Genomic DNA, 124,856 nt, shown 5'->3' with positions numbered 1-124,856 from the left:
TGTGCCGCCGTCCCTAGGCGCGACCCTCACCCGGAGCATCAATGCCTCCAACTTTGGAGCCAGCCACCAGCGCGGCGGAGGAGCGGGAAGCGGCGGTTAACGAAAGGGGGCTGTATTTCTGGCAGCAGGGCCGGCTCTTTGTCGCTGGGACCGGGCAGGGCGACCCCGGGGCTTTACCACCCCGTTTCGCCGTCGAGACACGGCGGCGCGTCCGCACCGTCCCCAGCACCGGGAGCAGCCCTACATGCCGGCGAGGGCGGCGGAGGCTGGCCGAGCCGCTCAACATTCATTAAAAAGGCCCTTCGGCTCCATTTTCGTCCCCTGTACCCGGTTTCCGCGCACAGGCGAGTGCGTTTGAGTTGGGGTGGGCTCCGACGCGCTGCCAAACCGTGGCCCGTGCCCACAGCACGGCCCCGGGGTTCAGCGGCCCCTGCGGGGCTTGATCCCAGCCCGGTAGCGTAAGGAAAAGGCAGAGGGCCCAGGATCGGGCCCGCCCGAGGGGGGAACGCACCCCTCCCCGGCGCGGCGGGACGTGGCCGGGGGACGCGCGGGGACCAGGCAGAGCCGCGCCCCGACGGCAGCCCCGCCCCTGTCCAGGGTCCTGAAACCGACCGCGGCCGCCGAGCCGCCGACGGGGCGGGAGGCGGCGGGACCACTCGGGGTGCGGAGCGGGAGCCCTCAGGGTGCGGGGAGGGACCCCTCGGGTGCGGAAAGGGACTCTCAGAGTGCGGGGCGGGAGCCGTCGGGGTGCGGAGCGGGAGCCGGGCATCTCGCCAGGGAGCCGGTGGCTCGGATGGCGGTGAGACGGGGCGGCAGCTGTAGGGCCGGCGAGCGGCCCCGACGGCGCGTTTCCATGCGCTATTCTTCCCCGATTTACTGCTTGTCACCGGCAGCTCAATGGGGGTCCCCCCATCTCCGGGACCTTCGCTGCCTTCCCCCCTCTCCCCCCCGCCGGCCCCGGAGCAGCGCAGAGCCGGCCCCCCCTTGCCCCCCCGGCACACCGCGCTGCCTGGCCGCCCGCTCCCCTGCGCGGCTCCGGGGAAGTTCAAGAAGTTGGCTGGCCCCGCTCCCTGCGAGCAGAGCCAGCCCAAACACCAGCGCCTGCCCCGGAATATTTCACCGTCGGGCAGAGGGAAAAGGAGGGGGGGGGAGACAGCTTAAATCCACCTCTCCCCCCCCGCAACCCCTCGGGCTCTAATCTCCCATGCATCGTTACAACTGTCCGCAATGAGGCGGGGGAGGCCGGGCTGCAATTAGCTATAGAGCCGCTCGCCTTGCAAACAGAGGGGCTCGGATTATTGCAAATTCATTTCTATTTTCCAGGCCAGCGCTTGTATTCTCTGTTAGCATAAGAATAGAGCCAGGCCCTGTGAACTCCTCCGACCTACTGACCCCTCTCCCCAGAAATGAATAGCAGCACTTTCCGTCCCCCCCCTCCTTGCCAGCCTCTCCAGCAGACTCGAGCCACGGCCTAAATTCCTAATCAGGGTAATTTAATATATCTTAAGCCCCTGGCTGCTTTATTTTCGCTCCTTTTTTTTTAGTTTGTTTTAGGCATTCACTGGCTCTCACCCCGTCATTAGAGATCCTTATTTGACGGATATAAGAAGCTGTTATGAGACTACAAGTCTCTTTTTATCTCCTAAATAAGCTGTGCTTCCCCGTAATTAGAATGGTGTTCCCAGCCTTTGAGGCCTTTCAGGGCCGCCTAACAAAAAACTTGCAGGAGATGAATAATCCCGAAGTACAAACTCCCCGGCCCAAGCAAAGAGCCGGGACAGAAAGCCGCGCAGGGTGGAGTGTGGGGATGGGGGGGGCACTCACTCCGCCCACACGTGTGCAGGGGTGACACTACCCACACACCCCTGGTCCCCGGGGCGCTGGGGTTTCGGTGGGGTCGAGCCAAAACCTCGTGTCTTGTCTGGGCTCTGCTCCGCGCCCCTCTACCCCCCTGTGAGGGACTTGCCCCCTCCCACACCCCCACGTGTGACCTCGGGGATAGCCTGACCCAACCCTCCCGGGTGCCCCGGCGCCTGGCTCTGCCCCCACCCCCCCCACCCCTCCCTGCCCCGGGGGTGTCACCCCTCCCACGCCAGTGATGCGGCCGCGGGATGCCCAGTGGGACGCGGGGGGGGGGTGGTGGTGGTCCCATTCTGCCCCATGTGCGCCTCGAGCCGTCGAGGGGATCCCGCCAGCGCTGCGCCACTCCACCCTCATTGGTCAGCGCGGGCTGACGGGATGCGGCTGGGCCTTGCGGATTGGCTGGCAGGGGAGTCGGGCTCATGGCGTCACGGCTGCTCGACGGGGCTCCCCTGCGCGCGGCTCTGCCTGCCAGGGCGGGGAGGGCACCACGGTGATGGGCGCGGGAGGCCGCAGCCCTACCTTCCCCTCCCGCTGCCCGGCCCTGCAGAGCAGCAGCCCCTGGTATTTCGGGAGAATACCGTGTATATATACATAGCCATACATAGGTACATAAAATAGATGTGGAAACGCAGGGAAAGTGGCTTTGGGATAATTAGCCTTCTTGATGTGGTTGGAGAATTATCTAATCCAGAGGAGCCTAAAGGCATCATTACGGAGACAGTATTTCAGGAAATCCAATTCATTGGAGCAAAAATATGACATTCATTTTGCTGGTTATGTTATTACAAATATCCTTCAAAGCCGACATTTCACGCCCCCCCCCTCAAAAAAAATGAAATAAAATAAAATAAAAATGACCAGACTAAAAGCCCCAAAGCTATGGACAGGGAGGAGGAGGAGGAGGTTGAGTCTGGCGGCAGAGGGATCACCCCTTGCCGCCAGGACCGGGGCGCAGCAGGCTGGACGGAAAAAGGGGGGTTCTTGATGGTGGAGGGGTCTTCCTGGGGGGTGGTGGGGGTGGCAGAGGGCTGAGGGGGGCAGACAGAAACAGCGGCAACCGCCCGGCCCTAAATGCCGGGGAGCAGCGCTGGCTGCCCCGGGGCTGGAGGAGGATGCCCCCCGCCTCGGCTTGCGCGGGGCTGCCCGGTATCTTCAGCTCCTCCGCGGAGGAATTGCGGTGAGAGCGGCGAGCGGGGCGGGCGGGGCGGCTGTGCCTCGCCCGCGGGATCCCGGAGCCCAGCGGTTCCCGTGCGGTGCGGCGTCAAACCACAGCTCCGGCGGGCAGGGCTTCCCTCCGCTCCGCTTCCCGGGCAGCGCCAACGCCACTGGTGCTACTGGTGTTACTGGTGCCCGGCGGGGAGCAACTGGCCGGGAGATGCGCTGCCCGGCTCTCCCCGCCTGGATCAGCCCCTTCCCACCTCTTCTACCCGCGGCCGGGGTCGGGGGGAAGCGGCGCCAGGACCGGTCCCGGGGCGGGTGTGAGCCGGTTCATCCCGGCGCCCAGGCTCGCCGGAGCAGCATCTCCCCAAACCCTCTTCAACGAAATCCGCCCCCCGGAGCGCCCTTCTCCGCCTCCCCGCGCCACAGCCCGCCGGGCACCCCCGCCGCTCCACGCCGGGGCAGGGACACGCGTGGGCCTCCGTCGCCGAGCTGCGCCTCGCGCGTTTTTTTGTAAAGAGACGGGTAAAACGGGGTAGGAAAATGGCGTTTCCCGGCCCTGGACGGCAGGGTCCTCGGGGAAACCGGGCCCCCCGCGCCGGCCTCGGCCTCCGGGCCCCGGCGGGGCTGCGGGCGGCCGCAGAGGGCTCGTCCCGGCGGGGCGGCGGCGGGTGTCGCTCCCAAACCGCGCCCAGCCCGGCTCCTCCAGCTGCCGCCACGTCCCCGCTCCAGCTCTCAGCCTGGTTGTTTTGTTTAATTAAACTCAATGTCAGTGTTAATTTTCCGCCTGGCCGGGCAGCCCTGCCTTCGCCGGAGCCGGCGTGTTGGTTACAGATGTCAACGCGCCCCGTCGGGGCTGCGCCGAGCCCGTGGAGACGCGTCCCGTCGGCCACGCGTGGCCACCGCCGCGGGCTGCTCGCTGGGGCTGTGTGTTGCGGGGCCGGGGAGGGCAGAGGCCGAGCTTCGCCGGTAACAACCCCCCCCGCCTCCCGGTGACTCGGTCCTGCATGGGCGAGCAGGGTGGGCAAGCACCATTGTGATGTGTGTTGTGGAAAGAGCTGTCCCAGCACGTCTCGCGTGAATTTCCCCGGAGACACAGGGTAACTCGTGAGACCCCTTCTCGGCGGGGTCGGGGCGAGCTGCCGGGAAACCTGGAGCTGCATTTTGGGAGGGAGAAGGTCCTGCCTTAGGAAAGAGGTCCCCTCCCCAGGTGCATCCTTGGCACTGGGGGTCAGCGATGCCCAGGGGACGAGCAGAGGACCCCAGATCACCCCCGAACCCATGGCAGCTCTGGGGATGAACCACCCCTTCCCCAGAGGTGTCCCACACTCGGACAGGGCACAGGACAGTGGCGGGGTGTGCAGAGGGCATGTGTGCACTCTCTTGCCCACTCTTGCCCAGCATCCTGCAGAGCCCTCAGCCAGCTCCCAGCCCTTCCAGCAGCTGGGCACCTCTCTGCTTTTGATTTCCCAGTTACTTCCCCCTGCCCCATCCCCAGCATTTGGTCCCTGCAGCCCCCCAGGTGAGTGCCAAAGGAGCTCCCTGTGCTGGGCACTCAGCTGGCAGCTCCGATGCCCTCTGCCTTGTCTGCAGAGACAAGCAGTGAGCAGTAAGTGCCCATTCACCTCCTCCTCGCCATTTATGCTTTCACAGTCCTCTCTCTTCTCCTTAGTCTTCTCTTTCTGCAGGCTGGAGTCCTTTTCTATTTAATCCCTCCTCAGATGGCAGCTATTGCACATCTCCAGCCCACCTCCTCGTCCTTTCCCTCTGTGTCTCCGTAAGATCCCCCTGGTGAGGCAGGAACCAGTGTGGCACGGGATGAGCACTCCCTCACCCATCCCTGCCCTCTCCTCTGGTCTACCATGACATGCCATGTGCCTCTTGCCCCCTGCCAGTGACCGAGCCGATCCTTTCAAAGTCACATCCATGCCTTGGAGCACTCTTCCTTGCTGGAAGTAGCTGTTTCATTGCCATGTAGGCAATGGACTTGTTTTCTCTGTGCTCCACACCAAATCCCTCCTTCATTTGAAGGCCAAGTTCATCAGCACAGAGAGACCCTCCCAGACCCCTGTGCCAGATTTTATGATGTTGGAGCAGCAGTGAATATTGTCCTGTCATTGTTTCCTGCCTCCTCCTGGGCACTTCCGAAGGCCCGCGCTCCCGCCTGCTGCGGGGCTCCGGCACTGACCCCTCCGTGCTGGGAACCCTCCTGGTTTGTTACGCCACTTTGTCTCCTAACTTTTAACCGGTTATTCATTCCCCAGCTGCTTTTCAAACTTCACTTCTCGGCAACAGGCTCGGCCTTATTTACCAAACAATCAGGTTTATTGCTGTTTCTCTCCATTCTTTGTTACCATTTCTATCTGTTTTCCCCATTAAACTCAGGACGTTGTGATTTTCCGGACCCCCCGTAGAGCCCTTTTGGGGAAGTTGGCTATCCTCCATTCCTATTTACAAAGACCGATTCACACAGGAGGCTAAACTCCAGCTACTGAAATAGCCATTTCATATTTAAGTTCTTCTAAAAGCCTTGCCCAAAATCCTGTCTTTTCTCACTACTTGTTTCTGTGCACTCGATCGAGCTGTTTTGCAACCTCTCCTACTGCTACCCGGGCTGTCAGCGCATCCAGCTCCCCGGAAAGAAAGCTACTTTTGTGGGGATTTCTATAAGATTGTGGTAGCAGTATCCAATGTAGGGGATTCGCCCCATTTTCTTCCTCCATTTTCTTCTCCTGCAGATGCCAAGCCCCCAGACATCATCCACCTCTGGTGCTTTTTGTTTGCCATCAGCAAACCATTCCTGAAAAACCCCTTTGTCCTGCTTTGTTGTTTTATATTGGTGGTGGGGAGTTCCCCTTGGAGGGGAGCAGGGATTTGGGGGCTACAGGGGGAGTCACAGCTCTGACACAGGTAACCAGTATAAACCGGCCACCATATATCCTAACCCCACTCCAAAGCGGGGGATTTACTCCTACCACCTGTCCCTAAAACTCCCCCCCAACAGATCCCCACTCTTTTGGTGTTGCCGCAGTCCAAGCAACATCATCCCAGTCCTTTTCCCAAGGAAAGCATCCCATCCCAGGAGGCAGAGGATGGGTGTTGGTGGGCCAAAAGGGCAGGAGAGCCCAGGCAGGCTACAGAGCTGGCCAGTGCCGGTCCCTGAGGAGACCCAGCCCCTTGGCATGCGTCCACCCCCCCCGCCTCAATGGAGGTGCAGGTGTGAAGGCAATAGAAAAGGAAAAACAGGCCCTGCCTTACTGAAGCTGCTCGTAAACAAAGCCGCTTGAGTGGAGAGGATTCAGAGAGCCCAACAGCCGCAGGAAACTATAATTACGTTTAAATATTGTTAGCATCATTATCTTTTATCTGCCATCAGATTAAAACAATTATGGCATTTTCAGGAATTGTCCTGGCATTCTCTTGTCCGGTGTTATCTGTCAGGCAGGAAATGTGATTTTTGCTTGGAGAGGTGCCAGCCGCTGTGCAGCCGGTTGCACGGCCGCCGCGATGCTCTGGTCCAGGGAGAAGCCAGCAGCCAAGGTGAACTCCCATTTTACGGAGAAATCTGCATTCGTCCCATTCCCTGCGGTCAGGCATCAATTGCTCCTTCATCCCCATCCCCATATTGCTTTGTGTTTCTACCCGTTGGCTTTGGGGTTACCTGGCCTGGCAGTGGCAAGGGGAGGTGGAGGGGGGGACGCCAGCCCGTGCCATCACCTCTGCCAGTGGCTGTGGCGGCGCGCGAGGGCAGGTGGGCTTGGCAAACACGGCTCCGTGCCTGAAAGCCGTGGTGAGCAATTTACCCGAGGAACTCATTTCAGGAGATCTAGTCTAAGTTAATTAAAGATGGCTGGCTGGGGTCATCTCCTTGGCAACAATTAAGGGCAGGAAAGATGCCTCATTAGTAATAGTTTTTAACAAAACCCATAATTTTTCATATCAAGACAATCCTGGGCACAGAAGGTGAGGGACAGAAGGATGCTTTCTTTCTGGCTTTCTCTCTTTCCCCAGCCTGGTTGTGGGTTAGCCCTCAGGGCAGGACCGGGAGATGGGAAAAAGGGATTGAAAGGAAAAGCCCCTTTGGGTTTCAGGGGCTGGTGAGGGTCCCGTGGCTGATGCCGAGGCAGCAGTGCTGGAGCTGGCAGGGAAAGGGATACGTAGATAACGGGGGTTATGCCTGGAGGGTGGTGGGTGGGATCCGGCTTCTCAGGAAGAGGAGAAGCAGCCAGGAACCGGCCTTCACTGCTGTGCAGGGGCTGCCGGCACATCCCCGCCTGGGGACCATTGTACCAGGCTGCCACCCCCGGCCACTGGCAATGGGGTTATTCCTCCAGCTGTGCCTTTGTTTTTTAATTTCCCCCCTTGTACTCCAGAAATCTTAACGCCACTGCCTACTAATGCCAGGCTGGGCAGAGTAGCTTTATTTTCTACTTAATTAACTGTCATCCTGTGATTGATCAATTAATGATGGAGCCATCATGGTAATGCTCTGGGAGCTGGTGTGCTGAGGCCAGGCCCAGTCACGCACTTGCCTTCCCACTCCTACCTGCTCCGGTGCCCTGGCACACTCCTCCTGGTGCTGGGGCCGTGCTGACTCCTGACAGCAAAGGACAACATGACAGATGGAAAATCCCTTGCTCCCAGGAAATTTGGCCATTTATAGGGCAGCTGTAGGAGGGACTGGGGAGCAGGGGCCAGGTACTGGTGATGGGGAGTGATGCTCCTGCTCTGACATCCCTGGCCGGTGACTGGGGGTCACAGAGAGGGCCACTTCCCTGCTGGACATGGTGCTTGCCGATGCATTAAGTTCTAGCCCAAGTATTTCTGCAGTTTCCCCCTCTTCCAGTGACATTTTAGCTTGGGAGAAAGGACCAAGATGATGTTGCCTGTCGGGGTGATGCTCTCGCTGCTGACCCAAAGGGGTCAGGGCTCAGCAGAGCCAGCAGTGGAACAGCTCTGCTCATGGCCTCCTCCTCCTCTGCCTCCTCCTCCTCCTCCTTCTCCTCCTCCTCCTAAGTTGCACACATGGCTCAAACAGGAGGGATAAATATAAACTCCATTCAGATATCCATAGAAACAGAGCTGGAGATGGAAGACCCCATGCAGTTAAAACCTTCCTCCTCCTTCCCACACACTGCTATTCCCAGTATTATTCCAGAGCATTTTATAAAACCAGTAGGGCTGGGCAGGGACCAACAGAAATTACCAGTAAGATGTTACCAGAAAAATCCCAGAATGGGGGAAACACTTTTTCTGCTGAATAATTTATCTGTTATCATTAAAAAAAAATCAGGACTGTGTTTAAAAAGGGGTGAGGCTTCACTTGGCGTGATGGGGCATGCCGGCACACACGTGCAGAGGGCTGAAAGGGATGCAGCGCAACTCCGGCGCAGAAGCGGTGTAAGTCCTGTCGCTTAATTACTGTTTCCTTTCTGTGCCGTGAAAAGTGCTGAGATACAGATTTGATGTGCTGAAAAGCGTCTGGCATCTTGTCACGCGCCAGCCCATCTCCAGCATTCAACAGCTGGTGAATACACCCCCCTGCGCACCCCCAGATGTATACCTGCACCTACAACATCACCTCCTGTTTATCTATGGATTGGCCCAAATGGTAACGTGTTTATTCAGACAACTCTGCTGGCTGGTAAAAAAGAAACCAAACTGGTACCAAAGGGAACCAGCTGCTTGTCGGGACTGCGTGTACGGCTCTTCCTCCCCACCGGCTCCAGATTGAGTTGTTTGTCTCATTACATCCCTGCACACACATCCACACCCACACACAGATACATATATAATCCCGTGCATACAGCCAGGAGAAAACCTTATATAGTATTATAAACATAATGCTATTTTTTGAATTAAAGCTTAAAACCGTTCATCAGAGATGACACACACATTGAAGCCCAAGAATAGGTCTGGAAGCAACTCTGGAAAATATCAATAATCGCCAGCGTTTCCTTAAATCCCAAACCCAATCCAACATCATTGCTGCTATCAATAACACACGTTTACAGGGAGAAGACATCTGAGGAGGCCCGTGCCTCGAGTCCTGCCTCCCCTTAAGGGTGAGGTTTCTGTGCCCCCCTGGGCTGGGTGAAAGATTTATTTCCCCCCATCCTCATGGCATGGAAACTGTTTGTTGAATTAACCCCCTGGGTGTTTTTTGGGTGAGGAATAGAGCCTTTTGTCCACCTGCTCAGTGCCTGGAGGTGCACAGTGGTGATTGGAGTGATGTGCCCAGTGATGCTCAGGCAGCCCCCCAGCTTGTGCTGTCTGCCGAGCTCCCATGTGTCATGCATGGCCTGGCAGAGCCTACAAATAAGCCACAGTCTGGTGGCAAGGTGGTTTTTGCAGTGTGCCAAGGTGGGTGGCAAAGCAAATCTCCCCCACAGTCATACAGGAGGGGGCAAGGAGCTGGAGAAATTATGAATATATTTGGAAAAGTAATGGCTGAGCTTCGTGAGCATCTCCCCAGCTCCTCTCCCCACTGACTGCATCCATGCCCTGGCCAAGGTGGTGGGAGCTCGGTGGTCCCAGGGGGCTTTTGTAGGGCTGACCATGGGGTGGAGGAGGAGGAGAGGCCACGGGGAAGGCAGGCTGGCCGTTTGCCCACACAAAGGGGCCCAGGCTGGTGGTGCCTGGTGTGCCCTGACCCCATGTGGGACGGCCAGGAGGGCACAGCCATATTGTGGCCAGCTCGTAAAGGTGTTCTGAGACAGAGCTGGAGACATTTAAAACCAGTTAATAACTGTAAACTGCCCCAGCCCTCGCTCTTCATTAGGCAACCACAAAGAAACTTTATTTTAGAGTTGCAAGTCCTTTTTTTTTTCCAGAGAGAAACTTTTTAAATATGTAATTGGCTCTGGGAACCAGGACCCAAAGGGGTTGCAAAAGCAAGGGAAGCAATTGCCTTAATCAGTCCAAGATCCCTGATTTATTTATGTATTTATTTCGTTTTCAAAGCAGTGCTGCTGATCATATCAGGGCCTTTAGAAGCACAATTATTCTCTCGACAGAAGAGCTAACCTAGGCTGCGATTATTTGCCTTTCTGAAAGGCGGTGGTTTGCCATCAGCTGTCCTCCCCACGAATGCACTCCTTCTGCATCTTTTCGAGTGATTTTAGCATCGGAGAAACATCCCCCCCCCCCCCCCCCGCCCAAGCCTTCCCATAGCCACAGCCTGCCTGAACACCCAGCCTTTCTGCTGAGCTTCCCAGCTTCAAAGAGCGGAGAGAGTGTTCACTATGTAATGTTTCTTTATTCCTGTCCTTTGGCTGCTTTTCAAGCAGTGGTCGAGGCACATGCTCACATCCTTATGGCTTGTAAAAGACACCTGAGGTCACAGGTGGAAGGAGCTGGGCAGCCTCAGCCCCGGGTGGGTTTTGGACCATGGAGGTTTGCTTGTATTTTATCCCTGAGAAATGTTTTATGCCCAGGTTGCACCTGAGGCTGGGGTTGGAGTGAGATCGGGGTGGTATTTGGAGGTGATGCTCTGCTGGCCTGCAGAGGTGGGGGGTGTTCCAGTGGTGGAAGGGAATGAGCTGAAAGGCAGGAAAAGAGGGAGCTGTGCTTTGAAAAGAAACCATCTTGCAGCTACTTGGAGCTGGGGTAATGTCCCAGCTGAGCCCAAGCCCTACCGCCCACCCCACAGATACCCATTCCCAGGGCGAGCTGGTGGGTCGGAGCTTGGTGTGGGCAGCGCTGGTATCCGCAACATCAAGGGAGCAGCAAGTCCACAGGGCTGGGATGGATCCTGCTGGTCTTTCTTCCACCAGCTGCAAATTTTACCCCCATAAAGGGACAAAACCCCTTTGCAGTGACAGCTCCGCAAGCATCCCCACCTCAGGGGACTCCGTTGTCCCATCCCTGGGAGGACCCTGTGGCTGGCAGCGATGCTGTGCTGTGTCCCCAACTCCACCATGGAGCTCCGCAGCAGCAGCACGAGCCACCCGTGGGCTTGCGAGAAATCCTTGCGTGTTGTGTCCCCCCCATCCCCATCCCCACAATGCATATTTTGCGAAGGTTTAATTGGCTGCAATTATTAACTAGCACGGACACTGGAAACCTGCCAGTCAGGAAGATAATGAACCGTTTTAATACAAATTCAGCCTGTAAACAAATGCGGCTGCCAGAGCCGTTGTGGCTGCCTGGCGCTGGGAGAGGCAGCGCAGGAGATTACAGGGGAGACCCAGGGCAGCCCCGCTGTCCCCACTGGCACTGGGCTGCAAGGGACTGTGTCCCTATGTCCTTATGGCCACCCTATGTCCCCACAGGAAAGGCCTTGCCGTTCTCCAGCAGCTTTCCCACAGAACCGTAATGCCACCCCCAAACAGCAGCACGAATATCGGAGCAGGGGCCAAACCTGTGTAGGTGTAAGAAGATGTGGATTTGGGGTAATTTTGGGGGGGGGGTGTGTGGCAGTGGGAGGGTTGGCAGTGGGGCTGTGCATGGGGGAGTGGGTGCAGGGGGTGCCTGGGTCTGAGCGCCACCAGAGCATCCTTGCTCCCCACCTTGCCCTGTGTCCCTGCCCGGTCCCACGAGTCCACCCCGGTCCTGGTACCTCCACCTTGGCTTGCACGGTCATGGGCACAGAGAACAAACCTGCTCTCCCCCGGCAGATACCTCCTTTATCTGCCGGAGGGCTCCTCCTAAAAAGGGTTTTCAGGGCATTTAGGCAGTGGGCAAACAGCCTCCTCTGCCCGCTGCAGGCAGGTGGGCGAGATGCTGTGGCCCTGGAGCATCCCTGGGGCATTGGCATCCTCCGGCACCCCCTCTGCATCCTCCTGGTATCCAGGGCGAAAAGACAGCCCCCCCCCCCCCAGCAAAGGGTATCTGTGGGACCCAGACTTGAAATCTTTCACCTAGGGAAATATTTCTGCCAAGGAAATGTTTTTGGTTTATTCTAAAAGAGCAACATTTTTCTATGTTATTTTTAAATTTTCTCTTTTGCTTTTTTTTTTTTTAATAGTAAAACAGGCTGATTGTTCTTTTAATTTTCAGTAATTTGTGGAAATTAAAAAAAAAAAATTGCAACGCGACCCAGATTTTAATGGCACTCTGAAATGGATATCTCCGAGATTTTTTTTTTATTTTTTTTTTTTAATGAACTCGCTCCCAGAATGGTGAAAAATATCTCAAATCTGGATCATGAAATTGTCCTAAATTGTTTTCCTGATTTTTTAAATACTCCTGACAAATTAATTTTTCTGTATCTGGATTGAGATTAAAATCATCTTTGTCTTACATGTAGCTTGCAGTAGCATATTTTATCATGAGAAAATAAGGCAAAATTTTATAAACCAGAGAGATTTAAAATATATGAATTAGTAAAAAGGTGGAATCAGCTCTTTCCTCAGGGTCATGTGTGTAAAAAGGCATTTTTACATCTTCTCCGGGCTAAGACTATTGCTGCCTGCCTTCACAAGTGGCTCCTTCCCTTGAATTAAGAGCCAAGGTAGTAAAGATACGGTATTTAGAAGCCAAAAAATAAAGCAGGCACAATTTATTAAACAGCTACAATATGACAATAAATAATTTTAATGTCAATCAAAATTGGATTATTGTCACTGAAATTTGGATTGAAAAGATAAAAGCCTGAAAGGGAGAATTGAAATCCAACCCCAGAGACGATTCCAGTACCTTTGTTCCTTGCGATAAATATTTTGGGTGAGAGTTTAAACCAGCTAATTCTTAATTTGGAGGGAAAAAGGTTGATTGAGGTAAGCTTTTAAGAAATGTAGTAAGAAAATAAATTCATGCTTGGGATTGGTGGGAATTGGCTTTTTTGTGAAAGCGAGAGAGAACACAATTTTCTTTTATTTGTTTACAACTTGGTTTTTAATTTTTTTTTTTGGTGTCAGGCAACAGCGGGAGAGGGATGCTTCCCACCACCCAGCCAACATTCACCATCCCTCCTCCTGTCTTAGGAAAACCCAAACCCAGCCCCCCCGGAATGCATCGTCCAAAGCCGCCTGTGCTTTGGGACAGGCATTTATCGGTGCAGCCAAACTTCAAGGCTCGGGGAGACCTGGCTGCTGCCCGGCTGCCTCCGCTCCCGCACCGGCTGCTCCCGCCTGCTGTGCTGGGGCCTGGGGGGCAAGGGGGCCCTCCCGAAACACTCGCTGAAATTTTCCCCTTGGCCCCTGAGATATTTAGAGGGGCAGCCCATGCATCCGGGGAGAAAACAGCTTTTTTGGGGGGATGTGGATGGTAAAAAAAAATAATTTCCCCTGGCAGGGAGCAGGGCATGTCAGACAGCTGAGGCCAAGGACCCAGCTCTGGGAAAAGTATCCTCATCACTGATTTTTTAACCCCAAAATGAGGATGATGAGGATGCTGGGGCATAATGGGGTGCAGGCAGGGCTGCTGGCCTCTGCTTGATTCCCTGGAGGGTCTCAGGCCCTCTGGGCAGGAGAAGGGTCCCCTTCTCCACAGCATCCCCCAGCCTTCCCTCCTACCCCTGCCCACCAGCCTCGGGCAGCAGCTCTGCCCTGGCACCGGGTTGAAATGGCGCCTGATTTGGGGCCGTAACCGGCAAACGTTCCACTGGAGGGGCCGAGGCGAAAACCCTCCGCCTGTCTCTAGGGCAACGTTTTTATTCTGCATCCCAATAACGCCTAATTCCTCCCTAAGACAGAACTCCCAGTTATTTTTACAAGGTTTTAGGGGCATGACACAAATAAATATACCTATACGTATACATATGTATATACATATGCATCAAATGTGCATATGTGCCTACAAAATTAATAGCCGATATTGGCTTGGAACCCACAGCAGCAGAACACGCATGGATGGAGGTATGGGCTAGAAAGCGGCATGTCTAAGTTTGTCCCCGGAGCAGCTGATGGATGGACAAGGAGGAACCGGCGGGGGACGGGTGGTTTTAATCAGCATGTGTGTTTGTGTGACAATAGTTGGGTGAAGAAGGGGACCTGACACCGGCATCCTTGATTTGTTATAAATCACACCGGTAAAAACGGGGGTGGGGGGGGAAATTAAATCCAGGGGATTGAGGTGCTTTTAGTGCCAACTCAATCCCCAAGCTGGAACAAAGCTTTGCCAGCCCTGAAATAAATGATGCTGCACCTAATGGCTCTTATCCCTTCTCCGCTGCCTTCGACCAGGCGGCTTTAGGGTTTTTGATGCTGACACGATGGGAAGCAGCGTCTGGGCCTGTCGCTGATTTTTACCAACAAAGGTAGCCCTGCCAGGTGGGGTGGAGGTCCTGGAGGACTCATGGCAGGGAGGGGAGGCTCGTCCCCATGTCCCCAGGTCCCTGCTCAGCCGTGGCTTTGCTGATGCCCTGCAGCCGCCAGGCTTCTCTCTCTGCTCAATTGCACAGCGCGCAAATGGAATAGCTCTCCTCGCTGTGTTTGTGGCCATGGGAGTGGAAGAATTACATTGGGCTGAAAATAGTATTTACTTTTACTGATTGAAAAATAGATGTTGGGAAAAAAAAATAAAAAAAAATGCAAAAGCAGGAATTGAAACTATAATTACAACAAACCATATGTAAACTCCCAGGTAAACACTGATTATACTGTGTCATTTCAGCCAGACTTTATTAGTGAGGGAAGAAGCGAATCTTCTTTTTCTCTCTGCCTGCAGCGGAAGCAGCATGCAGGATCCCACCGCCTGCCATTTTCAGAGCACTTTTCACCCTAAAAAATCTCATGATCCCGCATAGCTTTCATCAGCTCGGTTTCCTAGGCTGAGCTATGCCACTCCTATTGCGTGGGTGCAGAATGGGTCTGCTGGGTTGCTGCTGTGGAGAGCACCCTTTGGGGAGAGGCTGGGAAGGAGCCGGAGCGTGCCAGGGGGATGAGAAACTCGGGGTGCAGGACCCAGTCTGCTCACTCCTACAGCGCTGTCTCCCTGCGGTGGGATGGGATGAGTTGGGGTGCCCCAGCTGCAGCATCCCCTTTTCCACAGGCAGTTCACAGGCTGCAGGAGGACAGGACTTGCTGGATCCATCCTTGAGGAAAGGCTGGAGCAGGTGAGCGACTGCAGCCTTGCCAGGCCTTTTGCTTGTCCTCCAGCGGTGAAGCCAGGCACCCCAAATGCGGGAGAGGAGCAGGGTTGGCATGTTGTTCCCGGACACCCGGGTTAAGCATCATCCCCCTTGCTCGCTGGTGTGGTGCACAGTCCTGCAGAGCCTCCAGGATCTCTCCTGCCTGCTGGGTCTGGTGGAGACACAGCAATGCCATCGCATGGGTGACCTGTCGGTCCCCACTGTCCCCTGTGTCACTGTCAGGACACCACAGAGAGGACTGCAGCATCCCCTCCTCTGCCATGCAGCACAGGAGTCACCTGGCAGCACTGTCCCCTTCAGATGAATATTTGGGGTGCTCTGGCCGCAGTTGCCTTGCGGGGGGTGTGGGGGAGATGGGAGCGGAGGGGAGGAAGGAAACCACGACTAACGGGGGTAACACCAGGTATCGCTTACACAACACGGCTGCAGGGCCCGGCCGGCCTTACAGCTTTGCCATAGTGGCACCCTGTGGCAAAATGCATTACTACAGCTGGCAGGGGCTTTGGAGGGGGACACAGGGTCTGGGGGGACCCTCGCCCTGGGGGCTCGCGGACCCACGGGGACACCCCCCCCATCCCCCCGTGCAGGCATGGGGTGTTGGAGGCTGAGCAGTGAATGGTCTCCATCACTGTGACATCCCAGTCCCCTGTGGTGGGTACCACCCATCACCGTGGATGCCCAGGGGGTCAGCCAGGATGCCCAAGAAGCCTAGACATCCCACTGGGCCAGTGCTGGGATGCTGGCAAGCTCACCAAGCGCTGCGCTTGCTCGCTTAGGGCTCTGCGGTGGCATCCGCGTGGCCAAGCAGCGTGGGGCTGCGCGGTGGCGTGGAGCAGGGGGTGTGTGTGTGTGTTGGTTTTCTCCTCCTGGAGCAGACCCGGAGTGACGGAGCGAGCTCTTTGTCTGCCTGCGCGCCTGCCTGTCACGGCTCCCGGCATTTCCCAGCCACCTTGCACGGCGCGCAGCCACTTTGGCAGGAGCTGTCTTGGAATTTTAATGCGACTGATTAACGTGCCACGATGCAATCGCGAAGCCAGCCATACCTCTTCCCCAGCCTTGTCTTTTTGAGGAATAAATAACCAAACTCAAACAGGCACCCCCACCCATGGTACATTGTCCCATCCCGAACTGAGCTGGGGAATGGGACAGAGCTGGAAGCACGTGGTGATCCCAAAGGGACAGATCCCAATGCCGGTCCTGTCTCAGCCCAGCAAACTGTGGGGTGTAATGTGGACGCCTCTGCTATCCTGACCAAGGGGTGGAAAAGCTGGCACCAGGGCTGACATGGGGATGTGCCAAGGGATGTGGCACTGGGTGACACAGCAAGGAGTTGCGGGAAGGGTTACCTCTTCCTCTGGGAACTAGGGTGAGCAATGGAAAAACTCCAGGCAGAAGGGAAAACGGTGAAGAAAAGAGAGTGGAGAGACAGGGGAAAGCGCCTTTCTGAGCAGGGAGGAGGAGATGGGTGAGCAGATAGCCCTGCCGCCCATGAGGGGAAGAGGGGGAGTTATTGACACAGAGGACACATTGCTAAAAATTAAATCTGTCCCTTCCTCAGGCGGTGTTGACAGAAGAGGATGGGTAGGAGATATCAATGGCAGGCACACGTGTCCCAGGAGAGGGTGAGGCACCAGTGGAGATGGAGCAAGAAATGAGCTTTGGACAGCTGCAGGAAAGAAACTCAAATCCTCTTTGGAAAGTGGGGGGCACCTGCAGGCTGAGGGCTTCCCATGAAACACCCACCCCTCCCAGCATCAGGGAGGATCCAGCGGCTGTCAGGGCCTGGTGTGGGCCTCATCGGCTCTGGGGAAGGAGCAGGGCTGTGTGAGGGGCTGGGAGAGACCCCGTACCCCTTGTGCTCGGAGCTCTTACAGAAGAGAGGGGTGCAGGAGGAAACCTCCCCGGAATGGCAGCTGCTGTGGTGGGGCTGTGCCAGACCGTAGCGGCAGCCAAAAATGATACGGGGATAAAAGATACCAAACTCCTCCGCAGTGGGGTGGGGGCCCGTGCCTGCCAGGCTTGGCAGGGGGATGCTCCCACCTCCGTTGGCCCTCCCTGTGCCACCAACAATTCCCACACAAGCAGCTGAGCTGAGCGGAGCTGGGAGCAGCCAGGGAGAGAGGGAAGGAGGGAGGCAACAGCTGCAGTGACAGGGACCACAGCCTGGGCGTCCCTGTGCTGTTCATGTGCTGGTGACTGGGAGCATGGTGGCATGGTGCATCTTCTTACGACACAGTCATGCAAGGGACATCCTGCCTCTGCTCGCAGGGGAAGGGGAGAGCAAAGAGGGAGAGGCTGGGGAGATGCCACTCAGGACCCATCATGCTGCTAGGATGTGCCCACAGCTAGAGGGGGACATGTGAAGGGGCAGCTGGGCACCCAGGGGACACAGTTGCTCCAGCACCTAGAGTAAGGGCTTGAAGGTTGAACCTATGAAGCAAAGGTGGTTTGGGCTCAGATGGGAGAGAGAACCCATTTCCAGAGCACCTCCTTGAGTGGGAGATGTCTTCAGAGGGGTCATGGAGGTTTGAGCTGGCCAAGGGTTTGGCTAGGAGGGGTTCAGCTGATGTTTCTAACTTGATTGCCACCAAGCCAGCTCTGCTGGTGACGGCTGCGATGTTTATTAATGGTGGCAAAGGAAGTGACCAGCAGATTTTTAAGATCCCCGCAACCGTAAAGAGAGGCCCTTTCCCAGGCATGGACCATGACTATTACGATGTCACAGGGCTTCCCAGATTTCAGCCATGTCCCCCCCAAAAAAACGATGAAGAAAGGGAGAATAAACCCCAATGCAAGGCAGCACAAACCCCTCTTCTGCCTTAGGGCTGCTCTTGGTAAAGGCTCAATCGACCCTATTTTGGGGACCTGTGAGGTAAACCCCAAACGTCAAGTAAATGCCACTTGATGTGATCTTTTTCTCTGATTTCACTTTCAGACCAGGGATCCCCATTTCCACAGCTGCTGGGTGCAGATCCCTGGTCCCACCGCTGCAGCCCTTTGTCCTGAGCAAAAGCTTCCTTTGGGAAGATAATTTCACCCCCATGCACACCTTCCCTTGTCGTCTTTGCGGTTGTATCATGTTCCAACTCCTTTAGCATCCCTTTACCCTATTAATATCCTTTGACTGTCCTCACACCTGCAGACAATCTGGTCTTCAACCACCTCCACCTCTCCCCCTTCTCAAAAGCTTCCCTCAGCTGTCTTTAAGTCGTAGCTGAAATCTGTGGTATGTAGGAGGAGAAATTCAGTCTGACAGCAGTTTAAAACACCGCACTACTTGGCAGATTTAAATGCTATTTTAAATATAAGCTATGACACAACAGACAAAAATAGCATTGAAAATACCCTGTCATGTTCCATATTGCGAGGAACAGAGAAGCAGACCAGGCTAGAAAGGAGCAGAGAGAGGGGCCAGATGGAGAGGAGAGGTTATTTTGTTTGTTTTAAGGAAACTGGATAAATGTATTTTGTATGTGACTGGGTAAATGTGTTTTATGGAGCATGGAGCAAAAAAAAAACCAACCCACCACCACCTTCTCATGGAAAATCTACATATTTTATTCTATGTGGTATCTGCCAGTGCAGGTTTGCTGGTAAATAATTAGTGAGAGGATACATTTGTTACCAGGTTGTTTTGGTGATGCTCAGTGCCAGCAACCACCAGCTATTGGAAGCTGCTTGGTCCCCTCTGAGCCTTCTCTCCTTTTTATTTACCTATGATTTAATAGGAATTTGCTCTTCTTGAGAAAAAGAGAAAGCCACCCTAAAATACTTGGAAGTAATGGCTCGCTTTGGCTCCTGGCTTGGCGAGCTCGTGTTGTGCCATGCTGGGAGCAGGTGCCATAGGAGCTGAGGTATCGCAGCGCTGGGCTGGGGGTGTCCCTGCAGGGTCAGCCCATGGAACTGAGGAGGGGTGGAGGGATGTGGGCTGAGCCACCGCCAATTTCCTGAGGCATGTGGGTGTGTGGCTAGAAGATCCCAGGAGCTCATCTGACCCTGCAGCACAGTGGCCCTCCTGGCATTGGTGTGAAGCACCTGGAGCATGGGGGCCCTAAGACCGTGGGGCTGCAGGGAGAGGTTTCTTCTTCATCATACTTCCCAAATACAAGCGCTGCTCCAAGCTGCTTTCCTCTCTTCTCCCAGCATCTTCTTTCCCACCCTTCCACACACACCCCAATGTACAGGGCAGGGCAAACATCCATCCTCTCTTTGGGTTTGTCTCGGAAAGGTGGATTTTGGCTCATTCAAATCCCCCCAGTATAACCAGCAGTAAATCTGGTGGGAGAGGGTTGACCTGAGGACAGTCCAAGAGACTTGGGGAGAGGTTGGAGTGCGAGTGAGCTTCAGACTGCAGCACCAAATGCTGCCCTGGAAAGCCCTGGAGATAAGGTCTGGCACTCCCCACCAGGCTGTCCCTGCCTTGGGACAGGCACAGGGGTTGGCATCCATGGCACAGCAGTGCCAGGTGCTGGTTGTACCCCCCCAAAATGGGGTAGAGTGTGGGATTCACTCTCAGTACAGGATCTGAGCTGCTCTGTCTCTGGCTGCCTGATTGCAATAGCAATTGTGCCTGCTTATGCTGGGGTAAGGATTTGGTCCCCAACAAGCACCCAATGACACAAGTTACCAGCGTGACTGAGCTGCCAGTGCCCCGCTGAACCTCCTGGCAGGTCTTCAGGGGCTCCCCAAGCCTCCTCCATGCACTGCTAGTCCTGCTGCAGCAGCAGAAGACGGGGACAGAGACTTGGAGCGAAACATTTTTGCCATCACCTTCGGAAAAGTCTGGTTTATTTTAAAACCAGTACGTTACTATAATAGAAACACACAGTGCAAAGAGTTTAACAAAACAGTTCAGTGAAGCCAGGTTAACATTAGAAACCAAGACTGAGATCTTTCAACCCCTTACAAATTACCATGGCCTGGGAAAACGTGCCCTTGGTTTTCCCAGCCAACATCACCGGGCAGATTTCCTTGGCTGTCCAGTGAAGATGTCAAAAGCTTTTTATTAGGCGAGAGAGCTGCCCTGAAGCTGTGCTTCCATCTAACCCCCTCACCCCCGGGGTGCCTGCCTTCAGCCAGGGGCTGGGGGCTCCTCCTGACCCTCCGGCTGTGCCCACCCATGGGATTCCTGTGGACAGCGGCTCTGTGGGCACTGTGGCAGTGGGACCTCGAGCACTGCTCAGCATCAGGCATGGCATCACTGCTCACAGCACCAGGCAGGGAAGAAAGTCTTTGAAGCTCCTGACACAATGCCATGGCCTTCTCAGGCTCTAAGCTGAGGGAACTGGGAAAGAAGGGCATCCACAACTCTGTATCTTAATAAAGATTTCAAACCCTCCCCAGTTTCCCTGCCTGATGCAGACTGTTGCGGAGGCAGATACACAGAGGGTTCAGCGTAGAGTCTGGCTCCAGGCGCTTAGTGCCAAGCTGGATGTACCTGTACAACACCTCCGGCCCTTGTGCACCTTGCAAAGGGGAGTGTGGCATTCCCAACACCTTCCTGGGTGTGCAGAAACCCAGAGCTAAGGGAAACAGGATGATCTCTGGTAAGAGGTGAAGGACAGCCTCCTGCTAGGGCCAAGAGAGGCTTTGCTGTGTTACAGCCAAAGTAGCATCATTGCTGCCAGAGCTGGTACTGGGTGCTCCACTCGCTGGGTGATTTTTATGCTCCATTCAGAGAAGCAGAACCACTGCTCTGTAAAAACTGCCTTTTTGTTCTTGTTTTCCATTTTAGATGAAAATAAAAGCATTGCTGTGTCTTTTGATCTGCCTCCCTTCCCTACTGACACTTTCAGGATGCTCACAAGCATTTGGGTATGGTGGGTCCCCATAGCCTAGCAGGGTTCCCAGGACTCCCTGGGGAATTGCAGCCATGCAAGCACAACCAGTAGCAGAGAAGCAGAGCGAGGATGGGATGCATCCCCAGCCCCTCTCAGCCTTTCCCCTGGCTGCCTCACCCTCTGAAACATCATCCCCTGTTGCAGTATGAGCCTCGGGGTGCAGAGCTGCTGATGCTCGGATGCGCAGCAGGCACAGAGATGGGGGTATGCCAGGCTCCTGCCCACCTGCAGCAGGTATCACAGGGCCGAAGCTGCTCACTGGAGTGGTGGCATTGCAGTCCTGCTTCCTCTTACTGCCCTGCCCAGCTGTGACAGAAGCTCAGCTCCCTCCCTTGCTCTTTGTTAACCACTGAATTCATCTGACAACTCAAAGAGAGAGAGAGAGAGGGGAGAGACCCTGCGGCCCGACATGGCCGGTGCAGTTCCCCGACTCCCCCTCTGCCCTCATTTGCAATGCTTGAGTGGGGATTTCTCTATTTACTAAGCTAACAATGTGGGTTCCCAGGGCCTGGGCTGATGATGACATCCCGGCGCTGGTGGGTGGTGGGGCCGGGGGGGTGGCGAGGGCTGGGGGGGGGATTGCATAATGCTGAGGCAGGCGTGGGAAACCACAGCATCTGCGAGAAAAGTCTCTGCCAGCCGCTTTGAGCATGGCTCAAAGGGCTCCCGGGGAAGCCACGGGGCAGAGGGAGCCCCGGGTACCTGGTGGAAGGGAAGAGGCTCAAACCCACCTCCCACGACCCCAGCCCCGCTGCCACGTCCCCACAGAGCCAATGGCCCTGCCACCACCGCCTCTGTCCCTGGAAGGGTTAACGCGGGCCGCATGGGTCTGCTCATTACAGGGTTAAGGGGGAGATGGCACTTGCAAATCCCTCAATTACCCGGGCCAGAAGGCTGCTCAGGAAGAGCTTTATTAACGGTTGCCGTCTTCATTAACCGCTTCTCCACGGCTGCCTAATTACGGCCGCCATTAGGCTCGTCGGGTCTCCCCAGCACCGCCCTGACCCCCCGGCCCTCTGATTAACCTTAATTACACCTCCATCCCCGGGCACCGGGCGCTCACCTGAGCGGGGCTGAGGCCGGGGGCTTGCGGGCTGCCTAATTGCGGGATCCCCGGCGGCGGGGAGGGGGCCGGCGGCGGTGGCCAGCCGCCCGCAGCACGCCAGATGTTCGCTGCTGAAAAGCAGAGGGCAGCCCTCGCACTGAGCTAAGCGGTGGCAATGAGATCGGTAGCAGGGCATTGAGGGAGGCGGTGAAAGGGTTTCCCACCTGAGCCGATGGGGCTCGGCCGGGAGGAGAGCTCGGCCGGGAGGAGAGCGGGACTTGCCGGCGAGGGAAGGCAAGGGATGAGGGATGGGAGATGCTGTGGGTGCTGCTGTTCGTCCCTCAGTGTTTGTCCCTGCTGGGAGGCCCAGCACCCTTCTGGGTGTCCCTTCCAGCCTTCTTCCTCTCTGGTTAGGCTATGGGATGTCTCCCAGGTTGGATGCAGCCCACAGGGACGTCTGTCCCCAGAAGTGGCTGACAGTGCATGCCCACTCTTGATATTTCAGGCGAGACCATAGGCAGTATAGAGGGTGGCAGAGACCCTGCTGCTTTCCAGCTCTGCCATCCCCAAGGCGCTGCCACCGCTGCAGGACATCCCCAGCTTGACGTACCGCCCTGGCCTCCTTCCACAAAGGAGATGCTGCTGCTTTTCTTCCTCCCCTTGCTGAACAGGGTGAAGCATGGCTCCTCAGGTGCAGGGAAAATGAAGCCGCTTTCTCCCTCTCCCATGAGATGCCCCCACCACCTTCCTCACCCTCCTCACCACACACCTCCCTTTTGGGACAAAAAAAAAAAAAAAGATAATAAAGTTCTTATTTCCACCACATTTGCCATTTCCTGGTCTAAGTAAAGAGTGTCATAAGAGTGACAAGCTAAAAGCCACTGATTACTGTGGATTCATGGCATTTATTCTCCTCGTGAAAAGAGCAAACATCAGAAATAATGTGGTCCGGCCTGCCTCGGAGCCTAACCCTGCAATTAATCAGCATTCATGTGCAGAAGGTGCACGAGCATCTGATATGCAGAGAGGGAGTAATTAAAGGCAGATGCAATCTCCGCTTCCCGCAGGCCTGGGGAGGGCAACCGCACCCTCCCCCTCACTGGGGTGCAGCCCCCCAAAGTCACCACCGTTCCCCCCTTTCCTCTGGAGCAGCCGGTCACACTTGCCCCAATTGCCTTTGCTGGGTGCTTCAGGGACCAGCCATGCTCTGTGGAGCGAGCGGGGCGATAGGGACTCTCGTCCCTCGGCTGTTCGGCAAAGCAAGCAGGAGGGTTTGGGGACACGGTATTTAGGCGAGCTTCCGATGCCTTGAACCCTGACACGGCTCGGTGACACCGTGAGGTCCCAGGAGAGGGGGATTGCTGTGGGCTGGGGCTTGCCAGGGACTATCAGTGGCCTCCTCCCGCCGGGGTCTGCCCCGCTGCTCCCGCTGATCCTGTCGAGACCTTTAATCCGTGGGGGATCAGCAAATTAATCCACTAAAGCATGAAGGGCCTGAGCTGTGTTTAATCGCTCCCTTTTGTGTCAGGGAACGGCTAAATGACCATACAAGAGAAAAACCCACAGAGGGGTCAGAGGGGAGGCGGTGGGCGATTAACCCCCGTCACCTCCCTCCAGGCTGTGGCGCGGGCTGAGACGGGGCGAGCCCACAGCCGCTGGGGCTGGGGCATCGCGGGCACCAGTTGAGCCACATCCCCTTGTGCCTCGGTGCCCTGTGCCACTGATCAGGGGTAACGTTGTGGCCCATGGTGCTCGCTCTGCAGCCCCCCAGTATGGTCCGGAGATGCTCCAGCTATGGGTGAGAGGAGCTCTGCAAGGTCTCAGCCCAGCTCCCAGCAGACAAGCTGTTATCACGGCAATTACCCCCAAAATGTGCCCTTTGGGAGCTATTTCGGCCGAGGGGTCAGTGGTGCTGACAGCGGCCAAATCCTCCTCTTGCCCCCGGGGAGGAGGAGCCGTGCTGGGGGAGGCTGAGCCGAAGCCGTCTGTGTGCTCCGGCACAGATTGTGCCAACGCGTGGTTGAGTGCGGCGAATGCTCACAGCCAGCACCCTTCAAAAATATCACTCGGGGAACAAATGACACCACCTCCCCCTCGCCATCCTCACACACCAACGCCCTCGCCCCAGCAGGGGCGGCCATGCCAGCCTGGGCGCCGCGGCCCCTCGGTGTTGTCGTGTTCCCCCCCCCCCCCCCCCCCATTTTCTTCAAAAGGAGAATAACCTGCAATATATATATTTTTTTTTCCTTTCTGGAAACTAATGGACTCCTTAAATAGCAAAAATTGCACCCTGTAATTAAGATCTTGCTTTTTAAATGATTAATCATTCTAACCCCTTCCAGCGGCATCCCACTTACTGCTGCTCTCATATTGAAATGCAGATCTGAGAGGGAGGGAGCCGAGCAGGTCTGTGGAGAGGAGCAATTAAATCTTCCAGCTGTCGCTGGTCCACCGTATCCTCCATTTTTTTCGGGAAGCCCTGGCCATTGTCCATGGGGGCTGGCTCTGTGCCCTGATCCACATCCCCCTTTTTGATTGTCTCATCTCCACCCTCCTCCCCACCTCCATCCCTTCTTTTTCTGTTGTCTCTTGGCCTCTGGGCTCAGTGATACTTTCTTACTGCAAGGTCTGACCATCCTTTCCTTGGAAGTGCTCTCAGCTCCCCAAAAAGCCACCTGTTCCCCTCTTCCCAGGTGAAAGGGGAAAGGATGTGAATGCAGGGTTACAGTAACATCAGCTGGGGGCCACGGGGAACCAGCAATTCCAGTCCAGCCCATAACAACCAACTGCCTTCTTGGGGACTGCTGCTCTGAGTCTCTGCCTATGCCAGTGTTTGCAGCCCTCCAAGGTCTCAACCTCTTGTTCTTCTCCTGGCTTCCCCCTGAACCACATCCCATTGTGAAAAATCAAATCCTGCAAAAGACACCCGTGCACAAGTGCCACTTCCCTGCGAGGGGTTCCCCACAACCTCGGCACATCACCTCCCTCATTCACACTTCCCTGGGACCAGCTACGGGTTTCTCAGGATGCTTCAGCAGGAAACCTGCTCAGCTGTGCAGAAACCATTACCAAAAGAAGGTCCTCTGGCCTAAATCCTTCCTGTGGACCCACTTCAAGTTGGAGGGCGTCCTTCAGGTGTTTTCTAGAAGCACATAGTTGTTTTTTTCAGCCCACCATGGTGAAGGTATGGGTGGACGGAGACCAACCAGGGGCAAATATATCTGGTTTCAGTCCCCAGCAGTGTCAGGCTGATGGCTTGGGAAGGTCAGGCTCCCTCCTGACCACCACCTGAAGGGGAAGGACCTGGGATGTGTGTTTCTGTTTCAGTGCTCTGCAATAAATCCCCCTTTCTGTCACCCCCTCAATCCAGTCCCATGGCAGGTCTGTGAGGTGGCCAAGACTCCAACCCCCATCCCCATGGGTTGAGGAGGAACCTGGTACTCTGGGTCTATTGAGTTCAGTACAACAGACACAGAGTTTATCCAAGGAACCAGAAAGAGGGTCTCCAGAGTTTCTGTGTCGCTCTGTCAGTTTGACTTTTATGAAATGGAAATAGAGAGGAGACAGGAAAGTGTGTAACCATGTGACATGAGGGAAAGGGAATGACAAGGAAGTCAAAAAGATAGGCTGGGATGGGGAGAGGATGCTTCCCATGGAGTGGAAACGAGAGGAGAAAATGCTTTCCCAAGGAAGAGGAATGGGAAGGGGGCTCCTGTGTTACTATTATCTCTAAAATGCTCAAATGTTCCCAAGGAAGAAGATTCCTAGAAGATCTGAGGAAGAGAGGGACACTGGAGGTCCTCTGGACTGTCCACCCCACAGCGGCTGCACGGTTCACTGGGCCGGCACAGTGCTGAGCACCAGGGCAGAGCACAGGAAAGATGCTTCGTGGGGGGGGGTGTCTCCCTTCGCGTGAGAAGTAAGCCTCCTCCATAGTGCATGCAGGACACTGTTAGTCCTCAGCATCAGCAGTTTCCACTCTGATTTTCAGGCTTATTCCTTATATTCTGGGTTGCAACATCTGGATATGACATAGCTAAAGGATAGGACATGGTTCTCCTCACCAGGTACTGACCTGACCAAGGACACGAGGTAATACTTCTGATGAGGCCAAGGGGAGTTCCAGCCCTCCACCCTCATCCTCTCGATGTGGGTGCATCCAAGAGGGAAGAAGGTCCCTAGGTACCTTGTCCTTGCTGAAGAGTGCTTTGGTCTTTATGGTCACCAGGATGGCTTTTAATGGTGAGGACAACACTGACCTGGGACTTCATTCCACCCCACTTGCCAGCTAGAGCTCAGAGGCCTTTTCTCCCTGACAAAATGGAGACATTATCAACAAGCCATATCATAAGCAGTGGGGTGCCACGTAGAGCAGGAGCTGCCCTACTGAAGGAGTGAACTCCTTGCAGTCTCCATGCTGTTCTGACACCCCCTCTTACATAGTCTGGATGCTCCAAAACACCCAGTGATCCTCCAGGATTTAAAGCATTAAATGCCTAATTTGTTGGTGTTCTGGCTTTGGTCTTGCTAGGAAAAACCTATGGAACCAGGCTCATGTGGCCAGGAGCACCATAAAGGGTTAACCAGCGGGAAGTGGAGTCAGGTACAGATGAGTCCTGATGGGACCAGGTTCCCAGAGCACCAGGAGGAAAGTCACCAAACCCCACCAAGCTCTCTGTTTATGGATCCCCGCTCTTCTGCACGGTCCCTTTCTTCCTCTTCTTTGCTTTCCTCTTTTTACTCCCTGCCCTGAGTTGCAAGGCACAGGACCCTGGCCCGTCCCCAAGCCCCCTCCATGCCATCATTTGCATTTTCACCAGCCTTGATTAATGCCAGAACCTGTTTATAGAGTTACAATCTCCAAATTAGGTTGCCGAAGGCATCCCGGGCCAGCCCTGGAAAAATCTCGGTGGCTGAAAGGAGCCATAACTAAGCCTCAAGCAGACGTCTTTATTCAGCTGTAATTGACGTTTAACAGACGTCTGTAACTTCGTCTGGACTTATAAAAAAACCCGAAAAAAAGTTCTCCCCTCTCTTTATGTTCCCCCCTTTTATCCAGCAGTCAAAAGTGTAAGAGCCCACCACACCGGCCCCACTCAGTCAGTGTGCAGCAGGGGCCATGACAATAGTGGGGCTGAGACAAAGCCGCAGCCCACGCTACACACACTGGCGCCTTGTATGTCTATTTACCTCCTAGAGTGGTTTATGCTAATTTATTGGCGAGCGGCGACCACTTCTGCATACTGATGTGCTGCCACTTCTTTCTGAGCGGGGGCCCTCGTCTGCAGGGAGGCCCGTGGGGGGACCCCCTTCCCCCCTGGCAGTGCCCCAGAAAGGCATGCTGCAATGCTTGAGGCTCCCCGTGTGCCCCCCAACCCATCCAAGCTGCTGGTTTGATTGCACCAATTGGCTCTTTATTTTGGTCCCCTTTCGACACAGCATGCTGATACCACCCCTTTGCACAGGGATGTTCCAGGCGCTGGAACCAGATCGAAGCAAACCAAACCCATAGCCATAGGATGGAGCTAAGAGCACAGAAAGAAACACTATAGATAGCTGTGGAGACAGCCAGATTTTCATATAAATATATCTCCGCAGTGTTCTGCTGACATGTGTGAGTATGGAAGGGTGCTCACAAGTCAGGAAGACACTAGAAATCAGGATAAAATTATTTTCTTCTTTCCTGAGTGCTTACATTGTGTACTATTCTTTGCTGCACAATGGTTTATTTCAGCACTGGGACATGAATTCTCAGATCAGGTTTTACTGACTAGTCCTTGAAGGCAAATTTTCCTTTCTTCCTCAAGAAGATGTGATGCTGCCCAGCCCCTGGTTGGGGAAGAGCCCCTGTGCTCTCCCACAGATGATCAGACCATCAGGAGGACAGTCAGGTCTCTCTCTGCAGACCACATCCTTTCCAGAGGAGGGGTTTATAGAGCATTTTCAATGTAGAGACTACCCAGAGTTAAAGACTAAACTGGTTTTAGCACTTCAGGATTCCCCAGAGAAAAATGAAGCCAAACGAGGTGCTGCTGCTCTCACCCACAAAGCACCTTCCAGCCTGCCAAGCACAAGTCAAGGCAAAGCCAAGGTGTGGAGGCAAAGCCAGGAGAAAAAACTGAGACAAAAGGAATAAAGTCAGGAGCTATTTGTTTCGATCCTGGGGACTTGCTGCTTGTAGCACGTGGAACTCCTAGAAACCTGGTCAGTGCCATGATGATGTGAAGGCTGAGGACAGTCAAACATGGGTCTTCATGTCCATGGTGTGAGCATTGGGTCATCATATTACAGACAATAAAGTCAGTGAGTCAGGCAGTTTATCCAAGAAGAACAGAGGCTATTTGCAGGCTTAACCAAGCAGTGGGCCAGGAAGCTGTAAGCTGTACATCAAAAGTCCTTCAGCCTCCCCAGGAGAGGATGAAGGGTATGCTCCAGCCCCTCAGCTCTCCTACTGCTCCTCTGCACAGGCGATTCCTGGCTGCGCACCAAAGCAGGAGACCTGTTTGTGCAGTGAAGGCCGTGCTTCATGGCTGGCAGAGCCACCCAAAAAGAGTGAGAAATCTGGCCTGAAGTACCAGAGCAGTGGTAAGGTCCCAAAGCTGGGAACTTGCCCCTGCTGGGGTGGTCAACAGCCAGGAAAAAAGAGTGACAGAGTTAGTTGGACTGGTGGGACTGCAGGAGATGTTTCAGAGGTCAGCAGACCTTGCCTGTGCTTTGCTGGCTTAAGCCTAGAGAAACTTGAACATGTCCTTGAGAAGCTGCTGGCTGGGAGGGATTTTTCTGCGAAGGGTGCTCACTGCCAAGCAGCCCACACAACTGCTGATATCCATGGCTAGCACAAACTGATGGAGCACCTGCAATGTAACACCACCTTCCCCCAGAATGCCAAACGTAGGTACTCCTGTTCCCAGGAAGACTGGAGAAAGTTGTGATGCCTCCAGTGTGACTTAGGACAACCTTGAGGCACTGGGAATCCTGTCCTGCTGCCCATGGCGCTGGGGGTGGCCATGGCACCAGCACTGGCACGGCCTCTTCAGCCACTGAGGGACCCCCCTTAACTGGAAGGGAGCTCAGCTCGCCAGAGAAGCCAGTTTTTCAGCTGCTTTGTGCTGCTAAAGCTACAGAAGGGGGCTGTATCATAGCCATGGATCCAAACCCAAACCCAGAAGCTCAGGGTTTCTTTCCTTTTTCTGCTGCTCAAAGCACCAGTACCTTTTGCAGCTCCTCTGGCATCTTTCTCTGGGTCTTTTTGCACTAACTGGGTGCAGGGCATGGCCATGGGGAAGGAGCAGCTTCTGGTACCATGACAGAGTGGTTCCCCTTTCTCATGAAAAGGGAAACAGACTCCCCACGGGTCCCTTCCACAGTCCTCCTGCATGCCAGTGCAATGAGCCCTGGTCACCTCCCTCTATCATGAGTCCAAGGGCTCACAAGAGTCTGAGGTCAAGAAAGTCTTCCCAGGCTGAGGTGCAGACGAGGGGGTTTCTCCAGGCTTCCTGCAGCAGCGGAGAGGGAGGATTTCCCACACAGGGCTGAGCACAAAGAGCCTGAGCTGCCGTGTATTGGTAATACTCAGGGGTGCCTTTGCTCAGGGCTGGTGAGGGAGGTTTGGCAGCGGCACTAGAGTCACTGGAGGGGTACACGCACGAAGGAGAGCTTCTGTCCCCCCCCCTCCGCCACCCTGCCTGTGAGGGGGGGCAGGCAAGGCAGGCAGGGCTCTGGGAAGGTGCCAGCCCAGGGCCGAGCAGCCTGCAGCCCTGCCTGCACCGCTGCCTTGCAGGAGAGGAGGGAGATGTGAGCACCATGTCTTAGGCGAGGGCACCTCATGCTGGCAGCTCCAGAAATAGCCTGGAAAGCCTTTGTTTTAGCGATTTCCCTTCTTTCTTGCAGGGTGGTTTGCCCTGGCTGGTGCTGGCAGGGGTAGAGGGCTCTCCAGAGCACTGTGAGACTGCAGAGGCCAAAAAGCTGGGCCAAGTTTGGAGATCATCCTCCTGTTTCCTCTGCCACATGTCCTTCTGCAAGCCCATGCCCAGAGCCACCGCTGCATGAGGCCCAGCCAGGTTTTTTCTTGGCCACCAGCACTGAGCATCCTCCAAGGCCATGTCCCCAAAGTCCTGCTGCACCCCAACCCACCAGGAGACCGGGCTGTGGGTGTGTGGGGTGGCTGTCCTTCTGCAGCCTGGCTAGGGACACCCCCCCGCGTGGCAGCAAACCCCAGACATTTAGGGCTGAACCCCCCACCCCAATGCCCCAATCCTCCCTCCAAAGACTTCTGCATCTTTCCTTTCCTCCCAGGGCGAGCTGCCTCGGCAGCGGCATCCCCAGGCCTTGGCAGCAGGCTGTTCTCTGCCAGCCAAAGGTGGGTGAGGAAAGAAACATCCCCACCAAGAAACAAGATGTTTGGTGTGAATCTCCTGATACTGCTAACCCAAGGGCTCCGCTGGAGCCAGCCGCGTGCAAGTGGTGGCCCTGGGTCTCGCTTAGCAACAGGGCATGGAGCAGCCTGCGGCTGGCGGGGAGAAAAAAGGGTCTTTTCTTGTCGGTGAAAGATTCATCGTTGGGCTGAAAGTGGCCCCTCCCCTCTTTCAAATACTTGTCAGCGGGGAGAATACAGCTTAGATACTGGGCTGATCAGATCATGGCTAATCTGTTATTCCTGACCATGAAAACTGCCAGAAGACTTTCAAACAACTTCACTGGGAGCGTGTGCGGCGGGAGGGAGCAGGCAGGAGATGCTGAGCCACTGGCAGCCCTACGCCAGCACCCTGAGGGCATCTCCTGCTCATGAGGTGCGCAGGGCAGGCAGCACAGGTCCCTGACCCTGCACTGGCCAGGGCTAGTGGCATCTTTTGTGCCACGGGCAGGGGCACTGGAAGGGAAGGGGTCAGTGCTGACCTGTGGGAATGGAGGAAGATGGGCTGGCCAAAGTGTCCTCTGTGGCGAGAACTGGGCCCTCCTGGTTGCATGGCTTTTTCTCCCAAACCAGGTGGTTTGGAGGTGGTTGTCACTGTGGAAAGACATTTGTCACCCCTGTCTGGGAGCCTCGGCACTGCAGATTACCAAGAAAAATGTGGCCAGCTTGGAGAAAGGTGTTTTCCTAGTTACTCCCTCCTTCTGGGCTGAGATGTTTGTAAGGGAAAAAATAGACCAGATAAATCAAATAATTCATAATTAATGGTTTGCAGGAATTTCATGTGGTGGCTCAGATTCTGCTCCTATACCTGGGGGTACATCAAAGAGATGCAGCTAGCAGGAAAGGTAGGAGCGTGCTCACAAGTATCTTCTACATGTCCTGCTATGCCCAGCACTGGGACCAAGTGTGGGCAGCCAGCCCAGGGGACGGTGGCAATACACCCTTACTGCCAAGAGACCGATTCTCCCTACAAAACCAAGGTAGATGGAAGTGCTTTAACCATTGCCACTGCACACGCAGGCAAGACCTGATCCCCAGGCCTGGCACACACTGCTCTACCTCTCCCCAAAAGATAGGCATGCCCATGCATCTTCCCCATGCCCCTTGCCCTGCTCCCTAGCTCTCATACTGCTGCTGCCTTGCCCTGCTGCATGCTGCTGCCAGCCTGGCTTCAGCCCTAAATCTACCTCTTCTGGGCTCAGCACTAACCATGGGTGTTGTGCAGGACCTGCCATGGCCATGGACCTTTGGTGGAACAGCTCTGCCTGTGATGGAAAGGAAAACTATGCTGAAGTGGCCCAAGGGGATGGGAGCCTGTGAGAGGGGGATGGATGCCCAGCGAGCCTGGGGACTGGCCCGCACCCCAGGAGGCTCCTCTTAGTCAGGAATAATTAATTACCTTCTTGAGGATCTTAGCTTCAGCCCTTCCCTGCTCATGCCCCAGCCCAGGAGAGGAGGGAGGGAGAAGACGGCAGCGAAGAGGGTAGAGAATTAATTGGACATTGTGTTGGGAATCGCCTCCTGGTCGCTGTCAATCTTGGGAGTGAACAGCCTCTTGTCTCACTCAATAGGAACTTTATATGCTCCTTTAATCCTTCAGTCCGTATTGTCAGAGCTTCCCCCCTCCTCCTGTCTCTCCTTCCCACCGCAGGACTTTTGATGACCCCAGCTGTCTGAGGCAATACAAAGAAGCCCCTTAACTAACACCCTGTGATCTATACAGGCAATAAAGAGGCTCCCCTTGACAAGGATTTGCAGGCAGAATATATGCAAATGCTGGGAGGTGCGCGGGTGGGGAGGTGTGCTGGAAAAGCCGCCGTGTGGCAGGGCATGGCTCTGGCCCTGGGGATGTGGTGGCCCACGAGATGTGGTGCAGGTGAGGCATGGCTGGAGAAAACGAGGGCTGGCCAGGGCTGGCTGGGCATTGCACGCCCTGCCATGGGCTAAAGCAAACAGGAACGCTCCATCTATCTGGGCTGCGAGGCCAAGGCATGCATGGGCATGTAAACGGGGGGCTCCTGGCCCGTGCCCCCCTGTGCTTTGCTCCTTGACGGCCACCTCCCGAAGTCAGGAGGCCGTGCTCCTTCCCATATTAGCACATGAATGGGGTTAGGGGTGGGGGGGAGGCGGGAAGGGGGGCAAGCCCCCACTGTCCACTCAAGCAAACAATTTGGCTAGCAAATTGACATAATTACAAGGGACAGAGAGAAAAGAAAGGCAAGCCCCCTCCCCTGCGCTCCAGAGGGCCCGACCCCTGCCGAGTTACTTAGACCCTTTGTGCAACTCAATGCTAGGTACTGATGAGGGGACGTATGCCCTTTTCAAGGGCCCTAAGCGACCGGCTGCCCTAATCTGATTACAATTTACAGCGCTCCTTCAGAAGGGGCTGGAGCAGCACTCATGCAGGCGTGGACACGTCGGGTCCGACATGCACGTGCTCGCACCAGCGCAAAGGTAGGTGGACATGAGTGGCAAGGGTAGACACGCACACGGCACCATGGCCAGCAGGCTGACACATGTGTGCGAGGGCATGCTGACGCCGCTGGCAACATGGTTTTCAGTGTGCTGGTTGTGCATGGTCAAGAAGGTTGAAGGAACGTCTGTGGGAACACACGTGGGCACACTGCCAGCAGAAGAGCTGCTGTGGCCAGCACATGGGGTGTGCAACAAGCCCATTTCAGCCCAAGTATGGGGCTTGCACCATGTACCTGCACCCACACCAACACACACGTGGGCACAGATGTAAGCACATGATCCTCCTTCTCCTGGGCAGGCCTGCATATGGGGACCCTTGGCAGAGGCACGGGGATCCCCACCAGAAGTGGGGGACAGAAGAGGTGAGCAAGGGCCTTCTCTCAAATTCCTTGCAGCAGCTTGCAGGAGCGGGAGCGCGAGCAAAGCCCACCACCTGCCTATTAAAAGCGGGATTAAATGATGCTGTTCCCCCCCTCCCCCCGCCCCCTTCCTGCTCTCTAACATCATCCCCTTGGGGAAACTACTACCTTTAGACGAGTTTGGTTTTTTTTTTTAACCTCTTTTCTGCTCTGTGCCCTATAGATCCCAGGGGATTAGCAGTCAGGCTGGGCCTTCCAGCCTCCTTGAAGGCAGGTTGTTTCAGCCACCCCCCTCCATGGGAACCTGCCCCAGGACAACTTTGGTCAATGCCTCTGGTGCTTCCCAGCCAATTTGTACCACCTAATCCCCAAGGATATCGACAGCCCCTTTCTCACACATCCTCCCGCCTGCCGGAGCAGCCCAATCCTCTGCTCCCTGCGCTCCCCTGTTGAGAAACCCTCCGTCCACCGCTGGGGCCACGACCGCACTTCAAACGCGCCAGCCCGACCCCAGCATTGTTTGCCAGGGAATTAAAACTGCAAGGCCAGCTCCAGTGAGTGATTTAGGTACTGAGACCAGACTGAGCCCTGAGAGAGCACGGGCAATAAAACGCTTCACTGCCCAGTAGCCTGGGCAATTTAGGTGTCTTCCCACAAGGAGGAGGCAGAACCTGGAGGGACAGGGAGGGGCGTTGGGGCTGCTTTTGCTAGCACCTGTGCATGGGGCAGGACCATCTCCCAGTGGTCACAGACCTGCCCCACCAGAGATGTGGGCTGGCCACCTTGCTAAAGCAATGAGGGTTCACTCTGTCTTTGCCATTACTGATCCTCACGGCCCCTTGCAAGCTGGTGGGAGAAAAGACTGGAGACACAGGGGCTGGATGCTGGCTCATCTGGGACATAGCCCAATCTCAAATAGGGTGAGACAGAGGACCACTGGCCCAGTGATGCAGTGGGAAGTGCTGACGCCAAAAGGTCTGCTTCTGCTTTCAGGTTTTGCAGACTTGGGGCAAAAAGTTTAGGCCTCCCTTGAGATGAGATTGTCTATAGTGCCCCTGAGGTGGTTTCTGACGGGCTTTCTGGATGAAGCTGCAAGCAGAAAATGGCTGTTGCATCCTTTCCCCAGTGCAAAGAGGCTGGAGGGAAATCAGGAATTGCCCTTCATTTTCCCATCTCTGCCCCGGGGAAAGGATGCAGCTCAATGTATGCTCAGCCTCTGCACAGATCATTCTCTGGAGACCGCTTCTAATCCCCGTCAGACCTGCCTTTGCCATCATAAAAGAATATACAATATACCACCAGCTGGCAAGAGGGCTAGAGCTCCTGATGGCCCAGCTACAATATTTCTGAATTTCCCCTTAGCCAACAAGCCCTTCGCCTGCATCCCACAACGCTGCTGTGCTTGAGACCATTCCTGCTGAGGATTTTAGGCCTTTTGTTATTCTCTTACTCTTCTTTTTCCAACGATGAGGTTGTGTCAGGCCAAACAGAGGCAACGCCTGTTCAGAAGAGAGCATCTCCTGCGCCTGGCTGTCCCTGTCCCCGCACCATGGCGGGGGAACACAGTGTTTCGGCACCTCCTCCTCTGTCACAATGTTTTTCAGCTCCACCAAGCAAAGTGTCCAATTAGAGCAGAGCCTCTTGCTTCCATCTTTGCCGACATTTAATTAACATGCTGCTGCTGGCAGCCGCTGACAAATTCCAGAAACATGTTGTAAAGGGTTTTTGTCTTTACCCAGCATGGAAAATGAGGGTGTCATATCCCAAGGGGATGTGAATAGCTACTTTTGACTCCCCCCCTCAGGTGTGAGAATTACAGCTAGATGCAGTGAAGAGACCTATCAGCCCTCCTACCTCCTTCCCCGCCCCCCCCCCCCCCCGCTTTTCCTCTCCTGCTCCTCACATCATATCACCTTGGAAAAACATGCAGGTTTTAGGCCTGATTTTCATTCCTATCTCCTCCAGCTCTGGTTGAAGCCTGACAGTCTGGTTAAAGAGCTGGGGGTTGTGCTCTGGCTTTGGGCTTTTCCCATCGGGATGGCACTGGTAAGTGGAAGGAGTGATCTGATGACACTGGAAGAAACGGCTGAAACTAAAGAAGAGGAAAGGGTCCTGCCAGCCTGTGCTGGCCCCGCAAACCAGGCTCCCAAGGAGCTGGTGGAGGCCTTAGCAGAGCGGGTCAAGAGAAGGCAATGGCAGAGGCACGTAAAAGCGTGGCCAGCTCAAAGCTGGCCCTTACCCAGGCCGGGGGGCAGCGCGGGTGTGGGGACAGCTGCTGCCAGCACCCCCTCCAGAGAGCACCAGCCCAGCCTGTGCCTCCCTCCAGGGCTCAGCCCTGCCGTAGGCGCTCTGGCTGCTGCCTCCAGCTGCTGCACGTTAAGGCGCCAGGTCCTGAGCCAAGTCTCTCCACCGCCCGCGCTACCCCCATTGCCAGTGCTCCCACACCCGCTCTGGCCCTGGGGAGCGTCCCAGTGCCCCCCACTCTACCCCCCGCAGCCAAGGGCTCTCCCAGCAGCTTCTCCGTGCAGCCGGTGAGGCAGACGGGCTCTGCACGGCTTCCCTACAGACCCCGGGGAGCACAGGCCTGGAAAGAACATCTTTTTATTTTATACACAACAGCTCGTTAGAAAAGCGGGAGAGCAGGGCAGAGCTGGCTGCCTCGCCTTTATGGGGAAAACCCACGAGTCTTCGCCCCCGGGCCCTGCTCCGGGGTCCTGTGCTGGGGGAAAAGGCCGGCGGGGGCTCAGGGCGAGGCGGGCTTGTCGGGGTTGTGCATGTGGTACGCGCCGCTCTCCTCGTCCTCCGGCACCTGCGTGGCGGCACAGCCCCTCAGCGCCGCGCCACGGCGGCCCCTCACGCCGCGGGGCGACAGCGCCATCTTGTGCCGCCCGCCCCCGCCGCCTCGCGGCCGCCCGCCTCACCTCCCAGTACACGCCGTCCTCGAAGCAGTTCTCGGCGGCGGCGTCGCCCCAGAGCGGCAGCTTCAGGATGGCCCCTGGAAGCAGGCGGGCAGGGCAGTGGGCCCTACTGGCGTGTGGGACGCAGGCAGGCTGCGGGCGGATGGAGCCCACCCGTCCCGGCAGCAAAGGGGGCAGAGGCAGTCCTGGCATGGTGCTGGCCCCCCCCCCCCCCCTTTTCTCCAAACCCATTTGACCTGGCACCCCACTTGGCTGCCTGGTTTCCCCCGCTCCTATGGGCTTCAGAGTGGTCCCACTACGGGGCATCCAAATGTGAGCAAGCGGGGGGCTGCAGCCCCCGCCATGGTGGGAAGGAGGCCTGTGCCATGGAAGGAGGCCTGCAGCACAGGCCGGGCTAACGTGGGCGCCGGTTTCAGCCGCAGGCTGGAGGCAGCCCTCCCGTCTCTGTGCTCCTCTTGGGCTTACCCACAAGGGCCCCCCCGGCAAGCGCCATCACCAGAGACACCACAATGCCAGCGGCCTGGAACCCTCCTTGGACACTGGGTGTCCGCGTCTGGTACGTGCCGGTGAAGTCAAACGCCTTGATGAACCTGCCAAGGGCAGAAAGCGTGAGGGTTGCTCTTGGCAGGAGGTCTTCCCTGGCTCTGGAGGAGTCCTGTTGCCCTGCTCCCTCAGGGACTCCTCCCTAGTGCCATCCCTTTTCTGCAATGGACCCGGAGAGTGTCGCAACGACACAAAACACTGCTCGCTTCCTTCTCCTCTAGCCCCTGGCAAAGCTTTACCCAGGAGGAGCCCGAACTATAAACATTTCTTTTGTTTTTGAGACCTGCAGCTTTACCTGATCCCCCAACACAATGCAGGGCTGGAGAGATGAACGCCTTCCCACCCACCGTGTCCCGGAATCATGCCAAGCAGTGGGCTTGTGGCTTACTTTTTGAGGCCACCAGAAGTCAGCTGTGAGAGATGAGTCTCTTACACTTCAGTAAGCCTGACACAGTCAGTGCAACCCATGTTTTTGAGGGAAAAGGGGCAACTCTGGAGAATTAAAAAGGGCTGTTCATTGCTCCTTGCTCCCAGCCTATGGAACCCCAGGCAAAATCTATTCTCATAGCAGATTTTCAAGCTGTCTTACCCTTCCTTTCCATATATATCCTCCGTGGCTGCAGCTGCAGTGATGGCCCCCACAATGCCCCCAATAAGGCCTGGAAGGGCATGTAGGTTGTGGATACCACATGTGTCCTGGATGTGCAACCTGGACTCCAAAAAAGGCTGAGGGGAAGGGAGGTAAAGAGAGATCAGGGACGTGAGCTCAGCCCTGGAAAGGATGAGTTCCTTCCATGGAGGACTAGGATAAGCAGAGAGGGAAGAATGATATTGTGTCCCATTAAAGGGTTAAGGGCTTGTAGACAAAGATGTGAGCCAAGCTCAAGATAAAATAACAGCATATCCTCCAAACACTCCTGTTGGGAGACTGAGTCTTCCTGAGCATTTTGGAGCAGTAAATGGAGTCAGAAGTGCATCAACATAAGGGATGGTGGAAAGTAGAAACACCCAAAGGGAAGTGAATCCACTTCACATCTCCTTAGCAGGATCAGGGCTGCAGACCCCTAGAGCAGCACTCACCGTGAGGTAGACATACCCCACTGTGGACACGATGCCACAGATGAAGCCAACAATAAGGGAGCCGTATGGAGTCAGCATCATCTCCGCACTGGTGCCCACGGCCACGCCGCCCGCCAGCGTTGCGTTCTGGATGTGGACCTGCAGAAGTAACTGTCCTGTCTTGGCATCTCAGGGAGATTGCGATTGCTCAGGGAGGGTATAAATGGCAAAGCGGGAGAATCAGCTCTGAAAATGTTTCCAAAGGAAATATCAGGGCCCTTTTTCTTGCTTGTTGGTGAAAAACAAGAGAAGAACAGGCAGCCTCTGTCTGTAGCACAGGCGCACATAGACTCCCACTCTCTGTACCACACACATTCTTTGCATCCACAAATCTGGGTGAGGAGTTGTGATGAGATGGAAATTGTCTCACCCATGTGTCATGCAAGCTCTGCTGTCACAGAGACATGTCACCCACACACATAACACGTACAAGTCAGCCCCCCGATTGCTCATGAGCTGCCGTGCAGGCCCTGCTCAGCTTGCTAGAGAGTGCTGCCAAACATGGCTCTGCAACATGCCCATCAGTAGCTTTCTGGGCAGAGCAAGTCCAGTTCCTGCTGTGACTTAGGTCCACCACGTGCCAGGCATCACCCTGCACCTCAAGCACTGCAAGACTCACTTTCCACTTGCTTATTTAATACAGCCCCTGGGTTTCTGCCTGGATGCTGGTTTTACAATCACGCCCTGAAACCCAGTATCTGTTCAGCAAAGCGCAAGTGCCAATCATTTCCTGGACCCTCGATCAACTTAATTATAAGTCCCCTGGGCAGTGCAGGGCTGTCTGCTCCCAGCTTACCATATCAAGCTTGCCTTTCTTCTGCAGCATGCTGGAGAAGGCCACTGTGGTGAGGACACAAGCGGCCAGCGAGCAGTACGTGTTAATGGCAGCCCGGTGCTGGGCATCTCCGTGCTCAGAAATTGCCGAGTTAAAACTGGGCCAGTACATCCATAGATACAAGGTACCTGGTGGGATGGGGAGGAGGGGGTGTAGAAGAGAAAGGGAAAAGAGAATACAGGGACTGAAAAAAACACATAAAGAAGATCTTTCTGCACAGGGGAAAGTCATACCCCATAGTCCTGCTGCCCCAGAGCTGCACCCCCCATGACTGGACCGGTACCAGGAGAAGCTGGCAAAGAAGGGAAACAAAACCACATCTTCTCAGGCGCTATCTCAGCCCAACCACTGATGAAGGGAGCTGAGCAGCTCTGAGGGGTGGAAGACTTGGGTACAGAACTTCTCAGCCCCAGATCCTGGTCTCAGCTTGGTTTTCCCAGAAACATAGGAGGGACCAGCCCTCTGCAGCCCAGTGGTCTGCATGTTCCAGCACCCCTTGGATGGGGGCTGACTCACCAATCATAGCGAAGAGGTCAGAGTGGTACACAGAGCCCTGCTTGTCCTTACTCTGCTCCAGGTTGGGTCTGTACAGGATGCGTGTCACTGTGAGGCCAAAGTAGGCTCCGAAGGTGTGAATGGTCATAGAGCCACCTGCATCCTTAACCTGCAGCCATGGGAAAAAAGAGGTTTGCTTCTGCAATCACCACTCATTCTGGAGCTGAGGTCTTGTTTGCATCACACCCAGCCTGGCTGTCCACTTGTCCTCCCAGCCTGCACTCAGTCATGGGGAGAGGTGGACAGAAATGCTGTGGGCCTGCTACCTATCCCACTCGCTTGGTCCCGTGTGTGGCCATGGCATTCCTCTTAGCCTCCCCTTGGAAGGCAGTGAGGCAGAGGGGAGTTTACAACCTGTCCCAATAGCAAGTGGGTTGTAGTGATAGCCAGGTTGGCTCCTAAGTGCACTCAGGTCTTTTGGGAGCTCATTTGCTTCCCAGCCCTCCAAGCCCTCTCTTGGATGACAGGAGCCCTGCCTCTGTCAGCAGTCATCTCATCCTCTTTGTCACTTGATTCCCTTCTACAACACCCATATTCTAGCAGGGAAAGCAGATGAGAGGGAAATCTCAGGCACAAAGAGAGTGACTAGTCCTTTGTGCTAAGGCTGCTCGTTCACCTTGGGAGCTGCAGCAGAGGGACCCAGTGCTCGTGAATTGCCAGGCTTGTGTGTAAAACCCCAGAAGATGGCTCTTCTGAGGGAAGTACCACCCACTGACCCCCTCTTTCATAATCTGTCTGCTTTTTCTGCCCAAATCCTTGCATTTCAAATGTTTATGAATGCAGTGGCTTGGTGGAGCTGTAGCAAAGGGAGGCAATTTGGAAAGATGTGGAGAGGAAGGAGCAAAACTAAGAAGGTTCTGCCTAAAGCCTTACGTGAAGCAGGTTGAGGAGGATGTACTCATTCACTGCAAAGAGCGTGACTTGAAACAAAGTCATGATGAGGAGCTGTATGGGGCTGGTTTTGCCCAGGATGGCCCCAAAGGCAATGCACACAGAGCCCACACAGAAATCAGCATTGATCAGGCTGGAAAAAGGGAAGGAAAATTGTGGTTTAATAAGGAAATATTCTTCTGTAACTCACCCTCACCCACCCCCAGCTCTCAAAATTCCACCTGAAGACAAATAGGTGATTAGGAGACAGCCCTGGCTTTCTACCCGACCTTCTTCACATCCTCACATACTGTCCAGGAAAGGTGCTTTCCCCCAAATTATTTAAATAATGTAGATCATATGTGTTGTCAGCACTGGCATCCATGGTGCTTGGATTGGGACTAAGGGGTGATGCTCATGTCACATTTCCCTTTGAACAGTACCACCATAATGGCAGGTACCTCTGGTCTAAAATGTGGAAAGGAAATGGAGAATTGCCGAGGGAAGACAACATTTTAGAGGCTCATTTTCATGTTACAGAGGGACAGGTGCTGCCAGCTGCTTGGCTCCTATCCCAGCTCTTCCGCTTGCCAGTCAAGAGGTAGCATTCCAGAACTCATCTCCTCCTTACTTCTCCACTCCAATGAGGATCTTCCCACTTTTGAATGAGTGGAACCAGCCTTGCATCAGGAGAGCCCACTGGATCCCAAAGGCAGCAAGGAGAAAATTGAAACCCACGGCTCCGAATCCATAGCGCTTGAGGAATGTCATGAGGAAGCCAAAGCCCACAAAGATCATCACATGGACATCCTGGAAAGCTGTGCAGAGGGAAAGGACTGTCAGCTCTGCAGGAACTGCAGGGCTGCGAGTGCCATTTGCATTTGGTGGTAAAAGGAAACTAACCACATCAGTGGCAGTAGGGGGGAAATTAAAGAGAAAACGTGTGTTTGTCCCATGTCCCCACATTTCTAAGTCTGAAAATGGCTCAGCTTTCAGAAACTGGCTTTTGGTTAAAAGGCTCATTCTTGAAAGTAAAAATTGTTTATTAATAGCTGTGCGCAAGAGAAGACCGGAGACTAATGGAGTATACAAAGGAAAACATTCTATTCAGATCTTTTTTTCCCCTTTTGTAAAAAACTCAGAAAATATAACTTGAAATGAACAGTGCAGTTTTGTTAAAAACACGTGAATGGCCATTTTGGGTAGGTCCAGCCAATGCAGGGTCCTGGTGATGGCTCAAAGCAAGAAGAGTACAAGAACAATGAAGGTTTACAAATACATTTTTAAATGTTGCTGAAACCAGTGGGAAAATATCCTTGAGACCAGGATTGCACCTTGTAAGATTTTGAGTGCTTAAACCAGAGAGACCCAGTTCTTCCCACAAATGCACAAACCTGCTAACTCGAGCCCCACAGATGCCCTTCCCCGGGGGAAACCAAACCTGCATAAGCCTCTTAAAAGACTTTCTCAGTGCAGTAAACCTGCTGTACTTTTTAATGCTGCATGTTTCTATCAGATAAACATCACTTTGCAATTAAGTGAGCTGAAATGCTGCATACTTACAAACTGAACTATGCAAACCCTCACACTGCAGGCCACTCTGCCCATGAAAAAAGTAGGAGACCCAAGGCTGGGATCCCCCACTGGGAGACTCCCACCAGCAAACCCGCACTGGTAAATACAGCACTGACGGAACTACACCATCAAGTTCTGCATTATGCAGTGCACAAACCATTATAGCCACTATAACCAGCAATGTCTGTGCATCTCGAAGAAGCGGTGAGCTCAGGGCAAAGGAAATTCAGTGATTGAGAATCTGGTCTACCCTGAACCTGTGCTGAAATCCAGCAGCCCCAGATCTGCTCCTGCATGGACAGTGGGGTTCTATCTGCTGTTTCCCTTAAGGGCTGGGTGAGTTCTGAAGAAGCCGTGGCTTTTGTCCTTTGGTGCTTTACAAGATCTTGCAACTTGTTTAAAGACAAACATTTGGACAGGCTCCAGCAATGTAGAATTTTTGCTAAAAGGAAGGAAGGAGACAAAATCTGCAGCTGGCACTGTTCAGCAGAGGTCACTTCAAGTGCACTTCTCTGCATGCCCTAACTCTGGTTTTACCATACAATCCCATAGACTTTCCCTCTGCAGCTCCATTTATTCCCCCCACCTCTCTTCTCCAGTGTAAGCAACACAATACACAGCTGGAATTATCTGCTGCCATATGCATTATATATTCCCACTTTCATGCTAAAAGCAGAAGCAGTCAGGTCAGAGTTAAAGCTGCAAACTGTGCGCTCTCCGAAAATACAGAGGATGCCCACTGTATGTTAGATCCTATACAAACTCAGAAGGAAGAGTAGGTCTGTCTTTACACTGCACCCAATCTAAAGTCTTTTTCTAACCCTTGCACTTCTTTTCCCTTGGCATCACTCAGAGGCAGACCAGGCACTGCCATGCCCTAAAGGTTTTATGACCCTGCTTTTGTGGGAGGACAATTGCCATCACTATCAAAAGGAAGTATTTGGGCTTTGGGAATGCTACCTGTGCCAAAGAATCCTTCCTTTTCCCTAGAGAGCAGATGAGTCACCCATTAGGGAATATCAATGTGTGATTCAAGATGAGAAGGAATTGTCACACTGACTGGATGGCAATGGGCACCACTGACACAACCACACGTAGGCTTCCCTCTGCCTGCTTTCTCAATCATCTCTGGGCTTGGAGGACCTGTCAGTTTGTCATTCCTATCCCACTGTCATTGCAGACAGGACAGCAGCAGTTGTGTTATATACATTAATACAAATGATCCTTGGATGTTCAGCCATCACACTCTCTTCTGAGAAGCTCTGGATGGACACAGGGATCAAAATGCCAGGGCCTGGCCACCTTGTCATGTTTGTCCATCTTTGCAGAGAGAGAACACTTCTAATTAGATAATAGAGAAAAACCAGCTGTGCTTTTGGCCACGCGAGCCGAGCCCTTCCTCAGGTCTGAAACAGAAACATAATCCAAAGCTAAACTGAGCTAAGCAGTTGCTCTTAGGTTGTGTGAATCCATGCAGCCGTTTGAGGGGGAATATTTGGCACTACAGAGCAGGGGTGGGATATAAGAGGAAATGTCATGTCCTTAGCTCCTGCAAGCTCTTTCTTGGACCCCTGATGTTCGCCCAGCACATCGGTGACAAGAGCAGCCCTCAGGCACTGCTGCTGCTTCATGCCAACCTGCGTGGCGTTAGTCCCAAAGGCAGATATCAAGGGAGAGCCCAGGGCAGCCGCAGCCGTACAGGAACCTGGAGGCCAGCTGAGCAGTGGTTTTCTGTAAGCAAATCCTTTTCTGAACTAGCTAATCCTCAGCAGCTACAGGTTTCTATAGCTCCTTTGATTTAGCAGGTGTTTTTAATGGAAATGTTCTAAATAGATGCATGACTCAGGCCTGTTGCTTCCTTGGAAACAATTGCCTGCAGAAGCAGCCTGTTCTGAACGGCTCACAAAGATGACCAGCCCTGGAGATCAAAGCTGGCCAAAGCACCACCTGGGCAGAAGGTCTTTAACCACCTGAATAATCCCCATGGCAATACACTGCAGTGACCCAAGAGCCCTGGGAACCTGGCAGGTTAGGAGGACATCAAAATGCCAGTAGCTAAAGGGTAATTTACTAGTGAGGGGGAGGATGTAGGAAGGGGAGGAAGATGTTACAGGATCTCGACAGCCGTTCCTCCGTATGCACAGAAAAGCTTGCTCTGATCCAGAGCTGAGGGAGGGGGCAGCAAGCCGAGACTTGCAGGGTGCTGGGAACACGTCAGCCCTATTCCTGGAAGAAAGACATCATGCACTGGTGTCATGGTAATTTGCTGACAGACCCCAAGAGCACTGGAGGGCCATAAGGCTTTTCTCTTGCTCTTTGGTGTACCCCAAACTAGCCTCAAGGCAAGAGAACAACTTTCCAGTAATCAGTGGAGACATGGCCTCTGACAGGCTCTGCTATGGGATGGGATGGGATGGGATGGGATGGGGACCAGTCAGCACCAGGACTGGGCTTCCCAAATACTCACATGGGTATCGGAAGTAGAAATCGTTCTCTATGTCACTGGTCAGGTTCATCTCTCTCTTCTCCTCCTCCCAGTGTGCATCGGCTTCGGGGCCAAAGCGCACGAAGACCCCAAAGAGGACAATCATGGCCACCTCCCAGAGGAGGCATACAAGCGGGAGCCGCCAGCGCATGTACGTGTTCTTTGCCATCCCCTGGTGCCTTGGCCGCTCCATCCACAGGGATCCCCGGGGGCCAGGCAGACCGTGTGAGCCCTCGTCCCAGTGCCCAGCCAAGGCCAGCAACATATATAGGTTGGAGAGGGTGAGGTGGGGCCCAGGGAGGTGCCTGCGGCAGGATCACATTTCAGAGCACAGGAGCTTTGGCAGGCTTGCTCCTCTCGCCCTCCTTCCTCCCTGGGAGGAGGGACAGGTCTCAGCACCTTTTCTCCAAGCTGCTCAGAGCACCTCTGAGCCCTGCCCCCCTGGAGACCAGTAGATGTGGAGGCCAGTGGGAGTAGGGAGTGGAGCCCGAGTGTCCTGCCCCCTGCTCTGCCTGGTCGCACACCCCTTCCCTTCCCCTTGCAGGAGCACCCTGACCCCTGCCACCCCAAGTGCCGTCAGTGCTGTCCCTCCCTGCACAAGGTGTTCCCCTCGACATCCCCCCTCGGCTCCGCAAGCGCCCTTCCCCAGCTGGCACCAAAGGCGAAGGCAGGGTGCCTCTTGCTCCCTGCTCCCAGCTGTCCCCCCTGTCTTTCAGGACACCGCAGCAGCCCCAGGAGGCCCTTTGTCCCCGGGTAAGACTGTCCCGCTCCTTGCTTTGCAGGGTGCATCCAGACAGTTAACAGCACGCTGTGAGCCAGGGTGGAGGTGAGCAGGGACAGGTTTGCCACCTCATACAAGGCAACTCCCAGAGCCTCTTGGGCAACACCAAACTGTCACCGGGGTCCATTTCCTCCCGCGAGCCTCTGTCCTGGCTGCAGAGGTGGGGGGACACAACCCTGCTGTAGCAGGGGTCTGCATGGGGCTGCCCAACCCCTAACCAGAGCAGCTGGCTGTCATTGACCAAGGGCAACTGGGGCTGAGCTCAGGGCCCACGCTCCCTTCCAATGACCAGGAGAAGATGAGTTGAGGAGCTTCCCCACATCCCTGCCAAGGCAGCCTGAGTCACTGTGCTGGGTGCGGATCCTGCTGTTTGCTTTTGAAAAAGCAGTCTGTGGGGCAGTCCCAGGAGGAAGATAGATGCTTCAAACCAAATGCCAAGATCCTGCATGTGTGAACAGACATGCAATGGCCCTACCAAGGCTGCCATATACGTATAAGGATGTTCAAGTGACACGTGTCCCATAATTTCATGGAGTGATTTACCCAGAACATCCTCCCGGCGAGACAAGCTGGGCTGGGGCTGCATGAACCAGGGCAGTATTCTGAGATGGTGCTGGAGAGCGATGGGGCTGGAGACTTCAAGTGCTGCAGCCTAAACGCCCCCTCCTCTGCTATGTGGCTTCCTTTAATTAATAAACAACATAAACACAATACTCTTCCCCCCCCCCCCCCCGCCATGGTTTTGAACCATGTGCTGTTTCCCCAAAGAGCTGGGCAAGTCCTGCAGATGGATCCCAGCTCCCACCTCTGCCTGCAGATCCCTGACATGCCTGTCAGTCTTCAAGAGATAAAAGACTGCAGCCCAGGCAAGCTGCCCAAACTTGCTGATGGCATCTAATTGCAGCCCGCAGGCTGAGCAAGCAGCACTGATTTCTGTGTTGATTAGGCAATAATTTGAATGTATTATTTTTTCTTGTTTGCTTTCTTCTCAGAATGACAGATGGTAGAAAAATGCTGTCAATGGTCTTGAAGAGACTGATGGCCACACAAAAACATTCTCCAACCCCATTTGGGCCCGGTGCAGGCAGCAGGGCAGAGGCAGCTTTGGGAAGAGCTGGGGAGGTGCAGCTCAGGAGCACTTCTGTATGGCAGAGGAACCAGCTAGTGATGAGAGTCAGATAGCGGGTGAACCCAGATAGTAAGTGAACACTAGACCACAGGAGAGCATTGGGGTGCAGGCTCCTTCCTGCAGCCCTGGGGCAGCACTGGGAGGTTGGGGCCACAAACCAGTGCTGTGCTTGTCTCAGCAAGGGTCCAGACCAGCACCCCTCCTCTCCTGACCATGCTGGGGCCATGGAAAAGAGAACCCTATCTACTTAGCCCTTACCCTACACCAGCAAAGCTTTAGCTGGCTTTGGGTGGACTGGGATCACTTGGTGGGTACACCTAAAGCAAGTGGATGTTGCTGTTGTCCTGAGGACAGGCACTCCCTCAAGCAATAGTGCTCATGGCCTGCCTGCTACGTTTTTGGGTCTCCTATTACACATGGCTTGTGCAGGGCAGTCTCAGCTGTATGCACCAGGAAAGAAGAGATCTCAGCTAGAAAGAAGCTGAAATCCCTAAACAATACCTGAGCCCTAATCGCTAGAAGCACTGTTGATAGTTGCATGTTCTCCTGCCAGCTACGTGGTAGGACCAGTCTTCAGCCCTACCTTAGAGCAGCTCTTAGACACCTTAAGAAAGGCAATATGGAGGCACAGAGGAGCATTTTATAACACAAGGGAACTTGCTAAGGTAGCGTAGCCACCAGCAATTATGCTTTGTGATTACTCTTTAGCAGAAGAAACCAAACTGCTGAGCTTTTCTAATCCGTGGTCTCATTGAAATGGCAGCGTCCCCAGAAAAGCAGCTTGCGAGGCCCTTGCACAGCCCAGGAGGCAGCAGCTTTGTCCCACTTGCTGTCCCCAGCCCCCCTTCCCTGTGTCTGGAGGCTGAGGACAAAGGCTAATGGCTTTTCCGCTGGCCCGATAGTCTCACCTTGCTGCACTGCCTTGCGCTGCCCCTCCTTATCGACCTGCAGATCAGCACTTTGCTGCTGCAGTCCCATCAGAGCTGGCATGCTCCACCAGCTGCCCATGCCGTGAGAGCCCATTAAAGAATCAGCTTCTCTCCAGGCTCCTTTGCAGGGCCAGGGTAACACTGGAAAGGCTGATGAGGCTGTGCCAGCACAGGTGCCTGCAGCAATGCTGGGGGAGTGCTTCTTATGGTGGGTTAGACCAAGTGCTTTGCATCCATCCTACAAGGTACCTCACTGTGTGGTAGGACACATGGACCAGATTTCACCATGCCCCAGTCAAAAATATCAAGTTGCTTAAAAGCTCCGTTGGAAACACCATGCCAGTGTGAGCCAGTGTCCATGCCCACTGGAGGCAATGCTTGCCTGCTCCACCACTGAGTTTGGCCCATCATGTCCAGCACCTGGAAAAGTGGCAAGGTTTCCTCCAAAAATCAGTGGGATGATGCTGGAGGAAGAGAGGCAGGTATGTTTACCCTTCTGGTCTGGAAACATGGGACTAGGGCTGGCAGTGGTCAGGTCTGTTATCTTGGGAAGGCTCTGGGTGAGGGTTGTACAGTACTGGTCCAAGCTGGGTCTCTCCCAGTTTCTCACTTTTATGAGCACTAAAAATATTTCAGAGATGTAAAAGCAAAATTGAAAGCACACAGAAATCCCTGCCTCTTGCCTGGAGGCATCAATGCAAACTGTTTCAGCAGATCTTATTGCAGCCAACACTGGATCAAGGTACTGTGCTGGCTCTGAGAGGTGATCACAAAGCTGAGGACCCTGGGGGTCTGCAGGAACTCAAGGGAGGGCAGAGCTGGAAGCACCATCTCCACTGTCTGCAGCACTGTGAGTGCTGGGCTGACAGTCCCTGCCTGCTTACCCTCACCTTTTATCTCCTGGCAGCTCCAAGGATTCACTGGAGTGAGGAGGACCAGATAAAACCAGGTAATACCAGAATTTCTCCAGGGGAGGGATGTGAGGCTGGGCTTGCCCACATATGGCAGGCAGCGATCCTTGCTCCTGTCTGGATTTACCCCAGAGCTCACACTGGCTCACCTAGCTTCCTGGTGAGCAGAAGGGAAGCAGATTAAATTCTCTTCCATCAAGAGAACTGAAAAAGTTGCCTCCCCTGGAGGCACTAGTGACCTCCCACATCATGCTACACCCAGGCCAAATCCACCTCTGAGGACTTTAATGCCCAAGAAGCACAGCCAACCCTCCCAGCTGCCCCCTTCCCTTTCTGCACCTCCCTCCCTTCTCAGATGACTGCCTGGAGATCCACCAATGAGCCCTTTGTCCAGCTTGACTTGTGCTCCAGGATTAGTGAGCAAAACAGCAGCAGCCACTACCAGTACCCTTTGGGTACTTGGGGTGGAGAGGGCACTGGAGGATGATGCTGTGAGGAGGCTCAGAAGCCTTTACACAGAACAAATGAGTCTCTGGGCATTGCCCAGCCTCAAAGATGACTCGTTGCTTGTGCAGGTCCTTGAGGAGTGTCCTGAAAGCAAAGGATCCGAGTCAATCCAAACCCAAACATTTTTTGGCTGGCTCAGCAGAAAGGCAAACTTTCTGCTGGGGCAGGACAGAGTGGTGTGGTGGAAGATCAACAGTTCATTTAAATCTGGGTTTTCTCAGCCCTTATCTCAGCCCTTACTGTTAAATATCACCCAGAGAGAGAGAAATGTTGGACAAAGGTCAAAATAAAGCAAGACTTTCTAAAGTTAAAAAAAATCCTATCTGGGTCAAAGTACCAACCAAACGTGAGCCCAATTTACAAATGATTTTTCTTGTGCCCTCTCCTTCCTTCCAAGAAACCACATTTATTGGCAAGTAAATGATTATACAGAAAGAACCCAAGGGCTCTGTTTGAGAGAGAAGTTAGTGTCCTTGCAGAGCAGGCAGAGAGGGCGAACATCTCTGTGAGCAGCGCAAGCGCAGGACAGCGTAAGAAGCAGAGGAGTGAGCAACTCTGGCTGTCACAACAGGAAACACGCAGGTCACCAGGGCTCAACCAAAGTCTCTGACAGCTTTCCCTCGAGCTAGATGGACTTCAAGAGCAAATACACAAGTGGGCAGGAAAGGAGCAGGGGCTTGAGCAGCCAGCAGCAATTCCTGTGTTGTGAGCTGTCAGGCTCTGCTAGGAAACTCCTCCATGCCCCAAGTTTGTTTCTTGTCCAGGTGGACTGTGATAAGGCAGGTTTTGGTCACACTCTGCTAAGCGTCCTCAGCAGAGCAGGCTGCTGGGATGGACATCAGTGGCTGGGCATTGGCAGTGGCAGCACGGCGGGGTTGACTCTTCTTCAGGGCTCATACAGGAGAGCAATATATTGACAAGCAGCATGAGACATCTCATGGGACCAAGAGTAACCCCTAGTCAAGAGGAGAAGGGATCCATGGCTCCCCAGGGAGCTCACATAACCAAGACCCAGGCTACCTGCCACTCTTTCAACCAGTGAGACCTGGTGTCCTTCCCTTGCTCTTGGTGGCAGGTTACTCCTGCGCACCCAAGTGGATCAGCTCTTCGTTCCGGCTCATTAAACTGGCTTGTGTTCATAGTCACCAGCAAAGCTGAATGGGTGGATTATTGCCCACTTATCTTTGTTGCTTTATAAATATGACTGGGTGCTGGTAACACTGGTTTAGGCTGGGGCATTCAAGCTCTGGAATGAAGGATGGTGTGGACATATGGGCAGCTCTGGTCTGTAGGGCCCACTCCTCCCTGTTACCCGTTGTGATCCATCCACACACAGAGCATGCCTTGCCTGCTGACACCCACAGGGTAAGACATGCTCCAAGACCTGCAGGGAGACGATTCTTGGGGGTAAGGTGGTTGATGACAGCCCAGGGTCTTCATCCTCCACCTCCCCAGATGCCAGTCCCAGATGTGCAGGTGCCTGACCCTACCCCTTTTCACCCACACGGGCACTGGGTTGTCACCACTGTCCTCAGAGGAGGCTCAGGGTGGACAAGCCCTAGGCTGACACCTCCCCCGGGTCCACAAAGCCCTCTGGGCGACCAGCAGGGACCCTGCCTGGCCCATCCGCCCCAGGCTCAGCCTGCGGTGGCCAGCAGCATTTGGGCAGGCCTCAACCCCCGGCGGGGCGGGCCCGTGGGGCAGGGACGGGACGCTCCTGCGGCTCAGCCCAGGGCTGCCCGCCCCCGCCGTGCTCTCGGGGATCCGCCGGCCACGCTTCCCGCCCTGGTGAGGTCACGGCCCCAACATCACAGTGGCGACATCACAGTGGCGTCACCACCCTCACACCCGCGAGAGGAAGAGGAAGACAACAGCGTCACCATGGAGCGCGCCCTGTCGGCTTTAAATTTTAAATTGGCGGCGCAACCAATGGGCTGGCTGAGGGCGCCGGGTCCCGCCCTCCTCGGCCGTCACGGCCGCTGGCCAATGGAACGCGGCGCTCCCCACTCACGCTCCGCGGCCGGCCAATCAAAGCAGAGTGACGCTCGAGCGGCCGTCGCCGCACCGCCCTTCCGCCCCTCTGCACTGCCAGCGCGGGCGCTGTATTGCGCAGGCGCGTCACATCGCTGCTGCCCAATGGGGAGCGAGGAAGGGAGGGGGCGGGCGCTCGGCGGTGACCAATAGAGACGCGCTCGGCGAGGGCGCCAGCAGTTGTACCGGGCGATGGCGGCGGGTGCGCTCTGACGGGGGCGGCGGCGGCGGGGCCGTGGTGCAGCGGCGGGCGCCATGGCGTGCTCCCACAGCGTGGTGTTCCTGCTGGACACGGCCAGCCCAGGGCGGCGGGAGCGGCTCCAGCGTGGCGCCTTGCGGCTCCTCAACTACCTGGGCTGCCGCTTCGGCCTGCCCCGCCTCCGCTGGGCCTTCAGGTTCTTCGACTCGCTGGGGGGCCGCGGCCGGGCCTCGTGGGGCGGCGGCTTCCGCCCGCCGGGGCCCGGCGCCTGGGCCCGTTTCGAGGAGGAGCTGGGGGAGCGGTTCGGGGCGCGGAGACCCGCCGCTGTCCTGCCCGGGCCGGCGCCCCGCGCCGCCCTCACCCACCAGGGTCTCAAGGAGACGCTGCTCGACTTCCAGTGGGACCGCCCCGAGATCGCGTCCCCCACCAAGCCGCTCCGCAGGACTCGGAGGACGGAGCTGGCCGCCGGAGAGCCCCCGGAGAGCCAGGCACCTTCCGAAGGCTTTGTGAACGCCGTCTTCCTCTTCTCCCCCTGTCCCCACTCGCGGAGGGAGCTGCGGCGGTTCCTGTCGGGGAGCGACGCCCCTTCCTCCCCTGGGGAGCCGCCCGCGGCTCAGGAGCTGGCCGAGAAACTCCTGCCCAGGAGTGTCAGGGAGTTGATTGCGGAGCAGAAGATCACGCTGTTCTGGGTGGACACTGCCGAGTGGTCTCAGGTAATGACACTGTATCTCACAGCTGTGAGCGCTAGCAGCCCATCTTCTATACTGCTTCCCTGCATGAGAAGGGAGAGTAGTTTTATGTTGTAGTCTTAGAGTGGAAGGGAGGGGTCTTCAGTTTCTGCCACATGATCTTGTTCAGCACGAGATGGAAAGTTGGAATAGTAGTCGTCCAGGTGGAGACTGAGCTGTATCTGCAATTGAGGAACTGTACGGTGTTTATTGATGGGTTATCTTGTGCTTCCAGTTAGGTGGGAGTTATAGCTCTTCGGAATTGCCAATAAGCCGTCTGATAGGTCAGGTGTCTACATACCAGATTTAAAACCCTTAGCTTGAAAATGTTGGCTAGCTCTTAATTCAGTGGGAATAGTGTTTTCTTTCTTGGGTTCCTGTGAAGGCTAATGAGTCCATGAAAACACTGCATTTAGATGTTTTGTATACATTTTGTATGCTAGTTTTTCTGAAAGCACACAATTATTATTTGTTCAGATGAAGGCTGTCTCTGCTAACATTAACTTGAGGCCTCTCTGTTACTTTATTTCAGCTGATTGAATCCCCAGATCATGTTGGATACTGGACAATGTTTGACCTGATCTGTCAGGTGGGAGGCTCCATTTTGCCGGCTGAAACCTTAGTGCATTGTTTGAATCACCACAGGGCAGATCTTGCTCATGGCTTTCTTGGAGACTTGGGTTCCCCAGTGCCACAGGTTGTGCCTTGGACCACACTTCTGCCATTGGATGCAACTTTGAACTGCTTGTTCTCGAAGCGCTCTTTATTTCAAGCAGTATTCCCCCAGCAAGAAGGAACATTGTTTCTCAGCATGCCTGGTAAGGAAAAAAAAAAAGTAGTAAAAGATAAATGTGAATAGTAGTAACTGTGATCTCTCATGTAGGGTCTTTGAGCTTCTCTTGTACACAGTATGTAGAAGTAACTTCAGATATTTAAGAGCCTAAGTTTAAAAAAAAAGTCCTGTGTGTGCTCTTGTTCCTCTGATATGAGAGCTATTGGCTGGTATTTCTGATTTAGTTTCTTCAGGTTTACATGCTTCCAGAAGTTTGGATGCATGAAGAGCTCTTTGCTGGTCCTACCTTATATGGGTGTACACCCTTTTCTTAGGTATGCTTTGTCTCGGCTTCAATTTAGCTAAACTAAGAACACAAAAAGTTACTTCAAAAGAAAACAAATTAGCTTTGAAGCAACATGCAGTGTACATTGGCTCTTTCTTTAGTGGTCCTTTTGTGCACTCAGCTCCTTGAGAGCTTGGGTAGGTTAGTTCTGCAGTGCTGTTACTGTAGAACTACTCCCAATTGAATCTTGAACTTCAATGCAAAAAAAAGTTGTCCCTTCACTTAGGTGAAAAAGCTATTCTACTTGCTTTAGGACTCTTGCTTTATTTTACCCTTGCACAGGAGGAAAGAAGCAGGAAAGTTGTGCTGTGATCCTGGAACCACTCACCATGAGTCAGAGGCAACTGTGTTGTCCAGTCAACATCCTCCTGAAAGGTAGCTTGACGGGTTGGAGCTTGGTGCAGGCTGGCCACTTTCTCACAGAGAGCTGGATACTGCAGTGCTCACAGGCTAAGCAGGCAGAACATAACAGATCACTCTTTCATCAGCTCTTAAGGAGTTTAGTGACTGAAGAACTACACATGGTAAACCTTTATTTTTGCCTTAAACTAATAGCTGTTCTGAAATGAGCTGTGACAAAAGGGGTGGCAGCGTATTATGTTTCAAAGACAATGATAGTATTTGTTGCACTGGAAATTGCCCATTTGGAGCTAAATTCAGAACATTCTTTAGGAGATCATGTAGGTCTATAACCTCTTTGTAAAGTATTTGTAGTTCTTAGGTCTCTGTATTTCTAGGTAATGTAAACTGTTCTCTTTTGGTTGTTGTTTTTTTTTTTTTTAATGTAGGTTGCTGAAGTATCTCTATCTAAAGCTTGGTGCCCCTGCACTGCTGTTTTATCACCGCTTTCTGAGAGTACTGCAGTTCTGACTATAGTTGGTACTGAGAAGACCGCTGAAGTTCAGCGATGCAACCTTGAAGGAGCTGTAGTGGAGAACTCTTCCCAAGACCATGCTCTTAACCTCCCAGATATTGTGAATACTGTGTTGAGTGAAGCTGACACAGTGGTGGAAGATTCTGTGGCCACTATGGGTAGGTCAAGAAATGCAAAAGTTACCATCTTTTGATCATCTCTGGATCTGATTTGGAGTGGAAAAATCTAAAGCTAACTTCCTCAGTGAGGAGCCTCCAATTTTTAGGACTTGTTTATTTAGTCTTGTCTTCTGTGGCTCAGGCCTTATGATGTGATGCAGGAATCTGCACTGGTGTGCCTTTCTGTTTTATTGACAAAGTATTAGTTGCCTTTTGCTTGTAGATAAAGCACAGCTACTTGTGCTTGGGGACAAGTTTTTAGAATGAGGTTTCCTAAAATGTGTCACATAGGCCATCCCTGGCCAGTAGAGCCTTTGCTGTGGCTGCAGGGAGGCGGCTTTTAGCTCACCTGTTTTGTGTTAGTGAATCTTCTTACAAGTCTCCCTGCCTGATGTATTGGCTATTAAATTGCCCCTCCAGAACCAAAAGTTTGAAAACCTCTGCTATAGAGCCTCTATGAAGTCTGGGACCTCCTGCCACTTTGTTTAGGTTTTTTTTTATGTGTCTGCTCACAGGAGAAGAAACTGCTATGCCAGAGTGGGTCCAACAGGAACTTTCCCGTACAGAGAGCTGGTATCCTTCAGTGCTTGAAGCATGGTATCCTGCATCAAATGCTTGTGGGGCAAGCTCAGATCTGATGGAGTCGTTCAGGTATTTTTCTGAAACGTCTGCATAATAATCAAGGATTTCTGCTTCCTGTCAAGGGAGTATAGCTGTAGTGTTGCTTAGAGTTCTAGAATTAAGTGTCCCTCTTGGTGCTTTTATTTCTGTGCTCAGTTTACTGTGTTCTTTTGCTTCATTATATCTTGGTGTACAGACAAAATGAACTGGGAACAGGAAGTTTGGGTAGCAGTTTGTGTGGATTAAGATCTTGACAGTTTCAGGAGTGATAGAGGTGACTTAAAATGACCTGAGCTACTTGGGGAAATGTCAGACTTCAGCTCTTGTGGCATGATAAGATACATTAGCAAGATGCTGAAGATAGTAGTTGTGTTATCACAGTTGGTATTTAGTAGGAACAAATAAGCCTGCTTTCTTCAAAGAGCTTGCTGAGTGAAATGTTAAAAAAAAAAATATCTTAATGCAGGATAGCTTAGATAACACAAAGCTGCTCATGTAGTTTTGTGGCATGGGTCAGTGGCATATCCATTGTTCGTCAGGCAATTCTTACTATACTTGTTTCCAACTTGGTGTGACCCTTTTAATAGGGTGGTTTGGGTTTTTTTATAGTCTTAAGAAAGAATTTTGGGAAGCAAGCATTGGAAGAGTACTAGCATGTGTTCCTTCCGCTATATTGCTGTGCATTGGCACCTAGAAAAACCTGGTTCCTGTCTGTTGGCAATGAGGGATGTGCCTCCCACTCCTATCTTTCCTTGATAACTGTATGGAATGGCTCTCCCATGTATAGGCTCCTGCAGGTTCCTTGTGCTAATGGGAAGGATGATGCAGACCAATCTGAAGAACTCTCAGAAAGTCTATGTGAGCTGTACCAGAGAAAATCCAGTGAAACATCTGCTGCAGCTGGATCAGGAAATAACAAAAAGAGACGTATGTATACTTTGGGATTATATATGCATGTTATGTTGTCAATTAAAAATGATAAAGACTTCTCGGGCCTTTTTAATGCAGGAACCGTAGAGATCTGTATCTCCTGAGTAGTGGTGTGCTTTAGATTTTCTTATTTGGAGACAGCATCATTTACATATTAATATTAGGATTGTCCTTTGGTACAACCCAAATGACTCTTTCAAGGCTGTGCAGTGACTGGTAAAACTGTTCAAAAGCAGCATGCAGAGCTCTGCAGTTTCGGTAGTTGTTATAGGTCCCTATAAGTAGGGATCGTTCCAGCTACTACTAACTATTGCAGCCTCTCAACTTTGTTTTAGAAGTGTTTTATTTCTCCAAATAAGAATTTATTCATTGCATTTCAGTCTGCTACCCACAGTTGATTATAGGCTAACCTGAGGTATCCCTAAGTCTTGCTCTGTCAGCTGTTTCTATTTCTGTGACATAAGATTGCTTCCTATATATGTAACTTCTGATTATACTTAGTAAATTCTTGTACAGAGCAACAGCTTTTTACTTAGAGAAGTAGCTGCCTGCTGTGCTGCCTTACACTTATTTCTTGGAGAAATACAAACCTTTTGGGTCATGGTTTCCACTAGAGGGTTGCTACACTCACTTGACAGTAACACAGAATTCAGTATTATGCTCTGCTATGGAGTTCCTGCCCCAGTGTGTCTGATGGTAGAACTTTTTTTTTTTTTGTGGTGTTGCAGGTGTAGTTCCCCGAACTCCGGTCAGGCAGAAGATGAAGACTATGTCAAGATCCCTGCAGATGCTCAATGTAGCAAGACTGAATGTAAAAGCTCAGAAGTTTCAACCTGAGGGTGCACCACCAACAGTGAATGAGAAGGTTTCGCAGAAGCTTTCAGCAAGGAGATTGGATGAAAAGGTGGAAGAAAAAGATAAAGCGCTTAAGATACCAATAGGTGTGTGTTGAGTTATCAGTCCTGATATTTGTAGGAGGTCATACGGGATTTTTATGGAATTTAGTTTCTATAAATGTTTACAACGTAGTGTTACAACTACTCCTGGGGTTAGTTTCCTGCCTTGTCTCCATCTGAAAAAAGTAATAAGGAATTATCTTTTTTCTCTGTCAACCAAAAGTAGAGGGAAGCACCCATCAAGGTGTAACTTGAATTGTAGTCTTATTTACTAATTATGCAGAATTAAAGGGCATTTCTTGACTGCTACAGTAGCCCAAAAACTAAGACTAATTTGTCATGGGTCTGGACCTGGGACTGCTTCTGTTAGTGTTCTGTGATCTGGTTGCATCTTTGCTGGAGAAAATCTTTATAATGACCACATCTGTTCCCCTCCTCAGCCGGAACAAGTATTTTATTAGTAAATGCCTGTATTGAACAGGCATTTTGTTAACTTAGATCACTTTCCTTGTAGACTTCAAAACCGAGGAGGAACTGCAGTCCCATTTAATTGCAAGCTACCAGAAGGCTGTGACTGAGGGAATTCTTTCATCTGTGTGTGCCCAGAATATGATCATGGCCATTAAAAGGTTTTTGAAAGTACAAGATGCCAAAGAGAAAGAGGTAGGTAAGAGCGTGTTGTCAGGGTTGTTAACTTAGGCTACCTTTCCTTCTTAGCTGAAGTTTCTCTGCACAGTTACACGTAGTCAAAACCCACAACCACACCTTTCTGTACCAACTCAATGGTGGGAAAACTGTAGGTAGTTGTAAAGAATGTAGGAAAATCCAGTTCAGTTATCAGTTTACACTTTTGCTAAATATTGCAACAAATGTCTTTTTCCTTTACATTGACCTCATTCTAATTTCATTTATTCAAAGACAGTATTTTAAAAAATATATTCTTGCAAACGATATTTTAAAAACGTCTCCTACTCTTGCTTTACTTGGCAAATCTAAGCCTACTGCTTCTCCAGGAAAGAGACATAGCTCAAGGTATTTCTTCCTATCTTTAACACTATTTATAGACTTAAAGCAACTCACTGAAACCAAAATTGGTAAACTTGTGAGTAATTGAAAAAAATACTGTGAAAGCCAAATCCACAGTTACTGAAGAAGGCCTGAAGCTGCAAGTAACCTTCTCTGTGATTTCAAGATACATGTTGTTCTATGTCTCATGTTACTGTGACTTTGTTACTGAAAGAAAAAGAGAATTCCTTTCCTTGAAGGAGAAGAAAAAAACTGAGCTAGTTGCCAAAAAATGGGTCAAGAGGGATGGGGAGAAAAAACCTGCCTTGCAGGCAGAGAACAGACTTGAAGTTTATCCTGTAATTATGTGTCTCTGCAGGTGGCCTGTGTGGAAAGAGTCAGAAACCATCTCCTGAAGACCAGTAAAATGCTCAGGCAACAGCATGGCTCCCAGAAGGAGACCAAAGTCAGAGAGTATGAGACGCTATTTACTTCAGCTTCTGAGATACTGTAGAGTTGATTAGCAATTTTTAATGGTGGCTTTTAGTGAAAAAGTATACATATGGAGTAAACATTCCAAGGAGAATCTCTGGTCACAGTAAAGACATTTAATTAAATGCAAATATACGTACACTGTGTGGTAAGCATTGCAGTCTATATCTGAAACAAGGGTTCTATGCTAACAAAATTATGCTGTGTCAAAAGGAGCCAGTTTCCTTCCTAATGCTTTTTTGAACTTAACTTTTGCAGTAAATATGCCGTTTTGAAAAAAACAACCCCAAAACAGCAGTGAATGATTACTTGTTTTCTTAGGTGCCGGCTTCAGGTATTTTTGCGCCTTGAATTATGTCTTCAGTGCCCTTCACTGCAAAGCAACAGTGATGAAATGGAGCAGCTGTTAGAAGAGGTAAGTAAACTATAGGCCAAGTTGTCTTTCTGGATGGCACTAGAAATGCAGACCTGGAAGCTGTAGTTTTCCCTTGATTTTACTGTACATTTTATAGTCATTGCTAAAAAATTCTGGTTTTGCAACTGTTGCAACTTTCTTTTCCAGATGACGGATATGCTACGCATTTTATGTCTGACTGAAGACCCAGGGTATCTTACAAAGTTTCTGGAGGAAATACTAGAATTGTAAGTTCTTGAGTGTGACTTAAGTGTTACTGGGGACTGGTTTTGGTTGGATGTTTTCTTTGAGTAAACAGCAATCTACAGCTTTACTGCATCTTTGTAATTTTCGGGTTTAGACACATTCTGTTTATCTTATACTTGATTGAAGAAAAAGTAGCTGGTAAGCAAGTAAACTGTTGAAAAAGACTAGTTGATTTTCAGTTGGTTTTTTTAATTGACACATAAGGACAAGGATTTAGTTCAAACATTGGGATTGAAACGGACGCTTTTGTGGGGGACTGTATTTGATGTGGGTTCTCTCTGATGCTCTAGGTATATGAATTCTATACCAAAGACCCTTGGAGATATTTATTATGGTCTTGGTACACAAATACCCCCGAAGCTGACAGCTGTTCTGCCTGCGGACTTCTTCAGCGATGACTCTGTGATTGTGGATAGCAAATCTCCAGGCCTTCCACGGTCTTTATCATCTGCCTTAACTCCCAGCACTGTAAGCCTATGCACCGAGAGTGATCAGCTGGAGGAGCTGCGCACCAGATCTGCCAAAAAGAGAAGGTAATAATTCCAAATAGGAGGCAGCTTGTTTCAGCCTGGGCTGTGGCTGAGGAGTTGCCTAAACTACATCTCTGTTGTTTTTTGTTTCTGTTGCTGGATAGCTGGTTGGGGCAAGCTGACATCTGCTGATAGGTCTGCAAGCCTGGGACAAATATTAAGGGCTCCCATTTTTCATTTTAACTTGCCATTGTTGACTATATGAAAGTGTAATCTCGATTCTGTATGTGTATCTTACACAAAAGCAGAGTTCCTGAGCATCTTCCATGAGTGGAAGATGTTCTACTGTGCAGTAGGTGATGCTATATTGTTAAAGTTAAAACTGATTTACTGTAGGCCTCTGTTGGGGATCCTGTGTGAATTTTAACAAATTGTTAAATGAGTCTTAATACCATCCTTAGTTAGGTATAGCTATTATATTTCAAATCATCTTTCAGTGTTGTAACATAAGTGAGGTACCAATGCAACTGGCAATCTGAATTTAGGTGACTTCCTATCTCTTGAGTCAAACCTAAGTTTAATTGTCATTAGATTGATAACTATGCTTCTGATCTTACTTTAAGTTAATCCTTGTATACTTTCTAAAGGAATAATGTGTTGGCCAGACACAGGAGCATGACAGAAGCACCACAGAACTTGCGTCAAATTGAGATTCCCAAGATAGCCAAGAATCCCATCAGAAAGGTAAAACTCTTCCAAAAGAATTTTGTCTGTGGGCTGCTTCTGCAGGGGTGCAGCAATGTGGTGAAGTGACACATGAGTGCAAAAACTCGTGCTCTGTATTCATGTAGCTAAGTATGCCCTGTATCGGTGGTAGAGAGATCAGAATTGTTTTGAAGGAGAAACTGAAATAATGTGTGATTCAGAGCTTACAGTTAATATTCATAATAGTTAAACATAACGTTAAACTGCCAGTGAGGCTAACTTCTTTTTTGTTTCAGGAGAACTTGCGTTCTTACCTTGCCAGTGAGAAGTCCCAACAGATGCCAGTGTTGCAGAAAGAAGCAGTGCAAGGTATATTGACTTCTAGCTTTTTCATGGAACAATGCATCTTCAGCACACATTCTCACTAGAAATTCTAGTGAGCATACTGGAAATCTGAAGGAAGTTTTGCTGAATTCTGCAAAAACTTTGAGGAAAAAATAATCATTGTATTCTGTGTGCTCACATGCGGAAAACATAAATTAGGTATCCTGAAAAGAAAACCTTTCCATTCTTCCATGAATCTTGCAATTATTTTAATCTTCTCTGTCCTGAAAGGAAAATGAGGACAAGAGTGAACTTCTATATCTGGAAACAGCACATATCTCTGCAAAATACTTTATAGAATTAAATCCCACATGGGTTCTCTGAACCAACATGTGTTTCAGTTGAGATTTTGCAGCTCACTTAATGTTGTTCTATCTAGGACACTGACTGGTTGGTTTTTCTGCTGTGGCATCTGCTTGTAGCCTATTGCTGGAATAATGCAGATTTGTAAGAGAAGTCCAGGATGGATTTAAAGCCGGACATGTTTCAGTAGCAGAAAAACAATTTTTCGATGCTTTGTGGCCCCTAAAAAGTTTTTTTTCTATGCTGGTATGTGATGTTCCCATCTCTAGTAGCCTGACAAAATTACCTTCCTGTGATGACTTTTTCCCTCCCTTCCCCTCTTTTTTTTTTTTTTTTTTTTTTTTTTTAATCTGATAATTTCTTTCTCTATCTTGCCTCACAGAGGTTACAAAGGTGAGGAGGAACCTCTTCAATGAAGAGATACATTCACCATCAAAAAGGTCTATGAAAAAGATGCCTAGAAGCCAGTCAGTATCTGCTGTGGAAGGCTTAAGATACAAATGTAGTGATAAAGGCCCTAAAGGTAGGACATAGGACATGACTTAACACATGTAGGATTGTTGTGGAAGAGATTTTGTTAAAATTCCTATTCTTGTGTCCTTAGTTCTATGCAACAATTATTATGTTTTTAGTGGAGGAAAAAATACTTTAGATCATTGCTGTGGTGTTTGGAGGGTGAATAGGATGGTATTGAAACCAAAACCGTTTTTATACTGAACTCTCTACATCTCATAAAGAAAAGTACTGTTAAAAATGCTTGGTGAAAAAAGGATCTCTGAATGAAAGATGAAGAGTGAAATTGATCTCAGTAGGTTAATTATGTCCGACACAGTCGGTACTATTAATAATATTGAGAGAGTGGGAAGGAAGTGTAGACACTGGACTCTAAAATCATGATAGCTTATGACTGGTGGGAGACTGATGCACAGTGATTCTTACACCGAAGCTGATACAGTAGGAGAAATAAATACAGTTTTGTATTTATTCATCCTAACTGCTTTATAATTGTGTGATGTTACAATTCTTGCTTGATTTTTATAGATCATCACATATTATTGACTAAGAGAGTTGCAGAAACGCCACTACATAAGCAGGTGTCCAGGAGACTACTACATAAGCAGATCAAAGGCCGGTGAGTAAACTTTCTGAATTTCTTCAATAAGTAGTGGATGTCTAGTGGTTGTGAGCACAAGAATGAGGTATCTTCTTTGTGGTCAAAAGTATAGTCTTCAGCTAAGGCAGTAAGAGAAACAGTGGAGGCTAAGTTCCATTGTCTGAGTAGGGAGAAATACTGCTTGCTTCATTATGTAAGTCAGGGTGCTTTAATTTCCTCATCTGACTTCTGTTTAGGTTCAGTTGCTGTTTTGAAGGCTTCTGAAGAAAAGGCCTGTGCTTTTATGGACTCTCAGCTGAAACTTAGTGTTTACTTCCATGTAGAACTGTTACCTATACAGGCGGACAGTTACCCATACTCAATTTTATGTTAATAGGAGGCAAAGTGCTTATTAATTGCTCACTCTAGCTCACAAAGCAATATATTGTTGTAGAATAGAGTACTGCTTTTCAGTCTGTGTGGTAAGTTCTGTTTCTGTAAATGTGAACAGTATGCTAAGTCCAAAATATCTGCTTTTTGTCAAGGTCTTCTGATCCAGGTTGCATTAATGGTGTTGTAGAAGAATCTCCAGATAAGGACATAAACGGTAAGCACTGATTCTTGATTAAAGGTGGTTTTGTTGTGTTGTAGCTTGTAAGATGAGCATGGTTCAATTTAGGCAATTCATGAAGAGTCAGTACAAAAGCATTGTACTATTCTGTTGGTGGAGCACAGCCTCCTCTGATAGAACCCCTTGCTGCTCACTGCTTTGACAGCTTTGTATAGTAGAAGTTACTATACCTTTCTTAACTCTTTTAAATGAAAATACATGAAAAGCTTTGAGGGTGAACAAGATTCTGATCTGCTATAATTACTGTCAAACCAGAACACGCAGGTTTTTTTTTTTTAATGTAACTTCAACATATTGTGCTGTGACCCTAATACCGCTCTGATTTCTACAGTAACAGATAGCCACCTGGCTCTGTGGAGTGTCTTATGTTGGCTACTGCTGTTTCTCATCCCCAGGAGGGAAGAAGAAAACAGAATGGTTGGGCAATCAGGAAAATTAAATCACTAGCAAAAAGAGACAGGAGATTAACTAATAATTTAACTTGGATGTAACTTGAATTCAAGATGGCTCTTCTAGCATTCTCTAGAAATTATATGGAAAGGAGGGATGAGAATAATCATGAGTTAGAGGAGAGGACATCATGGTTTGGAAGGGGTTTTGTATGTGTCAGTATTCCAAATCTCCAAGAAAGTTGAAGCTTTCTTCTTCATGTGCTTGCCTCCTTACATGAGATAGTTAGCTGTATGAAAGTTTCTTCTTAGAGTGTAGTGTTCTTTTTAGTTACAAACTGTTCCTGAATGTCCCCATTGCTGAGGCAGAAAGAAGGCTCAATCTCCAATATCCTTACCTTTCAGAAGCAGGTTTGAGAAGAAGCCCACGCATCAAACAGCTGTCTTTGAATAGGACCTGCTCTGGTGTTTTCTATTCCACTACACAGTCCAACTCACAAAAGTCACAGCAAGTCCATCAGGGACAGAAAGAGGAGAGCTGTACACTGCAGGATGCAGAAGGTACTGAATGGGATTTGAGCAGGCTGATATTGCTGATCTGAAAAGCTGGCATGGATAACTGAGTTTGATTTGATTTTGCTTTACAAGAGACTGTAAGAAGCTAAGAGCTATCATATAATATCTTCTGTAGACAGAAATTCATCCCCAGTAATTATTTTTGAATTGGGAATCTGAATTTGGAGGACAGTAAGGCAGCTATTTCTGTGATGAATACACTGCCAACTTAAGAAACCAGTCGGGCCCATCTAACAGAATACCACTGATTGTCACTCTGCATTCCTTAAACACAGTGAAATCCCTGTAAAATATGGGACAGAAATCCTAAAGCTTACTTTCAGTCTGCTCTGTGGCAGCATAAAGCAGTGACTGATGGGATCTTCTTTGCTGGCTTTCTCAGTGGGATTAACAGCTATAAATGGTGACATGTAGTTCCTTATATTGTACATATTACAAGAATATTTAGTCATGAACCAGAATTTTCTTAAGCTACAAGCTATACATAGAACAAGAGGCTGAGCTATTTGCTACTTTTTTCCAGCTAGCGTACTCTTCCTATAGATGGATATTAGTTTCATATTGGGAAATAATTCTGGTGAAGCTTTAATGTTTGGCCAGAAAAGAACATGCCAGGGCTATAGGCTTTATGCACTACTTGTCCATACATCTGAAGTGATCGAGACGCTTGTGGCACGTTACATGGTGTTAGCTGAGTTGTACTGTTCCACTTTATAGGCATTAAGCATCATTCAGAGGGCCCCACTGTCCAGACTCCCAAGAGATTTTTCTTTGGGGCGGTCATTGACACATACAGTTCTGCAGTGAAGCATTCACCTGGAAGCAGGAGAACAGGAAAAGATTTCTTACACTTAGAGGAGCCAACTGCTGATCAGGTAGAAATGCTTACCCCTCTCTCTTTCTTCCCATTCTCCTCTTCTTCTAGTCATGTTTAGTGAGACCTACACATCTTAAATGTAGTGTTTCTGCTAAGCCTGATCAAATGTGTTTTGTGGTTTAAATATTGAGAAGTAAATATCAAGGTGGTAGATAATACTACTGGGATAGAACAAGCATGATTCTTTATTTTTCTTTCCCTGCAGACTCCTAGAAAAACACCTCATAAAGTTGCCCAGAAGCCACAGAATTCTGCCAGTAAACTACCAAGGAGATCACCTCGCTTTCTCCACAGGACACCACAGAAGCTGGAGAAGACTCCTGGCAAAAATCCAGCTGCTAAGCAGACTGCAGCTAAGTGTTTGGGAAAGTACTTTTCTCATCCTGTACAAAGGGTCAAGTCACCATCTGCATTGACTGAAAGTAAGAGGGTTTGCTTACTGCAAGTGACTTCTAAGGATTGTTCTCCCACAGAAAGACTTTCCTCTCCTTATGAAGAGGCTGACTTACAAATACCAGAACATGAAGGGTTTGCAGTGCTGAATGCCTCGTTACCTCTGACAGATTCAAATCCAGCTGCTGCTTCCCCCTCTGCTGACCAGGAAAGATGTTTTACAGAACTGCAAACTCAAAGGTGTTCTTTGAGATACCTCTCAAAACTGGCATCTCCAGTTGATACTCAGAGGCAAATCCTTCCAAACAAAATTTGGGCGCAGTCAGACCTGTTACCTCAAGCAACTGAAAGCCCTCCCAGGAAATCTGAAGATCCAGGTTCAAAATTGTGTACCAGTCCACTGCATGCAGAAAAACCAGAGCTCGGCGTGAGGCTAGAGCTTTCCTTCAATTCTGGTATCTCTGAAAGTTCCACAGACTCCATGACAATCTGCTCTGCTTCCCATGCACAGGGTGGGGAGTCTGACTGGGAACTCAGTGCATCTAAACAATCTTCTCAAAAATCGCCAGGTATTACTGGCACTTCACTGAGGTCCCTGCTTCACACATCAAAGCAGGCCAAATGTGAACCACATTCTGGAGGAGAGAACCTCACACTTGCATGTGCAGCACCTCTTGAAGATAAGGACAACTGTCATGATAATGGTGGTAACTCTTATGTAGAAAGCTTTCAGCTTTGTCAGTCCCAAGTTACTGAAAATACCCCTGTATTGAAGAAAAATACACAGATGGATGTAGCATCTCAACAATCTTCTCCAACAGAGGACTTGGAAAACTTGGAAAAGCATTTGTCTCCAAAGCATTCTCCTGGAGGGCAAGTACATGCACAGAATGCTGGGCTAGGGTTTGAGCAATTGGTTAAGGAGGGGAACTCCAGTGCAAACAGCTGTGAGTCCTTCCTAAGTGGTTCTCAAACAGTTAGTGATGACTTGGAACCAAGAACCCTGCTGGGAGAAGAATATGCGGGTTTGAAGGCTCCAGGTCTGAAGAGACTCTTCAAATTTGCCCTGAATACTTCACCTCCTATGCCAAAGTCTGCTCCTCCCTATTCTTTACGCTGCACTGCAGACAGGAGGCAGCGGGAGGCTGAAGCGCGGATGGGAAATCCTCAAATTCTAGCTAAGGTCTCTACCTCTAAGAGTCGTCGCAAAATGCCTTCTGCTAGTCCACCAACTTACAAAGTTGAACTTGAAATGCAGGCTTCAGGCCTGCCCAAACTTCGCATTAAGAAGATTGACTCTTGCTCATCTTTGGAAACTCAGCCTGAAACAACTGCCAGCAAACCCAATGGAGGAGAGGGTCCTGTTGGTGATCTTGCTATGACCTGGTGTAGCAAACACCCGGGAAAACTAGCAGCTGCCTGTGGTTCACCCTCCTGCTGTCGCTCTTTCCACAGTACACCTGGGAAAGGTGGAGGACAGACCTACATATGCCAGTCATACACTCCAACAAGCTGTGCCTCTAGTGCCACCTCCCCATCCCCCTTAGAAGCAGGAGTTCCCTGGACGCCTTCTCCAAAGCAGAAGGGCAAGACTACCCCTGATGCTATCAATGATTGGCCTCGGAGAAAGAGAGCAGCAGGCAGTGCTGCTAATGCCAGTTGTGGTCAAAGTGAGAAGAATGGCGATGAACAGAAGAGAGCGTCAACAGGTAGAGAAGGAGAAGTGAAGATCTCTGAGCATTGCAGCAGCAAAGTAACAAATGTTCTTGGGGATTTTGAACTGGAAGGGATTTGCAAGCTCCAGGATCAGGCATCTCCTAGTGACTCTGAAACCAGGGCTGATGAGGACTCTACCATGGGAGCTTTTGGCTTGAAGTCTCGAAAGCGGGTATTTACATATCTGTCACCAGAAAAGGAGAATCATGATGCCAAGAGATCTTGCACTGACAGGTGCGATTTGGATCCTGCTGGCTTTTCCACAGATGAGGGGAACAGGAGCAAATCAAGGATGGACTCTGTACTTCCTGAGAAACCAGGAGCATGTGCTCTCATAACTCTTGAGCAGCACAGTCGTGTAGATGATGATGTCTTCCTTTTGTCAGGTAATTAAGTGGCACAAGTGATGCTCTATTGAAATTCAGAGATGGTTGAAGTAGGGTAGACAAAACCAAGAATGCCTTTGTTTTCTGTCTATCTGAGGGAGAATGAGGTGGAGGGGGAGAGTGGGTTGTAGATGACATGGAAGTTAATTATGTGGAGAGGCAGGCTAGATGTGTGGTGTGAGTTCATCCATGGAGTACTAATGATGGGAGAGAGATCAGAGAAATATGAAAGTGCAGGAGGCTGGAGGAATTGGAAGGAAAGCTCGAGATCTGGGAGAGGGAAGATCCCAATTGCATCCAAACTGGCAATTTATTTGTTTGTCTTGATGCCACTAGCTGTTTCCATCTACTGTCCAGCACTGAAGCCAGCTGTCTAAAGCCGGGCTGCTTCAGTATAGACTAGACCCTTGGTGGGGTTAATCTTGTGGATGTTGGTATCTACTGCTGATCCAGTTCTTCTGTCTGCCTGTGGTGGCAGGCCCATTCAAAGTGGGTATCGGGAACAATTGCCTCGCTAGCAGTAATGTTGCCTTGGTAGGTATTGAAGTTTAAACTACCTCTTTGCTTTTGCTGTGGGTACAGATGATTCAGCTGACCTTGGTAAAACAGGCTCTCAGCTGTGTAAACAAGGCCTTGTGAGTTTCAAACACTTAATCCAGTATTGTTCTAGAAATTACATGTTGCGGCAGACGATAGCAGATGTTCTACAGTCATTGCATGCCCTGAAGCATTAAGCTTCAGTGTCTTGTTTCCTCTTGTAAGAAGGGTTTGTATACAGAGGCAATGTCTTACTCATTCAACAGGTATCACTGAGAAAAACAGACAAACTTTAAAGCAACATTAGTCCATATCTGGGACATGTAACAACAGCAGCATTTAGCCTTAGGCTGGTCCTGTAAGAGACTTTCTGTACTTAAAGACCTTGTTTCTGTATTTATAGATCTTCATGATTATAACAGTTTTCTTCCAAGACACGAGTTAACTGTAGAGTAACTATGTTTAATACAAGCGAAGCACTTTTCTACTAAATCTAAGAAAATGAAATGCGCTAAGAGCTAATTTCAGACTGCTGTTTATTTTTCTTAATGTCAGAAAGCCACTGTGCCAGCCAAAATTGTTTCATATAAACTCAAAGTATCACTTGTGCTGATGGAAGTTTTGAGGTAGAATAAAGGCTGTGTATGAGATTTACCTGAAAGCACCCTTGAGTTACCAGTTTGCTGTAGCATCTCACTGTGCTTATCCAGGCTCAACTCCACCAGTGAAGAACGTGCTCTCTGCTAGCAGCATTCTAGCACTGACCCAGTCTCCACTGCTGTGCCAGGGACAGACACCGCCATCTCGGAGAAAGTGTGCTCAAGGTAAAGCCACCTGTGCTGGAAGGAAAGGCTGGGCTCGACTGGACTAGATGTGCTCTCTGCTTGTCTGCAATGAAATGAAAATAAAGTTGTACTGTCCTAGGGACTGGCCTTTGTGCAGAAAGCCTGTGGCTGTATCTGCCACTTCTGTATTCAGTGTCTCCATCCCATGTGCTTCCAAGAAGCTTGGCACGAATTGGGAAGTTTGGAAGGGAGGGGAGGTAGCAATGAAGAAAGAGAGTAGCTCTGCAGGAAGTGCTTGTTTCCAGTTGGTATTTGGCTTCTTGGAGTCACCAGTAAACTTTGGCAAACTGTGGCTTTAATTTATTCTTTCTCTCTTGTAGAAGAGGAGTCTGATGCCTTCCAAGTTACTGCCAACCAGGAGCTGTCTCCATTCCACATCATGGCTTCCAGGAAGCATCCCATTAGCAGGACTTACCTACGGAAAAAGCTGCTCAGCTGAAGTTTGGAGCCAGAACAGTATGGAAAACTTTGCATTATCCCAGCTGTACAACACCCTTTTTAATAAGGACCTTATATTTGGTGTTGGACTGGACCTGTCTTGTGCTGGTTGGTAGGAGACTGGATGCAAGCACATGACGGTGGAATTGAGGACCACTCTAGTTTGTGGGGTTTTGTTTGGTTTTTTTGATACCCTCAGTTGCAGCATCTCTCCAACTGTTCAAAGCCCAGCTTGGTCTTCCTAGCACTTCTGCATGTGGTAGCTGAGTTCTGCAGCAAAGGTTCAGTTCTGCTAGGTAAAGAGGGAGAGCTGTCACTTTTCTACAGCTTTCTTGTAAAATAAACTGATGTGAATTTTCACTGTGTCACTTAATCAGAAATCTGTATTTAGCCCAAGTGAGGGGCAAGGGGTTGGGGCTGTAGGAAGCTGGGGGTGAATGGGTACGAAACAAGCTGCGTGCTTCTGCTGTTGATCTTGTTTTGATACTAGCCAGATCCCTCGGTTAGTTGCATCCAGTTCCCTGCTAAACTGTGCCAAAAATAATAAGCAGATTAACTCTGGACTAAAGAGTAAATTACTCAGAAATACTTACAGAATCATTTAGGCTGGAAAAGACCTTTTAAGCTCATCAAGTCTAACTGTAACCCAGGACTGCATCCCAGAGAACAACTGGTCGTATAAAGACTGAGGTAAAGAAGCCATTTAAGTACCTTTTCATTGTCCTTCAAGGCAATGTTCTCTGCCGCATCCAATAAAGGATGCAGATTATCCTTGCTCCTCCTTTTTTTCTAATGTATTTGTAAAAACATTTTTTGGTTATATTTTACAGCAGTGGCCAGCCTGAGTTCTAGCTGGGCTTTCACCTCTGATCTTTGCCCTGCAAACAACATCCCTGTAGTCCTCCCTTGTTGCCTGCCCCTTCTTCCAAAGGTCATAAACTCTTTTTTTCCCCTGAGTTCCAGTCAGCTCTCTGCTCAGCCAGGTTGTTGTTCTTCCCCTCTGGCTCATCTTTCAGCATGTCAGGATGGCCTGCTCCTGTACCTTTAGGATTTCCTTTTTGAAGAATTCCCCAGCCTTCCTGGACCCCTTGGCCGCCCCTTCAGGGTTGCCTCCCAAGAGACTCTGTCCACCAGGCTCCTGAACAGGCCCAAGTCAGCCCTCAGGGAGTCCAAGGTTCTGCTAATCCCCTTCCTTACTCTCAGAGAACTGAAAAACTCTTATCTCATGATCATTATGCTCAAGATGTCCTCTGACGACTACAACACCCACCAGTTCTTCCTAGGGCATCTCCACTGGTTGGCTCACTGACAAGCTGTGTCGGGAAGTTATCTTCCACACACTCCAGGAACCTCCTAGACTTTTTCCTGTCTGCTGTGTTCTATTTCCAGCGGACATCTGGTAGGTTGAAATCTCCCATGAGAACAAGGGCTAGCGATCGTGAGACTTCTCCCAGCTGCTTGTAGAATGTTTCATCTGTCTCTTCGTCCTGGCTGGGTGATCTGTAACAGACTCCCACCAGGATATCCACCTCGTTGGCCTTCCCTTGATCCCATAAACATAAACGTACATCCCATACCATCATTAAGCTTTAGGCTGTCAAAACCTCCCTAATATACAGAGCCACTTGACAAATGCCAAGAAGAGTACAGAGGGGGGGAAAGGTAACTTAGCTGGGACCAGGGAAGGAGTTTGATTCTCCTCTTTGTAGATCACGAATGGTTTGGTGTATCTGCTCCTGGCCACTGCTGGGTAAGCAGGTGCTGATGGAGTAGCTTCGTTGTCCTTTTCTGCAGGCTTGCAGTGAGCCAGGGAGGACTGGTGGTGGAAGCTTCCTTGGAGGCAGAACTTTGATGGAATAACTGGAGATGATAGTTTGAAGGCTACTTTTTACCAAACTGAGTCACTGATCAGTGACTTAGTTGCCTGTGACACACATGCTTGCATTCTGACCACAAGAAGGCAGCAGGAGCTGTGATTCAGTGTCTGAGGTGTAGCCTGCAAGGAGCTAAAATTGTGCATTGTTTTGGAAGGACAGTTTTTTCCCTTAGGATAGCAATCTGTTTGCACGTGGCAGGATGTTAGGGAAGCCACCCCACTGTGTCCAGTGAATGCACAGAAAGCAGAGCGTCACCCTAAAACCAGGCATGGCAATGCAGAAACCTGTTACATGGCTTAGAGGCTTTGAGGGGCTGGATGGTATTGAATGCAATTTGTTTGCTGGAAACACTACTTGTTGCAGGAAAGCTGTTCCCCTTTGCTAGGAGGGGAGGAATGGCATGCTTACCAGTGATGGTTTTGTTGGAGAGGTGTACCTACATCAGGGATGTCGATTGAAACACAGGCATGGACCTCCAAGACTACTACTGACTTCCAAGTAGGATGGATTCTTCTTTTCCCCAGTGAAGATCTTTTTTCTTTATTTTCTGTTATTGAAAACATAAATTTTGTGCAGTTCAGCCACCCCAGAGCCCTCTGTAAAGTCACCCCCTCAAAGCCACAACCCTACAGGCAAGGTCAAGTATGTAAGAGGAAGATCAGAAGGTGGTTCCTGCTTCAGATGCTGGCTTTTAACTTGGTGTGTGTTGTTTCTCCAGTGGTGGTTGTTGTAGCTGTGCTTGTGACTTCAGGCTGAAGCAGTGCTCTGCTTTTTGGGGTCAGGTAGCCAAGCTGCTGTTTTCCCCCACAGCCCTTTTTAAAGCAGGCACCTCGGCTTTTGCTTCTTGCTGTCAGCATTAAAATTGTGTCCCCCTTCCTGAGGTGGATGGTGTCAGTGTTAAGTTCCAGCACTGTATTTAATCTCCCTTATATCCAGACTCAAAGTTTTCCCAAGAATACAAAAACACTGCTTAAAGCAGCTTAGAGGCTGCAACAGAAAAATATAACCAGTTACTTTTTATCCTGGATGCTCCAGACAATTCTGCTGCTGGCTGGAGATGCTTTTCCTGCAGCAGCATAATGTAGGAAGCCTACCAGCTCCAGCCGTGAGCACTTCAAAAGCAGATATTTAAACATTAAGACAACACTGTGACAGCAGCTGATTTCCCATGCAGTGAGGTTTAAGTAAAACTACATACCCAGAGTAAGTGCCCACTAGATCTCTGACAAGTGATTGCTTCATAAAACTCACTGTTCTTTATTAGAAAAGTTACAATAAGAAATGTAAAAAAACAATGTTATTTCAAAAATCTATGTACAAGTTCTGCAGGACTGCAGAGCATCTCCCTTGCAGGTGCTAGGGCTGAGCAAGCCCTGAAGCAGAGGTTTCCAAACTGTAAACAAGTTTTTAGTGTTAGAGGCCAGGGTGGAAGGTATCTCCCACTTCCTAGTGTTTAATCTGTTGATGGTGCAGGAGGAAAGGTGTCTAGTCAGTGCTGTCTGCACTGGCAGCAATGTGGAGAACGCGGGCTGGTGGTTCCACACCTTACATGTTTACTGCCCTTACGAAAAGTGTCTTTTCCTTCCTCAGGCCTCTGAAATGTAACAGGTTTGTATCCAGGCTGGCTTGAAGGGCAGGAAGGCTCTTAACTCACATCAGTAACATCTGCTCCTGCCCACCCTCGGCCAGGTTAAGTGTTAAGCCTGTGTCTAGAGTGGGTTTTTCCTCACATCTATCATCGCTGGGTGGTAAGGCACGGCGGTCACGTTCAGGCTGGCTCTGCGCAGCTCCCGGCGGGGCTTGGAGGCAGGAGCCAGGCTCCGTGGTGGGTGCACCTCGTGAGGCTGCCCCGCTCTCAGCAAGTGCTCCGGATCCCTCTGCCGAAGGTCCCCGGGGCTGTCGTTGGGCAGGGAGGAACGCCTCCATGTCGATGGCAAAGGGGCATGCACCAGGTCCCTGTTCTCATCCCTGACCCGATGGCTTTCTTCAGGGATGGCCAGAGGCACGGGCTGCTCCCCAAGGCTGGATTCCTCACAGGTCCCGAGGGCAGGGGCAGCTCTGTCCCCAGCCCCGTGAATGCCTCTCTCCATCCCTGCTAGGAAAGAGTGGGGGTACAGGGAGATGAGTACCAGGATCTCTGCTTTCCTCATCAAAATCAGTGCCCGTAGAGCGCTTGCTCAAGGCTAGCAATGACCTCCACCCGCACTGCTCCTGACTCCGCTCCAAGCTCTCATTGCCAGGGAAAGGGATTTAAATTCCCTTCCTTTTAACTTGGTAGGAACAGCAGTTTCCTCTCACCTTTGGTCTGTCCAGGATGGAGGTTCATGTTACTCAGCCTCTGGTTCAGCTCCTGGTTTGCCCACATATAATGGCTCAGCTCCTTTTCCAGCACCTGAATCCTGGCCTCATACTGCAGCTTGCTGCTGGCCAGCCCCTCATCCATGTGCTCTGCAAAAAAAACCCCACCAAACAACCAGGCCATTTCAAGCTGCAAGCCTGCGGAAGACTAACACAGTGCCACTGGTGCCTGTTTCAGGAGCTGGGGGGGTTACCACGGCTCTGCTGGAGCAGTAACTGCATGTTCTGCTCATGCTCCTTCTGCTGCAGGGTGAGCTGGCGGTCCATCTCCAGGCGCTGACGTTCCACGGCCGCCTCCAGCCAGTACACCAGCTGCTGCTGCTCCTCCAGCTGCATCTCCAGCTCTGAGAAGGCAATGTGTTGCCTGTGCTGATCCTCTCGCAGTGTCACCACCTGGCCAGGGCCCAAAAGCAAGGAACGCCTCAGCAACTTCAGAGCCCAGGAAGATTTCCCGCCCCACCGAGCCTGATCAAGTTAGTTTTTTGGTACAGTGTACAGAGGTTAGTAGTTCTGGGATGTCGCAGCTGTCTTGTGGAGGGAAGAGCAAACTGTGGCTGCAATGATGTGGCAGAGCCACTGTGGGGATCCACGCATCCTGTGACTAGTTAAGCCCCTCTCCCAGGTGTTGGGGCAGGTGGGGATCAGGGTGCTGTGGCTTTGTGCCCTGACTTTACAGGGCAAAAGTACAGCAGGCGACAGGGAGGAAGCTTGAAACTGATGAAGACGAGAGGTTGGTCAGGTACTACAGCTCCCACCAGCACAGAGGGCAGCTGTCTCTCACCTTGTCAAAGTATTTGCAGAGCAGAGCGCGGGTCTCGGAGGAGGAGAGGTAGCTGAGCTTGGCCATGAGGTTCATCTCACACTGGGACAGCAGGCTGGCTGAGGCCCGCAGGACTCGTTGCCTGCACGTGATAGACTCATTCTTGTACTCGATGGCTGCATCCAGGGCCTCAATTGCCTCGTCCAGCTGGAACAAGATCCGTTCTTCCTGCCAGGGCAGAGCTGCAGTTACCAGGGAGCAAACGGTTCGCCCTGCCTCACTCTGCCCTAACCTCCCCTTGTCATCTCAGCATCATCTCAATAACGCCGGCAAGAAGTTGGGCTACGCACAGCCTGAGGACGTGGGGGAGCATCCACTAATGACCCCATGCTCAGGTCTTTACTTCGTACTACCTCATGCACTTGCAAGCAGCGCAGCCCAGCCCAAGAAGAGGTACCTCTGGGGACAGCAGGGTGCCGTGACGCAGCTTGTTGTCGAGCTCCAACCTCTGTTTGAGCAGCTGGTCCTTCTCCTGGCGCAGGTTGTTGATCTCGTGGCGGATCTGCTGCTGGTCATGGGCACTGCCGTGACGCAACTGCCCGTTCTTCTCAGTCAGCTCCTTTTCTAGGTGCTCCAGGCGGCTGGACACACGCACTATGTCATCTGTCAGAGCCTGCAGCAGAAGATGCTCAAGGGGATCTGCTCTAAAGCCAAGCCAGGCCCTCAGCTCCTTTCTACTCCCCTCCATAGGTCAAGTGAAACCCCCCCCATAAGCTGAGGGCTATCAAACCAGCTAGCTCAGAGGCACAGCACAAGCAGGCTCTTCTGTACCGGCAGATTTCCTATCCAACACCACCTCATCCTGGCCTGCAACCCTCTGCCAGACCCAGGATGGCACCCAGGCCTTCCAGCCTCCGGCCTCTGCTGGAAATCAAGCAAGGGCTTGAGTGAGGCGTCACACTCCTGTCCCACCTGGCTGGAGCGCAGTCGCTTGCTCTCCAGGCCGTTCTTCTCCTGCAGCAGGGCTTCCTTTTTGGCCACAATAGCTTCCCGCTTCCTCAGCTCATCTTCTAGCTCATCCAGGGCCCGGCGTTGCTCGAGAACTTTATCCATCTCCATGTCCAGCCACTTCTTCTGTTCCTCAATTTTCTGATGGAGGGAGAGGCAAAGGGCATGTGCATGCATGCAGATCACAGCAGCAATGCCCAGCACTGCTAGACTAAAGAGCAGTAGGGTTCAGACCAGAGCTAGAGTCTCGATTCCATCTCTGCCAAGCCCTATAGCCCAGACTTCACCGGTTTTATGCTTCCAGCTCCTCCAACAGGCAGAGCTAAGCTTAACTCCCAGCTGCCAAGGAGTCCTTGAGGGGCCACAACTCCCAGCACCCTTCTGCTAACAGACAAGGTTTCATAGCTTCTTTACTGATGCCAGGATTTAGAAAAGATCCTGGGCTAGCTACTAGATGCAAGTGACTTTATGGACTGTCCTCCTCAAGGGCAGGATGGGCTCTGTCCCATCCCCAGCTGAGGTCCCTGCTTCCTGATCTCCCCTGCCAAGCAGTCCCCTTTGAGCAGAAAAGAGGCAGGCTCGCTTTGTCTGTACCTGCTGCTGCTCCAGGCTGATCACGGAGCCGTTGCTGCCACTCCGCCGCTTCCTCTGGAAAGCTGCAATTTCCTCTGTTTTGATGCGCAGGATTTTCTGGTGCTGCTCATGCTTCAGTTCCAGTTCCTGCATAGGAAAGAGCAACCGTGAGCATCGAGGGGGTGGAAGCTGTTTGCCCTGCAGCCAGAGGCTGAGGGACAGGTTATGTTCTCTGCTAGCTCTTTGGATACTCTTAAAAAAATCCTCTTTCCATCACCCCATGCTCTCCGAGACAACCACAGACCCCAGCAGAGCTACCTGGCCTGCCTAGCAGCTTGCAGAGCCCACCCATCGTCACCCTTGCAAACACCACAGTAGCACAGCTGCTCCTGCCCATTCCTACCTTGACTCGGTGCTGCCGCTTATTCACCTCCATCTCCAGCCGCCGTTTCTGCTCACTCTCCTCCCGCAGCCGGCGCTGCAGCTGGCCCTGCTGCCGCCGCATCAGCTGAATGTTCCTCTCCAGCTCCTGCACCCGTTTCTCGCTCTGGGCTGAGAGGGACACCAGCCTCTCCGTCGCCTGCTTCTTTTTGCACAGAACCTGCCAGAGGGCGAAAGCTGCCCTTGGGCTCGGCATTTCCCTTGTGCCCCTTGCAGAGATGCCCCCAGCTCTGCCCCATTCCCACCTCGCCGGGTGGACAGAGCCCTTCCCACTCACCCGTGCCTTGCTCTGCGCAGCCGCCACACGTGTGCGGTACTCCTGCAGCTTGTGCTTCTCCCCGGGGTCCCACGTCTCTTTGCCCTCCAGCTCCTGGAGCTGCTTCTGGCTGTCACTCAGCTCTGCTCGCACCTGTTCTGCCTCCTGCTCCAGCTCGCCGATCTTCTGGCAGTACTGCCTGTTCAGAGCCTGGGCGTCCTTGCCTGCAACACACCCCCTGCACCATGACCTCCAGCCCCCCTTCCCTTGCAGCCAGGATCCTGCCGAGGGACGGAACTTTCCTCTCTCCCCAAGTATTTTTGCCTACAGACAGTATATGCTCCCTTTCCCTCGGCTACTCCAGGGAAGGGAGAAACCAATGGGAAGGGTCTCGGTCAGCCAGAGGGATGGAGAAACAGGGCCCTGCTGCCTACAGGAGAAGGGGCGAGCACCAGCAATGCAGGGAGAGAAGGTGAGGACTGGAGTAAAGACCAAGCATCATGACTAAGAGATTTCATGGGGAGTGGGTCCATATTCCTGCCAGCAGCTCCGCACCTGTCTTAATGAGCTCCGTGATCAGCTCCTCCTTCATGCGGATGTTGATCGCCAGCTCCCGGATCTTCTGCTGTGCTTGCACCAGCCTCCACTCCGAGTCCTTCCCTGGCAGGCGCTCCCAGGGACCAAGCACTGGCTCCCGCTTCCTACAGACCTCTGCAACACAGATTCCCAGGGAAGGAAGGTCCTGTCTTAGCAGCTGGGTGACAGGATAACCTGACATCAGAGCTGTAGCCAAGACCCGGCACAGCATTGCCCAGTCACCTGCAGCTTCTACCACAACAGGCAGCTCTTGCCAGACCCCAGCAGTTCAAGTCTCTCCTTAACAAAAGCAGCTAGGCTGCCATCTGCTTCACTTCTGTCCTCCAGGCTCATCCACATGGGACACCAACAGCACCCAACAAAGCACTGCCAACCCGAGGAAGACTGTCCGACAACCTATGGGTGCCACTTGCCTTTTGACAGCTCCAGTTGCTCCTCCTGAATCGAGTGAGCATTGTCTCCACTCGGCTCCTCCTTCAACTTGCAGATGTCCTTCTTGCTCCAGCTTTGGATCCCATTTCTAGAAGGAGCAGTACATTAATCAGTTAGGTCTGGTTGGGTCTGGGCACTGCTAGAGCTGTTCCCATAAGGACCCTCACGATCCACAGGCTTCAGGAGTCAGAAACAGTTAGCTGTGGTCAGGAAGGATGGTAATTTGCTCCCCAGCGGGCAGGCAGCTGTCTCGGCAGAATCGCTGACCCCAAAGGCAGCATCTGCTTCTACATCCTATGCAAGAGCTGAGCTGCGGAGGTGGGACAGCCAGGCCATGCGACTGCTGGGACACTGCACAGTGCTGGGACAGCCTCAACTCACCGGCGCTGCAACAGGGACCGTTTCTGTTCCCACTCCTCCTCCTCCTCTCCTGAGGACAGCTCTGATGGCTTCTCCAAGTCCTGGCTAAGCTCCCTCCTCAGCACTGCATCTCTGACCTCTGGATTGCCAGTCGGGCACTGCGCATGGTTCAGGTGCCAGCTGGCCAGGTCCTCCTCCTGGAAGGAGGGGTTGCTGTCAAGATGCTGGGGCAGAGAATTGGAAAGAGAGGAGACATACTGCATGAGAGCTGGTGTTAGAAAAAGCAGCTCTCAGCTGGGCATCGCTACTAGACACAAAGAAAAGCAACAAAATGGAGTTGAGTGTATTTTCAGGAGAACTGGTGCATTGCTAGACCCAGCTGCCTGGCCTCCTGCCTTCTGCTGCTGCTGCTGAGCAAATCTGGGACCTGCCCACAACATCAAAGTAAAAGCCTCAGTTTTGAAGCTGGGCTGCTTTTGCCAGAACTGTGAAACACTTTGGTTGTGAACAGTGAACACTCCTGTGGACTACACCTCTGACAAGGGTCATGTTCAACAGCGGGGAAAAAGCAGTTCCTCTGCTGGAGGGCACCCAAGTGAAAAGGCAGCAGTTCCTCAATGGCACAGCCTTGTGCCCTCACCTTCCTGCAACGGGCTCTTCCACTCTGCTCAGCAGGAAGGAGCCCCGAGGGAACCCCACTGAGGCCATGGGACGGGGCAGCGTCCAGCGGGGCTGTGTGAGGTCTCTGGCCAGCAGTCACCAAGTGAAGGTTTTCCAGCAGCCCTGGCACACACAGGTTTGGCATTGCCATCTCAAGGCGCACGTGCAGCTCAGAGATCTTATCCTGCTGCTCCCGCAGTTTGTCGCTCTAGGAAGCAATGAGAAAAATGTGGTTATGTACACGTGGATCCCAGATGTGCTGCAGAGGAACCCAAAAGCTGGGCTGCGCTCTGTGGGGGAGGAAGGAGAGGAGTAGGGCAGGTCCCTTACAAAGAGAGCAGAGCCCAAAAATACCTGCAGCTTATACTGCTCCATGGCATCCTCCAGGGCAGCCAGGAAATCACGGTTCTCCTCTTCCAGGCGCTCCACTTGCCTCTGCAGTTTAGCCACCTGCTCATCTTTGATGGGCTCACACCTCTTCTCAGTGTTCACCTGTTCCCCCAAAATAGAAGACAGGCAGCATCAGCATCCACCTTTGTCCTTCCCTTCCCATGCTGGACTCTGCAAGGGCACAGCAGCTCTGCAGATCCAGATTTTTCCTGTGAATTAAATCTCTCAGCCACAGCTGAATCCATCTTCCCCCTGCCTGCTTGGGAGGACCATGTCTTTCTGCCTCCCTTTGGCCTCTTGGCCCGGTTGCTTCTCCTCTCCCTTTCCTGACCCCTTCCACCACGCCGTGCTGAGGTTGCTGCCTTCAGTGGCCATCAGATGAACCCAACCTCAGAGCTGCAACACCCCAAGCCATTACCTGGGCTCTTGCCAGCTTTGAGCCTTGTGCCTCGAGGCTCTGCTCCTCTGCGGAGGTGCTCTCGATACCGCTATCCAGCCCGGCCGAGGTCAGCTCACTCCTCTCGCTCTCCACCGCGCACAGCCACTCCTTAACCCGCAGGATCTGCTCCACCGTCAGGTTGCTGTCCTCCTGCAGCTCCATCAGCAGCCGGTACGCAGCATCGGTGCAGGTGCGGTAATGCGCGCACTCAGCCAGCAGCCGAGCCGTGGGCTCCGGCACGCATCGTTTGGTGGTGGCCGAGCGGTTGATGATACGGGTCTCGGAGCGGTGCCGCTGTTCCAGCGCCTTCTGCAGCTTCTTTATTTGCAGGTGAAGCTCTTCAACGTGCTCTGTCTCCTTGCGGCAGTTCACCACAGCCTTGTTCTGGATGTTTTGAGCCCGGTTGGCATAATTCAGCGTGTTGAGGCTCTCATCGAAGTCGGAGGAGGATGGGCTGACACAGGCTATCATCACAGTCTGGGCATTCCCTCCCAGAGAGTCTTTCAGGATCCTAGGGAAGAGCACAGTGATTAAAATAGCTCAAATACAAAATAATGCAGGAACTTCCGACCCATTCCAGAGGCTAAGCCCAAGGAAAACAATATTCTTGCTCTGTGGCCGGTTTGGCACTGGTGAGTCACTCACTAGTGAACAGAATCATTAAGCAGAGGAATACCAGTCTGCGCTGTGACAAGTTTCCATCCAAGTAATTCCTGAGGCTGGGAGCCCCCCAACTCTGCCATCACTGCTAGGCATGTGCTGTGCTGAAACCTGCTGGAGATTGCCAAGACTGCCTGCTCGAGCTAAAAACTAACTGCAGACCATCAAACCAGCCTACTGGAAGCCTTTTTTATTCACTGCCAGGCAGGAAGGGCAGGATAACCCATGGTAATACCCCATCTCAGCTCCGGCAGCATGACTTATGCAAGCCTCGCCTTCTGCAGCACCGCACCGTCATTTCTGTCCTGGCCTCATTGCTCCTCAAGCTTCCCTACGTGAAAACCTGCACAGCGGGCGGACCTGTAAGCTGCTGTGAGGCACTGCGGGTCAGCTGGCCCCGTACCACCAAGCAGTCAGTCCGAGAGCCCTGGTGTGAGAGCAGAAGGGACACCCGGCCCTGCAGGCTCCTCTCAGCTAGCTGGGGGACTCTGCCGCCAAACCTGGCAGGCTGGGCGCGGGAAAGGCAGGGAGCAGCATCACATCCCTCCTGCTGGGCCACGAGCCCGTGAGACCTGGGGGTCCCAATCCCAATCTGTACCTGGTGATTTTGGAGTCCCTGTAGGGGATGTGGCTGCTCTTCCTCCGAGGGTCTCCCAAGGCGCTGATGACATTGCCTAAGGCCAGGAGGCCACTGTTGATCTGGATACTCTCCTTCAGCCTCTCCCCTGTGTTTCCCGTCTTCACAATTCGCTCTGAGCCTGCCAGGTCCACAAAGTGAAACTTGGAAACCAGGACCTGGCCCGAGGCAGGGACAGAGGAGGGGTGGTGGTGCAGGGGGAGGCGGCCAGCCCCACGCCGCTGTTCCATGGTCACCGTGAAGATGGTGTGTGAGCGGCTCGACTGCCTGTTGACGTGGGTAGCTCCCGTGTGCTTGGCTGTGTTCCCCATCTCCAGCAGGCTCAGCACCTCGTCCAGCCCTTCCACTTCTGACTCCTTCACACCGCAGAGCACTGCAACAGCAAATGGAGCTGTGACTGGGAGGGACAGGCTGCCCGAGGACGCAGCTCCTCTGCACAGCCTGGTGCCACTGCCCTGACCATCCCGTGCCACACACAGACTGGTTTCCACACCAAAACCAAACTGGACTACTAAGAACAGCAATCTGCTGCAGGAGAGGGATGGAGGGATGGAGGACTAGCCCTGCCTTCAGGGATAGATAACCCAGCTCTGGCCTGAGGCATGGGAGAAAAGGGAGCCCACACAGAGCCATACATACCGACATTCCCCTTGTCATCCTCCCGGATCTGGATGTCTTTGCTGGCTGTATCCGCCTGCAGTAAGTCCCGAAACTCCTCCTTGTACACTTCCAGGTAGGACACTCGGACCGTGTAGTCAATCAGGTCATTCTCATCAATAAGCTTGAAAGTCTCAGCCATGGCTCGTGGGATGATGCCCTGCTCGTCTTCATTGATAGAAGCTGGCAGAGAGATGCACGTGGTCACGGGGAGCAGGGAACACGTGGGCAGCCCGTGCTGGCTGGGGTCAGAGCCACGGGCAGGAGCCTGCCTGCAGCACACGTCAGCTGGAAAGGAGCAGCCTCACAAACCCTCCCACAGCTCAGCCCTTGCAGCCCGGATTAAATATCCCTGGGAGTATTTCTAAACCACAGGACCTTGGGGCAAATCCTGTCCCATTGCTGTGCTGGACTCCAGTGACACTGCTTGGTTCCAGCCCTTCCTCAAGAAGGAAAAGGCACATTAGTGTTTCAGCAGGTAGCAAACACATTGCCTGCTGCTACAGCGTGCTGCCCATCAAAGGCAGTGTGGCTTCACAACCTTTCCAAGCTCCGAAAAGTACTTTTTTCTTTTTGTCTTTGCAGCCTGCTTGTACCTGGCCACAGCACTCTGCTGTCTAAATTTTAAATTGTTTTGGTTTTGTCTCCAACAGTCGTGCAAAGGGGCAATGCCCAAACTGGGCACAATGCCAGGCTGAACTGGGAAACTGAATACAGAGGTAGATGGAAAGCATGGAAACAATTTAGTGCTTACAAGCTATGCAATTAATGAAGGCTGCCCCAAACATTTAGAGCATGCCCTCTGTAAGACACCATAACGCCATCAAACCAGCAGTTAAAGGGGGGAAAAGCCTCCTCCTTCCCAGTCCCCTTCAAATAAACAAACTAAGAGGATGTGCCCCCGCAACCCCACACGGCCCCCCTTCGGGCTTATTTCAGGACAGATCTGGTAGATCCAAGGCAGCAGAAGACAGCGGTGCCCTAGGCAGGTCGCCACCGCCTCCTGGCCAGGCTCGTCGTGCGGTGCCAGAGGGGCAACGCCACCCGCTGCGAGCTCCGAGCGGGTGGTGGGAGGCGGCGGGGCTGGCGGGCGGTGATGCCGGCGGGTGTGGGCGCAGAGAGCAAAGCGGGGCCGGCGGCACCGGTGAGGGCGGGGGGCCGGGAGGGGCGGCGGGGCCGGTGGCCGTGGGGCGCCGTGGGGCGGGGGGAGGCGGTGCCGTCGGGGACAGCGCCGTCGGGCGGGCACGGTGCTGCCGGTCCCACCGCCACTCACCGACGCTGGCCTCCCCGATGGTGTACGTCTTGCCGGAGCCGGTCTGCCCGTAGGCGAAGACGGTGGCGTTGAAGCCGCGGAAGAAGGCCCGCAGCAGCGGCTGGACGCAGGCCCGGTAGACGGCCGCCTGCCCCGCCGCCTCGGGCAGCACGGCGGCGAAGCGGAAGCGGCGGCGGCGGCCCAGCGCCACCTCGCCGGTGGCGGCGTCGCCCCGCAGGCAGGGCCGGTGCCCCCGCAGCGCCTCCCGGGGCAGCAGCGGCCGCACCCGCACCGCCACCCGCACGGCCGCCCCCTCCGCCGCCATGGCGGGGCCGCCGCGGGGAGCGGGATGGGCCCGGCCCGGCGCGCCGCGATGGCGTCAGGGGCTCCGCCCGGCGCCACCGCCCCCGGGGGTCGGGCTCGGGGCGGGACGGTGCGCACCGCCCCGGGGGAGCGGGCGGGGGGGCTGCGGTGGCGTGGGGGGGACACGCGGGGGCAAGGGGTAGGCTGCTCGCGGGGCGCCCCGTCCCTGGGGGGCGCTTCGTCCCTCGCGGGACACAGCTCCGTCGCCCGGGCACACCGCTCCGTCGCCCGCCAGAGGATGCTCGGCCGCCCCTGAGCCGCTGCGCCACGCGTGGGGCGCTCCAGCCGCCCCGCCGCTCGCAGGCGCTCCCACGGCCACCGCGGAGAGCGGGGCGAGGGGCTGCGTCCCCCCCCGAGGGCCAGCGCGCCGGGGGTGCGGGCGTGGGCAGCCCCCCGGGACGGCGCTGGCGCAGGCAGCCGCGTCTGAGCCATAACAAAAGTTCTTCATCCGGCCGCCCGCAGCTCCCGCTGCGCCGCCCCTGCGGCTGGGGGGGGGGCATGGCCCCGCCGGTCCCCCGGGCGCCGTGGGAAGCGCTGGCTCCTCGGCCGCGCCGGGAGGCGCCGCACACGCCGGCGGCGGGGCAGCACCGCGGCTGCGATGGGGCTCCGGCTGCCGTTGCGCCGCAGCGCCAGCTTCACCCCCGGGCACCCGGCCCTCGCCGAGCCGCCCGGCCCCGCCGCGCTCCGGGCGGAGGCGAACGTCCTGGTGATGGGGGCGGACAGCGTGGGGAAATCGGGTAAGAACCGGCGGGGAGCGGGGGGTCCCCGGGCGGGGAGACCTGTTTGTGTCCTTTGCCCCGGCAAAAAAAACCCGAACCAAACCGAGCAGCCGGCGCTGCAGCAGCATGCGGGGAGCTGCCCCGCAGCGAGCCGCTGGGATGAGGCCGAGCCGTCGGGTGGGAGGCCGGGCACAGCCGTGCAGGCAGCGGGCGAGCCGTGCGGGAAGGTGGGCTCTGCTACGCTGCGGTTTGCTGATGGCCCGGTTCGAGCTCTGCCCGCAGACCTGCTGTCATTGTGGCTGGGGGGAGACCAGAGGTCGTTCCTGCTAGTGCGAGTGTGCAGGGTAACGGTGCCTGACTCTGCTCTGCACGTAAAAAGAAAAATCTGTCAGGTTTAGGGCTATTCTGGTGATCTCCATCCTTCCTTCTGCAGCTCTGACCGTGCGTTTCCTGACCCGGCGCTTTATCGGGGAGTACGGAGACATGGGTGAGTGAGTGCCAGGCCAGAGCCCGGCCAGTTCCGTAAGCGACGGGTGCAGGAGGCGCGCCTGCTCCTGCCCGCTGCATTTCACTGCGTCGCGTCCACTCCTGCTCTTCTCCAGAGCCTTTGCCAGCTCCTGAGGGGCTCGATGAGTGTATCTGTTCAGCGACCCATCTCTTGCTCCACAACTGCTTCTCTGGGGTGCAGAAGGTCCTGAGTGGCAGCTGGTGGCACCGGTGGGGCTGGGGTGGAGGCAGGCTGGGGCAGTCACAACTGTGAGGGCCACCATGCTCCCTGTGGTTGTTGCTGGACCTTGCCTTGAGGAGCATGGTCTGCCAGGGTGGATGTGACAGGCTTGTCCCCATGAAGAGAAGACCAGGGTTGAGGGAGCTATCTCTTGGGTCTATGAAGATTACTTTTTTTTTTTTTTTTTTTTTTGGCAGAATTCATCTACAGCCACAACCTGACTGTGGATGGTCGAGAGATTCTCTTCCACATCTGGGATGTCCCTAATTCCCAGGTGAGAGGGCTCCACTCCTGTCACCTGCTTTCACCCCAGGGACAAAAAACCCCTCTACTAAAAGTTGACTATAAGGAACCACAGGCAGGGAGCTCCAGCTGAGCAAAGTTCTTCTGTCAGATGGTGTGTAGGCAACCAAACCCTTCTTGCCTGCAGAGCACAGGGCAGCAGTGTCGCTGGCAGGGTAGCAATAGTCACCGTAGCCCACGGTCCTCTGGCTGAGGACATTAGAGCTGGAGCACTAACATTACCAGCCCAGGCTGAGCACAGGACTGCGCTAACGAAGTGGACTTGCCACTCTGAGGTCCCCACTTTGTTATCACCTACAGGCTGCAGGTGATACAGTGGCTGGGTGATAACGTGAGGACAATGATGCTGAAGCCTGAGTTGTGTCTCTTAGATGAGGTTGGTCTGCCTTCCTCAGTATTTCTTTCCTTTTGCTGCTTGCTATCTGTCCCTGTCCCAATGGGCTCCGGATTGCTGCACCCTGTGCTAGGAGGCAGGCATGGAGGGAGGGAGGGAGGGAGGGAGTGGGATAAAAGACCCTTTCTTTTCTCATACCCCAGGAACAGGCAGAGGAGGGCTCCTCAGAGGAGAAGCGAATCCAGTGGGCAGACAGCTTTGTCCTGGTCTACAGCATCTGTGACCGTGCCAGCTTCAACATCCTGCCCCCTAAAATCCAGTTCATCAAGGCCACCAAGGAGGGGCAGAGCCAGGAGAAGGTGCCCATCATCATTGTGGGCAACAAACGGGACCTGCACCACCGACGGGTGGTGTCCAGTGAGGAGGGTCGGCTCCTGGCCCTCTCTTTAGACTGTGGTTTCTACGAGGTCTCTGCAGCCGAGGCTTATCATGGGGCCCTCATGGTCTTCCATGGACTGGCCAAGCGCATCCCTGACACCAAACTGGCACTGAAAAAGGGTACAGGGATCCGCGGCATCGTCAAGACCGTGTCATCTGTGTTTGCCCGTAAGCGAACAGACTCCCTCTGAGCTACAGCGTGAGTGTTGCTTCTCTCTGTGCTACCCAGCTGGACCCAGCCTCCCCCCGGATGCCCATGGAGATGGTGTGTTTCCATAAGTATGATGGGTTCCTTGCTGTCCTCCTAATGTCAGTCTGGGTGTCCTGCCATGTGCAGCCAGTGCAGCTGAGGACTGTAGTGCCTTCCTCTTGGCTCTGTGATGGGGCAGAGTTTCCACTCTGCTGTACCAGCTTTTTAGGTACCTCCTGCTTTCTCCTTCCGTCTTCTGATGCTGGAAACCACCAGGTGATTTTGCTGCAGCTCCAGGCAGCATCATCCCCAGCTTCTTCAGCAGGAGCTGCCTGAGCTGTTGGTGAGCAGTGAGGACACGCTGCTGCATAGCCACGTGGCTCCCTGTCCCCCTGCCTCTACCCTGGGATCCTTATTAATGCGCATCAGGGTCTTCCTCTGATAACCCCTGGAGCCCCCATGAACTGGCAAGGTGCAGTTTCTCCACTGGGGAGCCACTGGCAGTTCCCAACTGTGCATCACCATGTCAGTGTTCCAGAGCCCAGAGCACTGGCCGACCCCAGAGGACCTCAGGGAGGGCTGACGCCTCCCATCCCACCCGTTTTGCTTTTGAACTCCCCTGCTTGTGGTCTTCTCTCCCACAGCCTCCCAGCAACTGCAGCCGTTCCCCTTGTGCAAGCACCGTACAGACTGTGCCTGGGAAAAAACAGACGCGTGGCTCATTCCCAGGACAGGGATTGCACCGTGCGCCTTCCCAAGCCGCTCCATCTGTAAGGCTGCCTGTCCCCGGGGAGGAAAGGAGGTGGGGAAGGGGCTGCTGGGCTCGTAGCCGAACTCTGCTGCTGCTGCTGGGAAGCTTTTCCCTGCCTCTCCCCAAACCCTCCCCCTTGTATGCCTGGGAAAGGGCTTGTGTGTGCAGTACGGACACTGATTTCTCTGCTGTGTTCTTCTGGAAATGCAATAAATTGTATTTGTCAGGAGGCCCCCAGCTCCTTGGGGCTGTGAATTTGTACTCGGGGCATGGGAAGAGACACGTACTGTGCTGGGCACGAGCACCCACCGTTGCTGCAGCAGCGACCCAGCGATGCGTTTCCCGTGCCTGCTCCCTCAGCCCTGGGTTGGGTGACTCACCCCACTCCGCTCCCTCGTTTTGGTGGCTCGCTCTCATAAAGCAGCTGAGCAGAGCAGCTCGGGAAGGTTTATTATTGCAGCAGATACAACAAGGTGTTGTGGGAAGCGAGGCGGTCCTGCGGGAGAGAGGGGCTCCAGGAGCTCCACCTGTTCTCACTGGTCTTCCTGACCCCACCATCCATCCCACCACCAGCTGGGTGTGGGTGCCTAGGGGGCTTTCCTACCCATGTGTCCTGCTGGTCCGTGGGGACCTTTGGCTCCTTCACAGAAGAACATTCTGTGGCCAGGGATGGGCCCTGCCACTGGGGAACTAGGCTTGCTGTGGTGATGCAAACATGATGGCTTTGCTGTCCTCCCTGCTTTGTCTCAGTGCTGTTCTCCACATATAGTCCATCTAAGGTCCGCACCGTATGCTCCACAGGGACCAGGGTAGCCCAGTGCCAGGCCTGGCTGGTCCCTTTTTCTCTTTTCTGGTCTCACTGCTTTCCGGATCTCCTTCATCCCTCTGGTCCCACCTCCCCCTACCTTCTCCTTCCACCGACAGGGCTTTTGGCTGCCTTTATTCCCCCATCCTAGCCCCAATACACTGCAGAAGATGACATCCCACGGCATGTCTACCACTTTGAGCTCCTGTCCCGCTACAGGGGTGCATGCGGGCAGCTGGCGGGGGGAGGGGGGGGGGGCTGGGCAAAGCGTGCTAAGGGCGGGGGTTACAGTGGGGCCAGGTTGCGATCATCCTCCCCACCGGTTCAGTCCTTCTTGAAGGCAGGAGCGTAGAGGTTGGTGTAGTAAGCCCGGCTGTACATGGCCTCGGGGCTGAAGCGGTAGGAGCCCTCACTCACCCGCCTGTTGTAGGGGGCAAAGGCAGATTTCCGTGGGAGGGGGCACTCGGGCTCGAAGGCAGGGCTGCGGTAGAGGTTGTGCCGCAGGAACAGGGGGTCCTCGAGCCCCAGGAAGGAGAGGGGGTGATGGCCACGGTACAGCCGCCAGTCGCCCCTCAGCTGGGATTTCTCCTCAGTGGAGGGGGGGGCAGGCTTGGTGTCCTCCTCCTTCTGCTCCGTCTCCGGGCTGGGCTTGCTGCCCGCAGCTGGCTCCTCTGCCTTCACTGACTGCCTGCGGAGCTGAGAGACGGGTGAGCACCCAGCCAGGCTGAACCTGCCTGCCAGCCCGGCTCTCCCTGTGCCACACAGCCCCCTCAGAACTGGGGGGACCTCAGGACAAGCAAATTTGCACCCAGAAGGGTCCACAGTGGAGGAGAGTGGGTGGGTGCAGCCCAGGCACCTGCAGTGGAGAGATGGTCCCAGGGGAGCAGCAGGGTGGGGGAAAGGAGAGGGGACATGGTCTCAGCCTGAACTTTCACCTTCCCAGGAATTTGTGGTCACAGCCTGGCTTGGGCATGAACGGTGTGAAGGTGCCATCACCAGCCAACCTGCTGGTTCTGTCGGGGGAAACACACTGTCATGGCTTGGGGGATGCTCAGGAGGAGGGTGAGACTGAGGTGTCCTGAAAGCACCCCATTTCCCCGCTCTGGTACCTCCTGCCTGGAGCTACGGGGTGCTCATGATTGGAGAAAATGAGGCTCGCTGGAGATGGACGGGACCTGGCTGGGGATAAACTCACCGGCACGTAGCTGTACAGGGTGCCCAGCAGATGCTTGGGGGCACTGACGAGGGTCCCCCCGAGAGCATCCACTGTCTCCATGGCCTTGGACAGCCTGCGGGGGGTGAAAAGGATCAACCCCTCTGCTGCATCCCAGGCCACGGCTGGAACCTTCTTCACGCTGGAGATGCCGGAGGCACAGGCGGTTTGCAGGTTGTGAGCCACGCTGCCCACCAGCCCAGGGTTGTCCCCTGCCTGTCAAGAGAAACCAGCTCAGCCGCTGGCCCCAGCAGCTGCTCCAGGTAGGACATGGGTGGACCTGGGCTCCCCATCCCCCCTGCAGCTCACAGCCAGAGTGCTTTCAGCTCGCTGCTTTGCAAAAGCCACCACAGCCCTTTGCAGCAGGGTCACTCCTTGTCGCTTCCACTGCCCCCCCTGCCCAGGCCCCTGGAGACCCTCTGCCCTGGGCTGTGCTTCCGCTGCAGGCAGAGGCGAAGGGCAGTGACCCCAACCTGCTGCTTCCCGTCCCCACGTCCCAGCGGAGCTGCTGCTGGGGACTGTTCCCAGACCCGCAGCTCACACTGCCCCTCGCTGCTGGGACCACGAAGGGAGATTTTTCGGGGGTGTTCAGGGGCTCGGTAGGAAGCTCGGTGCTGACACCCCACAGCAGCAAAGGAGTCTTGAATATACAAGCCAGGGTGACCCTGTCCAGCTCAGGGGCTGCCCACAGCCTGCAGCTTTGGGGCATTAGGGAAGGGGGCTGCTGGGGATGCCCCCTGCCAACTTCCCCTTGCCTCCTCCAGGTTGAAATTCAGGGTTGAGTGGGGATGAGGGCCTGACCCCCACAGCTATGGGGGGAACATCCCCCACATGGCCCATGGGCAGGAGGATGCTTTGGGGCACCCCTGGCTCACTGCCCCCCTTTTCTCTGTACCTCCTTGGTGTGGTCATCTTTCTTCCCCACCTTCTCCTGCTTCTGCTCTGGCACCTTGCTCTGCCGCTGGCTCAGCCAGCCACCCGCAGTGCTCTGCCCATCACCGTGGACCCGCGGCGCTGCAGGTACACTCGGCTTGGCCAGGCTGCCCTGGAAGAGGAACAAAAAGCCACTGTTTGAGGGGAGCTGGCAGGTCCCATCCGCCCCATCCTGCTTAGCCTGAGGATTTCACAGGGTCCCTGGGGTGCACAGGGAGCAGAGGGGTTCATTGATGCATGCCGGAAGAAATCCGGAGGGCAGCCGGGAGGTCCAGGATTTTGGCATAGGCCAGGGAAGGGGTTCCTGCCGCAGTGCTGGGTGGAAGAGGAGAGGTGCCTCCTTCTCCTCATCCTCTCTGAGCCTCTGCAGGCGCTTTTTGCTTTAGGAAGGATGTTGTGGCAAGGCCATAAATCAACAGTATACATTGGGAGCCAGCTAAAAATAACTTGTCCCACTAATATGGTAGAAAGTTGTATGTGAACGTGCTGTGGGAACACCAGCCCTTGGCTCATCTTGCTGAGTGGGGGAAACAGCAGTGCCCACCAGCCTGCCCTCGGACGTGCTCCGAGGAGCTTGAAATGTCTCAGCCGAAAGCAGAATCAGCCCCAAAAAGGGTATGGGGGAGGAGGAACCTGGCAGGTGGGTTTGGCACTCACCAAGACAGGGATCCAGGTGGCCAGCTCCTGCCCCTTGGCTTTGGCATGCTGGAGGCTTTGGGTGGTTTGCTGGTAAGCACGGTGGGAGACGGTGCTAACCAAGGCGCTGATCCGGCCCAGGGTGCTGGGAGCACTGGGAGCACTGGTCTGCTGCTGGGAGACCTTTGCTGCTGACTCACGTGTCTCTTTGGGCTTCTGATCTAAAGGCAGGAGAGCAGTGGAAGGTTTATGTCCTGGCAGGACGACCCTTCTAGGCATCCCTGCACCAAAATCCAGTGTTTTTCTCCTGCCACTTGCACCCCATGAGTGAGGTGTCACCCCAGGTACATCCAGCCCTTACCAGATGAGGGGATTTGGGTATCAGGACTACCTGCTTCTTCATCCTCCTCTGGCAGCAGGTACTCCATCAGCTTCTCCAGCCCTCCCAGGGCCGTGTCGACCCCTGCGGCTGCCATCTGGCTCACTGAGTTCCTCCTCGTGTACCTTGCTGTCGTTTCCACTGTGTTCTTGGTGACCTCGTAGCCCTCGGCCGCCAGCTCCATGATCTTATCCATGGAGTTGCCAATGGTGCTTTTGGCACTTTGGAGGGGGGAGGAGATGGTGCCCTTTAGTTCAGATGCGAGCTGTGGGCAGAGAGAACAGCCCTGCTGGTGTGCTTGGGGTGGCATGGGACAGCCAGAGGGACCACAGGAACCCATGGCAGCTATGCAAGTAGACAGCCCCAGGAGGAGCATAACAGCTCTCTTGAGCCTGGGCTGAAGGTAGCTGGCAGGGATGGGACATAGGACACTGTTGACCTATATTTGGAAGCACCCCAACCATCCCCTGGGCTGCAGGAACCCTGGAGGAGCCCTTGCTTGGAGGTGCTGCCTTGTTTCTCCCCCAGTAGCCCATCACCATCCAGAAACAAGACCAGAGATGGGGGCTCTGCAGAGGGGTCGGGGGTGTCTCAGAATGTCCTGACTGTGACTGACCTTATCAACGGGGTACTGGAGGGCAGGGATCTTCTCCTCCAGGTGGTCCAAGCCCCGGCAAGCCAGATTGTTGGCCACAGCGACTGCCTTGGGCAAAAGCATGGGGTGGGTTGGTAAGAAAAGCACCTGGGCTGTGCTAGGCTCATGCTAGTGCCAGTGCTGTCCCACCAAGGGAGGCTCTGGTGGGCTCCCCCCTGCCGTGTTCCCCCCCGTGGATGGACTCACACTGAGGCTCCAGCCTGCGCACCACGGGCTCCACGCTCCACATGGCCAAGGCGCTGGCACCCTGCACACCCCGCTCATAGACCTCACACACTGAGGCCACGAGCGGGTGGGCCTCCTTGGTGCTGGCGTAGGTCCGCTGGAGGCTTTCGCAGGTTGAGCTCACCACCGGCAGCTGCAGGACCCTCTGCAGTACATTCTCCTATGCATGGCAGATGGGCATCAGTCAGCCAACAGCTCTTCCCTGAAGAATGCCCTCTTGACCACATCTTGGTGGCAGAGGACCGCAGCTCACGTTGGAGGAGGAGGGCATTTCTCAACCCTCAATGAGGGTCTCCCAGTTACGTTGTGTATGGCACAGCCATGGACAAGCACGCTGGCTGCTGCCCCAGAAGGAGCATGGACACCACAGGCAGTGTCAGTGATGGTCCCCACTCCCCCCGCCTCCCAAGCCCAACTGTCCAGGTGGTCCCTCTGGCTTTCTACCCTGCTCCTTCTATCTGACCCAGCCCTTGCTCCTATCCTTGGACCAGCACTGGCCAGTGCCTATGTGGCACCTCCATCCTGTCTGTCTTGTCACCACCGTGGCAAATAAGGCATATGGACCTCAAAAAGAAGGGGAGAGGAACAAGTCTGTCCCTGAGGGCATACAGGGCTTTGGTAGGAGCCACTGCTGTAAGAAAAGGGCACCAGAGCTCTTCGAGGCAGCAAGGCACCGCACCCCCACACCCTGCTAGCACAGGCAATGTGGGATACCAGTATAAACCAGCACAGCCGACACCTGTGTGCACTGCCAGTGCCAGAGCATGGCTGGAGGTAGGTCCCTCAAAGCTGGGCAAGCAGGATGAGCCTGTGCTCCAGCTGCTGCTCTTGCCTGGTACCCAGCTGGTGAGGTGGGACAACCGAGGGAGATGTTGCAGCTCCAGGGGAGGACCGAAGGGAGCATTGTCTCACCACAGCAGCCATGAGGGCTGCACAGGACAGAACAAAAGGCAAAGCTGAGCTTTCCTCTGATCACCAGTGGGTGAGAGGCAAGTTTGGCTTCATGTCCCGCTTGTAACCATGACCAGACTGTGAATTTGCATGTTTGAGAAAAACTGTATTGTTTTGTGCTACACTGTGCTAATTTTGGCTTGATGTGGAGCCAGCCCTCTCACAAATCCCGCAGTTCAGCAATCCCAGGGGCTCCAGCTGCTCAGAGCAGCATTGCATCCAAGCAGCATGACTGCTTGAGGTCTGGGGTCCACCGTAGGGACACAGACAAAGGACAGGAGGACAGGCACTGCCAGCTGGTTTCACCAAGGTCTCGCATCAGCTCAGAGTTAACTTGATTCTGAACTATTTAATTTCAAGCAAGTGAAAGGTTTTATCCTTTCCCTTTGATGATGCTCTATATTATTGCAGGTAAAGATCCGTATAAAGATAACAGGGGTTATATATGCTGTATATAGCACGAGGGACAGTGTGAGATGTGGCTTGTATTCATCTGGCAGTGTCGGTATGCACCACCTGGCGCCCTTGGCAAACCTCTGCCCTCCCCACTCTCCCCCTTCCCACACCCACCTTGGCACTTCCATTCTGCACAGTTTGATTCTTCTTCGCTGTCATCGTGATGCATCCACCTGTAAAGCAAAGTTGGGAGCTGCAGACCCCGCTGTAAAGGCAGAGCTGGGCTTGGCCTCCCCCAGCTCACGCCTGCACCCCCTAAGCACAGTGGGGCTGGGAGCTGGGCTGAGACATGCACCTCCCATGGGTGTAACGGATGTGTCAGTGCCTAACGCTTGACTTTTTACCAGTTAAGCTGTAAAACCAGTGACTCCACACAGCCCTCCTCTGCTAGTGTGTCTTAACACCCAAAGATCCACAAAATTAGTTGAGGCATCTAGTCTGGAGGAGCTACCGTACAAGGCAGGATAAAGGGCACCGACAGAGCTGTAAAGCAAACTCAGAGCAACCAGCATGTTAATGGACGTGGGCGAGGGCCAGGCTGAGATGCAGGCAGGGGAGGGGTAAGACGATAGGACAGGAGCAGAGAGAGGAGCTGCGGGCAGGGACATGGTGAGCTGCCCAGCTGCGGTCAGCATCCCCCTCCTGCACATCTGTCCTGCAGCTCTGCTGCTCACAATGCCAGCACCCATCCCTGCACAGCCCCAGCTTGATGCGGGTGACAAAAGCACCGCAAAACACCCGTCTCCACTGCTCCCAGCTGGGTAACAGCTGAAAGCACAACCCTAGCTCCCAGCACAGACTCCCTTTTCTTAGCAGCAGATGAAATTCAGGAGATTTAGGGAGAGAGGGTGATCCCTGCTCTCACCCTGCCGGTCCCGCTGAAGCTGTCCCCCGAGCACCCGGTGGAGACAGGCTACTCACCGAGGGGCAGCCCGTCCCCAGCAGAGCAGGAGCAGAGGATGGTGGCTGCACGGTCCCTTCACCCGGGTCCTCTGAGAGTGATGCACCGTGCCCTGGCCCCTACCACCACGAGGCCCCACCTCCCAGTTGCACGGGTTTGGGAGCTGGCGGGTTGTGGTGGAAACTGGCCAAAGAGCTCCCTGAAGCCACGGTAATTCGGAACAGATGATGGCAGAAAATCCCCTTTGTTGTCCTCCCCTCAAAGCCCAGAAGCTGCAGCACAGCTGGGATGCACCAGGGTTTAACGCCCCTCCATCAAGAGATGATGAAAAGAAGTGCCCTTGGACCTCACCATTTCAAAAGCAACAGATCATGAGCAGCCAGGGAGAAGGTGAAGAGTCAGGCAGTATTTCCTAAGAAATTAAAACCTTCCTGTATTTCTGTAGCCTGTTATGCCCCGTGGTGGAACAGGACCCTATCATGCTGGGAAACACAACACAGACTAAGAACATAGTTTCTCCCCAGGAGAGTTTACTAAGCACAAGGAGCAGAAGGCAGATGTGGGTGTCACATCCTGCATAAACCAATCTGGTTTGGCCAGATTTCTCTACAATTTCTAGGAGAATTCATGGAGGGTTTTGGTAAGGAGGCTTTTAGCTGAGGGTCAGGGCAGACACTTCATTATGAAAGCTCTAGGCATCTGGAGTAGACAGAAATGGAGGAAAAAATCAGGTTGGAAGTAATCTCTGTAAGTCACCTCATCCAACTCTTGCTCAGAACAGGACTACCCTTGAAGCTAGATCAGGCTGTTCAAGGTTATGTCCAGTCCTGAAAATCTCCAAGGGTGAGATTCCCATCTCTCTGGAGCCAAATTCCTGTGCTAACCGTACTCACGGTAAACTACTTTTTTCCTTATGTCCAGTTGGAAGTTTCTCTGTTGCAATTTGTGCCTGCCACCTCTTAATCTTGCTCTGTGCGCCTCTGAGCAAGGTCTGTGCTCCCGTCTGCGCTGGTATGGCACGTGCTCCATGCGCCTAAATGTCTTACCCTCTCCACGATCCTCTGCTGGACTCTAGTCAAGATCTCTCCCGTGCTGGTGGGGCCAAAACAGGACATGGCTCCCCAAATGTGACCTCACAAGTGCTTCACAGAGAGGAACAACTACTCCCCTTGACCTGCCAGCAATGCTCTCACTACTGCAGCTGTTTCGTGGCCAGCCTGCCTTGGTGCACGGGAGGCACTCTGCCAACTCACGTCGTAATTAACAAATCCATTTGCAGTATTGATTGAGAAGAAAGAAGACACCACCTGTATGGAGACATGATAGGTTCTGGTTATTGACTACAGAGATCACGGACAAGCCACACTGATAAGACAAGGACAACATGATGGAAAGAAAAATGCCAGAGGACACAGCAATAACCAAGGGGCTCAGTGCAGACGACCCACCCAAGCAGCCTGCTGACACAAGGCTGCTGTGTGTCATGGACCACCTGGCACGAGGCAGGGAGACCCTTGGCATGCATCTCGGCATCACGGGAAGCCCAAGCACCAGAGCCAAGTCCTTGAACACCTGCAGCTGCCTGGCACTCATGTGCAGGACACAGAGGTGTGCACCCAACACGACTCTGTGGCTCCCAGCTGTGCTGCTCGTACATGGGGGTGGGAGACTGCCCAGGGATGTGAGAAAGCCATGCGTGGGAGGAAAATACCCACTTTCGCCCCAAAGAGCCTGGAGATTGCTTCCACCCCAGAGCTCTGCAAAGCTTGCAGGCCTGCCTTGCTAGCTGGGTGCAGAGGCATATGAGTGTCCTGGGCTGTCTCCAGCTCGGTGGTGGGGTGAGTCACTGCAATCCAGACAACGGGACAAAGGGCAGCAGCTTGCCCAAAAGTTTGCTCTCTTGGCACTGACACTTTTTCCAGCCCCACTGGCCTTGCTAAAAGTGCACGGTGCGTGCCAAGCTTCTCTCTGCCTTGGCTAGAGTTGGGATCAACAGACAACACAGCCTTTGCCCTACTAACGCCTTTGCTCATCCCCTCCCCTTCCTCTGAGGCAAAAGCTGTGCCAGCCCTGGGCTCTGCAGTGCAAAGGTACCATTGCTTCTACCCCGCCTCCGCTTCACCTCACACCAGAAATACCTTCTGTGTTTCTCCAGGCAATATTTAGAGCTCACTGGATGAGCTGGAAGCCGTTTTACACCTTTGTCTCCACAGTCTGCTCCATATCCATCAAAAAACCACAGTGAGGGGATGAGCCAGACCCCCAAAGACCTGAAAGGAATCTTTGCACTTAGGTCTGGAAGGGGGCTGGCAAGGTAACCAATTCATTTCCATGCTCTGTGGGAGGATCAGCACCCTCTAAACCACTGCCGGCAGATCTCTGTCCGGTTTCTTTTTAAGGACTGCCCTTCCTGGGCAATCCATTTAGTCCTTCATTTTACTTACAGTTCAAAAAAAGTGTGATTTAATTCTCCTTTGCTGCAATATAAATGTATTACCTCCTGGATGGTTTTAGAGACTGATTTATTGCCTTCCTCTTGGCAGACAACCTTCTGAACACTTGAAGGCTTCTCATACCCTCCCCCAGTCACCTTTCCTCTACAGAACTGGTTCATTTGGTCCCTCCCTGGAGACGCTGGTGTTTAGATCTCTGACTGTTCTTGCTGCTCACCTGCGAATCCTGAATGGCTCACGTATTTCTTGAAATATCACGCCAAGCATGGTTTTAACACCAGGAAGGCCTTGCCTGTAAATATAATAGAAAACTACTTCGCACATCTCACACAGACCACTCTCCTGTTAACTGTTTCCATTATGAAATGTGTATCAGACCAGTAATTCAGAAACTCTTGCTAAAACATTGCTGAATGCAATGCTTTATACATTGTTCAGGAACTGACATTTTAGAGCTTCCAAGTTTGCAAGGCTCCTACTCTGGGGGATAGGAGCCAACAGTAAGCTTGTTTTTAATGGTTACCCTGGCTCCATCCCTCGCCATCTCAGCTGGAGATGTTACCCTTCACTCCCTGCCCTGAACAGGCACTTGTTTTTAAACAGCTGCAGTGATTCGCCCTATGACACCACGATCCAGCCAAATGAAAAGCTGTTTATAAGATACTAAAATGCTGGTGTACCCGTTCCTTGCACTGTAGCTTTGCCTATGCTGGGCAGAAGGCTCCAGCTCTCACTACTGGTACTCAAGGGCAACCGATGGCAATTCTCAAAATGTCACTACGTTTCAGGGCATTTCATATATTTTATCTGGTACTCATATAGTTACTTCATGTTTTTGCAGCTGAGATGGGGATTGTTAATTAGTCTGATGAATCTGGCTGCCACCTTACTACTGCAAAAGGAAAGTTCTATAACCCAAATGCAACTATAGGCAATGTCTCTTTAACAGTATCATCCTTCATAAAATTCAGAGATGGGAGGGAGGATTCCTCCTTCAGCATTTCTTTACACCATCTTCCAAGTTACACACACAGACACGGTGTCACACTTATCTCAGTTTATTGCTTGTGTTCAAACAGCTGTCCTTATTCTAACTGCTGTATTAGAAACAGATATATAAAAAAAAAAGGCACTAAAAGGATTTTCTCCATATGATTATGATTCTATGGCTTCAGTCACATTACATTAAGATACATTAAATTGCTAGCCTCCGGCTGGGGAGCAGAAGGCAAGTATTAGTGCTTAACATCCAGTAAGAAGAGTTACCCCTGTATGTTCCAACACACATCATGTAGAATGGGACAGGTAAGGCTGAGACAGGCTGAAAATTCACTGCCCCACCTCCTGCATTAAGCCTGTACTTGCTAATCCACACTAGTCCCTACAGGAGAAACATCAAAGCCTGGCTCATGGCCTTGCATAGTGTTTGCCTGGCACAAGGGAAAACCCACCCTCCTCCCTCCTCAGGGCACAGGGAGGTGTAGCTGACTAGGGGCCACATCACTATATTAATCCATTTCCCTTTACCCACAACACACAAGAGAAAATGAGAAATCATTTTGCAAACCAGTGAAAGAAGTATTTTGTATCTGAGAGCATCCCTGAAAGGAATTCAAAACATAGTTTTTGCAAGATGAAATTCTGTAGAGAAAAGATGGCTAAACCTCCTCTGCCAGATCATCAGCGCTCCTCTTCTTTCCTTACAGGGGTTGCTACACACTAATCAAATCTGACCAAGGGAGGGATGGGCTGCGCATTGCCAGGAGCTCAAAGACAAATGGAGTAAAGAAACAAAAAAATTCCATTGTTAAAAAGTCGAGGAAGCTCTTGAAGACAACAATCCCATATAATGCTCCATTATGGTCTGAACTGCCAGTACACTCTACACTTTTAGTGGTATTTATTTCCATATTAAAAAGACGAGCTGCTGTAGGCCACACTTGGTCTTCAAGCACACTTAATTACCCTGCTCAGCAACCTCTTTTTTGTTTAAACACTTCATTGGCAGGCTAACACTTCAGATTCAAACTGGAAGTAATTTCAAGCCTGACCACAATGACTTAAGATAAACTGTGGCAGTGCCTTACCATGCCTACTCAATTCCATAGCCTTTGCCTTTTAATGAAGGAGATCAGCACCTTTTAATTTCTGTTTCCAGACAGCACCATAAATAATGAGTACCCCGGTCAAGGTTAGAGTAGTATCTGTACACATCTACTCACAGATTAAACAAGGAGCCCTTGCACCAGAAAGTAGCAGAACACACAGGCCCAACTCTGATGGAGAAAAATTGGTCATTTTATCTCCTGTATAACGTGCAAATTTTTCTCAGATGTTGTCAGAACTGGTACTCCGCAAAGTCAGGAGCAATTGCATGACATGTTAGACAGCTCGATGCAGCATTTCTCCTTTAACTTAGATTATACTGCCAGGCAATCATTCCTAGCAAGATAAGCGATGAACAATAATGCAGTTGCAGGGCAAATATAAGGCATTTTCAAATAGCAGAACTCATTCAGCCCGTGAGGGAACACGCAAAAAATCTTGTGGTCATGAGATGGGAGGATAGGGAGAACCAGAGAGGAAAATATAAATCATGAATGCCCAAATCCAGCTTTTCTTCTCACAGGGGATTCCGATATTATCACGATCAACTCCATTCCCTTCCTTCCCAGAGCTTACACAACCAGAAACACACCCTTGCAGTTTTTCTGACTCAACGAGCTCTAAGCCAGGCTTCTCTCCTTAACTGCAGGTTCTAAAGCTCCTTATTATACTGGATTTTTTAATGTAAAATTAAAACAGCAAAACAAGCTCCTTATCACCATATGATTAATGGAAAACTGTTGCACTTGGAATCACAGGGGTTTGGGAGTTAAGGTGCATGTATAATGGGAAATTTAATGCTTGTGAGTGGTTCCAGATTCACAGCTTTGGAAACCTAGTTCCACAGCATCATCAGCACTCAGACAAGCTTCTCCCACACACTGTCCTTCACCGAACTCCTCAGCCATAGCCCGCTGGAAAAGCCAGAGCCGGTGGTCAACAGTCCTTGGCTCACATTATTAAAGGAAAAGAAGAAAGTGCTGATTTCCTGGGACACAAGTTGGCGCTCCCTAGATTACAGATCCAGCATCACCAGTGCACTACAGAGGTCATCGGGAGGTCAGCTCACACCACTCTTCGGTTACCATCACACTGCATTCAAACCACTGCCTACAGATAACAGGAGTCATCAACTCAAACCCATCAGAATACTCGTTCGTACTTGGCTTCAGGCCATTTTACCTGCAGTTCCTAAGTTGCCTGAGCCCACTATAGAAAATCTGGCTGTAGGAACCTTGGATTGGTGAATTCCAGCTTCCCAGTGTAAACATGATTGTTTATGAGTCATATACCTGTTATAGTTTTCTATGCAGCTATTTCACAACCCTGTATTAAAATATAGGAACGTCAGTATTTCCTTATCTAGCAGCCACATTCCAAGTCCTGTTCCTGTTTGTGAAATACTACTCTGTCTTCTCCCACCTGCACTCCATCAGGGAGCGTGTCATAGCACCAAACTCATCTGTGAAGACACAGGGAAGGAAAAAGGGTAGAATTCACTTATCCAGAGGACAAAATTAATCTTGAGGTTACTGTAAGACATGTTCATTTTGAAAGTGCCATATGGAGGATAAAAACCTATCAGAGGATCAAAGCTGTTGGCTCGCTGCATACTGTGCAGCTCCTGTTATGTCACTGTTTCAGCTTCAGATGTGGGCTTGCTAACATGAGGATCCCCACAAGGGAGGAGATGACGCCACAGAAACCAATCACTCCTGGGTTGGTCTTGTAGATCCCTAGCGTATCCAAAGGACCTGAGAGATCACAGAGATTCTTCACCAAGTCTAGCAGCAAAGGAGGATGTCTTTTCAGTATCTGAAATAGCAGGAGGAGAAAACCGTGCAAACTATCACATTTTGCACAGTTTCGTTCCTGACTGTGTTTGTCCCAGAAGGAATTCTCCTTTATCTTTTCTTCCTGTACAGCTTGTTCCAGCCTCCAGGAGATCTCATACCAGTCCCTGGCTAGATTCATCAGGAGTGAAAAGTAGTAACACTTGGTAGCCCAATTCCGCCACTTTGCCTTATCGATGTCAGGTTGAAGCCCAACGCTCTTGAACCACAGGACTGCATCGCAGACGAAGTAGATGGCACGGGTCAGGTTGGAGGCTGTAAGGCAGAAGCGAGGAACCGCATCTGGCAGCTGTGTAGTTCTCCTGGCTGCTACCAAGGCATGTACCATGTTGCCCAGTCTGAACACTGCAAGAAACCCCACAAAGGTTAGCACAGCCTGGCCTTTACAGAAGAGACACAGCCCTACGCAGGGCAACTGGGCATGTCACTGTCCACGTGTACTTTTAAAAATCTTGGCGAGCTTTGGGCATTTGTATGCTTAAGTATTTTCTTCTTGTGAGAAGCTAGTATTAGTGAGGAAAGGCATATAAACATCTCAGTTCTGTCCTGCACCAGCCCATGACACACACACAAATCTTGTCAATAGCCAGGACTTGCAGCCTTCTCCTGCTGTTCTGTTCTCAGCGCCTGGGTGCCCTCTGGACCAATACCACCCATGGCTCTGAACGAGTGTGGTATTCCAGCATCAAAGGGTGACACAAACAGCCTCTAATTTCAGCTGTGTACTTCACTGGATTTCCCCTAACCCTGTGGACAGGAGATGTTGCTGCACTAGCCCTGTTGCAACCACGAGCTACAACTTTCCTAAGCTTCTGTGAAAGCTGGTGATTCATGCACCAAGCACACTGAGACCCAAGTCCTTCCTCAGCCATGAATTTGTCAGAGGTACATGCAGCTCCTTGCAAACAGGAACAGCGTATTCTGTTTCAAGCTATAATATATGGCAAGCCTGATTTCACCTGCTGCACTGCTTAGGTTTTGCTCCATGAATGTTAATACAATATTATGCAAAATACTTTTCATAACCTGCCGCACTGTCACAGTGACAGATGTTGGCAGCATCTGAGCTTAGTGGAACTGCAAGAGTCCTGAATTTAGGCCTGACGTCTATTAGTGATTTGTTTAGCAGAAGCAAGAGAATTACAACTGTGCTGATAAACCAGCTGGCCTCTCTGCCGGAAATTACCATACTCTGGAGCTAACTGGAGTAATAGAACAAAACCATGGTAATACATTAAACCAGAGTATTTGCCTCATATATTGAAGTTGTTCCAGGATCAAGCAATTGATAAGTAGGTGTAAGATCAACCTGAAAGCAAGCAACACAACCACTGCAATCGTGTAACAATAATGGATGCAACTGTGACACAGATGAAGTGATGCAAACGGTTAGATTAGGAGAAAAGTACAGAAGGGTGTATGATTTAGTATGGTATAAAAGCTAAAGAAAATTAATATGCAGAGTAGGATATAAAAAGCCATACTGAAGGATGGTCCTTCAGAGGTCACTTTATTGGGATGATGATATTTAGCATTAGGCCATCTCAACCCATTAGCTGGAAGGACTAATGAGAGTGCAGTGAGCCAGCCTTGCGTCATATAACTCTGTCCTTGAACAGCGATGACAACTTGATCTCTGCAGCAACAGCTGACTCTTAACTTATTTCTCTAGTTCTCCCATTGATTACTCAAGTTGCCTGACCGGAGAGGAGGCCGAGGAAGTAATAAACGCGTGTTTGGCCCTGTTTAGCCTGGCAAGTCAAGGCAGGGATAAGGTCTATTGACAATTTGGTGAATATACTTAAAAGAGGGTTTGTGGCTCAAGGCAAGTTAATTACAGAAAACGCAAGGCCAGGAGCTGTTTTGCTGGAAGGAGCAAGTAAAGAAGGACTTATCCCTCTAGACACCAGGTACTTACTTTTCCGGCCAGAGCTCATGCTAGATTCCAACTGCTTGAGTTTCATTACCAGCTTCTCTTTACCAGCCTTATGCTCTATTAAATAGCTAAGCAACATGCATGTGTACTGAGTGGCTCTGGAATGGAAAAAACGAGGAAAACGGCACACAGGTGAAACACGGACAATCGGCAGGAATGGCAGCAGGAGGGCAGCGCATGTTCCCGAGCTGAAGGCCACCCCTCTGGTCCCCCGGCAGTGCCGGGGCGAGGATCCCCACGACAGGGGCGGCGGGGGCAGGGGACGGCGGGGGGGCGGCCAGGAGGGGCCGAGGCCCGCCCGGAGCCCGGGTGCGCCGCGCCGGGACGACCGGCAGCTCTCCTGCCGGAGACAGGCAGCCCGACGGCGGCGGGGGCTGACCGAGGGCCCCAGCACCCGCAGGGCCCGCGGGGGTGCCCCACCGGGCCGCTGCCGGGCCGGCTGAGCCCCCGGGCCGGCGGCCGGCTCCGCACTCACCGGAAGAGCTGGTCGCGGCCCTGGCTGCGGTTGGTGAAGTCCACGAAGCCCTCCATGGCGGCGGCGGAAGGGCAGCAGCCGCGGGAGGTGTGCGGGAGGCGTGCAGGGGCCGCCCCGCCCCGGTCCCGCCCCACGGGGGAACCCTCCGCTCCGGTGCGCGCTTCCGCCCGGGCCGCGCCGCGCCGTTGCCACGGCGACCGTCAACAGCGGGGCGGGTGTTCCCGCCAAAGGCGCCCCCCGGGCGCAGCTGACCGGTAACGGCCGCCGGCGGTTCCGCTCGGGGGCTGGAGCGGCGCGGCCTGGCCCCGCGGCTGCGGTGCGGGGTGGGAGCGGTGCGGGCCCGGCGCAGAGGGGAGAACCCCGAAAGCACGCGGTGGCTTGGGAATAAAGCTCAGAACTTCCAGAGACGCCACCTGCTTTCCGAATTAATTGTTGGGGTTTTATCCAGGCCGAGTAAGTCTTTTAATGAGGAACTGGCTAATGGTCAGTCATAATTGTTACACAGTCTGGTGCTCAGGCTTTGACACTCCGTTTCTGGGGCAATGCAGCCGGCACAAACGAGCTATATGCCTGTCTACGCTGAAAGGAACCCCCCTTCCCTCTTAGAGGTCATTAATCATCTTTCCGCCCATTACCTCATTACAGCAGATATTGCACGGTTCTTCATTATTCTGCACCTACAGTGATTCCTGCACCTGTGGTGTGTTTTGTATCCGGCAGGGCAGAACCATGGCTGTATACATCCCGAAGCATCCCCTGGAGATTCCTCCACCATCTGAGAAGGACTGGCCAAAGGATGATGAGGAAGATTTCTTCCTGCAGGATCCCGATCGAAAGCGTGATGTGTTGCCTCAGCCCTTCAGGATGATGAACAAACTGGTGATGCTGGTGTTTGAGAATGCTATGGCAATCATTGAAAAAAGGGAGATGCTCCAAGAAGCGCAAAACCTAAAGGTCCAGCCCACAAAATGCTTTCCTACAGCGGAGTTCCAGGTACAAAGACCCTCACAGCAGAGATAGCGCTAATTACTGTAGCAGTTTTTCTAGAGAATATCCATTCAGTTGATTTTACACTCTTCTGTTCATCACCTTTCTCAGAATCCACCACCATCTCACTGCTTCACTTCAAAAGGCTGCAGCTTCTAAGCTTGTCTGACAGGTTCTGATTCCCACCCATCTATCACACCTCTGAAAAGAGAGAAGCAGATATTAAACAGCACTAAATTCACCTGCTTCTCACGCTAGCTCCACCCTTGTTTGCTAAGGAGAAGCTAATTAGTCAGTAGCATATAAATGGGCAAACTCAGCTCTGTGTTAATGGTGAATACCACAATGGGAGCAGAAGGGCAGTACTGCCTTCCCCATTGTTATGTGGAGATATGCAGGAGGATGTGCTGGCTTCTGCTGGTGTTCTGTCATTGCTTGGAGGACCTCAGTGTCCCATTGCAGCTCTGTGTTAGCAGCGAGAGGGCTGAGTGCCCCTGAGTTCTTCTTGGTCTTTAAAGCCCCTTCTGTTTATCGGGAGGGAAAAGGTGGGAGAAGCCTTTTTCACTCCCAACACAGAGCAATCTCTGTGACAGATGAGTCTCTCTCCCCTGTTCTTCTGATGAAAGCTCATACAAATATTTTTTCCCCTGTAGAATAATTTCCAGCTAGTAAAGGCTAGGGGTAAGTTGCTAGTATGGCTGATGTAATCCCTACTGGGGGAGCAGTTGGGGGTACACTGCCCTTTTTCTTTTCTTGGTAGGTAACAGGAAAAGCCAGTTGCCTTGCAGTGTCTGGAAAATATATCTTTGTTGGTCTGTCCGTGGGTCTGGCTGCCTTCGAGATGTCTGACTGTAAGGAAGTCTGTGCTTGGGATGCGGTCAAGACAGAGATTTGTGCCATCCATGCCTCGGATTTGGGGAATGAGCGCCACATCCTGCTTGCTGTGGATGAAATGGGTTAGTGTGATGTGGCTTTCCTTGACCTAGCTGGGGATAGCTGTGCTCTGGAGCTGAAGAGATGGCAGCTGCGTTATGGAAGAGTGCTAAATCAGGAGGAACATTAGAATGGCTGAGAGCTTTCCTAGAAAGCCCTGCAAAGAGGATGTCAGATAACAGGTTGTAGGGTGAGAGGGTAGCCCTAGGGCCTTGTGATTAGTAGAGGGTGTGGGTTTGATGTCTTCTCTGGCACAGCAGATGCAGAGCTGAGGGTGAAGTGCAGTAAATTTTAGGATTACCTTGGACTGGATAGAAAGAACTATTGCTTGTTAAGACCTCCTACCCATGCTTTGTTTCTGCACCTGTAGTTGCACAGCCCTGTGGTTAAATAGGTTAGCTTGTCGATTCATAAGAAACCTATCAGTTCTGGTGGAGATACCTTTCAAACTGGCTTATCCTTCTCTATGTACAATTGAATGTTTGCTGGTGCTGGCATAAGGAAGCCAGCAAAAGTTTAGTGCTGGAAACGATGGGATATTCTTCCCTGAGCCCAGGAAAAAATGTAGTCCCATTAATTCTCGTGCAGGTGTTCTAACAGCCATCTCCTTAGAGCATGGCTACAATCTGCTCACTTTTCTCCTCCTCCTCCTGCTACTTTGTGTTTCTATTGCAGGGCTTGTCTGGCTCTTCTGCTTTCACAAGGAAAGCTTCCTACTCATTAAAATCCTAAATGAAGTGGTATGTACTGAGTTAATTCCATAGACACTGGGCACAGGCTGGTAAGTAATCAATCATGAGGAGTACTAACTGCCCTCAAGAATTTCTGTCATGGGCAGCAGCGCTCTGAGGGTGCTGACCGATATTTATTCCTGTTCTTCCAAAAATCTGCCTGACCTTTGCCATGTTGACAGCTGCATAAGGCCATGGAGCTCTCTGAATTGGTGATCTTGCTTTGATGCCAGCCTGTTTTTCTTTGGTAGGAGGATATCAGCAAGCAAAGTACTTGTGTGGAGGTGGTGGTGTCCCCGGGAGGTGATTACACGGGAGTCCTGCTGCAAGGCAAGTGCAGAAACATGGTGTGTTGGGTGATGGCTGTTGTGTTCTAGCAGAAGGGCCAGCAGCCATTCTTCTAAAATATTGCAAGTGTTCTGTGTTCCCTGAGATCTCATTCCTAACCCTCCCAGTCCTTTTTCCAGCTTAGAGATCTGCTCTTGCCAGTTCCTGTCCTCTCCAAAAGGTTTGTGTGGATCAGGACTGGTTCTAAAAGTGAGCTCTTGGGAACTGGTCAGTGTAGTTCCCAGCTCCCAGAAGGCTTGGCAAAAGCAGGTTTCCCACTTCTCTCCAGAAGTACCAAACTCAGTTCTTCCTCTGCTTTGCTAAGGCTCACTTTTACATTGGAAATGTGTAGACCTGAAGAGTTTTCTCTGCAGACATAAGCCAGAGAGCACAGAGACAGTCTCTATAAACACTGCAGCAAACTCCTTGCTACAACGTTCTTCTGTTTCATAGCAGCTGTCTATATTAATCCATTTTCTGGTAGCAGTTTTTCTGGACTTGTGTTTGGTGTTATCTGCCTGGACATATGCTGAGAATGAGATACGTAGCATCCACAGAGAACCAGTGTGAGACCATGTCTCACTTTCTACTTTATCTCAGAGGCTACAAGTCAAATTTTTGACTGAGTCGCTTCATGGAATTCCTTTGGTGGATGTGGGACCCTGAGGACTTGAGCTGGAGGCTCAGATGTTGGTCTCAGTCAAGCATGTCAAGCCTTAAGTGGGAGGAGAGGTGGGCTGCATGGAGTTCACAGGGATTTTACATCTCAAAAATTATCCAAATCTTCTTTTAAGAATATAAGATAACAGAAGCTGCTTGCTTGACAGACCTTTTCTCCTCATTTCCAATTGCTCAACATGGTTTCCCAATGCAGACAGCACAAAAGCTTGGCTGGAGATCTACCGATTGCCTAAGGATTCCTGGCTGAAGGAGATGGAAAAGAGCCCAGGAGCTGCAGCAGGGCTGGCTTGCAGGGAGAGGAGGTCAAGCTGGACATCTGCGGTACAAAACAGTTCCATCTCCTGCTGTGCTTTTTTTTTTTTTTTTTAAATGTCCTTTTGCCTACAGGTCTTTCCCCAAGCCTTGCTCCTGCAGACAGTGGCAGCAAGATACAGGCTGAACAAGTCTGTCGGCTCAGGGGGATGGAGTATGTGTCTCTACAGCAGCCCATCCCACATTTCATAAGGCCTTTGTGTTATTGGGACATGTTCAGTCTCCTGAGACAGGCCTTCCAGTGAGGTTCCCTTGATCCCAGGGCTAGTGTTCCTGCTGCCCCTCCCTGAAACTGGCAGCTCCTTTCCAAGCAGTATTGCCCCATCTGTGGAGGCCCTGTGTAAGGTTATTCCCACAGGGTTTCTCCCTTATGTTACTGGGGGAAGGTGAAGATGAGTGGGAATCAGGCCTGATACCTCCACTTAGGAGTCTGGTCCTGAACGAGGGTTTGTGTTTTAGATAACCTACAAGAGGAGCCTGGTGGAGTCATGGCTGAACCTGCCTGGGCAGGGCAGGGTCTCTGCCTGTTTGTACTAACCACTGTCACCTCTGGTTCTTTGGCAGAAAAGTCTGGAGCTGCATGGAGATGGTTCTGCAGAGATGGTAACTTGCCTCAATGAACCTGAGCTGTGTTTAGGAGTTTTAGATGCTAAGTCAGTGCTTAATCCTCTCCTCCATTGCTTTTACCCTGCTATATTTCACCTCTCGATAGACAGACACCTTCTGCCCAGTACCTCCAGCTAACCTTCTGTGATACCTGCCTCATAACTCTTCCCTCTTCCTCCAGCAAATACATTCCTGGCCATTTAAGAGGGAGCTACTTCCCGCTTAACTTAGCTAAGCCAAAAGCAAACACCCAGGCATTCCCTTTTTGCTGATTCCATGTAAACTACCCAAGTTCCTGACTCTTCCTTCTTCGACAGGGTTGATTATTTAGTCAGACCTTTTCTGTTTAGCAAGTGTCAATGTGTGTGGAGTGGGGTGGTGGTGGGAACACACCAGTGCCGGTTCCTGTTAGGATTTTCTATTCCCAGCCAAGCACATATATGACTTCCTGCCTCCCTGGGCTTGCTGAAGTAAAATCTGGTTCTTGTATGCAGCAGCACTCTACAGCCTCTAGTCCTGCTTTTTTTTCCCCCTCCTCCCCCGCCCCCCTTTTTTTTATTATTCTGAGCCTTGCTGTGCCGCACCCAGCCCTGTGCTGCAACAAGAGTAATTCAGAGAGGTTAATAAAATCAGAAGTGGAGGTTACTTAGGGCACAAAGACGGGAGGTGTGGAGGCAGGACCTCCTTTGTAATACTGCGAAAGTACTGACCTCCCTCAAACTTCTGTGTTTTGGCCTGAAGAATGAGCCTAAAACCATTATCTCCTAGGCAGTGTCCGCCAATCTTTGCATATGCATTCTTCAGGAAGCATTTGATTCCCATGAACAGGTAAAAACTTAAAGTGTAGGGTACGACACAGTTCTCAGGCTGACATTTTACTGTTGCAGGAGTCTCCCGTGTCTGCGAACAAAGCTAATGCAAAGCTGAGTCTCCCAGTGCTGCTGCTGAAAGTGAAGCCACCCAAATCCATTACAGGTCAGAACTGGTTCTGTACTTGCAACCTGCAGCCTCCTTCAGGTGGCAAAGGAATCGTGGCCCTTACGACTACAGACCAGGTCAGAAAATTCCAGTAATGTGCTCCCTGGTCCCTTCCTGACCTGTCTTTATAGTTAAATGTAATCCTGTAGTGGAAGTTGCTTCTTACCTGACAGTCTTGCATGTCACCTTTGTTAGCACAAAATACTTCAGTGTGTCTTGAAGTGGGATGTCGTATACACGTGGCTTCGCTGTCACTGGAGAGGGAGAAGGTTGTTTCCTAAACCCTAGCAACCTGACAGCACCCCTAATTTGTCACTCTGAGTGATTTATAGGAAAACGCTGAGGATGAGGAGGGAGCAGACCTTATGCTGGGACACTTGTCAGGGAGAATGGCACACTAAGGCATGGTCAGCCAAGTCCTCAGATGATTTGTTCTAGTCCCTGCCTTCAAATATTGGAAAATGAGCTAGTGATATGGAAAGTACCACAAGATGCAGTGTGTCCCTTTTCAAGACAATGCCACCCTGAAGGAGGGATGCTCAAAATGCCTCTGAGCACTCCATGGTGTCTGCTCCTCCAGGGCTCTGCCTTCTCCCTTTGTGTTCCTAACGCAGGCAGTAGTTTCAAAAGCCCTTTGGATGCCTTGAAGAAAGTGGATGATGGCAGCATGCTTGGCTTGGGGTACAACCACCTAATCAAGGATTCCCAGTGGGAGCAGCAGGAAGCAGTCTTCCGCAATACTTATCGGCAGTATCTGGAGGCTGAGGGTGAGACAGCAAGCAAGGAGGAGATCCCCAGGTGAGTGGGAGCACCACCAGGATTTCAGTCCATGAGGCATGAGAACAATACACTTTTAGAGTGTAAATGGAAGTTTCTGTCTTAGCTTTGCCTCCTTCATCCCAGGGCTTTAGGGCAGGAGGCTAGAGCCATTGCATGTCTTGCCACAGTGCTGCTTACTTGCCAAAGCCTGCCTTTTACATATTTTTCTTCCTTTTTTTCAGACATGCTACTTTTCATTTTCTCCTGCCTAGCCAGATCCTACAGGTGGGACCTGAAATGAAAGTACAGCCAGGTAATCCAAATGGGCAAAACCCTTTTAACCTATGAAGCATGTTGTAGCATGACGTTGAGCTCCAGTTAGAGCTCAATGGCTGAGGCTTGGGTTCACTATATAAATTCCACCTCCAAGTACATAAGCCTGGGTAAAAATGCCAGCCCTAAGACTTATAAGTCAGTTACCAGCATGGAGTCAAACAAACTTAGCTCCGTAGTTAAAAAAAACCCAACAACAACGTCCACCTCCCAAAACCACAGAAAGAGATGAGGGGGCACATAGGAAAGATAAAAGTAACGAACAAGGAGAGAGTTTGTTCTGGTGTAGTTTCTGTGTGAACAGAGTTTCTGTAAGCCCCATCGAGGAACAGTGAGAGCTCAAATGAGAGCTTTCTAATGGTGTTTTTTGTGTCCTGGATTGTTCCTTTCTTTGTTCTCAGTCTCTTCTCTTTTGTTGTCCCCTTCTCTGTTCCAGATGTTCCAGCTGGCATCAGTGTGCACTGGGATGGAAGCCACAATCTCTGCTTGTACTTACTTAACCGTCCACTCAAGGAGAAAGTGGGTAAGAAAGCCTTGCTTGCTTTAGCAGAGCACTCTGTGGGGAGTGGGAGTATTCAGTGGCCAGCGGCTGTCATTCACACAGAGCTTCATTATTCAGGGAAATGAGGAAAGGGGAGGAGAGCTACCTCATATCTTGTGGGTTAGGCTGGCATTTGCATTGTGGGGATTCATGTTGCACAGGCTGGCAGTATTTTTAGTGAAGCCACTCTGGAAGGGGACCGCAGAATGGTGCATGTTTTATCAGGAAACTGAATGTTAGTATCAAGAAAGAGAATGCTCTGCGCCTTCATACAGTTGTGTCTCTTCATGTCCTTCTCTTTAGACTCTGATCTGAAACCTGATGTTGTGTGGCCCTGTGCAGCTCCAATTGCATGCTCAGCTGTCAGTTCCTGCTCCAGGTACCTGGCACTGGCATGTGAAGATGCAACAATAACTATTTGGGATAATCACCTGGGTGAGCTTGCCCTTTGGGATTGTGTATTGGGATCACTGTGGGTAAATTGCTCCCTTCCTTAGGAGTTTGAGGCTCTGGTTTGGTGTGAACAAGGGACTAGCAGTGAGTTTACAAGCAAGTCTGAAAATAGTTTGGACTTGCTTGTTTATCAGATGCTTGGCCAGAAGTTGCCAACACAGCGGGACTGCCCTAGCGCTTGCAGAACCATTTCCATCCACAGCAATGCAGGGGCTGTGACCTGCTGCAGTGAGGGCTGATGACAGTCTTGCTCTGAGGCTGTGAGACTGTGACAGTCACCACTGCTTTGCCACTGTGCCCTCAGGTCATCTTTGAGGCTGTTGTGGTATTGTGGTCCAGGCTGCCATCAGTTGCTAGTGTTATCCTGCCATGATGTAGGGATTCTTCTGGCAGAGGAATCTTCAGCTGTCAGAATTGTTCTGGTGGCTGCTGTCCCTGAGCAGTCCAAGCTAAGCTTTTCTTGGATAAATTGCTGGTTCCCTTTTTTCCCTAAACTGGTGTCCTTGGTTTTTTTCTTTTTTTTTTTTTTTTTCCTTTTTTTCCTTCCCCCCCTCCTCCTCTTTCCCCAGGATACCCGCTGTCTGTGACTGCCATTCTAGAGGAACGTGTCACCCATAGTATCCACTTCCTGCGGAGTTCCGTAACAGCCAGTGATGAGATGCCTTGTCCTGGTACAGATCCTGCCTGTCCCATTGTGCAGCTTCTAGTGCTATGTACAGACAGCTCTTTCTATTTGGTGAAAGCACCCAGGGCTGGGAAGTCCAGCATCACGCTCCTGGCAGACAGGTGAGGCAGGCTCTGACAAACCTCAGTCCAGCCAAAGAAACCATGTGGTGTAGTGGTCAGGTCCAGCACAGAGCCCCAGATTTCTGTGGAGTAGAGAACTTTCTGCGGCTTTTACCCAGATAGCTCTGCCATGCTGCTGTCACCAGCAAATGTGGTTTTGCTATGAGTCAGTTCCAGTGCTACAGTCCAATGGTTATGCCAGAATTAAGGGTGTTTCTGGGTTCTTCTATGCACCAGAACACAAGCGCTTGTAGCACTACTCCAGAACTGACGTCCAACTAGCTGGGTCTCTGCCAGGTACCCGGGGGAATTTTTTTCTTCTCTCTTGTGCCCTTGCCAGAATAACTTCCCCCTAGAAGTCAGAATAAGTATTTCTTACCATCTTTCTATCAACTTGATGTTCGTTTATCCCCTTGGTTTGAGGACAAGGGTCAACTTTGGGGAAGCTGCTGGTCTGAAGGCTATGGTTTCATGCCTCTGTGACATGCAGGGGATTTGTATCTCCAACATAGTTCCTGCCCAGGAGGAGGCAAGCTCTGTCCCCACAGGGAAGGGGGTTGTCTGGAACCTTATGCTAGCCAGTGTGCCACAAACTGTTATTGTCATTATCACAGCCTCTCAGTACGTGCCACGTCCACAAAACAGTGGCATAAGCCTGGCTCTGTTTTACAGGCCTGAAGATCCGGATCTTGCTGTCAGTGCAGTGGTGCCTGTCCTGACATACCCCAGTGCGGTGAGTATCAGTGCCAGCTCTCTTAAGAACGGGGTGAGAACACGGGTCCCTCTGGCCTAGCATCCTGTTTGCAGTGATGGCTGTAACTGGGTGCCTAGAAGATAAAGAACAGGGCAATCACATATGGTACTGCCCTCACATCCTTTCCCAGCCTCCAGCTATTTTTAGCATGGGAACTTCCTGCACCAGTTGCAGGTCTGTATGTAGCTGGTCACTCCCAAAGGATTTATCTTCCATGGTCTTAGTATCCCCTTGCACCCATGTCCTCTAATTGGCCGCTGCGGGGCGACATGCACTGGAGGTCCTCTGCACATGGATGGGTCCAACTGCAATGAGAGGGTTCAGCCATGAAGCTTCAGGCATCAGGCTCAGACATGAGAGGGCATCATGGTAAGGAGAAGTTACAAGCACGAGTTGAGGCAGACCTTTCGAGTGGCCTCAAAGATTTCAGGCATGGGGAGAAAAGGACTGAAAGCCGTTTGCCAGAGCCAGCCATGCAGAAGGATGGATCTAGTTCATTTCTAACCTGCCTTGCTGCCCTTTTCCAATCCCAATCTGCAGCAAGTCCAGCCCAAGTCCCCTGCATGGCCTGTTCTTGACCTGCTGTGGCTCTATGACTACTGGGAAGGCAAAGAAAATGTGCAATCCTGAGTGTCGTTCCATGTTCTTTCCAGCAAATGCTTTTCACTTCTTTTATGTCTATTTCTAAGTGTCAGCTTGCTGTTTCAGGCCCTTGTTTTCTCCTGGGATGGCACAGTTTCCCTGATGAACACTGCCACATCGCAGATTGTTTACTGCTTCAGTACTCCACCTTCTCATGTTGTAGCATCTCCCTGGCAGCCAGTGTTTGTAGTGGATAGTGTGAATTGCTGCTTGCTGCTTCGAGGTGGGTAGGTAGCACCCTGGAGTGGTCTTAGATATATAGTCACTGTGTGCATTCAGCTGTGTGCTGATCCTTGATCGTTCTTCTTGTTGGATGGTTCCTGATGCTCATGGTTCTTATTTCTGTCTAGGAGATAAGCAGCAGCTGGCAGGTGCATTGGCACAGAGCAGAGACAGTCACAGCACTATCTTCCTTTTTGACTTCAACTCCTACCCACTGAAGGAGGCTTTCCCAAAGGAATCAGATTTGCCTCTCAAATCCTTGCAGAACCTGCCATGGACTGAGAGATGTAACATTTACTTACGTGATAGGTAAGGATTTCCTTCTGCCTGGTAGGTAAGTGCACCTGCATTATTGTAAGTTGTGGTGTTGCTGAGGTTCATGTGAGGTCTCACCCTGGAGCTCCTGGGTTTTTCTGTGTGCTGTGACAGATTTACGTCTGGGTAACGTTGATGTTCAGGTAGCTGGATTCCTGACAGCCACCCAGAACCCTTCCTCCTCTCCCTTCTGTCCTTCCTATAACACCTTAACAACTGTAAGTTGGAATGCCTGGGGCAGGCTTGTCATTCCAGGTAGAGGGCTTGCTAGTTCTAATGTGTTTTTGTGCAACACATTTTGCAAGCTTGTCAGGGAATGTGATCCTCACTTACGTGTCTGTGTCTTCCTTTTGATCTCATAGCCAGGCAGAGCTGGGATCTCCTTGTACCTTGCTCCTCCCCTCCATTCCGGGGTTGATGTGATGTTTAAGTGGGTTTGTGCTGGAGGTTTCTCGGTTTGAGAAGGTCCCTGGTACCCTCCGGCCGAGGTTGGTTAGGCTGATGCATTGTGACCACGGCGTCACTAGATGGCAATGTGACATCTCTTATTGGGTGACCCTGTCCCTTTATGTCTTTTGGGGACCTGGAGCCAGATCTGTGTCAACGGTATTGTTTGTTCTTTTCACTACATCTTCACTATCTAATTCGAACTGGAACAGTGGGTGCAGGTATGACCTTACAGCACATGTCACCTGGTAGCCTTCCCCCTAAGGGAACACTTGCCTCCAGGGTGAATCCTGTGGTGGTGTTTGGTTAGTTGGGTGTGGAAAGCTTTCATCCTATGCTACCAGCCACCAGTTCTGTCCTGCCTTCTTATAAAGCTGGAGAGGAGATTCTTGTCTGCTTCAGATGAGGAAAACTGGGGAGACATCACTTCCAGGGATACCTTGCTCCCTGGGTACTGAGAGCTGAAGGCAGAGCAGACCAAGTACAGCTGCAGCGAGACCTGTGTTTACAGAGGCTAACAGGCAAAGAGAAATATGGAGGTCACTGCTGTCAAAAGCGGTAAACCTGAGTGCTAAGTGGCATGAGGGAATCTCAGTTTCTTTGGACACAAGAAGTCTGAACTGCTTAATTTGTAGTGAGCCCCAGGGACCCTTGGGGGAACCAGGCTAAGGTTGTCTGAGCACCGGGAGAATGGCTGGGACTCTTTTAACCACACTTTTCTCCCTCATTAGGCAGCAGAGCCTGCTGGGACTTGGGGAGCAGTTGCCTGAGTACTGGAGTCGACTGCAGGCACAAGCAGCTCTCATGGACAAGGAGAGAGAGAAAGTAAAGGGACAGAAGAAGCTGTAGTCAGCCTTGCATCCTGAGGGTCAGGCTCTGCGCTACCACAGTCCTGCAGACCCCAAATCCAGCACTGATATTTTGACAGCAACTCTATTCCAATCTATCCTGCTGCTTTCCAGCCAGGGGCAATTTGTCATCCGAAGTAGCTGCTTGCCTGCCACTGCTCAGCCACAAGTATCTGCACCCTGCCTCTCTCCTTGCTTAACCCTCAGCCTGTTTCAGCAGGGTTAAGCACCTCCTCATCAGAGACAAACACTACTGATGGAAGAGTCTTGAGGTAGGAAAGGTGGCTCAGCAAAGTGGCAGGCCCAACACCTGTGTCGTTCAGCTAAGTATTTGCGCTGGGTCTGAGTCCTCCCAGAGACTTGGAGCATCAGAGCAGTATATATGGTATGTTACAATGTCCCTCCTTAATAAAGCCTTTTCTCTAGTAAAAGTCTCTTGCTCTTCATAGGACTGGCGTTGTATGAGACTCTAATGTACTGTCTTTCTGTTGTGGGGGCTCACCATTTTGTCTCATTTTCTGTTCTGACCCAGATGGGCAGGCAGCATCATCCTTGTGTTTAGCAAGAGACCTGGTCTTTTCAGACCAGGCAGCAAATCACCCAGGAAGGTGGCATCCCCCAGAGCATAGCGGTGCCAACCAGCAGTGACACTGCGGAGTGTGTCAGGCCTGACCTAGGCTGTTCTGCAGCCTAGTTGTTTCTTTTGCCTTCAAAGCAGGCAGTTGTGGCATAAGTCTGCTTAGGAATTGCAGCCTAGAAATGTTCAGACAAGCTCTCTGGGTTAAGGTCAGGCTAGAACTGGTGCTAGAGGCAAGAACTGATGTTGCAGAGAAGCAGGACAGAAGCTGGGGGGGGTCTGAAGAAGTCAGGGCTGTGCTGAGCCAGAGATGGGTGAGGAGCATGGCCAGCATGTTGGCCAAAGGCTGTAAAAAGCTGAAGCATCCCTACTATGGGCAACACAGGACAAAGAACTAGCAGGGACGATACAAGGCCAAGCATCCATGTATTTGTTTCTTACTCCAGAAGAGTGTTAAATTAGTAACTTGCTCTGTATATTTGACAGATGGGGCAAAAAAGTATGCAGGCTCCCTGGTCAGTCTTTCACTTGTTGGTGTTTTCAGGTCTGTAGTCCTGTGGGAGACTGGCAGCTAGATGTTAATTGCAGGGTCTGATTACCCACTTGGAGGGTGACAGCCTACCTGCATTTTGCACTGGGTATCTTTGTCGCTCTTCAGGCATTCAGGGATCCCCTGGAACCTGAGGAGCTTTAGGGGAGGTGACCCCAAATATCCATTCTCAAGCACAGCAAACAGGCTTTCTTGAGCATCAAAACCATGAGAAAACCTCAGTCGTCTTACAGCTGATCATGCTTCCAGGATGACTGCCTAATCCACAAAGAATCTGACAAATCTGCCAGCAACAACTGCAATCTGTGTGCATGGGTGAGCTGTATTTTTTCCAGGTCTCCCCCAAGTGACTCCCGCAAAGGCTCAGCAAAGCATCAATGTAGGGTGGCAGGGACTCAGCACAGACTGTGCCGTGTAGACACTGTGTCATGTCAAGGTCCTATTTCACTTTTTCATAGCAAGTTGTCTTGTTTTGGATTGAGTTTTGATGACAGGTCTTAACTCTTCTGCTGGAAATAAAGTCAGCCAGTCCATTGTGGAGGTAGAAAAGGGGAGAAGTGTTCCACTTGTTCTGCAGTCTCAGATGCCTGGTTTGCTCTGGAGAAGGACAAGCTATTTGAATTAAACCTTCCTATTTGCTACCTTTTTGAAGGCTTTGAAGGCCCTAGTAAAGCCTTTTGTGCTGTCATTTTCCATCTGCCACAGATTACAGCTTCACAGCTCAGCTGATTGTTACAGATATTGATACTGGGTTGTGTGAGCACTTGCCATCTGCTTCAGTGCAAAGTCAAGCGGGTTAGCTCAAACCACCTTCAATGCCTGTTTAAACGGAGCCATCTGGTTCAGCCCTGAAGTGAACAAGGAACAATCCTTGATCCTTTCTTCTATTCTTTCTGTGGTGGCAGTAACAACTTAATTATTTTGTTTCTGTGGTATTTTAAGAAACAATGGATCTTCTGCCATAATTGGGCACAGGGGATTACTCAGGGCAGGAATTCCTATTCCTACATTGGTTCCCATGCTGCAGAGACCCAGCACAACTAATAGTGGCCCCTTGAGCAGCACTGGGTCTAGCTCTTACTTTTTTGTGCAAAAGTAAAGGGCTTGGGAATCTGTGTCCTTAATCCTACCCCATCTGTTTTCCATCCAGAAGAGGAGCAGGGCTTGCCTCGCATCAGAAGAAGAGGCATGACAGAATCTGCTAAGCAGTTAGATGTAATGTGCATCCACCAGTTTGTGTGTATTTGTCTCAAGATGTGCTTATTTGTTTGCAGTTTGAATTTGCTCTAAAACTCTAATCATGTGCTTGGCCAAGATAACCAGGAGCTGGCAGGCTCCACAGAGAAAGGAAAACAACAAGCAGCTGCAGGAGGCTGATGAAGAGCCTTTGTTTTTACTCATGAATTCAGCAGGGGACCATTTGTTTCCTGCTTCTTCGAAAGGATGCAGAAAAATTGGTATGATCAGTGTGTTGACACACGCGTTGGTGATGGAGCTGTGTGCTGAGCTCCACAGCACGTTCTGGAGAGCACCAGAGGCACCTCATTGCTTATTCCAGAGATGATGCCCTTGCCAACTGTTCTTCCATTCCCGGTCACTCCGTGAGCACTAGGCAGCTGCAGGCCTGAAACAATTTGAGCTATTCTGCTGCTGGAAACTATGGAAAGACCTTGGGAGGTATCATGTATATCACCATCAAAAGATGGAACTGTAGGAGCTCTGGCTGGGCCAACTCCTAGCTCAGTGCCAAGTTCAGTGAACTCAGAGGTGCAACCAGGGGATAATGGGAGCAATATGGCTCTCTATTCTAAAAAAGTAAAAGAAAATGAAAAAAATCATAGTGGATTGAGAAGGCATGTGAGAGGGAGGAAGAGGAGCCCAGATCCACAGAGAGGCGCTCGAGCAGCGTCATTCCAGTGGAGCCAGGCTGCTGCCCAGCCATGCAGAGACCGTCTCTGTGGGAGACCAGGCTGTACTTTAATCTGACTAAATTATCTGCTGTTCTCTGCAAGAAGCCAAATGTCATCTTATTTTGCATATTTTCTTGTGCTGTGGAAGTAAAGGAAATCAGAGGCTGATCTGATAAGGTTCCTCCACTCCTCGGGGCCAGCAAAGTTTGGGCTGTTTGGGTACACCACATCTGTGCTGTTGGAAGGAGCGTGGTTCTCGAGAAGAGCTGAATTGTGTGCTCCAGGAGCTGTACTCCTTGCACCTGTGTTGCCAGCTTTAATGCAACACCCCCATGTATCCTGTAATGCCTTACCACATACAACCTGAAGCCATCCTAAGGAGACATCTGTGTCCTATTTGGGGCAAATAATGTCCCTGCAAGACACTGTGGGACATGCAGCGATGCCTAGGATAGCACAGTCCCAGCAAGTGCTTGCTCTGTTTGCTCTGGACGTAGGGGCAGCACAAGGTCAGGTTCCCTTCTCTACAAATTTATGTCTAGGTATAAGTAAACCAGGTACTGCACACCATTCCTAATTGCTCAAATAGCTCTCGTTGTCTAAAGTAGTGCCGCCTCATTACCTCTAATACCAGTTCCCTGCACCAGGGTACAGTTTTTCATCTTCTTTTGAGTCCAGGCTATAGCTGTCAAGTTGTGCTGTTCAGCCAGGCTATGCAGATTAACTCTTTTCATCTTCCCTAATGTATCGTGCCAGACATCTCAGTCTGCTTTAATTTGGGGTTTCTGCAAACCCCTTCGAGTTTGTCCCTGTTTCTGTTCCAGCTTGTTGTCGTCCAGTGTTTCTGGTGCTGCTCTGTTTAGGACCTGGTACAATATTCACATGTGGTCTTGCACAGGGAGCCAGTTTCTGCTGGCCTTCATACCTGATTTCGCAAAAGCAGGACCAGTGCCTGAGATGAGAAATAAGCTGTGTTTTTGAGGCCAAAATACAGGAGGAATTTGGCTGAGCCTAGCTGAGGGTGCTAGAGAAATAAGAGATTTGCATTATGACTAGGGTGATGCTGTTTTGGCTATCGCCCCATGGATTTACAAGCACTGTACACAGCTGAAGACAGGCAGGGCTTGCGCTATGAAGAACTCACACCCTAAGTAAGCCAAGGGCTGGGGCTGGGGTGTAGTGCAGCAGACTAGTCATGCCATAGGGGAGGATTTGTCATTGCAAGAGCTAGGTCTTCATGTGGCACGCCTCTGTGCAGTGCCATGTGTTGGCTTGGCCCCAGGAAAGTCTGTGCTTTAAGAGGAAGGGAAGGCAAATGACTCACGTCACAGAATATCTCAAGTTGGAAGGGACCCATACGAATGTCACTGGAGGGCTGCCGATGAGGTAGGAGGGAAATGTGCAGTGTTTGAATGGCGAGCTGGCCTGGGCTGCCAAGTTTGAAACACTTTGACTGCCTCAAGCTCATCAGACTGAACAGCTCATGTTGTTAGAAACTTCATGTAAGGCTGCGTGAGCAAACGGCCGCTCTTCTGCATGTGGAGGGCTGGATCGTTGTCAGAGGGAAAGGGAATAAGTTTGCGTTGTGAGGGGGTGTGCACAGGAGATGGAGATCTATAGGGGAAAAAAACCCCCAAGTCCCATGCTGAGCAATGAGGAAGAAACACTAATTAGGCAAGGAAGAGGAACCTGCCAGGTTGCAATCCTGACCTAGCAACCAATTATATGATAATATAGCACAGTAATGTAGGCTAAACGCTAAGAAATGACAAGAGGTTGTTTCTGAATTAATTCCCTAGTGAAGCACAGTGATCATTTAAAAACATCCGGTATCCTAATTTTAAACTGCCCATCATAGAAGCCAGCACAGCCTGTGGTAAATTGTCCCAGCTGTTAAACTACCTGTATTGTTTGCATTTGCACCTTGTTTCTAATCCGAGTTCCAGCTTCCAGCCACTGGATCCTGCTGGACCTCTGGGAGATAGAAGACCCCACTAGCCAAAGATGTGGATTGCGGGGAGGGACTTACAAGCCATGCTTGCATTCAAAGCAGACATAGGGACACTACGGAGTTCTCAAGTGTCCATGGTGGAGCAAAGTAGTGGGTTTGGGTTAGATATGAGGGGACACTTGTGCTGGCTGTGGAGGCAGAATTAGTGCAGTTTTTCTGGGGAGTCATGTAGGGTCCATTGATGGAAACCTTCTCAAACACCTGCCAGGAGTGACATCAGATAGACTTCATCCTGGCCAGGGACATTCACTAATACAGGGGGAACTCTTGAGTTCGTTCTAGCCCAAATTTCCTGTCATTCTCAATTATTAGAAATGAAATGGTCTGGGTTCCTGAAGTCTTCCCCATACATTCTGTATGGTCCTTACTCTCCATGAAGGCTATAACATATATACTCCTAGTGTGACGGGAGAAAATGAGAAAAACATTTCACCCAGACGTGAAATGGGGCAGCGCAGAGCGGCGACAGGAGCGGGGAGACAGACCAGGAAAAAGATTTGCAATTGCCCAAATGGGAATTGAATGCTCAGTTCCATTACTAGTGGCTTCTGCCCTTTATGGATCTCTGCCATGACAGGCTCCTGGCAGGGACTGCAGCAGTGATGCTGGAGGAGACAGGACTAAACAGATCTGCCAGGCTGTGCTTCCCTCCTGCTTCAACAGCTCTTACCCTTCGCAGTGCCGCTTGACAGTGAATAGGCAGTGGATACTATGGTTTTGTCATCCCTTTTTTTTTTCTTCTCCTGGTGCTTTCTCCATGGAAGTTCATATTTTAGCAATTCATTTTTTAAACAATATTTCTGCTAAAAGCATTACCAGAAGGTCCCTTGGCACTGGTAAATGTTTGCAAAGGCTGAATGGTGTTGATCAGCATTGCAGACAGGCACCCTTCCTGCAGATTAAATCGGAGCCAGTGCTGCTGGATAAAGTAACAAGGGATAAAGCAGGTAGGAGTGATAAAAGGATATTTGGCTTTGCTATGATCACTTTAATCAGTGGTTTTCAGGAACAAGTTGTATTTTTCTTCAGTGCACATTACCAGTGCTGTAAATCATCATTCCTCAGGGATCAGAGAGGCTGAGGTTATTTACTTGTTGGAACCAGAGTGAACAGATAAAGCTAGAGACTTACACATTTCCTTTACAAAATGAATCTGAATCAAAAGCCTGCCTCTGTATATTCTCCACCTCTGGAGGGAAAAACTGAAATCCAGCTCTGGATTTTACACTTGCATTTTGCTATGACCACACTGATCCTAATCTTTCAGATTGGGGAAGGAAATAAAAAGTCTGTCATTTAGGCTACCCGTTCTGCTTGTGCACTTCCATGTAAATCAGTTGTAATGACAGTTTCTCTTACTGCTCACATTAGGACAGTCTTCTTATAATTAGTTTTTTGAAATGCATGCATCTTGTTGCCTTATTCCAGAGCTTCCAGAGGAAAAATGCTAATACAGTCTGCAGTCTGATTGTCGTTGCAGTGACAGTTGTTTTCCCATTTAATTTTGACTTTACTTTCATTCTTTGGGAACAGAGCAATGGCTAGAGCCCCTCGCTTTCTTTCAAAGATGCCATCCTGCAGCTAGGAAATATTTACCAAGGCAGTGGGGCAACAGAACAGACACATAAAAGGCACATGATGAAATATAATGAATAGTTGGTGAAAAGAATCAATTAATCCTTTCAGCTGTTGTAGCACAAAAAAGATGTGTTCCCTCCCCCAAAGGTATATCAAGTAATGAATTCCTAAAGCCTCTTCAGAGAATTGAAATGCATCTTCCAGCTCTAAGCTGTGGACTCGTGTAGCATTCCAGCAATAATATTTTCCCAAGGATGAACTGTTCCTGAACAGAATGGTCAGTGAAGTGCATTTCATATGTGAGAGATTCCAAGTTAGTAGGAGCTTATAGTTCTATAAGTAAGGTATGTATCTATCATCTGTTGGAAAGCTGAGCATTTCCCTAGAAAGTTTGAAAAAAAACCTGTGAAGATGTTTTCAAAGTTTGAGTAAAAAAAAGAAGTATTTTTTCACTTGTCTTTATTACGTGATTAGAGGCGCAGGACAAAGAAGGAATAAGAACTCTAAAGAAGTAGGTTTTATTTTTGTATTTTTCTCAAAGGAGAAATGTTGCCATATTTTGTTTCATTAGTTAAAAAAACTCAAACAAACCCAACACAATTCTTTTCACTGAAATGGTCTTTTAAGCAAAAACTTGTTTCAGCGAGCTCTGTGCATGTGCTCAGTATTTTGGGAAATAAGAGGTGTAGTTTTCAAAAGAAATAAGTGATCTTGGATGCCTTTACTAGTGATACTCAACTAGAGTTCCTTCCAATGGACTGTTTTCATTGTCCACAAAAGGTGCGCTTCAAATCAAATCAGTCTTCTAAGGTTTTTCAGACGAACACAAGTTATTTCCCTAGAAAATGCACTGAAGATTTGGCTGTTGTTCATGTGAGGGAACAACTAAATTTTCCATTGCCCTATAAAATTGCACCAGACTAATGCTGCAAGGGCCATTTGACTTGGACAATTGCAATGCCCACCTGAGACTGTGCAATGAATTTTCCTGGGTCAAATCCACTCCCTGTGTGGCTGCCTTGAATGTGTTGGCTTCAGTGGATTTGCACCAGGGAAAAAAACATTTCCAATTTTTAAACCAACAGGAGGGAACTTTAGTTACTTGCAGCCACGCCGCAGATTTATAGGTGAGCAGAAGGTGGGTGTTCCTGAAGTACCCTCTCTATGTCCCTCTGGCATTGCATTGGGTATGTTTGCAGAGCCATTGGGCTTTGCTGCTTCAGAGCAAGGGTCTGCTAATTTGCAGCGGCTCTCTGCATCTCCAGGCCAAGGCAGAGCCTCATGGGCTTCCAACTAAAGCCCTTCTGCTGGAGCAGCATGGCCATCCCAGATCGGAAATGCGGCGAACCAGCACTTTTTTTATTTATCAGCCTGCTTGAACATTAAGTTCTGGGTAAACTGAGCTGAGCCCTGCATTCGCTGCAACCCCTTGGGCAGAGCCAGGGGCCTCGAGTCAGAAAAGCTGAGCAGGGCTGAACTTGTGGGCACACCTGCCATGGTGCCTGCAGCCCTCCCTGCTAAAGCGCTGTGCCGGTGGCATGTGGCTCCTGGGAATGAGATTGTCCAGCAGTGCCCGGGCAGGGGCAGGAACCTGGAAATTGCCTCCCACTGGCAGCCTGTTGTTCGGGGAGTAAGAAGGGGTTGAACTAAATCTGCTGGAGACTCGGGGGCTTTCTGGGAAGGATGCTGAAGGGGGCAGGGAGCTGCAGGATAGCTATTTTTCAGGAGCAAATGCCTTTTATGCAATTGTTTTAGACCCACTCGGGTTCAGCGCCCTCCCCACAACAGAGAGGCTGATTATTTGTGCTAATGTCCACATCTCTGGTGGACAATATTGCTGCTATATTTAATATGTGCGAGGGTTATTACAGCATTATCTAGAATGAGCCATAACCATTACAGGTTGCTCTATATCTCAAAGCTAGTTTTAATTAAAACTGCCAATAACTTTTGAGGTCTTTGACTTCTGGAGTTGAAGCAAAGGAACAAGATGCTCAGGTGGTTTCATTTGATTGTACAACTAATTATTAGAAGGGTGGAAGCAGATTCACTGGCAGCTGAGCCTACAGTTTCCATGCTAGCTGTGAGGGTCCATCAGAGCCTGGCTAGGCTGGCCTTCCCAACACATGTGTATATTTGGGAGCAGGTTATCATTTCCAGAGGTCTATGGAAGGAGATGTTATCCTCCCTCACTCCACTCGATTTTATTTTGAGTCAAAATTGTGGGACTTCATCTTGCCTGGGATGCTATTTGATTGAACGCCCCACTAGGCAGAAATAAAGAACCGGGTCCTCAGCCATTGCTTGGTCTGAAATAAATGCAGTTTTCCTGCTCCCTCCCGAGCTTCAGCAAAGCTGGACATCACATCTGCTACTCTCTCAACATGTGTGACAGAATATGAGGCCACATCTCCCTTTACCTGCAGAAAGTAGAAAAGAGCCTCACAAGCACAATTTTAAAAGACTGAAATGAGCATGTGATTAGACATCAGAGAAGCCTTCTTGCAGGAAAGTGCTAATTAGTCCGATCAGAGCTTTCTGTGTCTCTTCACCTGTGCACGTCAGAGCACAAGCTTTTGATAGTCACGGTAAACTTGGGAAATCCATTTATATCCAACACCTTATGGCAGGTATAAGCTACATAATCGACCATCTTTACTTGGACCTTTGCCTGTGACCCACACAGGGTCAATATGCAAACACAGAAGAGGTGAGCGGGGGCCATAGCTGACACTGGAGGCAGTCTGCAGTCAGGCACACTCGTCGGTTTGAAGCAGTTTTCCCTTTTGCCACATCCCTCCTCCACCTTCTCACCCTGTGAGACTGTGGAAGTGTTTGGGGATGTGTTTGGGAAGGTAGGGGTAACGCATGGGGCAGATTTCTAGCATGGAGAGGGGAAAGGGACTGGGATTTCATGCACATAAATGCAGCTTTGTGAGGAGGGGACCACTTCAACCCAGAATCAAAGGGACTTAATGGAGAATTAAAAGACCTTTTCCTCCCACTTCCTCTGCCTATGCTTCATCTCCTGAATATCACCTGGTACGTGGCAAGTTTTCTTCCCTGGTGTCAGTTGATGGGCAATTTCCCCACCTCAAGTACTGATGGGTTTCCACTACTCACTAACACCTCCCATGTGCCAGTACACCTAGGACTATAATCACTACCTCCAGGGGAAAAACGGTCCCAGATTTACACTCAGATTTACAGCCCATCCCTTTCCTCAGCGTGTAGAGACAATCCTACGCCATTACATGGTTTGAATAATCTGGAATCCCACCAAGTCATCCATCCCATTGCCGCAATGATATGATTAGAGGCCTTTGTTAGAAACTGTGTGTACTTTGGCTTTATTTTGGTATCCAATCAGTTCACATTGAATCAGAATTAGCACTGTAATATGAGGAAAAAGACAGCATAGTTGTTTGGGAAAATAAAGGCAGGCAACAATGGTATGTGTGAATGATATTCCTTCTTAACTGTGCCATGAAACTATTTTTTCTCAGCCTGAAACTTCAGTCTCGATTTCCTTAATAGCCAGTTCTTTCATTTTGTTCTCCTTGTTCAGCCTTAAAAGTTATTTACAAGGTACTTCTAAAAGCGGGTGATTTAGGCTGCTCTAATGCTTGGTTTGTTTTTGTCTCATCAAATTGCCTGCTGACCTGCAAGCAGCGGCCAAATCAGACTGAAATTAAAAAGGTGGTGGAATATGCCCCAGTCTCTCCTCAATCAATACCAGCCTAAATTACTGCAAACCTGGAGCCATGGTGCATGTAATACATCATTTTGTAACCCCATAAATTGCTTTTAGCCAGTCTCTTCTGATTTCTTTTTAATGGCCTTTCAGCTAAGATCAAGTGTAGCATCAGTTTTGCATCAGCTGCGTACCCTGCCCAGGGACCATCTCACTGGCACTGGGATGAGCTCAGCCAAATAGTTGTAACTCATCGATGCTGGTCATTTGGAAGTGGCCCTGAGATGCCTCCCCTTTGCGAATCCCATACAGAGAGGCAGCAGTTGCCTGCCACGGGCTGTGAAGTTCTGCCCAGGCCTGGGTTCTTGCTTATTCTTGTTTTAAGGAAGGAAAGGAGGTGGAGAAGGGATATTGGAATTTGGAATTTGACCACTGGGTTAGATAGCTCCAAGGCACTAGTCCTTCCTGTGGATTTTTTTGCCCAAATGGTGCAGTTTCAATCCCCAGTGAAGACCTCCAAAAGCTTGTGATGGCCTCCAGAGACCATGGTAGGGGGAGGCGATGCCCTAGGTGGTGTGTCTCCTGCTCCTGGATCATCCCTTTACATGCACAGAGCCATGTGAGACTCAAAGAGCAGGTGCTGAGCCTCCCCTCCTCCTGCGACGGCCCTGTGGCTTGTGCTGAGATGGAAGATCCTCACCATCTGCTAGTGTTGCTGGCCTGGTCACACCGCTCTCTTCCTGGTAGGTATGTGCCTGTATCACAAAACTTGCTGCAAGAGAGGCCCCGACCTGCCTTTGGAGCAGCCACCCCTGCAGCTGAACCGGCAATCTGATGGGCACTGAGAAAGCAACTTCGTCCCCTCCACTGGCCCTTTCTGGAGGCAGTGTCTACAGAGGTATTTCAAATAACTCTAAAGAGAGACAAGTTAAGCCCAACCCAACCAGAAGCAGGACCAACACTGCATCCCTTCAAACAGGACTCTTGGTTTTTGATGCCTTTCACCATCCTGAACCCCCTTTCCTGTGGCTGTTTGCACCGTGCTCCTGGTGTCAGGAGAGACCTTCTCATTTCCCACGAGATGCGCCGCAGAGAGACATCTGCTACGGGTGCAGCCCCTTCACCTGCAGCTTTCCAACACTTCCCACTTAGGATACCAAGAAGTATAACAAGAAGTATAGTCTTCCCTGGGCTTAATTTCAAGGGAGGTGTTGCAGGAATAAGAAAAACTATGCCCTTTGCGTTATGCAAGTCGTACTATCTTAGACCTTCCTGGAAACGAGTAGCTGGGAAGCGAAACCAACTGGAAGTTGGCTGCTCTGCTTGTTCCAAACATTAGCTGAGGATGAAAACTTTTCCTCTCATTTCAGTGACATTTGTCTCAGTTTTAACCAGAAAGGTGAGTGCAAGGGAACAAACATTTCCCTGTCAGTTTTCTTTCCTGGCTATACACCTAGAGCCAGTCATAGAGCTGGATGGAGTTTCTCATCTGTCTTCCCCAGCGAGGTGTATTTCTGCTACCTAACAGCAAGCTGCGGACTGGAGCTCCAGGGATGTCACTCTGCATCCCCAGACCTCTTCTGCATGGCTTCAGCAAGCTGTTAAAATTGTTGTCCTCATCCTGCCATTCCCTTTCTCCCTTCCTGCACCTTTGGGATACTTCTCCAGCCTGTGCCAACACTGGGGACCTGAAGCGATGCTGCTCAGAGCAGTCACATAGCGCCTCTCGCCCGCTGTCAGCCAGGCAGCAATGTCCAGCCCCTCTGTGGGACTGGGAACATGGACTTCAGGATGCAAGTGTTAAATCCCTCAGCAGATGTTTCTGAGAGGTGACTGTGGAGTAAATTTGGCCATTCCACTGTTGTTGCAAATGCAGTAAGAAAACCAAACTGTGCTCAACAGCAGACAAAAATGCATTTGGT

At 51.7% G+C, this 124,856-nt stretch overlaps 7 protein-coding genes across 14 annotated transcripts; 3 read left to right on the top strand and 4 right to left on the bottom strand.

The window, feature by feature from the left end:
- Positions 1–35,842: 35,842 nt before the first annotated feature.
- On the bottom strand, positions 35,843–45,009 carry RHCG (Rh family C glycoprotein). The gene is made up of 10 exons (XM_080396172.1): positions 44,070–45,009; positions 40,659–40,845; positions 40,031–40,181; positions 39,119–39,266; positions 38,564–38,730; positions 37,729–37,866; positions 37,238–37,374; positions 36,571–36,695; positions 36,109–36,182; positions 35,843–35,996 (listed from the first exon to the last, which is right to left on the bottom strand). Exons 1-10 carry the CDS (start codon positions 44,350–44,352, stop codon positions 35,931–35,933), a joined length of 1,476 nt encoding a protein of 491 aa, XP_080252298.1. The 5' UTR covers positions 44,353–45,009; the 3' UTR covers positions 35,843–35,930.
- Positions 45,010–50,535: 5,526 nt separating this feature from the next.
- On the top strand, positions 50,536–68,160 carry TICRR (TOPBP1 interacting checkpoint and replication regulator). Of its 2 annotated transcripts, none has more exons than XM_080396140.1 (22): positions 50,536–51,287; positions 51,835–52,120; positions 52,703–52,944; positions 53,209–53,452; positions 53,968–54,103; positions 54,861–55,000; positions 55,732–55,944; positions 56,414–56,562; positions 57,284–57,378; positions 57,718–57,811; positions 57,959–58,038; positions 58,348–58,590; positions 59,175–59,271; positions 59,529–59,601; positions 60,302–60,442; positions 60,961–61,051; positions 61,558–61,619; positions 62,441–62,593; positions 63,326–63,483; positions 63,691–65,980; positions 67,228–67,341; positions 67,683–68,160. In XM_080396140.1, exons 1-22 carry the CDS (start codon positions 50,631–50,633, stop codon positions 67,799–67,801), a joined length of 5,877 nt encoding a protein of 1,958 aa, XP_080252266.1. In that variant the 5' UTR covers positions 50,536–50,630; the 3' UTR covers positions 67,802–68,160. The 2 variants fall into 2 exon arrangements, with proteins under 2 accessions (XP_080252266.1, XP_080252265.1); XM_080396139.1 differs by having other exon boundaries at positions 62,438–62,593.
- A 2,750-nt stretch (positions 68,161–70,910) lies between these two features.
- KIF7 (kinesin family member 7) lies at positions 70,911–81,576 on the bottom strand. Of its 3 annotated transcripts, none has more exons than XM_080396143.1 (18): positions 81,179–81,576; positions 79,888–80,088; positions 79,210–79,621; positions 77,931–78,462; positions 77,477–77,614; positions 77,103–77,330; positions 76,484–76,659; positions 76,084–76,190; positions 75,629–75,784; positions 75,095–75,297; positions 74,780–74,977; positions 74,398–74,523; positions 73,768–73,944; positions 73,253–73,468; positions 72,817–73,023; positions 72,230–72,428; positions 71,976–72,125; positions 70,911–71,772 (listed from the first exon to the last, which is right to left on the bottom strand). In XM_080396143.1, the coding sequence occupies exons 1-18, from the start codon at positions 81,480–81,482 to the stop codon at positions 71,387–71,389; spliced, it is 4,116 nt and encodes a 1,371-aa protein (XP_080252269.1). In that variant the 5' UTR covers positions 81,483–81,576; the 3' UTR covers positions 70,911–71,386. The 3 variants fall into 3 exon arrangements, with proteins under 3 accessions (XP_080252269.1, XP_080252267.1, XP_080252268.1); XM_080396141.1 differs by having other exon boundaries at positions 76,484–76,686; positions 81,179–81,575; XM_080396142.1 differs by having other exon boundaries at positions 70,911–71,769; positions 76,484–76,686; positions 81,179–81,575.
- Positions 81,577–81,635: 59 nt separating this feature from the next.
- On the top strand, positions 81,636–85,692 carry LOC308067384 (ras-related and estrogen-regulated growth inhibitor-like protein). Of its 2 annotated transcripts, none has more exons than XM_080396156.1 (4): positions 81,636–82,257; positions 82,673–82,726; positions 83,164–83,240; positions 84,876–85,692. In XM_080396156.1, the coding sequence occupies exons 1-4, from the start codon at positions 82,119–82,121 to the stop codon at positions 85,674–85,676; spliced, it is 1,071 nt and encodes a 356-aa protein (XP_080252282.1). In that variant the 5' UTR covers positions 81,636–82,118; the 3' UTR covers positions 85,677–85,692. The 2 variants fall into 2 exon arrangements, with proteins under 2 accessions (XP_080252282.1, XP_080252283.1); XM_080396157.1 differs by having other exon boundaries at positions 83,807–85,018.
- Positions 85,693–85,847: 155 nt separating this feature from the next.
- On the bottom strand, positions 85,848–92,268 carry PLIN1 (perilipin 1). Of its 3 annotated transcripts, none has more exons than XM_080396150.1 (9): positions 92,157–92,268; positions 91,350–91,408; positions 89,790–89,988; positions 89,565–89,647; positions 88,931–89,213; positions 88,591–88,790; positions 87,896–88,045; positions 86,983–87,216; positions 85,848–86,483 (listed from the first exon to the last, which is right to left on the bottom strand). In XM_080396150.1, the coding sequence occupies exons 2-9, from the start codon at positions 91,392–91,394 to the stop codon at positions 86,112–86,114; spliced, it is 1,566 nt and encodes a 521-aa protein (XP_080252276.1). In that variant the 5' UTR covers positions 91,395–91,408; positions 92,157–92,268; the 3' UTR covers positions 85,848–86,111. The 3 variants fall into 3 exon arrangements, with proteins under 3 accessions (XP_080252276.1, XP_080252277.1, XP_080252278.1); XM_080396151.1 differs by having other exon boundaries at positions 88,961–89,213; XM_080396152.1 differs by having other exon boundaries at positions 86,243–86,475.
- Positions 92,269–98,323: 6,055 nt separating this feature from the next.
- Positions 98,324–101,060, bottom strand: PEX11A (peroxisomal biogenesis factor 11 alpha). Its single transcript, XM_080396158.1, has 3 exons — positions 100,960–101,060; positions 100,467–100,582; positions 98,324–98,893 (listed from the first exon to the last, which is right to left on the bottom strand). Exons 1-3 carry the CDS (start codon positions 101,013–101,015, stop codon positions 98,328–98,330), a joined length of 738 nt encoding a protein of 245 aa, XP_080252284.1. The 5' UTR covers positions 101,016–101,060; the 3' UTR covers positions 98,324–98,327.
- A 233-nt stretch (positions 101,061–101,293) lies between these two features.
- WDR93 (WD repeat domain 93) lies at positions 101,294–122,437 on the top strand. 2 transcript variants are annotated; one of them, XM_080396148.1, is made up of 17 exons: positions 101,294–101,412; positions 101,680–101,952; positions 102,707–102,902; positions 103,555–103,619; positions 103,862–103,940; positions 104,812–104,939; positions 105,495–105,533; positions 106,424–106,511; positions 107,129–107,312; positions 107,516–107,586; positions 108,043–108,129; positions 108,451–108,582; positions 109,170–109,386; positions 110,059–110,119; positions 110,849–111,005; positions 111,133–111,313; positions 112,498–122,437. In XM_080396148.1, exons 2-17 carry the CDS (start codon positions 101,689–101,691, stop codon positions 112,613–112,615), a joined length of 2,067 nt encoding a protein of 688 aa, XP_080252274.1. In that variant the 5' UTR covers positions 101,294–101,412; positions 101,680–101,688; the 3' UTR covers positions 112,616–122,437. The 2 variants fall into 2 exon arrangements, with proteins under 2 accessions (XP_080252274.1, XP_080252275.1); XM_080396149.1 differs by lacking the exon at positions 112,498–122,437 and having other exon boundaries at positions 110,849–111,009; positions 111,133–111,272.
- The last annotated feature ends 2,419 nt before the right edge of the window (positions 122,438–124,856 follow it).

The sequence above is a fragment of the Falco punctatus genome (assembly GCF_963210335.1).
Source record: "Falco punctatus genome assembly, chromosome: 7".
Taxonomy (NCBI): Eukaryota; Metazoa; Chordata; class Aves; order Falconiformes; family Falconidae; genus Falco; species Falco punctatus.
Note: the sequence above shows the minus strand (reverse complement) of the source record. Positions and strands in the feature narration are given on the sequence as shown.

Bases quoted from the DNA above. Each gene is read 5' to 3' on its own strand.
- RHCG (XM_080396172.1), bottom strand. From the start codon at position 44,352: ATGTTGCTGGCCTTGGCTGGGCACTGGGACGAGGGCTCACACGGTCTG. The intron at 38,731-39,118 runs GTGAGTCAGCCC...CCATCCCACCAG, and splicing joins TGACCTCTTCGCTATGATTG to GTACCTTGTATCTATGGATG. The intron at 37,867-38,563 runs GTAAGCTGGGAG...TTACTTCTGCAG, and splicing joins AGAAAGGCAAGCTTGATATG to GTCCACATCCAGAACGCAAC.
- TICRR (XM_080396139.1), top strand. From the start codon at position 50,631: ATGGCGTGCTCCCACAGCGTGGTGTTCCTGCTGGACACGGCCAGCCCA. The intron at 52,121-52,702 runs GTAAGGAAAAAA...ACCCTTGCACAG, and splicing joins ATTGTTTCTCAGCATGCCTG to GAGGAAAGAAGCAGGAAAGT. The intron at 62,594-63,325 runs GTACTGAATGGG...TCCACTTTATAG, and splicing joins TACACTGCAGGATGCAGAAG to GCATTAAGCATCATTCAGAG.
- KIF7 (XM_080396141.1), bottom strand. From the start codon at position 81,482: ATGGCGGCGGAGGGGGCGGCCGTGCGGGTGGCGGTGCGGGTGCGGCCG. The intron at 73,945-74,397 runs GTACAGACAAAG...TCCCTCCATCAG, and splicing joins TCAGCCTGGAGCAGCAGCAG to AAAATTGAGGAACAGAAGAA. The intron at 72,126-72,229 runs GTAACCCCCCCA...TTTTTTTTGCAG, and splicing joins ACTGCTCCAGCAGAGCCGTG to AGCACATGGATGAGGGGCTG.
- LOC308067384 (XM_080396156.1), top strand. From the start codon at position 82,119: ATGGGGCTCCGGCTGCCGTTGCGCCGCAGCGCCAGCTTCACCCCCGGG. The intron at 82,727-83,163 runs GTGAGTGAGTGC...TTTTTTTGGCAG, and splicing joins CGGGGAGTACGGAGACATGG to AATTCATCTACAGCCACAAC. The intron at 83,241-84,875 runs GTGAGAGGGCTC...TCTCTCCCACAG, and splicing joins GGGATGTCCCTAATTCCCAG to CCTCCCAGCAACTGCAGCCG.
- PLIN1 (XM_080396150.1), bottom strand. From the start codon at position 91,394: ATGACAGCGAAGAAGAATCAAACTGTGCAGAATGGAAGTGCCAAG. The intron at 89,648-89,789 runs GTGAGTCCATCC...TGCCCAAGGCAG, and splicing joins GCGCAGGCTGGAGCCTCAGT to TCGCTGTGGCCAACAATCTG. The intron at 86,484-86,982 runs GTGAGTTTATCC...CCCGTCTCTCAG, and splicing joins CCCTGTACAGCTACGTGCCG to CTCCGCAGGCAGTCAGTGAA.
- PEX11A (XM_080396158.1), bottom strand. From the start codon at position 101,015: ATGGAGGGCTTCGTGGACTTCACCAACCGCAGCCAGGGCCGCGACCAG. The intron at 100,583-100,959 runs GTGAGTGCGGAG...TTTCCATTCCAG, and splicing joins GGCCGCGACCAGCTCTTCCG to AGCCACTCAGTACACATGCA. The intron at 98,894-100,466 runs GTAAGTACCTGG...GGTTTCTTGCAG, and splicing joins CATGAGCTCTGGCCGGAAAA to TGTTCAGACTGGGCAACATG.
- WDR93 (XM_080396148.1), top strand. From the start codon at position 101,689: ATGGCTGTATACATCCCGAAGCATCCCCTGGAGATTCCTCCACCATCT. The intron at 106,512-107,128 runs GTCAGAACTGGT...TTCCTAACGCAG, and splicing joins GCCACCCAAATCCATTACAG to GCAGTAGTTTCAAAAGCCCT. The intron at 107,587-108,042 runs GTAATCCAAATG...TCTCTGTTCCAG, and splicing joins TGAAATGAAAGTACAGCCAG to ATGTTCCAGCTGGCATCAGT.